General features: G+C 35.8%; 2 protein-coding genes across 5 annotated transcripts; both read right to left on the reverse strand.

Moving 5' to 3' along the window:
- Window positions 1–34,117: 34,117 nt before the first annotated feature.
- Window positions 34,118–101,266, reverse strand: si (sucrase-isomaltase). 3 transcript variants are annotated; one of them, XM_069197387.1, is made up of 50 exons: window positions 99,006–101,266; window positions 91,842–91,971; window positions 91,465–91,548; window positions 82,181–82,304; window positions 81,604–81,698; window positions 81,099–81,219; window positions 80,275–80,384; window positions 79,801–79,952; window positions 76,600–76,771; window positions 75,373–75,472; window positions 74,842–74,954; window positions 74,503–74,628; window positions 73,428–73,559; window positions 73,112–73,228; window positions 68,610–68,723; window positions 67,873–67,957; window positions 66,953–67,070; window positions 65,734–65,905; window positions 64,007–64,123; window positions 63,243–63,397; window positions 62,938–63,022; window positions 60,413–60,469; window positions 58,703–58,827; window positions 58,121–58,209; window positions 57,655–57,704; window positions 57,096–57,269; window positions 56,000–56,149; window positions 55,422–55,628; window positions 54,868–55,016; window positions 53,794–53,962; window positions 53,017–53,113; window positions 50,950–51,062; window positions 50,303–50,428; window positions 49,607–49,735; window positions 48,954–49,061; window positions 48,591–48,653; window positions 48,336–48,452; window positions 47,938–48,022; window positions 47,684–47,822; window positions 46,992–47,125; window positions 46,423–46,457; window positions 46,187–46,303; window positions 40,313–40,461; window positions 39,999–40,083; window positions 38,971–39,027; window positions 38,467–38,591; window positions 38,216–38,304; window positions 37,536–37,585; window positions 37,241–37,411; window positions 34,118–35,639 (listed from the first exon to the last, which is right to left on the reverse strand). In XM_069197387.1, the coding sequence occupies exons 4-50, from the start codon at window positions 82,299–82,301 to the stop codon at window positions 35,559–35,561; spliced, it is 5,445 nt and encodes a 1,814-aa protein (XP_069053488.1). In that variant the 5' UTR covers window positions 82,302–82,304; window positions 91,465–91,548; window positions 91,842–91,971; window positions 99,006–101,266; the 3' UTR covers window positions 34,118–35,558. The 3 variants fall into 3 exon arrangements, with proteins under 3 accessions (XP_069053488.1, XP_069053487.1, XP_015216325.2); XM_069197386.1 differs by having other exon boundaries at window positions 91,465–91,563; XM_015360839.2 differs by lacking the exons at window positions 91,465–91,548; window positions 91,842–91,971; window positions 99,006–101,266 and adding an exon at window positions 83,693–84,045.
- A 102-nt stretch (window positions 101,267–101,368) lies between these two features.
- Window positions 101,369–106,702, reverse strand: slitrk3a (SLIT and NTRK-like family, member 3a). Of its 2 annotated transcripts, none has more exons than XM_015360840.2 (3): window positions 106,217–106,702; window positions 105,809–105,890; window positions 101,369–104,812 (listed from the first exon to the last, which is right to left on the reverse strand). In XM_015360840.2, exon 3 carries the CDS (start codon window positions 104,761–104,763, stop codon window positions 102,151–102,153), a length of 2,613 nt encoding a protein of 870 aa, XP_015216326.1. In that variant the 5' UTR covers window positions 104,764–104,812; window positions 105,809–105,890; window positions 106,217–106,702; the 3' UTR covers window positions 101,369–102,150. The 2 variants fall into 2 exon arrangements, with proteins under 2 accessions (XP_015216326.1, XP_015216327.1); XM_015360841.2 differs by having other exon boundaries at window positions 105,809–105,912.
- Window positions 106,703–144,179: the final 37,477 nt, after the last annotated feature.

Below are 144,179 nucleotides of genomic sequence, written 5' to 3' on the forward strand. Positions count from 1 at the left end.
AGGACGTAGTTGACAATGACACAGCAGAATTTTTATTTTATTCTATTTTTAGTGATTTTCATTCGTTGAAATTTCCTGTATTAACTATCAAACAAGTACTGAATATTCTGGCGATGTCTTCAAACTTATTGAGGAAAAAATTGGACTATTAAATTGTAACTTGATTTTTCTGCAGCTGTTGTTTTTTTGGAAGTATGAACAGCACATGACACTGTGACATTAATATAATAAAAATTAAATTACATTTGTCATTTCTCAAAGAGAAACTAAAATTCTCAAGTATTTTCAAATGAAAAATAAATAATCTCTGAAATTAAGTAAATACTGAAACTGAAGTCAATTTTTGAAACTAATAACTTACCACGAGAGTGCACCAAATGCTCCTTCCAAACATGGAAAAAGAGCAGGTGTTTTATTTTTAGACCATACCAGGGGTACAGCCATCAGATTGTGTTAACTGATTATTTGACTGCAAAAGATAGGACAGTATGATAGAAGAACCAAAGCCATCAAACCCTTCTGCACTGAAAAATAATATAGACACTGTGTCTCAGGCTCTTGAAGGGAATAGGGGGAGATTCTTCAATATTGTATAATTATCACAATATATGATGTGAAATTCATTACCATAAATTGGAATTTGGCAACATAAATAGTTGTTTCTTTTTAGTATATAGCACGCAATTCATGTCAACTTTAAAACTCTCCTTGTCTTCTACTGCTGATTCTCATCCACCCTACTGAATACAGTATGCTGTTAATTGAATTAATGCACTTATTTTAGCTTCTTGTGATACATTAGACCAGACCGTAGTACAGATTTTTGTATAATCACTTTACCTCTTTCAGAGAACCAGCTGTGGAAGCAGATGGTTTGATCTTTTTAAATGATTCTGCCTCCACATTCAGAATTACTTTTCAAATAGTCCTTGTCTTTGCTGCCCTATTTTCTTACACAGCTTTCAGTTTTACAACAAATATGACAATAACTTTGATGTGCTTTATAATTATAATTGGCAGTCACACTACTACTACATTAAAGTAGTAGTACTACTACATATTATGGTACAAGTAGTACACTACAGAGAACTATTATATTGCCTTCAAGCTAGAGAATTCCAGCCTCTCCTTGTTTTCTGACTTGCAGAAACCAGGACACTTTTAATTTGGATACCAGCCGGAAATTTCTGAATCCCATTATGTGGAGTTGATATCTGGGCCAAAGAGACATGGTGGCCTGATTCACAGAGAGAAAATAAACATGTAAATGTGTCCTCAGGACAACCAAATGGTAGAGTAGTTGACTTAATGTGGATGTGCTTCGGTTTGTGGGGAGAGAGAAATTTAGAATGTTTACAGATGGCTGTTAACTATTGAAATTATCTTCAGCTTTAATGGAAAAAATCTATTCAGTGTTTATAGTTTAGAAAGAATGTAATGAAATGTGTCTTGCTTATTTATTTGTATACTTCACTGCCTTTTCGTGCCCAATAGTTAATTAAGAACTTAAAAATCTCAGTCGCTTTAGTCTGGATTACACAATAACGTCTTCATTCAATTTGAAAATTTTGAGATAATTGCAGATTTCATCCATGTTCTGTGCTTTCACTTTTTCTTCATTTTTTTATCTTCCCCACAGACAGAAAACAATATTCTTCTTCTCATCTCAAGTGTTATGACTCACTTCTTTTTCAAAGAGCCATCTGTTCTTTTTTTCATTTATCATACTTTTTTTTGTTTTTCATTTATATGTCTTATATACTGGCCAGATCTTGCTTACTCTGATATTATGGCTTGTGTGCATGACTTACTTTTAATCTAAACTTGTGTCGTCAGGTTAAATCTGTCTTCAAGTGGTGCCTAGGAACGTAGGGTTTCTGATTTGTTGTTCAAGGTAACCAGCGCAATACACTAATAATATTCCATTGCTGTGAAGATACTATAAATCAGCAGAGCCAGAGAACTGCCTTATAATTCAGGTTATAAAATAAAAACTGAGAAAGTACATGTAGTTAGACGCATTTCAAATATAATGGCAAAAAATAAATAAGATGGATAACTGACTGCAGGTTCTTCAAGTAATTTATTTTAGTATATATTTTTGCCTAAGTTTATCACCTTCATCCAACACCATTGTCATTCTGTGTACCCGGGACTTTTGGAATCTCTTGCTGTCTTGTCAGCCTTGCTGTGGGCATTGGCATAGAGAATGTTTGTATTGAACATATAATAATTAGAAAACCTATTTTCAATTCAATTTTGTTCGTAGAGAAACAGTAAGCATTCTGCAGCTCTTAAGTATATTAACAAAAATGATCATTATAACAATAACATAAGATCAGGACTTCTGTGTTAGAGAATTTTAGGGTGCAATAGAAATACAAATTGCATAGAGAAAATAATAATTTCATCCTCTTTGATTTAGGGTTAAAAAGTCATAAACCTACAATAGTGAATTTACAAATCAAGCAAGTACCAAACACACAGTGAAAAATACAGTGCAAAGCTGTATGCATGCTTTTGCACAAGGTCAGAAGAAAATCCAGTCATTATCTATGTTCTCCCCTTGGGCCAATCCCTGATGGCAAAAAAAAAAAACTTCCCCTTCTGTTAATGAAGATTGAATTGTGTGTAGGCTGCAAATTTGTTTCCAGTTATTACCCACACAGACCATACACTGGCTCCCTGCTTTTTAAGTGTCCATTCACAAGATAAAATAAGCATGGCGAATAGTTTAGTACCTCTGTGAGTAGAAAGGACAGATCTAATTTTTTTTTTTTACTTTGTGGAAACACTACAGTAAATTATTATTACATCATTCAGCTTCAGAAAATAGCCTCCATCTAAGGATGGAGTACAAAACTGCCTCTGACATCAGGCAAGTTGTGTTGGCTAAGGCCTAACAAATTGTTGTATTTGCTACTGTATGTCAACTGCAGCAGATAAAATGGGTAGAAAACATAATTGTTTTTAAGGACATCAGCATAAATAAAAATATTAACAATGTATTACAGTACATAATCATTGAGTAATTTATTGATCTGATCTTGTTTGCAAATACTGTGGTGCACTTAGCTGGCTGTAGACTCTTTATAAGCATGCAGTATTTTTAAATGCCAGGGAATGTTCAATAGAATTAAATAGGTGAGTAAATGTTGCAGAAGAATAATGTTTTATTCCATGGACCACATCTCTAAACATCTCCGTTAAATCAAAATATGCAAAAACATTCTCGTGAGAGATTAGATTAAGTCATTAACTGTCTTTGGTATCAAACATGTTTCAACTCCTTGTTTAACGTAGGTAAGTATATTTTATAATATTCCTGGATGGATATGTGCAGTGTGGTAAGTGACATTATAACATTAATATAGACAGGAAGCAAAATAGATATGACTTTGGCCAAGCAAATCCTGAGATCTTCACAAAACACAAAAATCATTAAAACACAGTCCTGTGTATTCCAATTGAGTTTGAGTGTTGTAGTTTCTCAGGTTTGGATGCATACAGGTAAGTTTTTGTTGTTTTTTTTCTTGTGGTTCTTTCAGGAGTGTGATTTGTTTCCCCAGAATAAAGAACAGCCAAAGAATTGGTAACTTAGTAACCCCCCAGTCAGACAATTAGACGCTCCTTGTGGCAAGCAATGTGTGGTTCAACTTGTGAAGCACAAGACAGACTTATATCACCTTCCTTAGCCAGATCCCCTGATCCCAATTCGATTGAAACTGATGGAACTGATTGATGCAACATGCAGTATAACCCCTCAGGACATTAAACTTATCTGAATGCAGTCCTGCTAGAAAGAATAGAACTGTTTGCTAACTATTTTAGAAATTGTGGATTTGTTCTGTAATTGCTTCTGTGTTTCCTCCCTTGAGGACTGGGGTTTAAAGAATTTTAAATACTGTAAGTAAAAACAAAAGAATTGCTCAAAGGCCCAACAATTTGTTCAAAGGTATTCTGTATCATTCCACTAGTAAAACCTGGACAAGAATGCACATGCTTGTTGTATGGGCATTATACATGGTGTATTTTATGCTTATATGGAATATTGTTCCTCTGCATGTGCACTAGATACAGTATTCTTGCCCACACCATTAACATGCTTGGAGGTCACAACAGTTAGCATAATGATCTTTACATCTATACGTCACATGCACTGTTGTCCTTCGGGACAGTGTCCACAAATCTTTGATTTATTACTAAAAAAAGGCTCCGGTCACGGGAGCCGGTTGTGACTCCCGTGGAGTGCATTATTAAAAGACCCTACACGGACGGTATAATCCGTAGAAGACGAGGGAGGAAGGTACAACGGGGTTATCATGGGTTGACAAGACGGGGGGCGGTGACTGTAATGCAGGTGCGCGGGGAAATGCAACCAAGTCCAAGGAAATCCAAAAGGGAAGTCGGGGCACAGTCCGTAATCCAAGAGCCAGGGAGATTCATCCAAGACAAACGGTTAAAACCGGGAACCAGGTCGGAACCGGCACAGGAACTAAAAACATAACGGCACCAGGTACTCTGAATCCCGGACCCAGGCGGTCAGGACAGCGAGGAAAAGGCCTGCCTTCGCACAACTCGAAAAACAGGCATACTGTACCTCGTGGCGTCCGTCTTCCAATACTGAGCCAGGAACTGCAGAGGCGCTAGGCGTTTAACCAAAAACCAAACGAGACCCACCAGGAAATAATAGAAACTAATCGTAACCAAAAAAGGTAGGAGCGCCCTCTAGAGGAGGGATGTGGAACGTAACAGCTCCACTGTGAATGAGTCCAACCGAAGTGTTTACCCAACACTGATGGCAAAAATGTATGTTGTTTTCTTGACATGCAGGACATATTGGTTTATTCAGTGAAACAATTCAATGTTGTCTTGATTTATACCAGACTTGACATGCATCAAGTTAAATCAACTCATCACCTATACCCTATCAAGTCTATAACTAATGAGATGATTTAATAATTATGCAACTGTCAGACTCAAATATTTCACAGTCAATCATAAATGACCAATCAAGCAAAATAACAGCACAATATTTAATCAATATCCAAAATCTGTATATATATTTCTTTCTAAAAACATGCATGCATAGATTCATATATTTCTTTTGATGATGAATAATATATGTTAAACTCCATTTGGGACTGTTTATAAACAATTTGTGATTTAGGAATGAGTAATAACTTTCTGGATGGCAAAGAATTTGAATGTTGTTATGTACTGTTATAATTGACTTTAAATATAGATCAATATTATTTTCCCAAGTCACACCTGACTTTTGTTTTAAAGCTTGGCATCATTGAAAGTGCTTAAACTCAGGGGAAATTCTTGTCAATTTAAAAGGCCAATGGAAATTCTGAGTAACTGAGAGAGACTGGCAGTAAGAGACATAGCACAGTAACAAATGAAATGAACTTAAAAAAAACATAAGTTTAGTACAAATTAGATTTTAAGGGATAAATTGAAAATACACAGGGATCCTCTTAAAGCAAAGACCAGCATTGGGAAGAAACTGAAGTGCAGGGAAATGACAGATATAATATTGTGTTCATTTGCATACACATACAAGTCTGAAAATAATTAGAAACTGAGAAGTGATGTTGAAACAGCCCAGGATTACTGTAGGAAATACATTGAGACTGCTGGCTCATGAAAGAAGGATCTGGCATATCAATTTATTTGTAAAAGACCTCAAGCTTGGACAATCAAGCCTAACGATTTTTCGTTTAAGAGTGGGGGGTCGGGGTCCTATTGTCTTTATCAAGAGTCTCTGTATTGTGTTTTTGTTCAGGATGGGCCATTGTCAGCAGCTTATTGAGCCATGGGATCCTGAAACAAGAAGTGTCAAATGAGGGATGATCAGAGCTTTAGCTGATAATGACCTGTCCTGAAGTTGTCAATCACTGACATGTTTCCACTTGAATCACAGAGTCGCAAACAGAACCCAAACACATTCATTAGAAACATCTTGTCCTGAAATAAAAAAGAGAGTTGCACTCTAAGAGCCTAACATGACTTTCCTGTCATGCCCCACCAAAATATTCATGCATTTTCATAATGATGTGCTTTATCCAATTTCTCTCTGACATCTTATTTTATATTATATACAGTATAACTAACAAAAAGCTCCTTAAGTGCATCACTCTTGGACTGCTGCTGCCACTTTCTCATGGTCTTTTCTGATGTATTTCTGTCCTTTCTGATATACCTCTTACCGTTACAACAAACAGAATGTTTGAAAGACATTACCGGTGTTTAATAATCAATTCCTACTAACGTGTTAGTAGAACTACTGAAAAATAAATAAGCAAATAAATTCTCTTGGGATAAGACTTGCTTTAAAAAGTATTTTCACTGCAGGAGAAGAGGGGTGGGGCTTGAGAGAACAGTTGGACGTAATGTGCCAAACCTGATGACATTCACTGATGAAGAGCCATGTTCTTCTCGGCGGGATTTTTATTCACTTTCACGGCAAGTCCTTCTCCTGCCCTGAACTTAGTCTCTGTAAGAACTTGGCAACTGCAGCTCAAATTAAATTTCAGAAGTGCCTGGGCAGCTGCCAGGCTCCCGCTGCTCTTGCTTCGAGAGTCAGGTCATAGGACCAGTGAAGCAGACTGACACTGCTATGCAAATGCCATAAGCCTGTGACAGGTAACAATGCGTACTCTGGGAGCCCATATACCAGACATTTCCCTCCTCCAAGACCTCACCTGACTGAAGGAAAAATGAAGCCAGAGGATCACAGGCATTGCATTTAAGAGTACTGTGGCTAATAATGAGCTTGAAGTCAAAGGAGGGTAATAACAAAATGTACAGCAATAAGGACCTAGTCTGTCATATTCACAGAGCATGTTTTTCGACTCAGATTTTTTTGTTTTGGCAGTTGCTTCTGATCCAGCTGCGCGCTGTCACTTTTGCTTTGCTGCTTTCTTCCCTCATCGATAGTTTCCAAGTTCAATAACAGCTCTAAATAACAGGATGAAGTGTTTGTAGCCTTTATGGCAGATGTCGGCTGGAAACTGGGCTATTTAACTTTCCAGTTGTTACGGAAGGGATATACAATAAGTGCGATATCCCTTCTGTTTAATAATGGACGTTTAGCAATCCTGAAGGAGGTATTTCTGTTCTATACTGCAAAAGTAAAAAGGGTGAAGCTGAGCAAGACAGAACACAGTTATTTTGGATGAGTGGGGGAGTAGTGTCAGATATGCTGAGCTTCAAAGAAACATGCCCCCTGTATTCAGTATTTGTGCTGTTTTAAAGTGAAAGGACAGTACATACTGAATATATCATGAATTGAAACCAATACACCTCCAGCCTGCGTCAATGTGCTTGTGCTTTTTGCTATATATATATATCTCATAAGCAAAGGAGCTCTAACATGAAGCAAAATACAAGCACTGTCATTTTCAACAGGTACTGATACAGTACTTTAAACACGGATATTATTCACTGCTGTACCTCCCTTCCCTGCACTTTAAATCGTCAAAAATGAAATAGTGAACAATATTTTGGTATGTAATAGAAATACACTGTGGTGTGAAAGAAATAGTGACCTACTATACTACTTTGATGTGTTTAATCGTTCCTCTACAGATCTCTATAGATAGATGACTTACAAGGAACATGTTTCACAGTTATGGTGTTTTTTTAGGACAAGCATAAGTCACTAGAATTCTGAGAATGTGAATATGAATAAGGTTTCATGTTTAAACAATAAGCAGAAGCGTCTAAATAGACTCTTAAAACACTCAGAAGTGCATTCAGAAAGTAGAATTAAAAATCTGTTTAGATGGATTTCTTAAATTGTGAAAATGGTCATAGCTGATTAATATTCATGTATTCCATAACAGACAGATGGCTAGATAACAGTGGATATGAGTGTCTGTTATACTAACACAATTTATATTGTTTTAAATGTAAAAATAACATTGTAGCAGTGACAAAGACTGATTTATCTTATCGGTTCTGATCTGGCACACCATGCCCTGAAGCCAGTCAATAAATTTAAGTTACAGAATGTATTTGTGCACCTGCAGTTATTGCATGCATCGTTACAGATTCTCTGCTTTCTGTTTCCATCAGTGCTTTATTTCCCATAAGTAAGCAAGACACCCCAGGCAACTCAGGCCTGAATAAACCTACCAACCCAGCACTTGCTCAATACACTGAAGTTAACCCCCTGGTAGCAATATAGCTGAATCTTTAATATCTAGTTCTGCTAGCTATAGCTATAACTTTACACAGTGCGACTGCAATAAATACTTTCTGCAGACATGGTCATTTTATGCAAAATAACAGGGTAGGACCTGGAATTTAGATAAATTATTGAGATCAAAATAACACATTAAGAGAAATTATTTCTGTTGAAAAAAATGATGATGGATCATGATGATGATGATGATGAAAGATTTTTGCACTAAAGAAGATGACAACCACAACATTATGTTTTTGTGTTATTGTGTATTTGCTATCAGGGCAGTAACTAGTCTCCCTTTTCCCGACAGCTTCCTGGATGGATTGGACTTTGCTGCTCTTTGATTTGAGCAGGATACATGCATTTAATGACAAGGGCTTTTTGCCACTTCATGGCAAAGTGCTTCTCATTAGGAACCCCATAGACTGGGACATAAGAGGAAGGCACATCTTTTTTATTACTGTCCTTTATCATTAGAGTCAGTTCATAGGTCTGGCTACATACTAAATGTTTACATTAAGGAGAAAACAAGGGCACCAATCAGCCCTGTTTGCTGATTGTCTGATTTGTTCGCTTCTGGCTCTTAAAATACTCACTGCGCCACTGATTCCTGTAAACTCATTAGAGCTTTATTTCTTTTCTTTCAGCACCAGGTTTATCATTCCCTTCCTGTAACCTCATTTAAAAAGTGTTTACATAAGCATCTATTTTATGTCAGAAACAAGGCTGCTAGCCCACCACAACCATTAGTTTACTCACATCTTAAATTTCCTTTTTCACATGTCAAAAAGTTTAATCTTTAAAAGGTAAAAAATGTAAAATGGCAACATATGTATCCCACGATTAAGTAGTTTAAAGTGTCTCATTTCAGACCTCCTAACAAAAGTTCAGGGGGGATGAAGGCAGCCAAACTAATTAAACTCAGCTGGCACAACTCGCACGTAATCCTGACATAATCTCCTCAGTTCACATACTGTATATACCATACACCGTCTTCTCCTCTTTCTCGCTCGGTTTCGCATTCCCTCCTTCAATCCATCTCCACCTTTGCAGCTACCCTTGGTCACCTTTACACAAAGCATGGGGGTTCTGGCCTTCCTGTCCTACAGCTGGGAGATTGGCCCAAGCCAAAGTGCTCACTAAATTCAATATGCGATTCTACCGTCACACGGCTGTGGTGATTCCTCGTGAACCAATATAATGGCAAATTGAGTATTATCGTTATATCACTAACTTACGAACAGAAGTTCTGAAGGAAGGTTAGATCCCAATCTTGCACGCTTCCTCTCGCCTTCCTTTCTTAGTCTCGCACCCTGGACTTTCCTTGTATCTATGAATCTCTCTCACACCCTTCCCACCACTCCATCTCTGCTGTAGCAGCTCCCTAGTTCTTTCCTCTCAGCCGTGGGTGAGGGTAAGACTTGCCATCTCGGCTTGACGACCATTCCCTCAGCCAGGCGAGTTACTCCAAATACACTCTACTGTATGTGTCTCACCTCTCCATGGCGTTCATTAGGATCTAACTGAACTACTCAACCAGAAACATATGTTGTTGTTTTTTCTGGCAACGATGATGAGACAAAGTGAAATATTTAGTGACCATCGAGTTTAGCATTGAAAAATCACATACAGTAATCATCCTTCTATCCATTTCCTCACTTTTCCTTATCCAACACAGGGTTGCAGTGGACCTGGAGCCTCTCCTATCAAACCACAGGTCCAAGGCAGGATACATCCTGGATAGGATACTAGTCCATCACAGGGCACATATGGACGAAAGCATGCTCACAAATACACCAGGGTCAATTTTTCCAGAAGCCAACTGACCTACCAGTGTGTCCACAGTGAGAACATACAAACTCCACACAGATTTTAAGTGAGATTCCCAGCTCTGCAAGGCAGCAACAGTAACCACTGCGCCTCCATGTCGACCTTACATAAGTGTTCCATCAATAATTGATTTTGCATAACTTCATACTTTTGTTAATAGTCTAAATATTTTATTAAACATATGAAAAAAAAACACAATGACAACTCATGAACTGCTCTAATTATTTTTGCAATAGTCATTGGGGATGAGTCCTAAAATTTGACAGTTACATAATACATTATTTTCATGGCACTAAATCACATCTTCACTGAAAAAGTTTCCTCTGCAATATGGAATTTATTTCATGTTATTTTTTTCCTTTAAAGGTGGATCACTGTTAACACTATTTTGAAATACTATTTAGTTAAAATGGGTTAACTTTTCCATATAAATTTCACTAATGTTAAATTAAATTATTTGTATAATTTTTATTGTTGAGAAACTGTCTCAATACTGTATATGACATGTTTTCAAGGTAATATACAGGAAATTGACTGGACAAAAAAAAATACTAGACAACAAAATCAATACAATGACAAACTCTAATACTGAAGTAATGTAAACGTTTTTTATTGGCTCAATACTGGAACTCCTAAATTATTTGTATTTGGAGAAGTCAATAAAGACAATGAATACTTAATAAGCTCTTAATATCTACTTAACTATTGATTTGCAATTTTATAGGAAGTGAATAGAAGGAAAAGAGTTTTAAAAAAGCAGGAACAATGAAGGGAGGCTCTTTTTCAGCACAGAGAACTTACTTTTATAGCACTCAAAGGTTTGCTTTAAAGCTGTGAAGAAAAAAGGTATCTTGAACATGAGCCAGTTGGACTTAGTCTCTTAGCTTTTCTTAGATCAGTTTGAGTAAATTACCTGTATTGTATCTTAATTGCTTGAATCTCTGTACATAGCATGAAACAGTTACTCAACTTTCCAGATAATATGTAACAGTTAGAACTGGTAAACTATTTTTTTCCACTTAAATATTAAAGTATAAAACATTCTAATAATATCATAATATCATGTCATTGCCACAAGTGAAAGTATTGGTCAGCTTCATGAACAAGATGGTACTTTACAAAAATGTACTACTTTATAAAAATAAGTTTTAAGCAATTGCAGTTTTTAAGTGTTTTGTTTTGCTTTGAAAGTTCCTTCTGAGTCTTTAAATTATTTGAATAAGTCTTTTTATAATGAATGAACCATTGTCAACAGTTCGTCCTTCACACAGAAATACATAATATTACACAAAATATAAAATCCTAGTTTCATGAGGGCATTGAACATCTATCACAACTCCTTGAATTACAGTCTATTTTGCCAACTAGTGTACATTAATCTTGAGACGTTTAAGAAAATTTGAAATATCTAATCAGAGTGTGAATGTAATGTGGGGAGGGTACTTAATGTAAATGGGTACTAAAAAACATTTGAACACATGTTTAATCCTTGTTTGTTTAGTACAGGATTTATTCCACTTCTCAAAACCTTACTATTCATCTTTATAATGCTGTATTTTCAAATGCACCAATAAAACAGAGATCACAGCACCTTTTCAGTGTTAAAGAAACCAACATCTGGTCACTGACATTCTACCAAGCAAGTATGTATTTCTTGGGGTCCCTGCTAGTGTATCAACCATTTAATGATAGTGTTTATGTTGGACACATCTAGACCTGAAATGACACCAATTCAGCTTTCTAAAATGATGGGCTTCAACTCTTCCACTCCACCACATGCATGCATTTCCTCTAATTAGGGTAATCAAGATTTAACCAATGCCACAGGGTTTTCCATTAAACCATTCAGTGAAGCCTAAACATTACACCCTCCTTTAGTCATCATGAGATTTTCTGTTTCTCTTTATAATCAAGCAAATTCTTTTCTATCTTAATCAAGTCAAATACTGTAGTTAACGCTTATGTTCTATCTTTGTATTGATTTTCTGAAGGCATGGTGACACTGAAGAGCACAACATTGTAAAGACACATTTGATCTGAACACAAGAAGATCGATCTTTCTTACAAAAAAACACTTTTTTCTGTAGATTGCAATATATTGAACATGTCTAAAAATTCTTCCAAGGCACTGCTTTATTTCAATTAAGTACAAAGTATAAAAAGAAACATATCACTCTTTTTATGCACATACACTTTTGGAAAAATGAAGCATGTAGATTGTGGACATTAATTAAATGTTTTTGTTCTTCTTTTCAATAATTGATCATCCATGACTGACAATGAGACACTCGAGTGACTTTGACCGTTGCAGAAGCACTAAATCAGCTCATACAAATGAGAGTCAGATACAGGTGATGAGATGATTTAACTCACTGATTGTCAAACTAGGTGAAAAACAATCACACAGAAAGGACCCAACATGACCTGGTTCTAAAGATAACAACTCTTTTGTGGTGTTATTATTCCGGAGGCTGGACTATGACACTGTCACGAAAGCGTTCTGTCCGGATCATATGCAGACGACACAATCCGGGGTAGAGTGAGGAAAACACGGGGAAAAAGGCATGCAGGGATCAGGAATGAAAACAAGGGGCGTGTCCATAGCGGGCTGGTGTTCGGGGAAGGTGTGGCCAAGGCAAACTGTCCAAAACTGAGTCAAAATCCAGAACCAGGCGGTCCATCTAAGACAAATAGAATTAAAACTAGAACTTGTCACGATTATAGTTCCCCCTCCTTAAGGGTGCTCCAGCCCTTTCACGTGAGACTTTATTCTATGCACCTGTTTCCCATTCCCAGCCCACCTTAAAAGCCAGACGGGCTCTGCATCTGATTTCCATATCGTGCGAGTCCAGGACCTGGAAGCGCCTGGTCCCGTTAAGGTTTTAACCTCTGTTCCTGTTCCTGTTCCCCGTTCGCCTGTTGCGACCCGGCCTTCGTGTTTTTAATTCCTTCTTCTGATGGATCTCCTGGTTTTGGACTTACTCGGGTGTTTTGGATATTCCCTAAGGACTACTCTCTCGGATTGTTCGCCTCGGCCACACCTCCCCCGTGCACCAGCGCACCTTGGACACGCCCCCCTGTCTTCAGCCCCGTTTTCCTGCATGACGTTTCACTAGTGTTTCCCCACTCTGTCGGATTGTGTCGTCCGCATAGGGTCCGGAAAGAACTGTTCATTACAGAACTGGGTCGGAACCTGCAGGATCAGGAACTTTAAAACCTTGCCAGGACCAGGCGTTTCCTGGCCCCGGATTCGCCTGGTACGGGAACCAATGCAGAGCCCGGAACAGAGTGAGTGCCCGGCTTTTGTAGGACGGGGGGTAGGAACCAGAGGCAGGTGCAGGGAATGAGTACTGAACAAGGAAGGGCTGGAGCTTCCTTAAGTGGAAGGGTTTACAATCGTGACAGACACCTCAGGTGGACTCACCAGCAGTGGAGCCCTGTCCTCTTTAATGACAAAACAAGCTTTTTATGCAGAAGATCTTAATGGACATTAGCATGTGTGGTGTAGAAGTACAGAAAATACAATTATCATCATTATTAATAGTCAAATTGTACAAATTGTGCAAAAAAGAGTAATTTACCACATATATTTAATTAAATATTCTTTATTGTGACCAAATACATGTCAAATTAGATGCAACTCTCACCTTTTCAGTAGTGGTTCACATCAAATTAGGTCATCATCAGAGAAGTGTTCTTCTATTCTTCACTGCTGTATCTCCTAGATCCCATTACCTCACATCAAAAACAATTTTCAATTGGTTTCCGTAATTGGGTTTCAGATTATTATAGCTATTTGAGTTCTAAAAATACACAGTAATTTATTTTTGGAAAGATGTTCTCATTTAAGTAGCAGTGTCTGCTCTCAGGAATTAGGGCAAACATTTAAAAAAGTCGTGACTTTTTCATCTTTGAATATTAATTCTAAAATTATATCCCCAATCATTGGTTTTAACCAACTAATTCTATAATATTTTAAGAAGGCTCCATCTTACACTTCTTACCATTTTTCAGCTACAGTCATTCTGGAAGTTCATCATAAATATTCTGTACATAGACATCTCATGATTAATAGCAGTTTCACAAAGTTTAAAATTCTTGCCCATCACGTTTCCTTATATTTTTTGCTAGATCCAAGTAAAATATTAACCTTAGGCTTTAATTATACTTTTTTTGTGTGACTGTGCCTGACCAGGAAACAAGGCCGACCTTTTCTTTACATCTTTATGTTCTCAGAGTTTTAAGAGGACAACATTGTTTGAAACTTGCTATTTCATTGTGACACCTTCCCCGTTTCAGTCGAGCACGACAATGATGAATAATGCAAAAATGATCTACTAATGATTTCTTAGTATGAATATGGTTTTCCTTATTTTTCTTTAGAAAAGCTGGATTTGAACTGGAAATTACCTCAGAAAACACAAGAGAGCAAGAAGGGTGTATTGTTAGGAAGTGTATCGATATCTCATGGGCCTACTCTAACGTTTTTCAATTAGTTGAATCAGTGGGGGTTTCTTTTGGGATGCTTTGTTCAAGACCACAATTCTACACTTCCACTTGGCCTAAGAAGAGTAAATGGCTATCTCATACTTATGGAGCATCAGCTAAGGGTCTTATTTTTTCTTGTTTTACCAGCAAAGATGAACAACTGTTGTAATAAACAGGCCTCTATATCTTATATTTTAAATAGTGTGGAGTTCAGGTGAGCCTCTGAGGATGAATTTCATTCATCATCCCACTTTATGACTTTTACTGAACTTGAATCTTTTAATTGTATGTGAATGAAATACTTTGAGTGAAGGCTAGCCCTATGCAAGAAAAATGCCATTAAAATAAAAAGCAAAACAGTGTTGAAGATTTGCTTGCACAATATAAAATGATACAAACATTTCTGAAAGGGTCAATTCGGTGATTTGTCTGTCATTTAGGGCGAGCCATTACTTTGCTGAAGAACCTCTACAACATGTTTTGGGTGATTCTGAAGAACAAAAAATGAAACGATTTGACACAATGGAAGATTTTTTGTTTTCTTTAAGAAACAGGAGGATGGTGAAGACAAAGTGTCTGAGCACAATTATTCAGTGGCTTGAGGGAGAAACATCTGCATGAAAACGACAGGGGGAACGTTACTTTAAAAGACAAATAAGTAAAATCTGATGTTATCTCTTTGCATACTTTTTAGAAGAGTCTTTCCAGCAATTAAAGAAAAAAGAGCACTGCAGTAGATAGGAAGGCAAAGGCAATTATCTTCCTGTATCTCTAATCTCATTTTAAAAGCCCAAAAGAATCTGTAACACTTTTGCAATTACATCAAATGAAAATGGCATGCATCACCAGCAAGAATGTGTTTTGCATTTCGTTCTCCAGACTCCCGCTTTGTAGAAGCTAAACACATGGTGCAACAGATGGACACAGAAAATATGGGATAAAGCAAAGCCAGTCCTTCCAATTTTAGTTTTAGAAGAATTTGTTTAAAATCATGCTAGACACTTTTCATTTATTTATGTCACATTTTCACGAATTCAACCATCTGGATGTAATTGTGGTAACGTAGGTTAATGGCCCAACCAATAAAGAATACCCATTACTGTACACAGAATTATCTCATGTCCAAAGACGTGCTTTTACTTCACATCACAATATTTCTGTTTTTTTTCTTCAATACAGGTGTTGTATTTGAACCCATTTTTTATTAATCTGTATTTTTCTTAACCTCAGTAAATACAACCATTTATGAATCAGGCCAATGATACAGAATTCAACTCACATTTAATACAATTTTATCTGTGCACTGCGCAGATGTAATGTTATGACAAAAGTAAGACAATTCCTATTTTTGGTCTTTAAATATATACCCTAAGAGCTACAAGGAGTTTTCTTGCCATAGCCATCTAGACATAGCTGTCCAGATAGATAAATGATAATAAATAAGGAGTGTAATATTACATGAACAGAACAAGAGTCAGAATCAAGTTAAAAGACTGATGTTAGTTTATACATAGTACAATATACAATCAAATGAAAGACACCTTCCAAAATCTACGCTGAACTGAATAACAGTTCACATTAGGTTTGTACTGTATATCTTCTCCACCAGTCAACTTGGTTTGAGGTATAAACCACTAAGAATGTTATTAGGGAGGTAGGATGAAGCAAATGCCACTCTCCTTTGCAAAAGGACTTCATTATTACGTTTCCCATTTTGGTGCCATATCATAAATTCGAGGACCATAGCTATGATGGAATTATTTTAATATTTACATATAGTTTCAAATTGCAAAAAAAAATACTTTAAAAAGATTTTCGTAGTTTCCAGAAATGTCACTCAGCTACATTTCTTATTTGTTCCTTCCGTAATGTGATTTGTCATACAAGTTTACTAAACTTTTTCCATAACATTTGCAAATGTCAATTTAAGGAGTTCCATGTACTATTTTCATCTCATCTAATTCACCCCACATGTATTTGGTGCAGCTGTGTCAGTTAACATAATGTAGCTGAATATAATAGATGGTATAACCTTCAATGTTAAACAATGCCTTGAGTCAGGAACTTCGTGATTCATGAGTGACCTTTTAGGCATTTCTTCAGTTGATAGTAAGAAGAAATGAAAGAGCTAATTAAAATGAACACACAAAGTGACGCCTACCTTTTTTCATTATATGTATGCTATTTTTTCTTATCTTACTTGGTTAGTTAATGAAAGTGATATAGATTAATTTTGGAAACAGTACTTTAATACACTGAATAATTAACTTTGGATAATTAAATGCAATTGATGCATGAAATGATATACTGTTAGCTTGGTTGGCAATTCTTAATTTTTAGTTTCTTGTATACTTAATAGCTCCATACTAATTAAAGCCCTTGGAGTGGTAATATACATGTGTTATTTGGTACTCTTGTAGAATAGAGAAGTCATTTATAAAGAAGTCATTGAAATTATGACACTATAATTTTTCAAGACATTGCCAAATGGGATTAACATGTCATTGCAAAAAATGCATCAGATGACTGTAATGAGCTCTGATCATTTAAGAATAGCACGATGACAAGAGAATCAAAGATTAATCTTTTTGGATGTATCCAAATAAAGAGTATTTCAAGTATCTTTCTCAAGTTTAGCTGTCAATACATTGAAATGTAATTTTAAATGCTTAGAGGTAGACAAGATTGACATATAATAAAGGGCAAGAATAAGGAGGAGCAATTATATCAAATCAAAATTATGTTTAAAAATTTGGAAAAAAACACATTAGAATTGAACAGTGTTTAGTAACTGTTAAAATAGGGTTTTCACACAGTGAAGATCCCTAGAAAATAATAAAAAAGGTCTGCATTTGGTCACCACAAGCTTATTTTGGAAGGCTTCCACACAAAGTTATGTAACCATGATCAGCAAAAATACTCTGGAAATCAGAAGCTGAGCCTTAATGTTTCAGAACCTTGGAGAGTTCCCAGAGTGACAAATGAGTTGCAACACAAGAACAGTGGTTTCTGGAGTGTTGTGCCATTAGAGCACAGGGTTGTATGAAAAACAATGGGAAATAGCTGTGGATATTTAAAGATAAGTTTTCTATTCAACTTAGTTTAAAGAAGGTTTTGTCAAATATTGACTGTATGATGAAGAATAATTACTGACCTTCCGTAAATACAGTGTGACCTGATGTTCTGAAATAAATTCAATCATATAATAAGATAATTAAAAAGGCTAAATGAAAGGCTAAATGAATCAAATAGTATTAAAATGTGTTTCACACAGGCTTATGTAAAAAGTACATAAAGTGAAAGATGTGGATATGTTTTCTGAAGAGTTGACAATACAAATGTTCTGCAGAACTACGCTATGAGGATTCTACATTATTGTTTGAATTGAGTACTCAGTATATTCTTAAAATAAAAAAAGCTTTTTAGATCAAACTGGACAGTTTTTACAATATATATTTTAAAATAATCTGTCAGCACAAAGGACAAAGACTAAAGTATATTGTGGTAAGAAAAATGTGTTTTAAAAATGTTGTACAATACCATGCTATTCAGGCAAATATTATAATACAGAATAGGTACTAGGTACTGTAGGTAAAGATACAGTAAAGAAATATCCTTCCTCCAAATTTAGTGATCAATGAGTAAAACTAATTATTACAGATTAATTAATTATTTGAGGCTGGTGAAGTTCTGTCAGCAATTCTATGCCTGTGATGTGTCGTAAAGGGCTTTAGTTTGCACCTTCATTCTCCTGTTTTGCTTGCAGCATATTGTATAATTAAATAAAAAATAAACCCTTGATTTAGCTTTATCCAAGACTTCTGATCATTCTTGCTTTGATTACATGTACAGACTTCTATCACAGTGTGTGGTGTTTAAAATGCACTTTATGCATAAAATTATCTAGTCACTCACCTGTCTTAACCTTTGTCACCGTTATAAATGGTCCATTTTCAATAAATTCAAGTATGCACTGATCTCTCGTATAAAAAGGTCTTCTAAAATGAAAGAAAGATATCAGAGAAATTTATAATCACAAGAATACTGCTAATAAGAAAAACTCATGGGCTCTTGCATTAAACAAAATAATAGTATAAATGTATATCTAAAGTAGAGCAGTAGAATAGATTTCACAAAATGTAGGATATAGCATACATTGAATGGAATATATAATCCCGGCTCTGTAATATCCAGTTGATTTTTACTTTAAAAGTAGCCTTTTAATTCTAAAACTTTTAGTTTCATGCATGTTCGGTTTCAAGATAAAATTGCATATTCTTGCAAGATGCATTAGTGTCTGCATTGTATGTCCTTTAGATGAGAAGTAAGATTCTGTGTTCTGGCAGTTTCTTTTAATTGGTTAACCTTTTCTTCTTGGAAAAAAAAATTCTTTGAGGGAAAGGGTCATAAGATTAAAAAGATGTTCCTTCAATCACTGTAGGATTCTTTTAATGTGGAACAAGAAACAAAAACTGAGAGGAGAAGAACTAAACTTGTATGGAAATATAAACATTGAGTTGCTTTCACTTTTTAATTAGCATGTAGTACCATTTATGTTAAGATGTTTTTTTTTTCTCGTTTTCAGATAAAGTTGTTACAAAGCGTGATGCCCCGCATTAAACGGGGGCAGTGGTGTCACGGACCCAAGAGCGAGGGTGTCAGACCAGGGGCAGAGGCGCTGGCTCACTGCATCTTGTGCAAAGAGCAGGCTGGCATGGAGCGAGGCCACACTGGGGCGAGACCGCCAAGAGCATCAGCGGCCAGGCTACCGGAGCAGAATCTCCAGAAGTGCTGTCTGGATCGCCAGCAGCTGGGGTCCAAAAGAAGGGCCCCCCTGGTGTGAAGGACAGTCCTCTGGAATCGCCTGGGTTGCAGGCAGCTGGGCTGGGAGGGAGCAAAGGAATGGCAGATGAAGAACAGGAAGAGCCTACAGGGTTCTCTTTGTCCAGAACTAAGAACTTCAAGTTCAAGTTTACTGTCATTATACTCATACACAGGTATATGGTACAGTATAATGAAATGCTATTTAGCTACTGTAGCTCTCAGATGGTAAGTAGTACATAAAAAGACAATACAATTGCATAAGAAAAAGACGGAGACAACAGGCAATGTCCAAAACAGCCACAGACAATGTGCAACACAACAACAGATAATGTGCAAAACAACAACAGGAAACAGGTAATGTGCAAAACAACATCAGTTGTGCAAAATCATATCTCAACAGAATGAAATAAAGGATCGAAAAGTATGGTGAGTGAACTTCTTGACATGCGAGGTAGAGGTAGATTTCAATGTGTGTTGGAGTTTTGATAAAGAGAGAAGGCACCGTGAGAGAGGCTGGGAGTTTAATAGTTTGATAGTGTGGGGGTAAAAACTGTGTCTGATTCTGGTAGCCGGGCCCGGATGCTCGGTGCAGAGTGGGGGAGGGGGTCCGACCTGCAAGGCGGGACATGATACTCGAAGTTGGGGCGGTTATACAAAGGTGTGCCAAATGCAGGGCTGAATGCCTGCTCTTTGGGGGGTTTCCTGCCGAGACGAGGCCAGCGTGAGCAGGCAGGGGAAGTGTGCCAGAGACCAAACCAAAGCGGAGTCCCGATTTCTGGCCCACTCTCAGCACCCTGCATCTTCTGGACAGCACAGCCGCGGACCAAAGCTCTCTGGTGGATTCGGGAACAGAAAGGGCGCCGCTGGGAAGCTGTAAGTTGTGGCGGAGCGGTGGCTCTGTGGCTAAGGATCTGTGCCTGTGGCTGGAAGGTTGCCGGCTCAAATCCCGTGGCCGGCAGAGGAATCCTAATTCATTGGGCCCCTGAGCAAGGCCCTTAACCCCAACTGCTCCAGGGGCGCCGTACAATGGCTGACCCTGCGCTCTGACCCCAGGCTTCTCTCCCTGTCTGTGCCTCATGGAGAAAAGCTGGGGTATGTGAAAAGACGAATTCCTAATGCAAGAAATTGTATAGGGCTAATAAAGAAACTTATCATTATCAGTTGGCTCAGGAGTGAACTGAAGTTTAAGTCAATGACAGATTGCCGGGGAAAGCCTAAACATGGTTTAAACTGCAGAGCACCTTGTAGTGTGTGACATTTCATGAAAGACAGGTGCTCCGCAATCCTGTCTCCTCAGCGATCAGTAAAGAGCAGAGGTGTGGCCATTACAAAACTATTCTGATTGTAATAATTCTGAGTATAACCATAATGAAAAGGAGGGGAGGCCAAGTTTGTCTCTTACAGTAATGTGTGAATTAAGCATTACATTTTTGGGGACTGATTTAATCTACTTCCCTTTTGAGTAATACCATGTGCTTTTGTCTGACCCATTTCACACTTGATTGCTTCTCTACATTAAAAAAAATATATGTTTTATCCCAATTCAGTATCATATTTATGCAGCTGCTAATTCCAAAGATAAAAAAGTTTTTTTTTTAAGTGCTCCAATTAATGAAGCAAAATGTATTGTCTGTATAAGGAACTGGATTTAAAAACTAACTTTAGGTAAGCACTCAAATTAATTTTGAAGATAATTAAAAAGAGAACCCTTTATTACTGAAATTATTTCAAATTATGTGCAGACTGAACAATGATTAAATTGTGGATTTAATAACAGTTTTTTTTATTCATTTTGACAAAATGACATACTATAATCCATTTTCTTGCTCAAAGACCAATAGAAAAAAATGGCAAGAGTGGATTAGCAATTTCATTCATGAACATGTGTAAAATATTTAACTAGTGTTTGATATGCTCTGTGAAGAAACAGATTGAAAGAGTGAACAAATATACTGTATACTAGGAATCAAAAGAGAAATACATTGATATATACTGTATATATAGATGCCCAAAATAAACAATATTCAGGTCTAATGGATATAATCAAATATTTTCAACTGATGAAATCCCTGAAAATGTTAGCAAAAATACAAATAGAAGAGACAGGATCTATTTTCAAAATTAAATTTGATACACTGTCAAAATAAAACCTTTATAGTGAACATAGTCATGACAGTGTTTAACACCCAGATGTGTTTGTGGAGAGTTTGGTGTTCCTCCCCCTGTGCAGCTGGAAAAGGATGACCACTGATTTTCTGTTGTTGGCATCAACGAATCAGTCTCACTGGTGTTCTGTAGGGCTTAGGTAGGGCTGTGGCAGGATCTCAGCATCTTCCAACAGCACTGGATGATCTTATCCTACTACAAAATTGATACATCTAGATTGGTTTTGGAGGACTAGCATAACTCTTGGCTCAAGAACCTTGCGAATATATTGTTAAGCACTTAGTTTGTCCTTCCATGTTGTCTTCTTTCAGGTCTGACAAAGGCAAAATGGCAATCATTAGTGAATAATAGGTTCCACCATTTTGTCTGCCACCATCCAGGACGGTCTCTGGTTCACAGAAGACGGCTTATCAGGCACTAGTCAACATGTCAATACGTCACCTGTGAATGGCCTCCTAGCATGCTGGTCATTTTCATGCAGTCAGCAAGTTACAAACATTCTGCTGATGCACAGATTATTTCTTCCTGGAATTTTCTCATGCTGTAGGCACTGCAGTCAGTAAACAATTATACAGATGGATGTGATGTGGTGGACGTGATAGTCCTTGCTGAGGGTGTCTGCCTTCCAGAATGTGGTGTCTCCCTTAGAGAGCTGGTTTTCCGCTTGCTTTGTCTGGACAAACCATTTGAGTCTTGATGGAAATCTTGGAAGTCTCTGGAGTCTATTCCTCATAGATGGGCTATCTTCAATTAAACTGAGAATAACTAGCATTCTCATCATTCAGCGGTTTATACAGTATATTGTTTTTCAGAAGACACAAATGAACCCTACTGATACAACTGCAATAAAGTGCATTTCATTGATGTTATGCTTTGAGCCCATTGGTTCGATGGGAGACTGCCTGCCTCCTCCACCTATATGGACAAGAAAGTCAAAACCAATAAAATGACCAATGATAAACCAAAAGGTTGCTGCTGTGGCAGTGGCACTGCGGATGGCGGATGGGTGTCTGTGTTATGAACACTGGAAAATACTACCCTAAAGGTCTACGTTCATACCCTCAAGATCAGGATGAGAACTAGGGTTTACCCATCTCCCAGACTTATGTTATGAACTCTGAATAAAAAAATAAAGCACAAATGAAAGTAGGCTAAAATGAGAGAGTATTTGAGAAAATTCAAAAGGATGGTACAGTAAATCTCAGTTATGAGATATAATTCTATTCAAGAGTAAGGATATTGTATTTTCTGTTATATTGTTATTATTATAATATATATATATACAGTATATATTATAATGTAATGCTACACTATATAAGAAAAGGAAGAGAGAGTATTTGGATATGATTTATATTGTATATACTGTACTGTACCCTGCTGTGAAGAAGCACAGCTACTCTGAATGTGTGATGGCTATATAGGACAACTGCACAAGCCTCTCTTCCAAGAGGGTACACGTTTTACAGCAAAATGATTTCTAAATGTTAGAAGTATCTGTCTGAAAGAGTGAAATCAAGAATTAATGTTCAGTATTAATGCCTTTATAGCAAAAGCCGATAAAAACAGGTAAAACTCTTTGTCAATCAAGGCCAAATCGAGGCAAAAATCAGTTTTCCACCATTATGCACAAGAATCACAATACAAGGTAACTAAGTGCGAATATCACTGTGTGCGATAGTAAATTCCAAACAGATGTACTGCAACAAAGCAATTCTCCATGATTGACATTAACTTTACACATGACAGTATCAATGGGTAACCTTGGTACATGTACAGTATGCAATAAGATACTGCAATAAAGAAAATGACAGGATGGCCTTGTACTTTCAAGATATGCTGCTAGGGGCAATGGTAAAAATATTGATATTGATTGTCTCTTAACCTTCTAAACTAGATTTTCATTTGTCTTAATTAATGTGTCAGTTTTCCAACCTATCTTATCTTTCTCTCCCTGATGAAAAGTCTGTGAAAGAAGTGAAAATGTACACCGAAGGGAGACAAAAAGAAAATCGGAACTAATCTTTGCACAATATAATGTATACTGTCTGTAATGACAACGACTAAATACACTAACCTGAGATTTTTGGTCTCATCTGAACGCTTTATCCTTCATGTGATGTTAGCACGCAGTGCGTGAAGCTGAAAGGCCTAATTCAAGCTTATTTGACTGTATTTAACTTCTGTGTTGTTTATGTTGGCAGCTGTGGCTCTAAAATTCAAGATTGATTTGCTTATAAAGAGAAGCAAATTTTGAAAAGCTCACAATTAAGGTAAAAAATGTTATTTTTTAGCATAGCGGTGATATAAGTAATTTTCGGTACAATCTCAAATAGTAGCATTTTGTTTCTAAAAAGGTACTGCTCTCTCAGAAACAGGTTATGTGCATTTTATTATTCAATTTTTGCAACAAAAACAATTTAAAAAGTAATTAAGAAACTGCTAAACACATGGATAAATGTCCTAATAGCTACACAGCATGTGTGTAAATTAAGAAATCTAGAAATCTAGAAGAGGTGTTAGTGGGGCCAGCAGGGGGCGCTCACCCTGGGGTCCATGTGGGTCCTAATGCCCCAGTAAAGTGACGGGGACACTATACTGTAACAGGCGCTGTCCTTCGGATGAGATGTAAAACCGAGGTCCCGACTCTCTGTGGTCATTAAAAATCCCAGGGCGTTTCTTGAAAAGAGTAGGGGTGTAACCCCGGTGTCCTGGCCAAATTTCCCATTGGCCCTTACCAATCATGGCCTCCTAATAATCCCCATCTATGAATTGGCTACATTACTCTGCTCTCCTCCCCACTGATAACTGGTGTGTGGTGAGCGTTCTGGCGCACTATGGCTGCCGTCGCATCATCCAGGTAGATGCTGCACATTGGTGGTGGTGGAGGGGAAGTCCCCATTACCTGTAAAGCGCTTTGAGTGGATTGTCTGGAAAAGCGCTATATAAGTGTAGGCAATTAATTAATTAAAATCAACTCAATTACTTACATTGCTGTTATAATATCATCCACTATAAAAATAATAGATTGTAACAAGCAATGAACTGCAATATTCTTTGGGAATTGTTAAGTTTTATGTTTTATATGAATTTTATTTCATACTGTACATTCAAGTTTTTTCAGACTCCTTATTTCTTTCCAAATAATTCTGCCATTATATACTGTCCCACTCAAGAACATTCGTTTTAATAAAACAATTTCAAATGCATTTTTCCACTAATCATGATATAATTATGTAGACCATTTTTAGACAAATTCCTGTCCTCAGTCATTTGCTAATTTACAAAACTGCCTTTCAGCTCTGCACATCAAGTAAAATATCATCTTTTTAATACTTCACAGCCTCAAACCTGATGTGACTAACACATTTAACTTGCCAGTTACTAAGATATATTTGTTTCTTCTGTCTCTTTTTAAAAATAAATTAATTTCATTTTATTTTATTTTTAAAAAGAAGTTCTGCAAGACCTGTGACTGTCTCCTCAATTATTTAAGGTCAATTCAATTAAATCTTCCATCTTCTGAGTTAAAAATAAATGGAAAAAGGAGCAAAATATTGTCTGTCATGCAATAGAAGTATCCTGCAGAAACAAGATTTATGTGTCATGGGTTTACTTTGATAAATTAATATTCATTAACACATCTCTTTCTCCCTCAAGCCATAAACATAGGGGTCGTCTGATCTTTGTGGGCTCAGTGTTGGCATCATTGGCATTTCTTGTTTGTAGTGTCATTAAAGAAAGACAAAAAAAGTCTCTCCAGCTCACTTTTTCCCCAAGATAATTTGTTCTCTCTGAAAACGTAATCAGTTACATTTGTACTATTGCTGTCTTCTACCTGCATGTGTGTCGGCAAACGTCTGCAATGCACAGATTAAAAATCAATAACAAACACCTCAGGTTTGTCAAGCAGGCAAGTCAGTGTCTTCAGTATTCAGTATGGAAAATGTGTACACTTCCTCAGTTTTAACAGATGTGTCATAACTTTGCAAAGCTCTCTTTAAAGGAAGGTCATTGTTAAAGATATTTTTTTCCAATTTCTCTTTTCAAAATTGAATTTTGTTTTCATTTTTAAAGCGTTCAGACTTCAAAACCAGTGATGATTACTTTGCTTCTGCTTTAAACGATAAATAAAAACCTAAACAGTAAAATGTAATTTTTGGTTAATTTGTGAGTGTAAATTTTAATGCACATGACAATGTAGTTTCATTTTCTCATTAGGTATTGTCTTTAATCAAAGCTACACTGGACTTTAGATTCCTTAAACTGCTTCGGTAAAAAACAGACTGCAAACCTACAGTAGGTATTCAAGCTTCACTGATAAAAATAATAAGCTAAAGTATGCCCCTGGATATAACTGTATTAGACCAACAATTTTCAAACTGTATCCTCTTAAAAGCATCAGTTCCCAGTTTCTTCTTTCTATTTAATCTGCCATTTACACTACCAACGTTCAAACATTATTGCATTATTTTTCAGCCCAAAACAAGACATTGTTTTTTATTTCAGCAAAGGTTTCGTCTTTTAATCATGGCTATTCATTTGATTTGCATTGTTATTTTTCTACACTATCACACTTCATGTCACATTCTGGAAAGTTCAAAGACATTCCTTTTTTTGTCTTAAATGGTCATATGTGTAACACATTCTTTTAAAATCATATTTAGACTTCACCTTATATGCAAAAATGTACCTCTTCTATAAAAATGGAGGTTGGTTTATTTGTTGTCGATAAACTGAAAAACATTTTTTACATGAATGTTCTCTAAAACTAGGGCAGCTTGGCTGTGAGAACAAGACAAAAAGAAGTGTTGTTCTCACAGCCAAAAAGAAAGAAAGAAAAAGAAGGAAGCCACACAGGTAGCCAGTGGTGTCTGCTAGGGTGGAGGTAGTAGATGGAGTAAATAAATGTAAATCAATGCACAGAGAGAAGGAGTAACGTTCTTAACAGTAACAGATGATGCAGTCGTCAGCATTGCTGTCTTGCAACACCAGGGCCCTGGATTCAATTCTTGTGGTGCTATCTGCATGTTCTCCCTTTGTTTGTGTGGGTTTCCTCCAGGCCCTTTGCTTTCCTCCCTCAGCCAAAGACATGGGAAAATTAGCTCTGATGTGAGTGTGTGCGTGTTTGTGTCTGTCTCTGCCCTGCGATGAACCACCATCTTGTCCAGGGTGTACGCTGCAAACAAGCTAAGTTTAAAGAATGACAGATACTGTAAATACACTAACTTGTAGAATAATATATACTGAGAAAGGATTATTCATCATGACACCTTAAAAAATAATAGGATCATAATAAACAAAACTTGTCTTTATCTAAGGAACAACAAACAATGTTCTGTGTGCTCCAAAAACAAAATGTTTCTTCAGGCAAAGGATCCTCATAAATCAAGAATAAAATGAAATAACCTCATGAATAGCCTCACCTTTGTCCCTTATACTTAATCAAATATTTCCCTTTTGTATTGCTCAAATGAGTCTTTTAAGATGAGCAAAAACCAAAGCTTAAAATGTATTCCAAAGCATAGCAAAGAAATGCAGAAACAGGTCATATTTTTCACTCTTCTTAGGACAGAAGAATAGAAGACTTTTAACTACCTAATCAATCACCTTGATAAAATTTCATTCAAAAATTGCATTCATCAAGATACTTTTAAAAATACTACTATAACTTATTTTACAGACTGTTTATCTCACAGACTTCTCCTGGGTACTATATTTCCCCAAATGTCGGTCAAAGCATTTTGTTAAATTTCACAAGGACAAAATAAATAACACAAGCCTCATTGTTAAACTAATTAAGGCCATCATTTATTATGCATTTAGGATTTTGAGCCAGAGAATGCTTAGTTTAAATAATTCCTTAAATTTATATCACACTTTTTCATCTCAAAGGATTCTAAAGTGCTCTTGTACGCACAGGGACCCACTTCATCTTGGTATGAACCACCTGGGTGACACATACTGTAACACAATTATGTGACAGCAGCCGAAAACACAAAGACTTGGGCAGAGAACTGAAAAATCGCTTTACCCATTGAATTAAGTGCGACTTTTAGGAAGGCCAAAATGCGTGGTCGCAGAGTGGTATTTTGCCAAGACATTAGGGTTATGATCTCCATTCTTCAATATATCTGCACCAGCTGAACTATTTACAACAGTTTAATTGAACTGCCATTTTGCCCTTGGCAACAACCCCTTTGTCATTCTAACCCCCTCAATTCCACTTCCTGTGACAATCTGCCAAACGTGCTGTAGTCTGACCCCAAATCTAATTCCTCAATGTAATGTCTGTTATGTAATCAAAACGTTTTATGTAATCAAAAAGGTTTGCTTTCACTCCATAATTCTTAGTGAATGTAGAGTTAGCAAAACTTCTTTACATCTTCACAAACAAAGGAGTTTTGGAAAAGGCTTGAATTACATCTGTGGTGAAATAATAGAAAATAAGAGAAATGTTTAGCACTTTCCTTTAGTTTGAATTTTAAAAAAATGGCTAAATCTTGCAACTACTGTGTATGAAACTGCACATGGCTTATACAATATACAATTATACCTCAATCACAATACTTCTTCAACGTAATTGTAAGCAGAAGGTAATTTGAAAATGTAGAAGAACATAAGCTTAGTTTATTAGTACATGAGTTCTCTGTCAGCAGGTGCTGATCATAATTACATGCTTTTGTTTCTTAGCCTTAATGTGTGTGAGTACACATTTTTGAGTTATTTTTTTCTGAACAAGCTATGTATATAACTGTAAAAATAGATATACAAACAGAATTCTCATGCAGACATCCTGTAAAGGAGGCTGGATCAGCCAGATCATCTGCAACAAGAATTCATGCCAAGCAATCAGTAAGAGATATAGTAAAAAGAACAACATAGAGCAGTGACAAAAAAGATCTGTAAAAAAAGACTTCTTAACCAAATCCAAGGAAAATAATTATCATAAAGGTTATTTCTCAGAAACAAAGAACAGATTGTATTTCATGAAAATTTCTAAAGCTAAAACCTCACCACTGCATTTGGTCTATTCTGATACTGCTTCACACATTGACCACCTATTTAATGGCATTATTTTTCTGGGGTGATCTTGTTCCAGTGTAAAGGTGCAGTCTGATCTTGCATATACTGTATTGGCTTTTTGCTGATGTGGACAATTCAATAAGGAAGATAAAGAAAGTGGAATCTCTTCATGTTGTCCTTTCTTATTACCTTGAATCATGACAGTAAAGTCCTCAATTGCAGATTCTTATTTTACTGTACAGACAAATTGGTGGCATCAGTGATTGTACACTGGATTTTTTAATCGTAGACTTAATACACAGCATCTTCAACTTCAATTTTTTTTAAGTCCTGTGGAGTTTGACTCTGGAATTCCTGTTTGACTTTAACAGTGGTTCTGTATACACACTCTTACTGTAAGGTACTGTATTATAGTATATGCAATCGTGAGTGAGAAATATTGACTTTCCTACATTTACTTTCCTATAATTTGCCTTTCTGTTTGTTTCTGAAATTATACTTTTTAATATAATGAAATTTTATTATGCATGTTTGTGAATTCCTGAATTTATTATACTGTATAAAGTATTTTGTGAATAAATATACTGAACAGTATTGTATGTTAATACTTCACACATTTTGTTTTATTATTTTGTTACATTACTAAGATGGTAGCCTTTAGTGTCAGATAGCATTGTGATGACTATTTTGCAGAGTGAGGAATAACAAATTTAATCAAACTCATTAATAACCTGAAAAGTTCACATTGTTTGTTCAGATAGGAAATTGTGAATGGAAATTACATAGAAACGAAATATTATTTAAGTTCCTTTTATGTCCAAGGAATAATGTAACCTCATTTTGGTTTTAACCTAAATTTAAGCAAGACCATGAACAAAACCCAGGTATGTTTTTTTTTGTTTTACTTGTCCAAATATAATTGCTATATATCTGAAGAGAAAATGTGTAGGTGTTGGGGGTGTCAACTTGTGAAATGGCCTGGAATAATAAGAAAAAGCTTATTATTTAAGCTGTCAGTGGCAAAGCACCATGACAACTATGTGCTGAGTGACAACAGATTAAGTGTTGTGTGGCTCATTAACCCAGTTGCTATTTTGAGTATAAGTTTATGCCCAGCTGGCTCATGCTCCAAGTGTATTTTTGAATGTAGCATGCTCATGCCTTTGACTGAAGTCACTTCAGGAAAGTCACATGTATTGTTCTCAGGAGATCATACAAATAAAAAAGTGCACAGAATAAAAATGCATTGATATCAAACTGTCAGCTTTTCCATCTTAGATTTCTTGGCCCTTTAATCTAAGGGCGGTGCAGGCACCCATGCAGAACATTATATTGGCAGTGGTATTTACAGTACTCTTTTAAGACTCGGCAGTCTTGTTCTAAAGGTCTTTGTGAATCTTTGTATCCCTTGAATGACTTTCAAACATGACAGCCTTCCTTTGTGTAAGAAAATACATTATTATTCATACATAATCCATCTGAAGTTCTTCTGCATAACATTGTAGAACTCCTCATAACAACTGATGTTGTGGGTTTATTTTAAAAAATCAATGTTATAAACTTCACTATAAACTCACCTTTGGCAATCAAACTTTGTTTCGCTACAGGTCTGTAAAATTTTAATACACAATTTTCTACCAATGTCCTTTAGATTATCTAAGTGTATGACCTAAATATATCTAATTCCATGTATGTAACTTACATGTTTCTTAATAACCTTTTCCCCTTTTTCACTTTTATTCTTAGCAAAATATATATTACTGAACATTGTTGATGTGACGTAGAAAACTCCATTCAGTGCCACCTGAGGTAGCAGTTTTTATGAAATTGTTGGGAATTTATCAGCAATTCAGTCCAAATCCTAACTCAGATGGAGAAGAGACACAATTTGTAAATATTTTCTTCGGTTTACCCTGTCTGGCTGAGGGAACGATAATTTGGCCATACTGGAATGTGGCAGTTGGAACACCCGAAGAACAAGTGGGAACCCATACTGTAATTGATGTAGACGCCTTCATTAGAAGAGCTTTCGGTGAGTGTGCTTTATTTGGATTGGATCTGATTTAACCTCAGTAGGCTTCCAAAGCCCAGCACCCGAAGGATCGAATGCAGGCGTTTGAGATTCCTTGAGGAGTAAGAGAGCAAGCTGGGCAAATCTGAAAGAAGTCATCAGAAGAGTGTTTAAAGCTGAATTCAACTTTTTTTTCCAAATGGAGTAGGAACCAGTGGTGGGTACTGTAGCTGTGAGTAGGTTGGGGTGGTCGATTGAGATAAGTGTAACCAGTAGTAAGAACAGATAGGCTCGTTAGGACTGTTTGCAGAAACTACTTTGAAGTCTGGGATTTTATTCTATACTAAACTCAGTATCACACAAACTCATACACTTACAGTATATGATTAATCTAATATGATATATAATATATTATAATGTTATATATTGTATATATATAATTTGAGATACAGACTAATCATATAATATGACTTGACTATTGCCCAGAATTCATCCCAATTCATCAGCTCATGCATTACAAAAGGTAATAAATGATTTTGAAAAACAAACACTGCTTGTGATTGACAATTCTTTTTGATATGTCCATTACTATTTAAAAACCTTTTATAAGTCAGAATTTGTGTTTAGGGAGATGAAACAGAGAGCGTTCAATTCCGTGAAAACTCCTCCGCAATAATTTTCAAGCTCATTACATCAATCCATCACTCACCAAATTTCTTCCACAGTCACTTCTCAAATTGATGAGCCAAAGTCATTATCATTTAGATAACTGGATATGAGGATGGCAGAACTAATACAACAGCAGCTGTAATTAGCCTAATCGAATGCAAAGTTCACCAAGGGGAAAAATTGTATATGAATCAGTCTTTAGTTATCCAGCTCACATCATGACCACTGACAAAAAGCGATGAACAGGGTCTATAAGTGTGCAGGTCAAACCATTGATAAAGCCTGTGATAGTAAGGGTTCTAATGAAAGAACCTCGATCAGATTATACAGTAATTGTCTTAAACTGGATATTTTATAATATTACACTAGTGAGCATTGTAATCTTAAAAAAGATTATTTGGGTATTTTTCTTACCATGTCAGTCCCTGTAGTCCTAAATATTGATTAACAGCTGATTATGTGACTGTACCAATATGCAAGCCACTGATCGTGGAGTACTTTTGAGATGCCAAAAGCATGAGTTTTGGTATGGGGTAAGAAAACATTCCCAATTGGGGTATAGCTTGTAATAACATGATATATTCCAAAACCCAATCATAAATCCTGGATTGTGCTTGAGCTAGCTTAGCCAGTGTTGAGGAAAATGCTTTTAGGCTATTTTGGAAGAAAATCATACTTTAGCAATACTAAATTGGCTTTAATGACATATAAACTGGGAAAAACCTATAGGAAAGTCTGCAGTAGAAACCATGATAAGCAACCAGATGTATTCCAGAATTTAAAGTAATGTCCTACACTGACAGGCTAAAAGTAACGACAAGTAGGCTAGAAAGCAAAAATGTGACGTTTTTCTTATATACTGTAGGTATTTGTAATTATGATCAGATTTAACAAAACTTTGATTATAGTAACTTAAAGATCCTAATGATAATTGCTTTGTTTGTTAAGCTCGGAAATGCCACTTACAAAAATTGCATTTTTCAATTGCTTTGGTGTGCACAATGAACAATATACAGATGTTATTTTCAAATATGCACAGCACTGTCAGATGTGTGTAATGTCCAATAAAACACCATTTAACACAAAAATACTATTGTAAATAGTACATGTTAACTGGAAGAAGCTGTGACTTTCTTGCTTTAATATCACAAAAGGCTTCAGGGTTTTTCTTTCACTGAAAGAATATTTGAATGCTGATTCTATGTTGGGCTTACTTCACAAGCTGTCAATTAGTTGAATGCAAAGTGTCATTTTCTTTGACAGCTTAATTTTCATAACAATCGCAGTTCTGTTATATTCATATATCAAAATATTATTTTTCAGAGAATTTGTTTAATGCCTTGGCATGGCAATTTTGAATCATTCTATATATGAATATTCCCTTGGTGTTGATATAAAAATATTGCTTATGTATTTATGCAAAAAAACAAGGAGCAATTTCATCTTTTTCAATTGTGTAGTAACTAATGTATTCTTTCAAAATACATTCAAAAGGTTTTTTTGCTTTTAGAATAAGTTCAATACATTATCAGTCTGCATTCTCTTTTTAGTTTCTTGTTTGTCCAAATTATGTTTGCTTATTTTCAATATTTATTCATTCCAGTTCAGAAAACATTTCACTTTCAGGAATATTTTTATTCTGTCTGTTTCAGACCATTCTTGATTTTCACTTTTATTTGTGTATTGGGTCTTTGCTAAGAACTGATTATCAAGGTTTTGGCTGTGATATTTAGCAAGTAAAATGAAAAACAAAGAAAGCAAAACCATCTTACTTGAATTAAGGAGACATGACATTGATTTTTCACTTTGCTCAATGATGACCAAAAAGTAAATCTGGCTTTTCTTTAGATCATTGGTTGAAGATTTTAATTTACTTGTATCTGGAAAGATCTAATATATTATCTTCATTTGATTCAGATTATTAATCTATCTGCCATCAGAAAGTCACTTATTTCTAGTAGTGTCTCAGCTACTTGCAATCTGTCCTGGAAGCATTAGGTGCAGACTACAGTAGTCCATTACACAGTATACAAACACACGAACCCTCATGTACAAGGGGAGAACATGCAAATGACACACAGAAGATGCCCCCTCTTCAAACAGAGCCCAGGACCCAAGAGCTGTGAGGCAGCACTGGTAACTGCCAAAGCACTGTTCTGCTTTGAATAAATTAGCATTGCTGTCTTGCAGTACTGAGGCTCCAAGTTCAATTCCCAACCTGGGGTGCTGTCTGCATTTAGTCTGTATGTTCTCTTCGTGTTTGCATGGGATTCCTCTGGGTGCTCCAGTCTCCTCTCACAACCCAAAGACATACTGGTAGGTTAATTGATTTTTGGAAAAATTGGCCCTGGTGTCTGTGTGTGTCTGTGTGTGTGAGTATGATCAATACTTTTGCAAAGGAGTACCTTTCAAACTTAAGGTTAGAAGGAGGACTTGCTTTTGCCAAGCAAGGATGGGAAAACCATCCTTATCTCAAAATATACAATAAATTGACAAATCATCTGTGACATTTTCCATAACCTGCCACAAGGTTATAAAAAATGCTGCACTGGGAAATATTAACAGTATGGCATCAATGACACAAGATAACCAGGCACAGAAAATTTGTGAAGGTTATGTCAGGATCAGTTCTGAAATGCAAGAATGAATGATATTAATAACATCATCCTTAACACTGGGAAATTTTGTCTTGAGGCAATCTCTTGAGCGATTCTTTCATGGAGAAGCTGTAAAGAGCTTCCCCCCAAAAAATAAGTCCCTCTGATTTCCTGACAGAGGACTACAGTATTTGAAATGCCAGTATATTGCACTGGAGCTTCATATTTTAAGTGCTGCACTTCAAATATTATTTATTGACTTTGTCAAATTAATACATTAGAAAAAAAGACATGACATCATAAGAACAGATGTGATTGGATCCTGCCTGGATGTTTTATTTTAGTGTTCTCGTAATGTCAAGTTTCTGTTCTTTTTCTTACTGTGAGACTATTTTCAGGAGGTTTAATTAACACTCTACAATGAAAGCATAATTTAAAGTATACTCTTGGCCTAAACTGCAGAGTTTAGTCAAAACAAATACAAATAATTAGTGAAATTGATATTAACAGTAACTAACAGTGATGTACAGTACAAACTGAGGTATGCACTACAAAACAATCTCTGATAGAGTGTTTTTATACATCTGCAGACAGACCTCTGCCAAGAATCATCATCATAAGGTCAGAATGACCTCTGCATGGCATTTTCTGCTGTCTGAGTTTACAGCAGAATGATTTTTAATCAGTGCGTTTAAATTTGTGTTACATATAAAAAATAATGTTTGCAAACTAATCCCCAAAAAATAGTATGGTAAAAATAGTATGGCAAAAATATGTATGACCTTTACCCATATCATGCTATTATATATAAATCTATTTTCCTGGCTAAAATGAGTTGTATACAACCAACACAGTAAGTAAACATGAAAAAGTAATAAGCCATGAACAAGTTTCATTAATATTGTAATTTATAGTGGTTGGTTATACTGCAAAGCATAACACAATAAAAGTATTTAATTAAGTGGCTTAAAAGTGTACATATTTTCAAACAATACAGTGAATGTATTAATAGTTGCTTTTGAAGTGGTTTTTCCTTCCCTAATATATGATGACTTTCACATAAACAAATGCTGCTATTATAAAAAAACAGGTACTCTAATTTTCTCACTAATAAAACCCCAAATAATTATCATTTCTCATATCTCCTGCTGGTGTAAGAAAAAACCTCATCTAGATTATCTATTATGCTTCTAATTTGCATCTAATTTTATTGCTTTCTATGTTTCATCCCCCTAGAGGAAGTGCCAGTTAGAGCAGAAATCAATTAGACGCATATTTCTAGACTGTTAGTGCTATACTGTATGTATTGTTGTGTAAATAATTGGCCAATGTATTAAGATGACTGCACTGAATTATGTGTTACTTACTGTATATGAATATACAAGTTAGAACATAGAAAGAACACTGCTGGACCTCCTCAATACTGGTCTTTTTTAGATGACACTGAAATATACAATAGAATGGGAATAGCCTTTAAACTACATAATGTCACTCAATGCATATACAGAAAATAACAATGCAAACTATGTATTTCATGATTAAGCAATAGATCCTAAATAACCTTTATTTGTATTACAGATTACCTAAAAAGAGAAACAAACAAGGTGTTCATATTTCAATCATTCTCCAACAGTAAAAACTTTCTGTCTCATTGCCACCCTGACCCTGGAATATTCAGCCATGCATTCTGTAATATTATAGATAATATTATTATATTATAGATCCTCCATTTCTTGTTATCCAGCAGCATCCATTATATAACACCAGTTTTCCAAGAAATCCTGATGGGTCTGCCCAAATACAAGCCCCTTTCTGCCAAATGTATGATAAGTTCCTGAAATAAATAAAAAAAAAAAACAATACATTTTAAGGAATCTCTTCCCAGAGCAATATTTTCTGGTTGCATACAAAGGTATCTTTGTGACTGTTAAAACAGGTTTGCTTTTAAAGCTCTAGGAAATAGGATTATATATAAATGATTTACTACTATTCAAGGTTATTTCCGTCTGGCAGTGAGTTAGAGCACAACTGAAAAGGATACTGATGGTGTTAGTTCAAGTATTTCAAAATGCCACACACTCTTCATTGCATTTGGTGAGGTAGTCATGCAAAAATATAGGAAGATAGATAACAGGAATATCTATATGCTATTAAGTTGGTGAAAAATATTGAACAAATAATGGACTAGGGTCTAAGGCCATAAACATATACCTCTGTTAAATATGATTTCAAAATTAATATTTATGATGGTCTCTGTCTAGACAAAGGCACAGTTTTTCTTTTACTTTTCCTCATATTAAAGTATTTATTTAGAGTAGAAACATATTTCCTTTCAGCAGACTAAAAACGGAGCTGGACCAAAATATTTTCTTTAGTCTTAAGCATTTTGTATTTCATGAAATAACCATTTTACTGAATGTTTCAATATGGAGGCCTCAATGTTTCTGTATTTTTTAAATCAACAGGTTACATACAGTATATCCCGAACAAAATGACTGTACACCATTGTCCTGTGTAATTTAGTTACCTGTGAAAATTGTACACAATATGAGTATGTAAGGGAAGACACCTTAAATAAAGGTACTGGTGATTAATATTTAAGACAATTAACATCATATAAAAATCTGCTTTGAATGATCCTTGTACGTGTACAGTACTTATAAAGAACGTGCAAGTCCTTTCGTTGTTCATGCTTTCAGTTAACTTATTTATCTAACGTGACACTGACACTCTTTAAAATAGTTAATGTCTGCCATCATGACCATATACAGTATACAGTATATTTGAATTCACCATTAACAACATCTTCCATGTCCTATCAAGATACAAGTTCCTTCAAAGTAGCAGCTAAATACTAATCTCAGCATCATGTTTCACTTTCTTGATTCACTTGAACTTCACAGCTCTTCAAAAAGTGATTGACTAAAACAGCTGATGGGGCTACTACATTATTTGTCTCATTTGTTATTCTTATAAGAAGTTGTGATGTTGTTATGATCTACTTGATACTGAAGTGGTCTGATGGTTTCTTTTTTCCCAGGACTGTATTTATTAAAAGAAAAATATTTTTCTACAGAACAACATGATATTTATTGAGTGCATGTTGATAATATTTCAAATTAGACTTTATTTAATTGCAATTAGGCTGGATTAATTGGAGCAGTTATGAGTGAGTCTCCTCACTCAAAATCAGGAAGAATAATTCCTTGTGTCTGGTATTTAAATTAAAAGGTCAAAGTGGGACATTTTCTATTGGCCTTGAAGTGTATTTTAAAGCTCTGTTTTTTGTATGACAATCGACCATCTACAGTAACACATCCCACAGCCACTTCGTCACCTAGAGCTGTTCACTTTACTCCATGTACTGTATCTTCAGTAACCATGTAGCTGGCTAATAATAATCTTAACAAGGTAAAACTACAAGAAAGCTCATACCTCTGTCATCACGTTGTGTGTGAAGTTCACTCTAGTGCTGGCTTGTCCATCATAGACTACATCCACAGTCTGGACTTTGATGCTTCCTGCTCCCCACACTTTAACTTCTCCAAATATGAGAGTGTCATTGTTGTTTAAATTGCTATGTACAACATGGCTCGTCAATGTGTTCTGATATCCGGAATGACACAGGGAAAAGCAACAAAAAACATGAGCAGTGACAAATTCTAATTTTCTTCAAAAATAATTTAATGCATCAGAGCCATCAGATGCAGTCGGAGCAGGAAGAACATACCTGGTTTGCCGCAAAGGAAGTCAGCATGTACAGCCCTTTCTCATAAGTGTCTAACAGATGAAAACAAAAATAGTTGACATTAATGCAAGTACTGGAAATTATGTGTCAGGGCTGGTACAGGAAGCATGACTGAGATGACATCCATTCATTCGTTGCTGCTTTTATTAATGTGCTATGGAAGTGCAGCTCTGAATTCACACCTGCTCGAATTACTATCCTATTGCTGTCCTGTGTTTTTTTACTGCATACAATATACTTTATACGCTTCTAAACATACCAACCCACAGGCTCCCCGGGGGGTGCAGCAAAGTAAGACCCCAGCCACGTAGCACCACTCACAGAACTGAGATCTGGAGACATCTCAGAGCTTGGAGATCTCAGTCACTATTCTGAACAAAGCTTCTTTGTAGGCTAATAACACGGGTCATATATTGGCCAATGCTATACATCTGATACATATAGTAAAGGAATTACTATTAGAAAACAGACTATTTCTTGAAAAAATATATTAATAATTGGAGCAATGATAATTGGAGTGATGGAATGGAACACCATGCTGCTTGAGTTTCATGGGGGGGAGTTTACTAAGAAAATGATTGCATAGTACAAGGACATTCTCTAAAATACCTTCTGACTGTAGATAATTTAACAAGAGCAAGAATAATATACTGACAACTTACCAATGCTTGATCCATCATCCCAGAAAAGGGAACCCTGAGCTTGCCCTTGGTCGCTCAAAGCAACAATCAGTCCCATAGGATTTTTTCGACTATAAAACCAAGAAAAATAGGTGGATAATAATCAAACAGAGTTGTGTTTTAACATATTCAACATATTGTTTTAGGTCACAGAGACAGTATTTCTCTTCATTGCCACTGATAGGCAGACTTGTAACTGCCAAACATTGTACACAACATCCACTCATAGAGACCTCTGCGCTGTTGTGAGGCCTGGTTCTTGCCATGGGAGAATGTATCCGCCTCGCACGTGAAGATTAATGTGATTGAGAGGTGTTTCCATGTTCACCCACTTTGGGGTATTTCCAATGTACTTTGCCTGGAAACAGACACAGTTAATCAAATCTGTAACATCTCTGAAACTGTAGTCAAGGTTTAAGAGGCATTTAACATATCAACATGAACAATAATTTACCCGTCAAACAGGGTTGAAACAGGAACATATTCAATCACTTAAAAGAACATTGCAAAATACATGTATCCACTTTCATAAACAAATAATGCTGCATCTACAGTACAAACTACTATGACATACAGTATTTAAACTTTCAGAGTTCCAAGTATTATTGGTACTATAGAATGTCAGAATATATCATACACACAATGACAGTCTCCCAGTTTATACATAATTATCTTTAATTTCACAATTTATTTGCAGGCCTTATACACTTATTAGCATGGAGCTTTCTAACACTTACTGTATGATAGTCATACCATCGGGCTTTTGGAAAATAGCCAGTAACTACTGTTTGACCCTATGGAAAAAAAGAAAAAGAAATTAAACTTAATATCTGCTGATCACACTCATTGACAATTGCTCCTTGGGATTTCTTTCATTCAGTCTGGGTTAATTTGCATGCCTGAAAAAACAAGACTGAATGCAGTTAATCATATGGTTTCAGATATCTTGATACCTAACTTGGCTATTTTTACTGCACATGCTCGGCATAATGTGAACATTTGATTGAGAAGTAGAAATCAAGGGGTCAACATGCCAAGCTAATTTGGAATTAATATAATTTGACATTTTAAGAGGCACTAGTGGAAAGAATAGGAATTAACAGTACAACACAAAGCAAAGCAAACAAGTGAAGACAAAAGGAAAGTGCATTTTAGACCAAGAAGAGGAGACACTTATATACACGATGTGTTGAGGCAGACTGGCGACCAGCCATGTACAGTAATTGGAGCTGATAAACGTAGCTTCATTCAGGAAATGGCTGGATAAGAAACTAGAAAATTAGCTATTAGCAAACACATGAGCTAGATGAACAGGATGACCTCCTCTCATTTGTAGCCTTTCTACTGATGTTTCAAAGCACAAATTCTTAAATTGAACATATGTAAAATACAGATTATATTAATGCTGTCATTCATTCTGAGGCACAACATATAATAATAACAACCATATGATAATATGTATTTGAGATATTTATGAAACACAATTCAAGTAAAAGGCATAATGCTCTTTTAATTACGTTAAAGAACCATTAAAAGTTCTACACACATCTAATGTTTAAAAATTAAAGCTATATGCCATTCAGAGTAGACATTACAAGTGCAGTATATAGCACAAAAATACATTGATTACCTTAGTATTTTTCTTTTACATTTTCTTTGTAATTTGGTAACTAGAATTAAGTTTAAAAAAAGAACAGCTTTCCTTTACTTAGAAACAACACCTTCAGTTAGGGTTATTTAAAAATAACACTTTTGTAGTACTTACATCATCTAAAGCTGGGCTTATCAGTAGAGCTGGCCCCCACAGGAACTGCCTATAGATATCCCATGTTATAGTGTCTTCAACAAATCTGCAGACAGGAAAAAATAAAATAGAAACTTCTGGATTAAAACATTCTAAATTAAAGAATACTTGCTATCATAGGTCATATCATAGGTTTATCTTATGGAAGAAATCCAAATAATTTAAAAATAGGCTCAGTTTAGTACTCATTTTTTCTCTTCCTTCATTTAAATGATTTGAAATTAATTAATAGCAAAAACAACAATAAGGCTTGATGACAATAATAACACACTTACTCATGTAAAAGGGGTCTCACAACAGTGCTGCCTTTGCTGTGGGCTTCAAACATGAGTGTGTAAAGGTAAGGCAGCAAGGTGTAGCGAATGTTCAGGACATTTCTTGAAGCATTTGTGAAATTTTCATCCCATGCGACTGGATCTTGACGCTGGTGAAATACAGGAAATCATGCATGGTTATATTAACCTGGCTATGTGTAGAGTTATATGTGCCTTTTATACTTGAATACATCCATAATTTATATTACAAGGCACACCATTTGATATACAGTACTGTATAAGTCCTATAGCAATAGTGATTGCTACAGTATATAATTGGATGATTAGATGAGAGCAACTATTCAAATCCATAACGAATAACATTTACAATATACTGCAGTTAAAAGCCTGTACAGTACATGCGCAGAGACACGATTAGGCAAAACCGTAATTTCCTTTATAAATGAAAAAAAATGCATTAAGTTAATGTGGCTAGAAAACACATTCAGCAATGTATCTACAGTGCTTCTAGCTGAAGTGGAGGATAAATGTGGCAGCACAATGCGGAATATAGACATTAGCCAACACGACTCGGATGGCATCTGTTGGGACAGAAGCATTTGAATGATTCCCACATGCCAAGCAAAAAAAAAAACTTTTAATTTAAATTAACCAAAAGATTGATGCTTCCTGAAACCAATAAAGTCATTTTGCACTGATACAGTACCCACTTACTGCAATGAACTGAATGTAGCACACAAGAAGTTTACTGTCATGACAAATTTAAGACTGATGCAATTTTAAAGGAACTACGCAGAAGCTTAATGAATCTGAAAGTGCAGGTGAACAATGAATGAGTTGCATAATTTGTAGGACCTGGGGATTTTGTTTTTCATCGAGGCAACACAGTAGTTCTAAAATATATAAGCACATTCAGTTTCAGACTTGCTGAGGTACAATAAACTTGAAACCAATAAAGGACTAATAATTTTAGAAAATCATTATCCATCAGTAATTAACTTTGAAATTACAGCCCCCGGCAATGTTATTGAAATCAAATCTGCCTCTAAACTGTGATTATCCTGTGCCTTGTGTATTTCATACAACCTCTGTATGTTAAGCATTTGCTTTTCTTATTGTTAGTTCATTATTTTCCATTTAGGATAAATGGCAATCATTTCCCTGTTGAAGGCAGAGACTGTGTTTGCACATGTCCATGGTTTCCCCCCAGAACTTCTAATGATCAAAATCAAAGCCATTCTGTTTCTCGGGAACACCACTGAATATTGTGGCTTTCAAAATTCAGAGTTTTAGCATTGTTCTGCGCATAGCTGCCAGGAGATTACACAGTCCAAAGCTGAAACCCTAAGGGCAACAGTGCCTGCTGGAAAAATGCCACACCAATCATTTTTATCTAAAGAGAAAAGACAACAAAAGACATCTATATGGGTTTTATTAAAGCATGTTTTACTTTTTCCTACAGCAAAATACTTTTTTCTTGTGAATTATACAACATTGGCTGAAAGCTGCAGTCACGTTGATTAGCATATTTCCACACAAGTTTTATTTCAAATAATTCTGTTATCAGTGTGTTTGTATTCAAATACTTTCATAGAAATATCTCTGACTGGGCATTGCCATATCTCCTTAACAGTTGTCAACAGCGAGCTATTACTGTATCAGTTAATCTGAAAACACATTCATCAGCTGGCAGATCTTGTGTTGCCTTAAAGGTAAGTTTAAGAAAGTGGAAATTCAGTCTTTTTTTTCCCTTTAATGTATTACATTTTAGACATTTAGACATGGCATTTATGAGGAAGTCAGAGAACAGAACAATGACAAAAGATAATTAGCTGGCTATTCAATCCTATGTAGTACTCTTATGCATGAGTGGATATTTTCACATAAGGGACAATGGACCATGCCTGAGTGACTTGTTCCATAGTCAGGATTTTAAAATGGAGCAGTCCAACAAAGCTTAAGTATAGCACACAAGTTAAATGAGTCTGAAGAGTGGCCCATCTTATTTCTATGTAATGCACAGTATGGCATCACTAAATAGGGATGAATCATAATAATTGCTTCGGATAACTTATTGTGGGTTTTAAAACTTTTAGTAGCTTTGAAAGAAAATGTTTAAATGACACTGAAAATCATTTCATGAGGGACATCAACAAGCAAGGGTTAGATGCTTTGTGAATTTGTTAATTATTTTGGTAGGATAGGTGTGGCTTAGCCTGCTTAGTTGAGGCCAGGGTTGCCTTCTGACCATAGGATGAGGGAGCTTGGACCCCAATTCAGAGAGGGGAGTTAACCAAGGCATAGCTGCAAAGGTGGAGATAAGGTGGAGGAGGGATGTTTCAGACAAAGAAAAAGAAGTGTTTGTATTCGATATATATAGCTGATTTCTGATTGTGATTAGGAACAGCAATGTGAGATTGACTTGCTGTTGTAATCGCTTGAGAACGTCAATTAATAACTTCCATATATGATATGAACACATTAGCCATAATAAACAGGAACCTCAGTCTACTACAAAAAATCTTTAGTTGCAGGAAATACAAAGATTTGAGGAACATGAGACAGACTTGATCTTCCCTGGCCAAATCTATCCTTACTTTTCAATCATAATGAAAACTGGTAAAACTGCTGGAAATATACAGTTCAGATAATACACACCATCACAGTACCATCATCATACTGTAGCTTTAAGCAAAAGAAGAACTAGATTAGGGGAGGATGAAAATATTTCAACCTGGGGGAACACATGTACTTGAACTTGAACTTGAACTTTATTGCCATATGTAACCGGTACTGGTACAATGGAATTCTTACTTACAGAAAGTCTCTCGATTATAAAACAAGTGTAAAAAACAAAACAAAGTGCAAACAGTGCATCAAGACAATGTACAAACAAACAATAGACAATGTGCAAGTAAACATGCAGACAGTTTGAATGTAAACAATACAGACGTGTAAACAATGACTGGAGACGTACAATTAATAAATTACAATGAGGTAGATGGTGACGGTGTAGGTGTGGTCCGAGGGGGATGGCTAAATGTGTTCGCCAGTCTCACTGCTTGTGGATAGAAGCTATTGAAGAATCTAGTGGTAAGTGTCCGTATGCTCTTATATCTCTTGCCTGAGGGCAGTGGGGTGAAGAGCTCATGCCCTGGGTGGTGACTGTCCTCTGTGATGGCCAGAATTCTACCACGGCAGCGGTCCTCATAGAGCTGTTTAATCTCGGTGAGACCGCAGCCGATGATCTTCTGGGCCATATTGACCATTCTCTGCAGTGCCTTTCTTTCTCGCGAAGAGGTGTTGCCATACCACACGGTGATCCCGTTGGTGAGGACGCTCTCGATAGTGCAGCGTTATATCCTATTCAAGTTGTTTATGTTCATAACAAGTGCTCAACCTGTTAAACAACTGGTGTTCCTAATATTCTGACCAGTAAGTATACAATTTACAGTAGATTTTAAAATCAGTGGGAACATCCCAAACTTGCTCTGAAAGTGAAAACACTTCCCAGAACATCAGTGTTCAGCATAATACTGTACATTTTTTATTTAAAAAAAGTTTTTAGAAGTGTAGTTTTAAAGATTTGCCAAGATTTAAGTTTCAAGGACTTCACAAGTTTCAGCAGTAGAGCCGGGAGGTCTTTGTACTTCACAGCCCTGCTTTCAATTGAAGTGATTGATGCCAAGCCCAAGAAAACAGCATCCAAGAATAGGGCAACACAGCATGACAAAAAAGTAAGAAAAAACTGATATAACAATCATGACAATAGAATGTCATGATAGCATTGATATTTTTGCTATAATGTTTGACAAAAGCTTCAGATTAAAGTAGAAAATAACCCCAAAGACCTGACAAAAGTTTAATTTTGATTTGTGATTAAGTTACTGGATTTATGATGTAGACTTTGGCAAAGTACTCAAATGTAAAATTTCATTTTCCACTAAAAATAAAGGGTATTTTTTTGTACATCAGTTATAATTTTTCATTTAAAGGATTTTTAAATAACAGCTTCGTTCTTCATTCTACTCCTAAGGTCACTTTAAATTGCTTCCTACAGTTTTTACAGTTTTGTTAACCTTTATCTTAATGTAATAAGGTATATGTCCCATTTTCTTCAGCAGCAAAAGGATGTATACAGTAAATGTAATTTAAAATCTTAACAAGTTATTTTGTGGTGTGTTTATGAATGAATGCTGGATTATTTTACATCAACTCTCAACAATAAAGTGCAGATATTCAGTATATACTGTGATAACTCTATATCAGTAAGTGGTTCACATTTGTATTGGCTGTTTTATTTCCACAAGACAAGTAGATGTTGTTAGTAGCTGAACATTAGTCTTCAAGACAGCTAATATTCTGGAGCAAAGCCATTTACACAAATAAATAGCCCCTTTAACTGTGACAGTCCTGCAATTGCTAGGGATCTATAACTGAGTGCTGCATCAGGACCCAGTGTTTTGATGTCCTTATGGCTTGTACTTAAAAAGTTAAAATATTTTACTTGTCAATCTATAGTTTGAGTGTTTGATACACAAAGGCTGATCGGAGAGGTAGAATTAAACAATTATAATTCTATGAACCTCTTCACTTAAGCATGTCTTCCCATTTTAGATGGAAGGCTTAAACTTTAAGAAGATGCACATGCATAAAAGCTCGGTACAGCCTCATACTCAAAACAGGGCTTTATTTATTATTGCTCAAATAATGATTTCTGCTGTAATCTGTCAATGTACTGTTTTTCAAATAGTTGCACAGTCAATAAGTAAAGACTAGAGCACATGTGAGACAGCTGAACCCCAGAAACTGGCTAACCCTAATATCTAGCTGAGTTTCTTTGCAGTCTGTATTCTAGTAACTTGTTACACATAGTTATTCCTGGAACAATTAGTTTAACTATAACAATGCAAAGAACAGGGGAAAGAAAATAAATGTCAGTAATATTTGCTCTGGGGATCCCTGCCTACTTTTATTTATATTATTCAACAGTCAGGTGACTTTCATTTCAATCCAGTATATTAATTTAGTCTAAGGACAACAACTTCTTGAAAAAAAACTATGTTTCATAAACCTCGGTGCATTTAAAATAAAACAGTCAAGATCATTTTAACAGACTGTTAAAATTATCCATGTATTATCCATGTATCCACGTAATGTATTTTTGAGGTAAACTGGCATTCTATTGGTAACTCGAAGAGCCATCTCTTACTTTGTATTATGTGCATGAAATTTAAATACATTACAAATCAGTATTTAAATGATGATACATGATAAATCAGTATTTAAAAACACGATACACCTTTCTTAGAAGTCAGATTGATTAGAAAAAGTGGCATGTTTCAAAGTGACCTTAAAAGTATTCTCAATCGCCAGGGCATTATGGTCATAGTGCTGACTTGGTGCTTTCGTCTCATGTCTCATGTTGTTAAAATGCTCATTTGCAAGGCATTATGAAATGATTGGACGTAAAGGGACAACCCTGACAATTGCCTTTAATGTGCACCCATCAGCAATGTAGTCATAGTGGATCTCAATGAGAGTTTAGAAGCACCATTATCAACATAGGCCTATTTACCTCACACCCGAAGAAGGCCTCACAGCTGAAACGTTGTGTTTTCTCTCTTCTCTTCTCAGCATGGAATAAACCTATTACTTGTTCCTTTGCAGACTACGTATGCTGACACAGCTACCCACCTGAACTACATAAGCCTATTTAGTTTGCTCTTACACTTGATTATGATGATGGATGATGGAATCTAAAGAGGTGATAGAATAACAAGATCCCTTTGATAGCCAATAGCCATAATAACATTCATAGACAGATATAAAGAAGCAAATTGGTTATGCAGTGTCTTTCACTTGTGAACTTACCTTGTTTCCTTTTCCATTGTGATTCCTGGAATATGGATAAAAAGCACCCAGCTGCATCCATCTTAGGCACATTTCATATGAGGCTTCATTGAAAAAACCACAAATATCAGCCCCAGTCTAAAGAAACACAAACGGTGGACATGTCCCATACTGTAATGAATGCCATATTTTTCAAAATAAACAGAAATTCAGAAATTAAACTAAAACACTTACAAGGAAATTAATTCAGTACTTACGTAGGGAATTCCAAACAAACTAAATTCCATCATACCTGCAAAAAGAGAAACCTTTTCTATTAATCCTCAATATGCTGGCTAAAACAGACAAAGCTACATTAACTTGTGATCATTTAACAATCCCTGTTTAAAACTACTTTAGCAGAAATGTCAAATCCAGTGCTTTGTCAGATAGTTGTCTCTAAAGATTAACTTTAAAACTCAAAAAATTATTGCCATATGTTTTATTTGATTGTTACAGTATGTGTTGTGTTTAGCTTGTTTTAGATACACACTAAAACAAGCTAAAATTATGTACTATAAATTATGCTTTTTTTTCATTTGAAGTATTTTGCCATGGGGTAAACTCCTAATTTTATTTATTTTCACTCTATTGATGCAATTTCCTTCGTATTACTTTTGTTGTGCATGCCATTTTTAAAATGAGGAGAATTTTGAAATCTTGAGGTTAATTTGGTATAATGTTTCTCCCACTAAAATCCAATATCTATATGATACATAAAAATTGGTCTTGGTTACATGAACATTAAATAAAACCTCAGTTATGAAGTGTACTTGTAAGTTCATACCTATGATAGACTTGAACAGCTGATCCCAACTGGCATTATTATCTCCAAGCCAATGCCCTGCCCATTTACCACTCGATGGGTAAGTGGATCTTGTGACAACAATTCCTCTCTCTCCAGTAACCTTCAATAAGGCGCTTTTTCATGAAAAAAAACAAAAGAAGAGAGAAATTAATTTAGTTATGTTAAAATATTCTATAATTCTCATATATGTTCATATACAAACACACAAAAACAGAAAAGATACGAAAAGAGACAATATTTTTTTCCTGAAACAGAACCAGCCCGAAAAAATGTTCTTTTGAGAATGAAAGATCCATGAAAACTTTTTCTCCTGTCTAGTTCAATTTGAATTACGTCTGAAGTAAGCTAATAGTTGACAGATACAGTATATTGGTTCATCTGGGTAATAGTCAGTCATCAACATTTATCCCAGAGATACAGTACTACCACAGTTGTGAACTTATTTTGCCAAAATCAATGAAGAGAGCCCCCTTCTGACAAATAAGTGAACACCTGTACGCTTATTTCTATAACTGGTGTGTCCCAGTTGGGGGATTACAAGCCATGTGACATGTTAAACTGAACACACTGCATTTTAAATAAGTGTGCTGAAGTGTGCGATGCTCAATATACAGTACTGTATATATTAAGAATCGTAATAATAAAAGTCATAGCTGCATTAGAATACTTACTCATATGTTGGTTTTGTGTGAGACCATCCATAAAGGTTGTGTACATCATAGTGCCTGACTGGAGTGCCATCAGCCAAGATTTGTTGGCTTTCCATGCACAAGGTTTTATGTTGGAGCCCTAAGCTTTTTGATTCCAGTGCTTGGAGAGAGAAAAAAAGAGACAAAATCAGGTAAAAAGGATAATGGAATATACTGTTGTTTACAGTATGTCTGTATGTAATGGAAAATCAGTTTATGCAATTCTATTGTCTTACGTGGCATGTAAGGAGGGAAATTAAGAGTTTGATCTCGACAGCCATCAGGACTGCCATGAACAAAGCTTGCAGGCTCATTCATATCCTAAAAAAGAAGATGAGAGGGGAAAAAAATCACTCCTACTTTAAATGTTATTACTAAAGCTTTGCCTATGACTGAAATCTTGTGGATACCGGAGCAATTAGTTTCACATAGTACCTAAAATAAAATGATCTTTCCAGTGCTGTTTTAGAACAAATTATCTTGTAAAGACCAAACTGCTACGAAGAGCACAGGACAAATATTTTAGTTCAACAAACAACAAGAATAAAGAAAAGAAACAAGAAAGCAAAATATACATCACTGCCTATATACTGTATACAGTAGTCAGCATGATGTCAATGTCAGTTATACTTACTATCCACAGACCATCAAATCTCATAGTATTGTTGTAAAATTCTTCGATTTCCCGAAGCCACCACACTGCTGTCTGATTGCGGAAGAAATCAGGAAAAGCTGCATATGCCCTGTAAATCTAAATATAAATAAATGAGAAACACATAATGGTTTACAGTCAGGAACTTAAGGTTTAAGACAGGACAAAGACTGGAGTGGCATTATAAAAGAACTGAAACAAGAGTTAACTATGCAGAAGGAAAAGAATGTTGTTTACCTGCACTTGTATTTCCCAGTCCAATGATTCATCAACTGTAACATTTGGCAAATCAGGCCAAACCTAGATGACCCAGAAAAAAACAAAAAATTATATCTGGTGCATTTTTGAATTATACTGACTAGTACAAACTCATGAAATCTAAAGGAAATATCAAGACAATATTACTGCATAAATTAAGAACATGCACTGTAGCTTTGAGTCCTAAATGTTTAGACCACATGCCAACAGATCAAGCCTTATTACTACAGGACTGTAGTAATGAAAATGAAAGTTAACATTATTATTATTATTATTATTATTATTATTATTATTATTATTATTATTATTATTATTATTATTATTAATTACTGTTTTCAATACCTTTCCCCACACGATTTCATTACTGTCAGGCCATTTTATGAAAACATCATCTTTAACTCCTCGATCAAAAGCAGGGTAATGAGTTTCATTTCCTGAGATTGCAGGATCCTAATAGAAAAGGAAATATGAGTTTGAAAACATACAAATTATAATACAATATATGTGAAGCAAATATACATAAAAACATTAAATGTATTGGATAGCATTGCAATATATTTTGGAAATCAACAATTTTCATTATAATAACAAATGCAACTAACATTTTAAATTTTTAAATGAAGCCTTTTCTCTCTTTTAAATCTTAGTAGAAGAATTTTTAAGAACTTTATGGACCATGCGAAGAACTATCCATAATGCATCCTGTATCATAAAAAGACACAATTGCTAAACATGGAATAAAGTTAAAACTGCAATTTGATACTGGAACTTCACAACAAATAATCAATGCCAAGTACTAAATTCCTACATTATTAAACAGGAATACTTTTCCTCTTAGCCTGGCAACTAATCTCACCTATTCATCAACTTTGTACAAAACTCCTAAACTTAAGGTGCACATAAAGGGAAAACCTCAAGCAATGTATATCACATACAATGTTTCCCTATTTTACACTAGGTTATATTGTTTTTTTCATCAAACATTAGAAACTTACCAGAATAAAAATAAAACGCATACCCTCACTTCTCATTCGGTCTACGAGAGCCGGCAACCCCTGGAAGTCTTTGTCAAGAACAAAATCAAGTTGTCTTTCTATATAATCGATGTCTGCATATTGAACATCCTGTGACAGAAAGCTTCAGGTAAGTACAATTATAAATATGATTCAGTAGCTGGAAACCACTGGGGATTTTTAGAATTCAAAATATCTTTGGTTTTGTCTACATGGATCTGAACATTGAATTACGACCTAAATCAAAATGGCTTGTACCAGGCAAGTTGAGAAAAGGATGCCCTATTTTAATAGCATTTTGGAATCTAGTCCATAGATCTAGAACTACATAGATGTGATGATTGATTTGGTGTATTGGATAGGGTATATTTTATGCTATGTATTTATGGCATATTTGCATTTAATTACTATAATGAAAAATAGAAAGGGGGCATTAGTATTAATAATGGGTAATAGTAATACAGTAAATGATTTGAAAGAAAAGGATAATGGTTCAGGTTAGGACTACTTAGGGACGGCACTGTTTTGTGTGGTCATGTGTAGAGACAGGAATAAAATATAACCCCCCTATTGGAAATATTCTCTTAGTATAATTATTTAGAAGGTGCATATTAGCTTTATATGTTAAACTCTTATGTAATACAATTTGCTGTACAGAATGGGCCAAAAAATATTTACGTATGGGATTTCAGCAGCCTTCATTTCATAGTAGAGTTGTTCTATTTCTGTGGTATTTTTATATCCATAGCGACAGAGCTGGAAACCCAATGACCAATAGGCTGGCATAACTGGACGACCAACAAGCTGTTGACAGATAGCAAAAAATGTGATGTTAGACATTCAGAAAAATGTTTATGGAGTTATTTTCCATCCCAGTTTTACCTGATGCTTACAGTATGCCATCTTGATGCTAACTTATGGATGCAACCCACACGCAAACCATATAACCTAAGCACTATAATCCCAGTGCATTGCAGCTGACACTTTCCACTTAATGGCCTGATCAATGAATGTTGCCAAGTTTCTGAAATAAGAAGGTCAGGGCTCAACTTAGATGGTCTTTCTGGATGATTACTTAGTAGGGGATGTTGAGGTGCACTGGCGCAAACAGACCCCAGCTGTTTTCCGTTACAGCAAGCCAAATTGTTGCTCCCTGAGGCTCCTCATCCTAGATCAGCAATTCATCAGGAGCACAGTTCAATCCCGTGACCTGCACAGAGCATGTTACTTTGGACTAGGTGTTACAATGAACAGGAGAAGGCGGAAGATTTCACTTTCCACATTCATATACTATTTGTTTTTGGCAGGCAAGTGTTAGTACTTACAGCTGTGTACTGTTGGACAACAAGTTCAGGTGTAGGGCCCATAACCATATAAAAATCCAAAATCCCTCCTAAGGTACGGTATGTTAGAGCTGGAAGAGGCTGAAAGGTCACATCTGAAAGTTGAAAATGGAAAAACACATAAATGCATTATACTACAAAATAAGATAAATATCAGTGATTATGTATGTATATACTATAAAAGAGTATCCCCTGGACATAAGGCTTTAAAACTGCTGTGATTTTCAAAGATGCTTTCAGGAGCTTTGAATTAATTCCCAATATATGTTTTTAATTTCTACTGTAGGTTTTATCAGGTTAATTATTAACTAAGTGAATTTATTTTTGTTAAATGCTCTGTGGTTTTGAGACAGAAATTCAGCAGATCCAGCTCCCAGACCATCAATGCAACACAACAATTTTTAATCCTATGTATCCTATGGTTCAAATTAGTGAGCACTGTGTGTTTTAAAAAATAAGCAAAAACAAAACTATACATAAGGAAGCACATGGATTTGGATAGATTTTGTCACCGGCTTACAAATCAAAGAAACTTGATGACTTGTTCTCCCAAAAGGAAAGAGCAAGACTGAATACCACTGAACACTTTAATTGCTCTGCAGAAAGAACGTGTAACCAGAGCTGCCCACATAACAGAGGAAGCTTAGACCCAGAGGTTCAGATGGTTTCTGGGTTCTTCCTGACAGATCATTTCCGACAAGATTAGGCTACAGCTGTGAACAACAGATGTGAGCATCTCTGTACCCGCACTGTATGTTCAGATGAGCTGGATAGACTTGCTTTGCCCCTAAACAGTCATGTCACTCACAATTCAGAGAAGGCAATAGACTCGCAACATGGCATACCATGATTAATCTACTAAGCTATGTGGTTGCTATTTATTAATCATTTTCCCTAAAGTGTATTTCACTCTGAGTTACTACAGTTTATAGTTTTGAAGTGCAGCACTGTTCAAAATAAAGTAAGCGAAATCATTCATAGTGTGGAAGTGGATAGCAGTAGAAAGGATGTTACATACGGCTTTTTGGGTATTTATTGTCAAGTCCCACATTTCCAGGAAATCACCCCCCACCCCCACCCCCACCCCCCACACACACACCACCACCACCACCAGATCCCTCAGTAACTGCAAGTCACAGTAGCTGCAAATGCCAGGAGACTAGTGCAAGTTGTTGCTTTGATTTTTAATGGCAAACATTCACTGACGTTCAGAGAGTTTCAATGTTCTTGCATCCAGATCTTTGAGAAATCACAGACTCTAGCCCTCAGTAAATCTAACAAAGTAAACAGTGCCCATACAGATGGTATGCAATCATTAAGTACTATAACTACTAATAATAATTTGTTCCGCAAGCTACAGCTTCATAAGCTGTGGCTTTTTCAATTGGTTCTCATGCTTATAGTTAGAATCCCCATATTCCCTGCTGATTGTAATGATAGCTGCCAGAATGTCTGGATTGGTTTCCTCCAATCACTTCATAAATCTGATTTAGCAATCAATATTGGTTTATCAGATTTATTTTAGTGCTGTTCTTTATTCCCTTAGGAAGAAAGGCGAGCCTTTTTTGATTGTCCTGTGTTCTCTACTTGAACAAAGAAAGTAGCTGCATTTTCATTATGAGATTAAGCTTCTGATTGGGAATTCAAAAGCAGAAGACAACAAAGGATTGATACACATCCTAGATATTCAATACAGAGAGTCACTTCTGTTTGAGGCTGAATCTGAAAGATCTGCTGCTCAGTAAGACTAAGAAATAAAATATATTCAACAGTGTTTCTAATTGGCATCGACTGTATGTTTTAAAAGAGGTAAAGACAACAGGCATTTGAAAGCTATTGTGTCTAAGTGGTTACTGCCATAAATATAACACTTGTGTACAAAGTTTTGACAGAGACAATAACCTAAGAAAGCAGTTATTTCATAAAGAGTAAGTTCAGAAAGGCTCTTATAAAAGAGCAAAAAACATGATTGTGCATAACTGCTTGTAAGAAATACTGTATATACAGTAAATGTAAAGTAATGTAAACACTAAAAAGCATGGTCCTTACCCATTGCATTGCTATTTAGTAAGAGAACTCCATGTGCATCTGTAGTTTTTTCCACACCCATGTAAAATGGGTGAACACCATAGCAATTCAATTTGTACTGTTAAAAAAATATGTATCATATATTAACATTTTAAAAACAAGGGATATACAATGAAGTAAACAAAGAAAGTCTACAACTTTTGTCAATGACAGAATGACAGGCCCATCTAATTTGTTTTGGTTTTGTTTTCTTAATTTTCAAGAACTTCTAGCACTTACAGTAATTTTTATTCTACTTACTCCCTGTGCTCTCCCTCCTTTTTAGCAGGCTCCTACAGGCAAGGAATAATTAACAGATAGTATTGTATATGAACTTTTTGGGAAATATTCTAAAATTGTCAAGTTGCAATAACCTTTCAGTCAGGCATTAACATGCCAATATATGTCCATCCAGTATGTTTTTAACATAGCTTGTTGTCAAAACAATTAACGTGATCCATTGCACACAACAATAAAAGAAAATAAAACACATTTTTATCTGCTGTCCTTACTCTGGAACACGATGGAAAACTAATCTTGTTATATACACTTAAAATTTGCAAAGTTCCTTTCAGGTATCGATGACAGTAAACCTTTCTTTATATGTGTTTATTCATGTTTATTCATACAACATCTATAGAGTAACTACATAAGAAAATGTTGCATTTATGTTCCATTTTAACTGTCTTCAATTTTACGTTATAATCTGCTCATTTAAAAAAAACTGAAATCACTGTGAAAGATGAACGGTATACCTACACCAGGGGGCTGGTCTTTACTAAACATTCCCCAAGTGTGCCAGTTCAAGTCATGACGGAATGTGGGATGCTCTGTTTCTCCAAAACCATAGACATAGCTTGAAGACAGTCGAGTGGAGATCTGAATGAACATGTCACTGAAGGTGAATCCAGGGAGCTGAGAATCCCAGCTGCATAAATGGACCAGAAAAGGTTTTCAGGAAACAGAACACAGCCTCTGAATGTGATGTACTTTGGGTGTCTGATATTGTATTTTCAGTACAGTAGGTGTGCTACAAAGATGGCATAAGGCTTCATTTCAAACTCATTTAGCTGAGAGTTGATCAAGGCACAGGTAATGATAAAGGGACAAAAGGTACAGTAATTTTATATTTACGTGTTGGGGAAATTGCTATTATGGCTATTACTGTTTTTATTATCATTTACCAAAAATAGAATTCAGGCAGTCTTTGCAGCAAAAATCAAACAAACCCCAAGTTCCCAAAATGATGACAATTAGATGCGAAATACAGTACTTGGACTTCAAGAAGATAAGGAAAAGATTTTGCATTTAATGACCTGGAACATTAAAATTGCAATAGTTTCTTTGTACATCATGTCACCAATAAAGTAAGAATATTCTAATATTGATTTCCTTGACAATTTAGAAATATTTTCCCAAATATTTCCATTACTTTAGGATAACTAGCAGTTATTGGTATGTCAAACTGACATTTTAAAACATCTACATTATTCTGCACTATGAAGGCTCTTGGGTAAAGCAAAAGTTAGGATATCATAAAAAACATAACTACATTAAAGCTTAGGTTATTTGTGATAACTAATTAAATATATTCTGGAAGAGTAGTTTTTACGAAATGCTGTCAAGTTCAACATGCTCTTTGTTAAAGATATATAAACTCTTCATAATCTGATACATATAAACAGTACTAACAGGCTATTACATGCAGTTAACGAAATATTTTTTGTGAAAGCAGGGCAAAAGTTTTATTAAACTAAATCTATCTTTGAATATAGCATCTCTTACAATGACAATTTCAAAAGGAGGGCAATTAGTTATCAGGTTTTAACATACATGACAGTTCCAGTGCTTTTCCTTTTCACCTTAATACCAAAAGGTTCTTTTTCCACAGTAACTTCATACAGCTGGTTGACTGGATCAGGTGTGGAGGGGATATTGAGAGGAACAGGCACTTCGTATCGTCTAGCACTAGGGTCATATATCTGAAAGAAGACCAATTTTGTCCGTGCAAAATGTTAAATATTTGGTGCCTGTCTTGCTTGACATATTTTCTTGAGAACACATTTCTTATAGAAAGGGCTTTCTTCTGAACTTTGGCTAAAGCATAAGCAATTCCACAGTAATTTGGGCATCACTTACACAATGTAACATTCTCTTCTTATGCCCTCACCAACATTTTATCATACAGAAAATAAAAAAACAGATGAAATCACAGTGTGCATTAATGAGTTTCTCTTTTTAACCTCAGTCCATTCAACAAAGATGATATATTTTTTTATAAAATTAAGTTTCTATCTCCAGTCAATAAGTCAAGCAAATGTCTACATTATCCTTCAAATGCCCTTTACAAATCAGAAAGTTATTTTCAAGACAGTCCTCAACCTTACCTTAAATTGCAGCAGGTGTTGGTTTAAGTACTTTATTTCAACTTGAAGTCTTTCAATGTCAGCAGATTGTCTTTTATGATTTAGAGGGTATTTATTATTCCTTCTGATTTGAAATAACATTCCGGATGAAGTGTTTGTAATTGTATCTGCAATGTACCCAAAGTCATGAGGATAAAAACACCAAGGCACCTTGGGAGTGTCTGAGGGCTGAAAAAAGACCATATAGTTGTAGTAGAAAAATCATGCGTTGTGTTAAGTGATGCTGCAAATAACCCAAAAGGTCCAGACCGTTCTTAGTTCTTAGTTCTTGAAGTATAAAATGCTTATGGGCTAATGGACATGTTGATGAAAACTCTAAGGGTTTTAGATGATATATTGCAAATGTTGAGAAAGAGAGCATGGCACTTATCGTCTTAGAGAAGTCTTTTAAGAAACCAGTTCTAATGGAACATACTGTAGATGGCTGGACATATCAGAGCATCCATTAAGTAGGAAATGACAGTGCAGATGGCATGCAATTCTCATTTAACACGATATATCTGAATTTTACGTTGGAATCTGCAAGAAATAATAATCACCTCCCAAAGACAGCCACGAGCTTCACATTTATCTTGATTGCTGTCTTCCTCAGGATAACAGTCAAATCTTTCATTTTCATTTAATACTTGATTCCATTCTACAGAATAACTCTGACCTAGTTCAAGCTGGAGACCTGTTAAGTGAAGAACCTGCAAAAAGAGTAAAAGAGTAAGACGATAAATTTAAAAAACCTTTTAGACGTATAAAGCTTTGCTATCTAAACATGTGTTTTGATAAGTTTGCAATTATTCAGGTTCAGAATCAGAAGAATGGGTGCAATTTTTCAAACCTGACTTTCAATACAATTCACATGTTAGCAGGACTGATATAATTGGGTGAATAACATCTTTATACTTCTGCAAACAAGTTAAGATTTGATTTTAAGAAATCACCCTTTGGTTTTAGAAGTACATTCAATATAGAGATTATTATACAGTTCTAATATACATTATACTAAAAATGTCTTCTGGAGGAATTTCAGTTAGGCTTTTGTAGTTTTTTAACATTTGATACAACATGTATGAAAATGAAAAAAGAAAATGATTGTTTAAAATGATTGTTACTTTTGTGGCGAGCTTTATTTTAATAGAACAATTTTAAACCCTTGCTTTACATTGCACCGAGATGGAGAAGACATAATACTTTATATCCATATGAGAGCACAAAAAGTGATGTGTCAGTTTTAATTAAACATTTTATTTGGAAACAAATAATGTTCAATAATGGTGGGAAAACACATTTAGTTACCTAAACTTGGTAGGAAACAGTAACCTATTAGTTCTATTTCCGAATATATTAATCTGTAATAGTAGTACAACTCTTATTTAAAAGTGAATCAAAATAATTTAATTTACAAAGCCCATGGATGGCTATTTGTAGAATTTTATATTTTTGAAAAGGAGTATGTTTGCAGCATTGTCAAAGAAAACAATAGTTTTTTTCTTTAATTGTCAAAATAAATGAAAATGTGACATATTCAATTTAATTTCCAAGAAGTTCAAAAGGGAATGGAATATCTACCTTGTGAAAGAATAATTAATAACACATAACAAAACTATTTTATAATGGACAGATTAGACATAGCATATAATTTACCTTGGTAACATTATTGTACTGAATGTTTTGAGCTGGCAGTGATATGACATTTAGTTCTTGTTTGATAACAACAGAGGTTGGGGGATTTGCCACTCCCAGTATTTTAATTTCTTCAAACTTCAGATTATTTGGGTCAGAGTAGCCATTTTTCAACACCTGCATGTTCAGACGTCCCTGGTGGAGCAATAAATAAAATGCATAAATTAATATTCATCATTGAGTGCTTTAATATAAAACATGGAACACTCTGATTCTATTTTTGTCTCTTTTTCTTGAATACAGTGAAGTTTGAAAATGAATGTCATTAATTGTGTATTGGCACTAGTTCAGAAGCAATTTAAGGTTTCCATGAGATCTTCATATACAGTACATGAAACATTTGCTCACTCAACTGATTCACAAACTTTAAAGTACAGACGTGCTTATAAAAATATTTATAAAACTGAAAAGCAAAACATTTAGAAATTGATAAACATGGTTGGGGGGGGGTATGTATTTCTAAAAACAAAGGATTTTCAGATTCTTATAGGAAAGTTGATTGATTTTAACAAGTACTCACTGAAATAACGGAGAACTGGTAATGAATATATGCTCCACGTGACACAGAGTCTGAAAATTATGAAGATATTAAAATTTAATTATATGTTCTCTTAGTGTCATATTACAGACAGGATGATGTGGATGTGCAGTCATCAGAAACACAACACATAAACACAGAAAGGCTTTTAACTAGAAAAAAAAATCAATTGAACTCTGACCTGATTACTGACCAGGGACCTATCTCCTAAGGCACGTGTTTTATTAATGAGCCAGAAAAACCATTTTGCCTTGACAATGCTATTATAACAGGGAGGGTTCAGGTGACCTACTTAATCTAAAATGATAAAACACTGATACTGTAAACCTGCCTGAAAAGTGAAAAATATTTTAGCGCCACTACAGGTAAATTCTCTCTCAAAAATATAGACTTAAAATGAGCAATCCACCTCTGAAAATCTTTTAATTAACACTGCTTCACTGAATACCTCGAGAGTCTCCATCGTCCCAGAACAGCTCTCCACCTGCATTGCCGCTGTCATCCAGTGCTATAATCAGTCCCATAGGATTACGGCGACTGGAAAAAAGACAAGCAGTCCTTGCATCTTTCATCATTTAACATTAAAGAAAAAGATTTGTGATGCAAAGATATTTGTTGACTACTACTTCAGGCTTCCCTTCATAGGATGCATTTATGAGTTCTATAAACTACAGTAAGCATGCAAAGGCAATTGTAACAGCTGTGGATTGCCACAGTTAGAAGAGAAAAAGCTAACATCTATAAAAATGCGATACATCTGATTATGTATGGCATGCATAAAAAATGTTAATATGTTGTATGTACATCTAAAAAAAGATCATGTCTGCAGTATTCAAAGTTGGGATAATATGTTTTATATGTTTGTATCTATAGATTTCAAATAATCGTCTACAAATCTTATGAAAAAGGAGTGTGAAAAGCTAGTTGAATTAGCAGTGGAAAAAGGCAGAGACCATTAAACCCACTGTAATAAGCCTGTTAAACGTAAAAGAAATGCAAGTCTGTTTGGACACGTGGAGAGCTTTAATACCTGTAAACCGTTGTGACAGCAGGCTCTTGAATTGGCAGGATAGCACCACCTCTGACATGAATACCTATTTTGTCAATAGGAAGGAACAATTCCGTTTCTTGTTTACGGGCAGCAAGTCTTTCCTCCTGATTATTAAAAACAAAATGGTCAATAACATGAAATGTCTTCTTACAGTATTTCAATATGTCCTGCAGGTAAAATGGACTTTTTTCCAGTTTTTTTATGTTGGAAAAACAAATATTAGAAGTTTCACAGGTATGCTTTTTTTTCAGGCTGACCTCCAAATAATCCAAGGAATTAGCCACAGACAAGTGAGTGGGCATCATTATCAATCTGAACATTCCCCAAGTTGCCTTCCTGTGTGTGCACTTCATACATAAATGCAAAAGGGCTTGGGGACATTATACAGCTGAAACATGAATTTCACTACAATTAATTTTAATTCCCAAAGGAAATATCTGACAGAATGGGGAAGAATTTAAAACACTTTTTTTGGAGTATCCTTTCACAGGCTTGATTTGTCAAATGCTTTAATCACCAAAGAATACTATAAGCAATTACAGATTGTATCACACTTCATTGTTGGCCCTGATAATGTTTCTCTCCCAATTTTAGAATTGTGTCAAGTCTGTAAGGAACTATTGTATTTCCTTAATCAACTGTGACTACAGACACTTCACCACTTTTTCTGATGGACACACAGCAGTTCACTGTCCATCATCCATTTAAAATTGTATTCTCTCTCCTTTAGAATGAAGTGCTAATGTCACTTTCTGTGAAAAAGACAATTTAAAAATCTACAGATCTACTTTCAGAAATGGAGATCTGGCCATACCTAAAAGGCATATTTGTTACTGACCTGAATGAAGAATGCAGATATGGAAGTTTCTACATACAGCAGTAAACATTTTATCATATACTGCTATATTATGCAAAGATTTGTTTGGTATCAGCTATCAGCTAGTTTGTTGAGAATGGTATTGTGAATTGTGGATTTAAAACATTTCTGATTGCAGAATTGTGATCAAACTCCTTTGCTAAAGAGGAGAGTAAACAAAATACAATCCTTTTCCAGATTCTAGGTGTTCATGGAGGTGATGAGGAAGTAAATTTAAATAAAGACAAAATAGTTTAAATAAGATAAATATTACTGACCTTTAAATAAAATATCTAGAATAAGGCAGGAATGTGTGGTGGTAAACAAAAAATCTTAGGTTTTACATATTACAAATGAACTAGGCTAATGAAACACTGTATTCATATCATCTCACATTCTGTAAAAGCTGAAAAAATCCAGACTGAATTCTCTTTGGATCTGCATAGTGGTGAGGCCACGTAATAAAAACGGTCACAATCTGAATTTAGAACATTTTGAAGGAAATCCAAATTTCAAATATACAATATCAAGAGAAGAGATCAAACAGGAACCTACATAGTGGGCGCAAAACTCTATTAACCTCCCTCAGATCAAAGACTAAGCTCAGTCCCATTACACGAGAGGTGCTCACAGTATGTTCCTTTTTACCCAAATAGGTCAAACTTTCCCAGGTGTGTAAAATATTGCATCTATCCCACCTTTACAGAGCACACTCCATTCAATAAGGAATTCTGCAGCACTGCGATTACAAGAATGAGATTTTTTAAAAGGTTTGACTCATTAAATTGAAGGATCAAAGTTATATTATTGAAGTTTATAGAAGTGAATCTTACCGTTTCATAGTCATACCAAACTGCATCTGGCATGTAAGCTCTCACTCTGTTAACACCCTAGGTAAAAAACACAAACAAAACACCTGTATATACTGTTTAAATTCTATAGAAAAATAGCAATTAATTTTTCCTTAAAATTTGCAATGACAGCTATGTATGTCTTAATGGTTCTAAAGACTCTAAATAAAATGCTTTAATTGCCGTGTAATTGGAAAGAAGTAATTATTCATTAGATGTGTAACTCTTTATCTGATAAGCAGCACTAATGACACACATCGTTCTGTATGTACTATGTCTGATAAGAAAATCCAATCATTGAATGTACAATGTTGCTACAGCAGGGATTCTAAATTAAATCTTTCTTACTCTTAAAAGATTAAATATCCCACAGGGAGAACTAAACATCACACTAAGTCTGTATACAAAGCCTAACTAAAGTTTGACCTTTCGTGGACATTTAATCCAGAATTCATCTGATATACAGTAAGTGCTACAATAATTAAGGAAGGATAAAATAATTGGGAGCTCTATATCATTAAGAGTTTGGAGTTTAAATTCCAGATTTTAAATTGCAGAATGAAAATGTGTATTTTCATTCCAATCAATTGAATCAAAGTAATAATTCAATTATTAACAGATACAGATGTTGCTCATAAAAGGAATAAACATAATCATGAATACACAGCATCTGTCTTAGACATTATTCTACCTCCATTAGAATAATTGTATTTGCTTATTGTGTTTTAATGGTAAGTCAAACAGAAACATTCTTTAGCCAATTCAAGAATGATAAGTTCTGGAAAAACATACAACATAAGTCTGAGAAAATATGACACCCAATGCTTCTCTATATTGATAAAACACTAAATATAAAATAAATTATGTTCCTTTAAATCAATATTTGAATTGATAACCTCCAACCTCCACTGATTACCCAAAACCAAACAAGACAAACGGCACTCACCCGTACTAAACTAGTGTGACTAACACAAGAATCAACTACATATGTAAAGTGTACCCAACAAACTAACCTAATACACAAGAGTTTACACAATTGAACAACAAACACAAACGAGAGTGGCACAAGTAACAGGGTACAAAAGAACACAGAGGTTGAACATAACAAGTTTGGGCAAGGTAATGGCAAACACAATGATAAACACAAACAAACGAAAATACAAAGAGATGAACACAAACCAACAAAACAACAAAGCTGAAGCTATACAAAGACATGGAGCGAAACCAAAGCCAAGCAGGACTTAAGTCAAACAAAAGGCCTCCTCCTTCTGAAAAACCTCCATGTTATATACTGAATAAGATGCACTCTGATTGGCTGAGAAGCTGATTGATGATGACATCATACAGAAACAATAGTGTAATGATGGACCAATGGGGGAGGAAGAACAACCAAGGTCAGGAAGTGTGGAACACAGAAACAAAACACACATAGACAACACACTGGGACATAACAAATTGCATTGTTCTAAAAAGAAATGCATGTTTATTTTGGCTGTTGTTTTTTGTTCTCTCATTAATGCCAGCATAGCCATGTTATTGTAATATTGAACATGTGTTGAACACATTAAAGAAAATTAATGATTTGCAGTGTTTTTGAATTCTGCATAAACAATACAAAAGACTGTGCCCAAGATGAGGCATTAGGTCATACACATCACTCATATTGACTTCAGAGTCTTCTTGCCAATTCCTCAGAGATACAATAATACATATCGTATCCCCTGAAGATAGTCTAACTTTGTGTCAGACTCAGGTGAAGTGGGGGCCTTTATTTTTCTTTAGGAAGCACAAACAAAAGCAGCACAAATGTGGTCTAATTGGAAAGCTCCAAAGAGATGTCAGGCAGCCTTAGATCCCTTATGTGAAAGCAGAGCTCTCTCTTCTTTGATGGTCACAGAGGTCTATATTATAAAATAATTAGGTGAATTTAACTGGGAGCTGCTGCTATCGAGATCTTATTAGAAGCTGAAAAGAGGTATACATTTCCCTAGTCAATCCTGTGAGAAAGATCAAGGTTTAGTTTTCTGATCTTTGGGTAGATCTTGGATTTCATTAGTCTAACTGTTGAGATTAGTTTAACAGAGAGTGTTTTTTTCTAGTCTGTGTATTTTCTTCTTTGGAAAAACAATTTTAATTACTGTGAAACACATCCAACCAATTGCCATTCATGCACAATATAAAAATCATTAAATTAATTCACGCCAGGAAGATATTGTTATGTACAATACAATCTATGACCTACAGTATAATTTAATATGAAATGCTAGCTGTTAACTAGCTATTTTCCTTTTATTTTTTATAAAGTATTAGCTTTATATATATTGTTATAGTTATTAATTTTTATTTTATTTGGTAATTAACATTCAGTGCTATCAGTCTTCATTTTACTGTTATAACTATGATTTTATTTCTCGTATGACTGTTTGCTAATAATTCTCTACACTAATCAATACTTTACTCTCCTTATAAAATAATGTTTTCATTCTCTAGTAGAAAAAGCAGCTTACAGGGTCCAGAACAGGTGTGATGAGAAGAGATGGTCCCCACAAGAACTGTCGGTCAACTCCCCATGTTGCTTTATCTGTGTAAAACCTGAAAGCAATTAAATACACTTACAGTATTATCAAATATAAAAATAGATCAATTAAGATTTAATGGGGAAAATGTCATACAAAGTAATGCCTGTAAAGAAAACCTGCAACTATTCAAGTTTTTATTAGCTCATACCATTCACCGCCCTTACACTCTGCGTAACGAAAGCACGGATCTTTTGATGACATGCAATGCTACTCCAGAAGAGTTTTGTACTCACTCGTGCATCATGGGCCGGACTACAGTGTCCCCATTGACGTGAGCCTTGAAAAAGAGAGTATAGAGGTATGGCAAAAGGGTATATCGGATGCTCAAATAGTGCTTCGAGGTCTGTGCCACGATGGAACTGGAACCAAAATATGCTGGATCTTGTGGCTGTAAAAAAGGAAGAGGGTTATTAGGATTCGTAACTCCTTTTTAACTCCAACAGTTCTTTCTTTGTAAGTTTGGTGGTAGAGATGTGCCACAGCTGAAAATGTACAGTATAAAGTACTTAAAGGTCAGATTTTCTTTTTTTTAAAACCAAAAGGAGCAGTATTTCTCACCTTTCCCAACTTTCAAAGATAGACAAAGATAATCTGTGGCTTAAGTTCATGACTTTACTCAATAACAATGAATTTGGTCAAATAATCCTAATATTATGTTGTACAGTAAATCTGTGCAAACTAGACGATGTGCTATGCAATAAAGATTAAAATGCGGAGCAATCAATATAATAAACAGCCTTTCAAGGCTAAACCTTACAATTCAATAATATGATTGTGAATATGTTATGTAAGCGGCAAGTAAATAATTAAGCACAATGATACAATGGTCAATGTTTGTTGATTTACAATGATAGTAGAAATATGTTAATGATCTAGATAAAGAAATGCGTAGTCATATTGTAAATGCAGGTAAATGCTTGGTACACAGACCTTCTCTACATTTGTAGTTTCATACAATTTTTTAAAAATATATTTCACCTTTCATTGAAATACCTACTTTATATCCTTGCGCATTATGATTCCGGCTAAAAGGGTAGAAAGCTCCAACTTGCATCCATCGTGCACACAGTTCCTCTGTAGTATCATCAAAGAAGCCACAGATATCTGCTCCAATCTGAAGCAAATAAACTGTATTTTTCAATTCTAATCACAACAAATGATACCGTGCACTGCGAAAGTATTCACTCCCTTCCATGATGTCCCATTTTGTTGAATATTTTAAATCTAAACTCGAATGTTCAAACAATTTGAACAGAGTTAAATATCACACTGCACAGAAAAATTAAAACACAAAATCCTGTATGTCAATAGCAATATTAATATGAATTATGGGAATAGCATAAGTATCCATCCCATTTAAACTAGCTCAGGTGCAGAAAACTACCTTGTCACACATTTGAATGGATTCTGACAGTGTGCAATAATAGTTCGCATGATTTCAGAATAAATACACCATTGGTTAGCTCCATCGATCAATACATTTCAAGCAGAGATTCAACCATGAAGACAAAGGAGCTTCATTGGAAGAGGGGAAATACCTTTGCAGATAATGTGTTGTAAAACATGATCATACAAGTCTGAAAAGTGCAGCTTAAATCATCTTTAAAATAATGTTGAATAGGCAAATATAAACTTTGGCAGTTAAAATATTGCACATGTGCGAGACAATGAAATCCTTTCCTTCTGCACAAGACCACAAAGTGAATCAATCAACAGGGAGTGAGTCAAACAGTCACGGAAGAGAATATGCCTAAATTTCCTTCAAATGTGACAGGTGTGATGACACAGCCACATTTCTCCCAGCTAATGTGTATTGTTTAAAAGGTTAGAAAGAACAGCTTTTCTCACTTTCACATTCAGTTCTTTAGTCTAAACGTCTTGAACTGAAAGAGCAGTACTACATAATATAGCCGGGCTTTTCCATCCATCCACTGGGAGAAAGTTGCTTGATCCGGGTATGATGGCAACCTTGAGTCTAGCCTTGAAATACAGGGCATGAGGAAGGACTAAACTTTGATTGCAGGATCAGTCCATCACAGGCCACATCCATACACAGCGCTAATTCAGAGAAAACCTTGTCTTTGAGAGGTGGAAGAAAGTCAAAGAATCTGGAGAAAACCCAAGTGGACACAAAGAGAACATGCAAATTCCATATACTGTAGATGGTTTCCCAGGAATTAACCTAATTTGAACCTACAGTTTGTATTGTGAGGTATTAATGATGGCTACCATCCTTCCAGACCACCCCAGTAGAACAACATTCTGGCTATTTCATTTCCTATCTTTTCATTTGTACAGTAACTATTTTTAGAAGCCCAATTCACGTCATCCGTGTCACAGCTTCTATGGTTGTCAAGTAACTGCTCATGTAAAACACAAAATACTGCACAAAGAGACAGGTCAGTCTGAAACCTTTTTTGGACGGTGACCCTAAATATTCAGATGCCTGCTGGAATTGAGGCTGCATTCAGAAGGAAATGATTTCAGGTTCCAATAATGTAATGTTATAAGCATAGGGTACAAACACAAAGTAATCTGTGTAAAACAAAAGTATTTTGTAACACCTTCTCCTGCCTAAGAAAGGTGTTTTGAACTTTTTCTCCCACCTTGGTTTTGTTTTTTAAATTGATTGTAAAGTGTTTATTTTTTGTGTGTGTGGTGATCCAAAATAAGGCCAACAATACAAAAAAATGTATTTAGGTCACTGGAGCAAAAAGTACTTACATAAGGAAATCCAAAAAGATTAAATTCGAGCATCCCTGGAATTGCCCATTTGATGTCATTCCAGTTGGCAGCATTGTCTCCGAGCCAGTGCCCTGAATATTTCCCTGCCCCGGCAAAGGCAGACCTTGTAAACAAGAAACTTCTGTTGCCAGGAAAGACGCGGTTAAGAGCCCTGATAAAATGAAAAAGATTGTTGGGATTTTTCCGTTACTTCCTGCCAGGCATCAGACCGGAGGAGCTGCAGAGGGATGATGGCTTCGCCGTGCCACAGTGTAGCTTTGCTGAGAAGACTGCGCTGAGACCAGATGGAATTGAAGGCCTACTGTTCAGCAGCTTTTTGTTGCTCAAATACTCACCCAAAGTATCACAGCAGGGCTTGTCTTGTGTGTGTTCCATTTGGGTGGTACTTAGAGTAATTTGTTGATTTAATTATGTACTTGGTTGCTCAAAAACCCATTCTCTCACATCACAATAATGTGCTACTTTTTGGATACATGTGAAACTACACTGTTGCACTTTAAGAGAACCTTACTCAAGCCTCAGCATGTATTTTCTATTCTTCTGATTTTCATGCAAGTTTGCCATAACAATAGATTTTGAGATGCTTTCACAGTGCTTTGCTGTGTCTCATTGTGCTTTATGCAGTGCACAGGAAAGAGGTGATCATCTGTTTACCTTCTACAAGACTGAGTGTTGCTTTGAAATAACTTATGTTTAAAATAATTAATGAATGAAAACCTCTCCACTACAAAAAAACAACTTTACAAGAAAGCATCTAAAACACAAAAAAGTCACATTCAACTTTTAGATAATTTTAAATAACATTGTGTTGATATTTGTTTGTTTTTTTGTGACACACAAAAGCAGTATTTCAGAACCATTTGAAGCAGCATTAATTAGACCAAAAGTAGCAGCTATCATCTTTTTTAGAATTAAATATTAATCAGGAATACGATGTAAAGAGAATGTAAACAACAACAAAAATACAAAAACTGAAAAAAACATGACAAGTAAAGCCTCCATAGCTAAGTTTAGCACACTGAGAGGGTGTGACTGTAATATTGATTCTGGCTTGTGCCCTGAACAGCTTAGGAAGTAAAATTTCATAAATTCATGATAAAACAACATAATACTTCAAAATGAGCAGCAGCTGTATTTCATTTTAAAATCTTACAATATCTTTTGTAAGTAAAGAATATAATTCTAAAACATGTCTTACTTTTCAGTTGCCAAAACCATTGAGTAGCCATATAGGCTGTGGACATCATAATGGTTTCCCCAAGTATGTTTGGAATCCATACAAAGTGTCTTGGAGTACATAAGATTGTCAAGAATTTCTACAAAACAACAACAACAAAAAATTAAACAACATTAAAGAGACCAGAAGACAAACATTTTTCTATATAAATCATTTTCAGTGCCAAATTTCTTGATATAAACTATATATATGTGTACATATACATAGCTAATGAAAAAAGTATCTTAGAGACACTTGAAGGACTTATTCTTTCCAGGAATAAAAATGTTGCTTGAAAATGTTTTACTTTATTAGCCTGATATCTAATATTCATGCTTCATACTCTATGTCTCTGTATAATGTTTCTGTGTATACGCTATTGAACAAATTGATTGGGAAGTTCAGTTCTTTATTCTCTCTCCTGGAAATATATTGCTTGCACTGCATTAGTCCATTCAGAATAGAAATCAGGTTACACTGTGTTTATTATACTCGTATGTGCCCAGCCTTTTTAACAAGTCATGGTTAATCAGAATCTTCAGACACGTGATAACAACAGCACAAGGGAAACTATATGAGCAGTGAACATGAGATTTTGTAGCTGCTAATCTGCTATGTTCATTTCATTATTAGGTACTTCTGATCATTCATGGCTGTCTACATATCCATGGAGCTAAACGGCTCCATTTTGTACTGTAAAATTACAGTTCTATCATGATTAATCAAACAAAACGGTTACAGTTGTAACAGAAGATCACTATAGAATTTTCTATGCATATTGAGTCAAAAGAGTAGAACAATGCAAAATTCCTAAGATGTTTATAATATTTAGGTAAATCACTTATTAATCATATAATTTATCAGCCATATAATATATAGAAGTGCTTATAAAGTAAACTTACTTGGAGTGAATGGGGGATAATTTAAATTATTGTTGGCACATCCTTTGTCTGAACCTTTCTTGAAGCTTGCCACCTCATTCATGTCCTTTAAAAAGAGAGCGAGGGTTGAAGAAATACCACAACAAGGCAGTTGGATTGAGCCACACAATGGGTGGATCTCAGCAGCAAGCGAGAAGTTTGCTAATCCCTGATTTCTGCACAGTACAAATCACAGAAAATGACATACATTTTGCTCTGTAATTCTTTGGCTTTCTTTCAAATCACAATCACACGTTGGTTTCATGACCTTGATCATTGACTTGCAGAGTGGTGGTGTGTGTAAAAAGAGTTCTAAACCTGATAATCAGTGACTCATCATAAAACCATCAGCATTTTTCTCTTGTATTTACAACACTCCATAATGATACGACTCGGTAGAAGAAACTGATAAGACTCTTGTTACTAAGCAGTTTGAACAGCATCAGTTTTTTACAACTTAAGAAATCTTTTTAAAGTACATACAGTAAATATGTTCCTCAAATAGAACACTGATAAACTGTATTAAAACCAAGTTTAGATTCACACAGCTGCCTTTTTGCATTTATTCAAATTAACACTCAAATGAGCATTTTCCTGATCATTTTTTGTCCTGAAAAACATTTATTTTTCACTGATAATAAACAATGAGATTACAGTAATGTGGATTCTTACAATACATGCCTTTAACAAGAAAGGGAAAAAAGGGGAAAAAAACCTACAATCCAGAGGGCATCAAATGGTACTTGTTTGTAGAAGCTTTCAACTTCATCAACCCACCACTGAATGCATGACGGATTAGTGTAATCAGGGAACACAGTTTCTCCAGGCCAGACCTAGAAAATATCAGACAAGAAAAAAATATTACAGTGGAAGATAAAAATGGATAACGTAAAGAATTATGAAAACACAAAGTGGTTACAATTCAGAACATTTCACTTATGGCCATGTATTACTATGTTATGCCTGTAAAATATATTGTTGAATGCTAGAAGTTGCCTAATACATACCTTGTAAAAGAACCCAACTAAGCTTAATACAGGGGTGTCCTTGTGAGCTAAGAACTAGTTAGTCAAACAAAACTAACACCTTTATACAGTAGGTAAGGCTCAAAATGCAGTGTGGTCAACAAAAGCTATATTACACGGTGTATTTGTTTAACCTCCTCAGCATCATCTCACATCTTACACCAACAGTTTGTTTTAAAGAAACAAGACAGAATTGTATGACTGTCGCTTCCTAGTTTAGGTGAATATCTTCAAACTCTAAAAAGAAAATGGAATTGATGTTAGCATACATTGAAAAATAATGGAGCCATGAATCAGAGGTGTGCATCGTTCCATGAAACGGCTTTGCCTTGGAAAAGCATTTCACTAGAGGAGGGAGGGAAGGCATGGAGTAGGTGGCTCCTGCCATGGATAAGTGTGTCAAGTTCAAGTTCAAGTTTATTTGTCAGTCCAGCCATATACAAGTATACAGGGGAGCAAGATATCATTCTCCAGGTCTACAGTGTGAATACAGACAGGCACCGACAAGACAATGCTATAGACATTGAGACATAGTCATTGAGAGGTTTCTCATTCTCCTGTAAGAATACAAGGGGTGTTGTCAGGTGAGGATACAGACATGGACAGCTGGCCATATTGCTCGATTAGCATTCTAAACGTTTGTTCGGTATGAAAGGCTGTGGTAAAGAGAAGGTAATGAAATAACATTCAGTTAATGTATATACAGATAAAATTGCAAGAGAATTTAGCTAAAGATTGACAACAATCACAGTTTGAATCTTGCTGATGTCTCTTATTACCCAGTTATGTTTACCTTGCAATTACGCACAAGATAAAGGTGTATTTTATACATTTTATTTTTTTCTTTATATGTTTATAAAACAGTCAATATACAATATATTTTCCTGTTCCTTATATCATTCTCTGTAGGTATTTTAGAATATGTTATAGAGTTTTGATTGGAATTACATTGGAAGCCATACAGTATATAGTTATTGTATTTTTGACCTATTGTCCACGATCAAAGCTTTCATGCATGACAGAATAGAAAGGTCTATTTGTTAGCTGATATAGGAAATTTCACTTTAGAAATCTATAGTTTTCCAGAATCCCAGTGCATAGTAAAAAGTCCTGTAACAGAATGGTGTTATCTGAGAGTTTGAAAGGCTAATAATATGGATTGAAATCTAAAAGACACCACCTTTGATGAACTGGATCCTTCTACCAGAATAGGATGGTAAAAGCTTTTTTAACTCCTTTTAAAGAGTAATAGTTTCCACTTAAAATTTCGAAATGAATAAACAGGGCATTTATTGCCTATTCTTCATACTCATGCCATTCCATGACATTTTTATAACTTTAAACTTTACAAATTGCTTACAGAGCAATTAGGAAAAGGTTTTTGTCTGAACCAAAATGAAGAAAATTACCCATATTGTAAATGTCAATTTTGCGTTGCTAAATAATGCTCTTCCTCAAAGTTCTGTAGTTATCCTCATATATCCATTTGCAGTGACTACTGTCTTCATAAAAGTGTTTTACACCTCTTATATTTTCATAACGTTTCTAGCGCTGCTTTTTTCAAACAAGTCTTGTTGAAATAAACTTGTTATTGAGATAGTAAATGAGATAGTAGCTCCTCTTTCAGTCGAAATTTGTGTTATATTATTCATTCACTCAAGAGTTAATTGATTGTATGCTTTTAATGTTTTTGCTTACACTAAATGCCCTATCCCAGCTGTAAAATACCTTGTAACAACTATGTCCTGTTTTGTGTCAAGGGCATTCATCAATAATAACAACACTAACAATAAAAAAGCAAAACCCTAATGTCTCAAAGCAAGATTGTTTTGCCATCTAATCTATATGATAATTTGAGGTGAAGCTAGATTCTGTTGTTGAAATACTGCAGCCTTCATACAACACTATTTTCTTTTATCTGTGCTTTTGCAATGAAAGACCTTGTTATCTTTTGCAGAGGAATAAAATATATAGGTCTTGTCCCAATGTTTATTCTTATTGACTGTGAGATCCAAACAACAGGAGGGCTCATTAAGTAACATGGCACACCAGCTTACCACAGATTCACACATGGCAGTTGATGATTTTTTTCATAACAACAGAAGTCTTCAATTTCAAAAATATGTATTGTTTTACCACATAGATACTTCTTGATCTTATTTTCTTAAATAATGAGAAGTGACTTTGAGTTATGTTGGAAAAGTGGACTTGTGGTGCTTTTAGAGGGCAGAGGGAGCTGGAGTGTAAAATAAGGGGTTAAATCACCAAAGGAAGGCTAGAGTCCCTCCAGATTTATGAAGAAATGCTTTAATAAACTGCATACAAGGGAGCTGGTGTCACATGCATGAAGCCTGTCTTGCTACTGTATATAAGATTTAGTGAGTAAACAGTCCTCGTCCACTCAGGGGAGTTGACCCCTCACTGGCAGTGTCAGTGAGTATTAGAGCTCGCGGGGAGTCTCTAAAGCTCAGCTCATGGGGAACTAGAACTATAGCCTCCCTGTCAGGAGGACAGCAAGGTGCTGAGATACCATCTAACACTGGAAGGGGTGGGATCCAGGAGCAATGCCGGAGGGGACTAAGCATTGCTACAGGCAGCCTGTTCTAGGGGAAGAGAACAGGGATGTCTGAGCAAAAGACCATCTTGGAATGAGACCTCGGATCGTGTCCGCTCAGATAAAAGCTTCAGGGCAAAATCAGTCTCTAGTGTCTTAGTGAGACATGGTTAGTCACGAAATCTCCCAAGGTTAAGAGTAAACTACCCCGGAGCAGGGAGACTCCTAAGCATATATGTTTATCAAGAGCAGGAAAGCTCACAGAGTAGAAGCCTTGGTCTGCCTGCTGGTAAGTAAGACGGTGGTTATAAAGTGGACCAGCCGAAACAGATTCAACCAGGGCAGGTTATTCCACTGCTACTCAGCTCTAAGGTACTACAGGTTTAATTAGGCCCACAGTTATGGACTGAAAACAAATTGTGTGGGCACTGCCTTAGTGTGGCTAAAACAGACATGAATGTGGCAGATTTCTCCCACACTTGGCTACCATCAAGCGAGCTTTGTTACAGGTGACTACCAACACAGCTCTTTTAAAATAAATGTCTTAATTTTCTCTATATGTATTTAATGTAAAACTAATCATCATTGCAAATGCTTTTTGTATTTACTTCCAATTCAGGGTCACAGGGGACCCTGAGCCTATCTTGACAAGCAAAGCAGAGTACATCCTGGACAGGATGCCACTCTGTCGCAGTTCTAATTTTCCCAGAAGCCAATTAACCCACCAGTACAGTATGTTTTTTTTATTGGCCTGTGGAAGGAAACTGTAGCACCTGGAAGAAAACCACACAAACGTGGGGAGAATATGAAAACTCCACACAGCTATCATCCCTGGGCCCCTGTGTTGCAAGACAGTACTGTTAAGCACTGTGCTAAAATGTTTCCAAACTTAAATAGTTAAATGTAATGATTATTCAAGATTACTTATTCAGAATAACAAGAGTTCTGTTTTACAGAACCTTAGGATTATTGTTTTGTATGGTCATTACATTTGCATATAGAATTTCTATATCGCTACCTTACTGACATTTTTGCCCCTTATCTCACAAATAAAAAAAAACAGCATCTGAACTTCCTATAAGACCTTGTGAATGATCACTGTAAAAAGATTTATGTGACGTGTTGCCTCTTCTTTGTGTTGTAAGAGTACTGCTGTAGTTGTAAGAAAAAGGGCAGAACTAGCATGGTGGTAGAAGCTTTATCTCAAGAAGTAAGAAAGAAGAAAACCTTGGTAAAGTACCAAGGAAAATCAGAAATGTGTTTTAAATATTTCACTCCTAGGCTATCTTTACTGAATAAAATTTCAATTCCCTAGGGCAGCTGAACTTATAAAAAAATATTATAATTGCAATATATTGTACTATACATACAGGAAAGCAATATTGTATTTTTTTTTGCAGCTTGTACTTACTGCAAGTGAAAGCTTTGTGTTCCCAGATACTGCAAATACAAAGTGTATTTCTATCGGTCTATCAGTGTATTTTGGAGCAGTGCCATGATGTAAACACGATTTTATCAAACTCTTAAAATGAAGCTAAGTCCTGAGCAGTAGGGGGATAATAAATGATAGTACCGCCTTTACTTTTTTAGGGGTAGCTGAAACCTTTGTCTCTCCACACTTGTAGATTGTGTTACGTGTTACCTCTCCAACAAGCGGGGTTCTTCCATCAGCCAGAGTAACCCATGCATTCATTTTATTCCCATTTTCATAACTGTGGTAAGGTCCACTGATTCTGGGACTGGTGGCTACAGCTGGATCCTGAAGAAAATAAGAAGCATTAGAATGTCCTGGTGTTTGACCTGCTTTGTTAGTTTTCTTCCATTAGAGCCATTTATTTCAGAGATTCAGCATTGAACACGGTGGAAGAAAATGTTGAAGGTGAACAAAATGAAAAAGAAGGTAAAAAAAATGGCATAAACAGTGGGTAATTTTTCTTATTCCATATAGAAAAACTTACTAATATAGGTACATATTTTTGTCCAGCCTGATGTAAATAAGCAGCAAACTGAGGTAGATCCCGGAATTTCTCTTGGTCATATGTAAAGATTTTCTTGTTTTCCATGTAGTCAATGTCAGTGAATTGGATCTCCTACAAAAATATGGATACAAAGCAGAACACTTATGAAATGTTAAATATTAATGCATTATTTTATTTAATAATTCCATGCACGTCTTTTATAAAAGTTGTCTAATTATGTAAACATTTGTGACATTGATTTTTTCTCCCTTTTTACCATGATACTAGTATTCTAAGGACATTCACATTCTCATCTGCATTAATTGACTTCCCAATACAGTGTTATTTACCAGATGGTAATGTCTCCTGCCAGTTCCCAGATAATGTTAATCAGTCATTTATTAGGGAGCTTAATTATGTTTTCCTTCATATTTAATCGGTATTCACATTTAAATATCGACATACTATGTTTAATGATACTTTTTTTTTCTTCTGGTGAGATCTTAATACAGAAGGTTACTTAAATGGTTTTGTTGTATATACAATCATTGTATTAGTTGTATATAAGGTCAGACTCACACCTGCTTGGCTTCAGTGGGTTGTCAGCTGTGAGTTGTGGGGTGATATACTGTAGCTGCTGGCTACATCACCCTAAATATAGGTATATACCTGTATTTAGTTTATATTTAGCTAAAACATACAGAAGCTATTTTAGATGGCTGTTTTAAGACATACAAAGATTGCATAGAGGTAATAATAAATTATAACAATAACTGAAATGCTCTGCTATAGACATTCTTAGGTTTGGCACCTGATTGGACATTTCATTTATAGGGTTCTGTGTTTAAGTAGCAAATATCAAATCACTCAGATGCTACCCTATTTATAACTGATTATTGTCACTGAAATTTTGTAGGAGAGCCATATTAGAATGAAAATGGTGTCATGGTTTTATGCATTACACAAACCCCAGACTACCTCTCATACCCCACATACAAATCTATTTAGTTTTCTACATCGTTTACATCCAGGCAAAGCAACACAAGAAATAATTAAGGGTTTGATTGAAACTTACATATGGAAGTCCAATCGCTCTGTTTCTGTCCACTGTAGCCTTAACTTCCTCTAGGCTTCCGTAATCCCAGCGTGACAGCTGGAAACCCAGGGACCAGTAGGGCAGCAACACTGGTCTTCCGATGAGCTGAACAAAACACAGAAAGGACAATAAAGTTTTGGCCAAAGTCCCCGATCTTAATCCTCTTCCCATCGACTCAAAGTTAGAAATCACCACTGTCGGGTACCGAGAAAAAGTTTCTGAATGAATGGTTTCTACCTTTGATACATTATGATGGAGATTCAATATATACTGTACTGTACGTCTTGTCGACTATTTTAAGGAAAGCAAATTTCTCACCTCCAAAAATTCCCGGACAACTTCCTCTGGAGAATCTCCAAGGAAAATATAAAAGTCTAGGACACCTCCAATTGTCCTGTAGGTTACAGCTGGTGCAGGTTGAAGAGTAACCTCTGTTAAAACAAATAAAATATTTTACTCTCTAAAGTTTGAAATTTTCTAAGAGTTTAATAAAGTGCACTGCAATATGAACTTCCAAACAATTACTTCTCATATTAATCCATGAACCATTTAGGTAAATAATGGGAACAATAGGAATGCTACTGTATAAAACAAAAAAAGACATACGTGAACCCTCAGAATTAATTCATCTTATTTACTGTATGGAAAGTGCTGGTCTTAAACTGATTTTTCATATGTAAATTACTCTCTATACATAGTTTAAACTATACCTTCAGTATCAATCCAAAATTAGAAGTGTCTCTATATTTTCTTAAATTTACATGTGGTATAAAATAGTTTAGTACATGATACGAACTAAAAAAAGAATTTGAACAAGAAAAATATTATACACAGACTGGAAATGTTTACCCATAGCATTGCTGTTCATGAGGAAAACACCAAAGGACTGCCCAGTTTCATCTTCCAGGCACAAGAAAAAGGTATAGTGCCCATATAGGTTGTGTGTTCCCTGAAATTATACAGTAGGTCACCTTAAAACACTGTCATTTTACTTTTGCGAAATTACATACAATCTAAAGCATTGTGTGCACTATGCAGTATTAAATAAAGATGAACTGAAAATGTTTAAAAGAAATCTGCACTGTTTTCAACTAATGTATTATTACTAGCATTATTTAGCTAAACACAAACACATTTTTCTGTGGATATTAGCACATATTATCTCATGGCAATGTTCTTAATATCATATCTGTCTCTTTATGTGGTGTCATTTGAGTGGTGTCGCTAATACTACAACAAGACATAATTTCAAAGAATTGAAAAATGAATGACACATAATCACTTGAATGATGTATAACAGACGGTAGAACTAGTAATGCATTTGCTTCAAATGTTTTAGAACTTTAGGACGTGTTTTTAAAAGAAATGTGGGTGGAGATCAAATTCCTAATCTTGGCAACTTCCACGCTCCCACACATAAATATCTCGCTGCCTTGCACCTCCTTTGAGCCTCTTTCTCATATCCCTGTTTTCACCCCAGATTCACCCTTGCAGCAGCTCCCTTGCTCATTCCTCGTGGAGGGGAGGCGGGGCTGGGTTCTTTCAGTCTCATCTTCACAAATTTTCAAACTTTCAATACATTCCACTTCGTTGTCACATTAGGTTTTGGCTGAACTACTGAAACCTCTGCTAGGTCAGATCTTTTATTTTTATTTTTAATTTGGATAGCAAAACATGATAGAGCTATGGTATGAATACACTTTTGATGCTTTCATGTTCAATAAGATTTTGGCTTTCTCTCATATCTGAATTAAGGGGCTAGATTTTTAACATTGACTGTCAACTTATTGTTAAGGGGAGGGACAATTTTTTTAACACTTTTTTTTCCATTCAACAAGCCAACACTGTAGATATACAGTAGTGCAAATTAATGTTAATGCATGAGTGTGTTGTTTAAACTGTTGGAGGAGACTTACAGTACATCTTTGCATATATGGTATCTAATGTTAGTGTAACATTGAATTGTATGTTTGAGTTGTTTGCAACACTGGGACAAGGTGTTCTGTCTGTCTCATTTGGGAAATTAAGTGAGACACAGAGCACAACTGTATCAATAAAGAAGAAACTGAATATTACCCCATTGGGAAAGGCATCCCTTGTAAAAATGGGCCATGTTCTCCAGTTAGTATCATGAAGAAAATGCTGGTGAATGTGCTCTCCCAGACCATAAATAGTATGAGAGGGCAGTCGTGCAGACAACTGTAAATACTGATCAGCAAACACAACAGGACCAATTGTTGTATCAAACCTGTGAAGAGAAGCCAGTTGAGGTATCTGAGATGAGTAGAACAGACCGGTAGCAGGAGACTTTATCTTTGTCCATACATATTCCTATACACTTCTGATGGAGAAAACACTTTTCTGTCCATGTGAAGTTTTAATATTAATTGAAAAGAAACAGTAAGAATATTAACATTGCAAAGAGTGTTTTTTCAAGCTTGTACCTCACGTCTGTGTAAACTGGCTTTATTGTTTATAAAACAGAGCCTGGCAAACACAATAATGGGGTTGCAGAAAAGTCCAAAGGTTTGCAAATATTTCCTATTAAAAATATTATGTTTATACTGTTCCAGCTTTATGTGACTAGGAAGGATCTCTTAGAGTTTTAATCCAAATAAAGGGATGTTTGCTGAGATGTGGGGGTTCCCCCATCAAATACAAGGTTTACCTTGGTACCTTGATTACCTTGTTAATTACCTAGGTAATTAAGTCATGGGTTAATGGTTGTCAATGAGCAGTACAGAAACACACCTTATAAGAGCACAATACCACCACATGACAAAACAACAAGAAAAAAAAGAACAAAACCTGACTGGAGCTAAGTATTTGAACCTTGCTAGCGAGACCTTGCTATTCTGTGTTTTTAGGAAACTTGGGTTTCCTGGGTAAAAGATACTTCAGTTAAAGATGTCTTTCCTGCTTAGAGTGCATTTTTATAATAGGGAGATAGGCTTGCATTTATTTTGTGGCATCCGGGGTGCAGACAGAGAGATTTAACTGCAGGTTGTATTGCATTTACTGTACTTAGAAAGGCAGCTTATCTCTTATTTGGCCTCTGTAGGCATAAAGAGTTTAATACTTAGTAGAAGTCCTGGTTTTCTGGGTGATTAAGATGTTAGGCCTCTGATTAATATAGTAATTTGTGTGTTGTATGTTTTGTTGTATGTAGTGTAGTTTGTATTGTCATTAATAAATATTTGTTTAATCAAGTGTGCCTGGTTTATTACTTTTTTCATCAAGGCTATGCCAGAGAACAAAGAATTCACATGCCTATAATTATACCAACTGCTTGGGTATATTATTGAGAATTCACTTACAAGTTGGGTTATGAATATTTATTTCACTTATTGATTAAACCGCTCTGTCAGTTACTGATTATTGCCATTTTCGTAACCCCCCATTTGTAACAATACATATATATTTTTTGTATTTGGCCAACACTTTTAGCAGACAAATAACATACATTACTGAAAAAGGGGACAATTTGGAACCTATCCAATAAATGTGGGCTATTTAATTTTTTACACTCAGTCCTAGAACATCTAAGTAAATTACTTGCTTAAAACATCTGATTGAAGTCTGAACACAGGCATGCATCATCTTTGCTTTGAAGCATGCAGCATCAAAGTACAAGATCATTTGATAATTACATTCCAAATACATGAAATGTCATAAAGATAACTATTTAATGTGCAGTAAATTATCTGTAAAACCTTGTGACCTATTACAAAATGTTAGTTTTCTATAAATGCATTAGCACTTATCAGGTAATAGGATGGTTGAATTGTTATCGTTAAGAGTGTAATATTTTTAAAATAAATCTCATATTTGTTTGATAACGTGGGCTTTGAACTCAGTTACACTATAGACTACAACTCTTAAATTATCTTTAATCCAAGCCGTTGAGCAGGGGGGACTGCAGTAATAAATGTTTTATTGTGTTTTAACTAGCGTGTGTGAGAGTGCATTCTCATGAGCATTTTTGCTTCCTCTGATAATATAACCCTATTGGTATTTACACCACTTGTTGAAATTGATAGACATGGATATGGAAAATATATATCATTATTGTATAGGAGTGTATTTTAGGATTCAGTATAAAATTATCAGTGTTAATTTGAAGGCATTCTTATTTCAACCAGCCTACTACCTACTTGACAACATTTTATTGTTGGAAACAACAGTCTATGAACCTACAAATTGACACAGTTATTTTGTAGCCCTTGAAATTCTCTAGTCCTTTAGATGCCTGTCTTCAATTGCACATCTCTACCAGTGTTGCTTTGTTTGTATTAATGGCACAAGTCCTTACCAAATCTCATTGTTTCAGTTTTAAATACAGTACCTGCCATTTTTGTGATTTTAATGTATTCACATATGTTATGACATGTTTGCAAAACAATCCATCAGGTCCTGGTTGATTTTTGGTATTAGTCCAGACAAAACTACAGAGAGCTCTTGTAGTGTCAAATTCTCTTTCAAATGACTCCAGAGTTTGATTTCTTGATCGCCTCTACTGAGTTATCCATATACTGTACATGCTGGTCAGAGTAGAAACCCACTGCCAACTTCTGGATCTCCCAGTGCTAATACAATGACTGACCTATTGCTGGTCACACAGTATATGCATTTTCCCTGCTCATTTTTCTTGTCAAAGCAAAATAAATCTTTCGATTCTGTATTAGTGTTACTTAATAAAGTGTATAAAATGTACTGTACATTCTTAAATGAAGTAACAAGTTTTATCTCTTTATTTTTGTAACCCAGCAGAATCATAATAATTTCTAATATTACCTGACCATGACAGGTCAGCTCATTAGTGAACAACTCATTTCTCAAGAATGTCAGGGTATTTGGCATTTACTGTAACTTTTCTCAAAGGCACAGCAAACAGGCACAATAGAAACTCTTGGTCATCGATTATTAATGTTTCGAAGTAACAATATAAAGTGTTATACAGTATAACACTTTGATCCTCTAACTCTTAACTACTCACAAGACTACCACTCTCATCCGAGAAGCCATTTGTTTTATTTTTCCTCTCTAGCTAGTTCAATTATATTTCTTTGCAGTGCTGATGGATGCCATTTCTTCAAGATCAATTCTCAAAGGAAGAATCAGGTCCTCTTGGGAGTCCCTTTGTACAGCAATAAGAGCAATATTTACAGACAAATGTCAGCCTTTTACTTAAGCCCAGCCAACCAATCAAACAAATCCACCAAGACACATAAGAAAGGAGAAAATACAAAGAGGAGAGAGACATTCGCTCTTACTTACAGAACTTTTCTGGAAGACGCTCTTAAAAGTTTAAATCCAAAGGGGTTATTCACGAGCTCCAGCTCATAATTGGGGTTGGAGGCTGGTGGACCATTAAATTGTTTTACATGCTCGTGTGGAACTTCAAATCTTTCCTTGTTGGAGTCAGTTATCTATAATAGCAATGTAAATACTAAATGTAAAACTCACAAGAAAAATTTTAAAAACATGAAATGTTTAAAAAAATCACACAGGAGCCAGGTAATAGTTGGGAAGTCTCGTTTTGTCTAACTGGAAAATATCCAGTTAAAAATGCAGTTTTATCTTTTATTTAATTCCTTGGAGACATATCCCATTACTTTAAAAACCTAAATCGCAATGAAGTTAATATCCTGCCCATTTCAAACACAATCAAAACTAATTGAAAATCAAACCAACAGCTACGGCCATATCCGAACCCGAGCAAAAGGACTCTTCAATGTAACATGCACAAACCTTAAATCGAAAGCGGTTCTGTGTCTGCATCTCTGCAAAGAAATTGGCATTCTCTATATCATTTCCAAAAAGTGATGGGGCAGGTTGTCTCTTGAGTTTCACTGTGAATCCTTAAAAAGACAAAAGTTGCAATTTACAACATGCACTTGGGTGTCCTTGGATGAGCAAGGAAACCCAATCCAAAAGGGAACCCTGCCATCCCACTCCAGTCAATCCTTCTGAGAGCTGGATGCTTTCCCCTTTATGGGATGTTAGTCATCTGGTCTCATGTAGGATCCTAAGTCCCCTGGGAGCTCAGAGTGCTCAATAGAACTAGAGCATATCAAGGGACAGCATGGTGAATTAGTAGAAACCATCCCTGCTTCAGTTCCAGGGTTGCACATTCTGCTTGCATTCCACAGAACTGTTTCTGTTGGAATCACTTCTTAATGTTTCGAACCCACAGTTAGTATATGCTGGCGTTGTTTGTTGTTTTTTCAAGATCTGGAATTGCTGTAATCCCGGTTTTGCATGTTTTCAAATTGACTTCCGTTTATTGGTCAACGGAAACTTGATAACCCTGCGCACAGCTCCGGAGGTTCCTGCCATGGGCTTCTATGTGTGAGTAATTTGTGTGGTATCTCATGCTGGCATTGGTTTATGATTGATAGGGTTCCCCCTGTCTATCAAAAGTGTAGTACTGTAAGTAGTCTGACTGGCTTTAAATTGTCCATTCCACAAGGAAGCTAGGTGCCATACACTATTACTCTACCTTTTTGACAGTGGTTTGACATGTATGAGTCTATGCAACATAATCAGATACTACGTAGCCTAAAAGGATTCACCTTTCTGATCAGGAGTCTGACCATCCACAACTTCATAGCCATGATTTGTGGGGAAGAAACACCAAGGCACATACGTTTCATTCAAGGGCTGCCAACAGCATCCACGTGCAGAACACTTATCCTGCCAACATCCAAGAACCAAAGAAGAGAATATGGTTACGAAATTCAATATCATGACAGCATTTTCAACACAGTATTTGATATCCTCAGACGATTCCCCATCAAATTCAAGCTTCATTAAGGGAAGAACCTTCTGCCCTACAAAATCAGCTAACCATTTTTAGAGAGCTGCTTAATCTGGATAAACATTGTGGCAACATAGAGTTTTCCCCAGAAACACAGGATGCAAACAGGACTATTAAATTCAAATTTAAACCAAACTACATGTCAAAGATCCAAAATGGGAAAACTGTCTTAAATGGATTTTCCAATTGTTTTTGCAGAATGCAAACATATCTGCATATCTCAGCAATTTATTTTCTCCAGCAGGAGATGTAGAACGAACCTTTGAAACTCCTCCATCCGAAAAACAGTCAATCCGTTCTGATAGCGCAATACTGGGACACTCTGGGGTGAAGTTCAGTTGTGTGTTGTTAGTTTCTGCAAAAACAAATGATCCAAATAAATAAATATTTAAATAAATAAATCGCTATATATTTAATGAAAGATGTTTAAGTTTAGTTTCAGGTCAAGGGAAATCTGGAAGGCTCTTTAATGGTGCACCTCATTTAGGATTAATAACATACCAGTTTGCAAAAACATGAATCTAATTTTGGCACCTAAATATCTAAATTAGGTTTATTCCATGCTGAAAAAAGAAGAAGGTGACACCTGAAGAAGGCTCCACGGCCGAAATGTTGTGTTCTCTTTCTTCTTTTTTTTCAGCATGGAATAAACCTAATAAATGCTATTTAATGCTTAATTATAATTCCGCCACACATAAGCCAAAAAAAGGCTGTCATTACCTAAAGAAAAATCAAAGTCTTTATTCCTAAAATCATTCTTATACAGAAGTTCTTCCATTTCAAACAATTTATCGAAAAGCTGTAAAACTGGGCAAGGAAAACCTTATTGTTTCTTACCGTTCTTAATAAGTGCTGGTTCACCAGTGGCCAGAAGAATAACAAGAGCAAGAGCCACAACTGTGACCAGCAGAAACAGCACAATCAGTGTAACTTCCAAGCCTGAAAATTTTTTCTTCATTTTCTGGAAAATAAATGTACAAACCTTACTTGTTTACATATGTTTCCCAATTACTACATTTAAATATATAGTCTTCATCTCTGTGTAGAGATAAAATTAAATTATTTATATACTGTACTGTATATGCATGAAGACAATCTATGAAAACCGCAGCCTTGATCAAGTATTTTAAACACATATCAAATTGATGGAAAATGTATAGTAAAATGTAGGGAAGAGAAGTTCTATTTTTTAGTTGAAATATGACACTCTATCTAAAAAATAGAAAACACTCTATGAAAAAAGTAAAATGTTAATCAGATCTTCCTGGGTATTTACAGAAAATCATGAACACATAGTTTAATAGTTTATTTTTTTCAGAATCTTCTCCAAACTCTGAAAGGTATAGCATTGTTTTTGACTACTTCTTGCACGCTTCACTTCTGGTTTCAAGAATCTGCAAGGAAACATTTCTTCAGCTTCAAACCCCCTTCATCAGTTCTTTCTCTTTGCAGTCTATTCAGGTCCGCAATATAGTGAACGATTCACAGTTTCTTCCAAGAGAATGGGATAAGGTGCAGTAGCGGTGCCCCTTGTTGTTGCAAGTTCACTGTATGACAGAGCCAGTCTCCAGGGTACTCATCTAATAGTAAGCTGTTCCTTAAATCACAGGTCCAAATTCTCAAATTATCAACCATATGCAGTTGTCTTAATTTTTTTGCTTTTCTAGGGAAATTGCATTTATTTCTTAAAAACTATATTTTCTCCATACCCATTTTTCTTTCCTTATCAAGAAATGTACTTCACTTGATACACTAAATCTTCTTTTTCATTTAATTTGAAAAGCTCTTAAGCCTTAAATTATTCAAAGACCTTGCATTTCTAATATCGGTTGCTCTTCAAAGTATCTTTGAAGTTCCTTTCTGATACAAAAAGCAGCGTAACTCAAGTCAGGTATGCCTCATTAATAAACGTAAATACAGTATATATGTGAAGCAACATCATATAGTACAATGGTCTTTCAGTGCTACTGAATCATTGTTTTGGGGAAGGATTAGGAAAATATTTCAGATTTAAAGACATGTTGACTCAAACTATGCTAAAGTCTGTCTGAAAGAACATGCAAGTGTGTAAACTGCTGTTGCTGTTATTGTATTTATCCTATCATAAACACACTTCCCACCAGTATATTTAATAAGAGGAAAGTTACATAAGAGAAGTGTTACTATTGAAATAATTAAAATGCTCAGTAACAATAAGTTAAAGACAGATATGCATATTTCATTTTGTTTATTAAACAAAGGTAAAATTGTCTTTTTTCTGTAGTATATTATTAAAATAACAATAGGTATTTTTTCATTGTTCTTTATCAATAGATTCCAGTACACTCAATAGATGACCAAAAAGCTTACCATGTTGCTGTTCTGCTTGCTGTCAGCTTATGGTAGAGTGAAAGTCCTTTGAGTTTTGCATATACACTATGTATTTTGGAATGATCCTTAGCTCATTGGTTGATGTTTCTTGCCATAATGTTATGTTGTGTAACATGGTTACACCTTTGCCATATTAGCGCTGCAAGATAACTTTATCTCTTTTTCCCATTAACCTATGATATAATTACAGTGCCAGATAACTGTTAATAACTAGATAAGTTTATTACCAAAGAAGGAGCTCCTTTGGGTTTTCAGAGGGAAGCACAAAGTTTATTTTAATTCAATTTAAAAAGAAAGAACAAAGAGGGAACCTGTATACTGTATTCCCTGTTTGTCCTGTCTCCATCGTGAGCTATGTTAAGACTTAAAGGAACAAGTAATAGGTTTATTCCATGCTGAAAAAAAGATTTTTTTTTTAATCATTCACCCATCTTTTAACCATTTTAGCTAATTTACACCTTGGACTGGACACCAGTCCATTGCAGGGTACACACTCTCAAACCAGTACCAATGTTTCCAGGGCCAATTTCACCTAGAAGTTTCCCTCCCAGCATGCTTTTTGGACTGCAGGAGGAAACCAGGGCACCAACTTTAACTCAGCTAGCACCCCAAGAACTGAACCCAGGCCCCAGCACTGCAAGGCAACAATACTAACCACTGCACCATCAAATATATTCAACCCACTTTCAAAAACAACAAAAAATATCATAACATTTCAATGCTGTATTAAAATGTACAGATGGTGCTGTCTGAAATATTTTGCCAAGGTACTGTACTGTATTTTTACGTTATGCAATTTTTGGCCCTCCCCAGCTGACTGTCACTGTCACTTTAAGGCAGGAATGTTTTCCAGAGCTGCTTCATTCCTGTGTTGCATGCTACATGCAATAGGCTGTTAGCTTCCACATCTTGCTTTCAAGGAAAGGTGGAAATGGATTTCATACAGTATTTCATATTTCAAGACATACTGTAGCGCAGCAGCATGAAGACTGGGTTTGACCATACAGATGAACAATTTAGTTGAAACCATGTTTCTTCTTAAGGTCTCAATGTTAATTTGTAGGAGTCTACCTACATGGGCCTTGAGAAAGTATTCAGTCCCTTATACAGTTCTCAAATGTTATTTCAAAGCTTGCAGTCATGGCACTTTGTTATGCAGTATACACAACCTACTCCACACATTACATAAAGCAGAAAACAGAAAGAAAGAAGTAAATCATGATTATAGAATTATTCAGACCCCTTTCTGTGGCAAACCTCCATTAATTTAGATGCACAAAATGACCTTAATGAGCCACACAAATAGTTGAGAATTAGCTCAGAATAAACCCTTAACACTTTTCTCCGTGAGGTTCCCTGCAAGTCAGGGATAAAGTAATTGAAAAGTACAGATCAGGAGAGTATAAAAATCTCACAAAATATCCCTATTAGCACACTCTACTGTGCTGCAAACTGAGCACCAGGGAAGGAGTAAACTGTTGTGGGAGGCCTCTGTGAGGCTAACGACAACTATAAAAAGAGCTACAGAGTTTAATGGCTAAGGTGGGAGGAAATGTGCATCAGTCAAACCTGGCCTGTATTGTAGAGCGGACAAGTCATTTCAGATCTCACACGGAGTTTGCAACAAAGCACCAGGGCAATCCTACAATAATGTTGCAAAAAGCAGTTAGATAAGACCAAATTTGTACATTGTGGTCTAGATGGGAAATGTCATGTTTGGCATAGACTCAACACAGTACATCTCACTATGTCCAATTTCCACTGTCTCCCAATGTCCCATACCATACAGTCAAGCATGGTGGTGGCAACACCACAGTGGGGTGATGGGGTTGTTTCTCCTCAGCAGGGACTGGAAAGTTTCTTAAGACTGAAGGAAAAATGGATTGAGCAAAGTACTTGTCAAATGTGTAGTCTCCCTCAGTTTTGGGGAAACTGCAAATTCGGCTTGAGGATTATTCGACAAATATCCATTGACTTCTGTGGGCAGAAGAGTATCCTGATCTCTCATGTATTGACCACACAAAAAAAAACGTTTTTACATACAATTTTTAAAATTCAAAACATAATTTAAAGTTCTTGAATTAAAAAAACATTGTAGCGATGACGCTTAAGAAGAAGGGAAAAATCAAACTCTTCGATTTCTTTTACTATTTATACAATCTATAAATACCACCTGGTTTGCTTAAAATGGTACCTTAATCGAACTGTATAACAGTGAACATATCCCATTTTCATTTGTAATTAGTTTGAATAGAATTGCTTTGGATTCAAGCATTCTGCAATAACCTTTAGATGTATCTAATAGAGTAGTTCTTTTATAATCAGTTATAAAATGACTGGTTCATCAAGAGATCACACTTTTATAATTGACTCTGTCACTTGTAAATGATCTACCTGCCACGGGTTCTTCCATTACATTGTAGTACATAATTAACACTTCCTTTTTTTATGAGAGTTTCAGATTCATGCGTTTCTTCAGGTTGAGCAAGATTTTTACCCTACAACAGACACCAGATAATCTGAACTGTAAAATTCCAAACTTCTCAACAGATAAGAAACACTTCATGTTTTTAACGAGGTAAGAATTTTGAGAGAATGTTAAACATTTATTTAATATATAAAATGCAATGTTGTGACAAGCACAGCATGCAGTAATACTTTTTAAGGTGTATACTTTGTCTAAGTATTTTTCAAAACTATAGTAGAATTTCCTTTTTGCTTTGTTGCATGAAGTATTGCCAAAGAGATGAAACTTGGAATTTTCAATTTAAAGTCTGAACATTAATTTCACACCTGAATTGATTTCAGATCAATCTTGGGTGAAAACATAACACGGATATACAAGCATTTTGTTTGATTTTTTATATAACATTATATAAAATGTGTTAGACTTAAGTTATAAGCATTAAATTATTACCTTATCTATTCCTTTAACTTTCCATTTTCATTAAAAGTAAAAGCAGCATAATCATTTCTTGGAAACATACAATGACATTTACCCAGAGTTCAAGATTTATTTATTAATCAATTTGTTGTTTTTTATCATTTTTTTATCACGAGTAAGCTGACCAAAGTTACAATAGATAGAAAGTTACATTTTTTGTGCAAGTGTAATTTTTTACTGTCAAACTTAGCAGCAGTTATTTTATCTAATTGTAAAATGTCATCAAGCATATACAGTAATGTATGTCGTTTATCTTTACTGCATTGATTCCAAAGCAAAGATATATATTTTTGTAATTGTGTGACCAAAATTGCACACCATGTTCTGAAAGAAGCCTTACTAGAACATTTTAGCATTTTTGCATAACATTTCTTTTTTAGATGTAGCCTATATGGTCTGTTTTCTTTTTTATTGCTTTTCCACGTTGTCAAGAAGTTGTAATAAATGTGTCAACACAGATTCTTTTTATATCGTCTTTTTATCTTTTTTCATATCGGGAACTTGTCCAAGTTCAATGTTTTCCAAAATCTTTTTATAAATTACCTTTCTATTGCCTGCACAGAAAACTCAGCACTTGCCTACATTTAATGCATTTGCATTGTTCCCAATCTTGAATTTTGTCTTTTTGAACTTCTTCTGCAGTTTCTACAGTGTTTATTAATCATTCTATTTTGGTGTTCTTTGTGAACAAACTTTACTCTGCTAACTGTTTCAGAATCAAAATCACAGATATAAATTAAGAGCAGTGGCCCTAATACAGATACCAGGGTTGCTCTGTTTTTTACACCACCCAAATTGCACATTCACCCTGATCTGCACTCTTATTTCTAATGATTAACAAGATTGTGATCTAAGGACATGCATTTAATACCTGCAATTATTTTTATGAGGAACTTTATCAACTGCTTGCCAGTAGCTATATCACCCTGCAGCTCTCAACTGGCTACCCACTGAAGCTCAACAGGTGTAAGCCTGGTCAGTACCTGGATGGGATAGACCTCCTGGGAAGCTATGGTTGCTGCTGGAAGTGGTGTTAGTGGGACCAGCAGGGGGCGCCCATCCTGCGGTCTGTGTGGGTCCTAATGCCCCGGTATAGTGGAAGGGACACTATACTGTAGTGGGTGCCATCTTTCGGATGAGATGTTAAATTGAGGTCCTGACTCTCAGTGGTCATTAAAGACCCCTGGGTATTTCTCAATACGAGTAGGGAGTTATCCTGGTGTCTGGCCCAAATTTCCCCCCTTGTCCTTTACCGTGGCCTCCAAATTGTCCACATGTATAATTGGCTTGCACTGGCCCTGCGATGGGCTGGCGCCCCATCTAGGGTGCACCCTGCTTTGTTGCTTGCCGGGTAGACTCTGACTTTTCCCATGACACCATATGGTATAAAATGGTTTGGCAAATGACATGACATGACTTTATCGGCTCCTTCAAGAAATACGCTCTGTATCTATCACTGCTGCTGCATGTTCATAGAACTCTAATAGGTTAGTTAAACAAGACCCATTTTTTCAAATTCATGTTGAACATATTTTATTTTTTATATCTTTTTTCTTTTGTTCTGATCATTGTTTAAAAATGTACGTTTATAGTAATAAAAGTCATTGGTCTATTACTTTAAAAAATCTCCCATCTACAAAAAAAAGAAGGGTGGAGTGGTGGCTCTGTGGCTCAGGATCTGTGTCTGTGACTGGAAGGTTGCCGGTTCAAATCCTGTGGCTGGCAGAGGAATCCTACTCTGTTGGGCCCCTGAGCAAGGCCCTTAACCCCAACTGCTCCAGGGGTGCCATACAATGGCTGACCCTGTGCTCTGACCCCAAGCTTGTCTCTGTGTCTGTGTCTCCATGGAGAAAAGCTGGGGTATGCAAAAAGACAAATTCCTAATGCAAGAAATTGTATAGGGCTAATAAAGAAACATTATTATATTACATTACTTGATACAGTCCTATTTATGGCTCCTATTTGTATAAAAGTGAGATCTTGTTTCCTTTAGTACAATTGGTAGAATAATATCAGAAACTAGAGATTTGTCTGTCTTAAATGTTTCTAATTCCTGTGACACTTCTGCCTCTTTTATGTTAAAACTATTTAATACACAGCTTTGCTCTTGCCCAGCCTGTGGTGTGTTGTTAACGTATTCCTTGGTATATACCTGAATGAAAAATTAATGTGACATTAATTTTTCTCCTTCCTTTACTGTTCTTTCACAGTCACAGAAAAAAACCTTTTTGCATTTTGGCCTCCATTACAATTATGCAATAAGTCATGTTTATTGTTCCTCATTCCCTTCCTAGAACATCTTCATACTGTACCACATCTCACCACCATCTCCTTTACTATATCCAGCTTAGACTACATTGCTTTCCCCTCCTTCTTTTCCAGCAATCTCTCTCTCTTCATTCCCATTGTGTCTTTAACAATCTCTCATTGCTCCTCCTCTACTTTTGCAGAGGACACCAGAAGAAGAACGTCTCTCAATCCTTCTCTCTTCCCTGGCATGCTCTTGCCTTTTCTTTCTAATGAATATCTACAGACCCTGCTCTTTCCTGACCTGTTCTCCTCAGCTACTCTGATAGGAGCAATTTGTTTCCCAGCCCAGACTGCTGCGGCTCCCTGCATCTGCACACAGTCCTCTTCAATGCATCCAAAACCCTACTTCTCACATCATATTTCTTTGCTTCACGTGCGCCGTGTGTAGACTCTTCACTGGCTGCTTTTTCCTGTTTGCATTCACGTCAGAAATTCATGGCATTGCTTAATATTTTCTATATCACTCCACTCCCTCCTGTCTCCAGTCTCTAATCTCTCACACACCCACCCCTCTTTTCATCCTCTTCATTCAATTTCTGTTGACTGGCTGGTTGCACCTTAACCCATGCTTATTCCCCTCCAACAACCTCTGTTTCTCCACTCTTGCCCCCCTGTGGCTCAACTAGTTTACAGAGAACATCAGGATCACATCATCTCTGACTGCCTACCAGCACCTCCAGGAAACTCAATTATTTAAGCTGGACCTGAAGATCTTACAATTTGGCAGCCTTGCAATCTACAGACTGTTTTCACCAGTACTGTGTTGATACAGTACCTTTCAGCAATCACTATAGAAGACCAAATCACAAACAAGCACCTGCTTCTGAGCTGTCCCAGCTCCGTGAATAATAATGTAACTTGCAAAGTCATCACATCCATAATCTTGTGACAAAAAAAACGGGCTTCTAAGTTTTTAAATGAATATTTTAAAAATCAAAGCCGCCTTTGCTAGTTAATTAAAATTATCTTGATTACTTCACATTCTGAAATGCAAAAATGAAAAAAAAAAGAATATATTTATAACCTTCAAATGTGTTTGGGATCTGATTTAAAAAGCACAGGATTATTTTTCTCATAACAAGTTACAGTATTTTAACTGTACTTAAAATCACAATAGAGACGTCAGGTAAGAACTACTCACTTACAGGTATTTCGCACAGAAGTGTGTGCAGTGGAGGTGGATCTCATGGTGTCACTCTACTAACTTGATTTGCAGATGGCAGTACTCAGAAAAGGATGGAAACCAGTCTTTATTTAAACAATGAAAGATGTTCAGTACGTTTGTCTTTGCCTTCCATCTCCCCTGCCCTAGTTCACATTCTGGTGGACAGAGTGCTAGTTTCCATAGCAACACTGTGTTCAGCTAGTGGAACTATATGCTGGTGCTAACTCTGAATTGAAAATGAAAGCTGGAGACTATTAAACTAAGATGTTATTTAAAATACTTATTCTAAGCCCTGAAATATTGATTATTTTTTTCTCTGATTTCTGAAGTGCTGTGAATTATGTTAAAAAGGAAAATAATACAGTTTTTTTTCCCCTGAACCGAAAATTGTTCATTCTGTTAAAGCTCTAAACTTTTCAGTTTACCAACATATGTCCAGTGCTGACTTCTTCCATAAGTAAAATACCATTCCAACTTTTCTACACCTTCCAGAGAACATTAAATGATATTTTCATAGGATCTGGGGACATATGCTTGGTGCAACTGAGATATAACAGCCACAGCTATCTACCATATGCTTGGCAGTATTTGTCAACCCTGTTATTATGCTGTTTATCATCATTTACATTTCTGGCGACAGCAGCTTGGCTACTAGTTGTTTTCAAATGTTAAGGAATAAAAAAACATCTCACACCCACATACACAAATTTGAATAGTCCAGCTAAAAAATAAAATTGCTTATTTTAATTATTTCAGTTGTAGTTGCATTTCCGTGTAGCATAATTATGTTGGATACCATCACAAGTGGGGAAACTAATCTTTGGCCTCTGGTGCCCAACTCTTGGCATTTGGTAATACTGGTTACATTCCTAGTTCAATTGACATTTAGATTTCCCAGAGTTTTATAGAAAATGGGTTCCCTCTTTCACACAAGACAGGTCTACTTGCCTTCCTCCAAAGAGCACTGCCTGCTGTTACTGCTGCTGTAATCTTTGGATGATCAGGGAAGGCCACCCATGAAATCATCAGCTATCCCCTAGTATTTACGGAGGTTAAATCGGTAATCTCCGGCCTTTGCTTCCGATTATCAAGCACTGCTCATATTCACAGGGTTAAGAACAAACAAATGCCCTGTAAAAATGTAACAAGGAAGACTAAGGTAGGGGGTTATTTAATGACAAATAAAAAAATAATACAGAACCATTTGGACTTTGGATATTTTCCCTGTTATTTCTGGTGTTAATAATTAAACTAGCCTTCCCTGATATGTTTTTCTGCACAGTTCTCAGAACAAGTAATTTTGCTTTTACACTCAGAAACCATCTCACTTACCCTTCACTCCCGACTTATTTTTGCTGTATCTTTAGCCGTAATGCTTGACTTATTGCACCCTTCTTGAAAACTTGTGTGGCCTTTCTGAATGAGAAGAATCTGTAAGTTAAGCACAGCTATATACAGTACAGTACCTTAGAAAAGGACCTTTTTTAGAAACAAAGATACAGTACATAAACCCCCACAATAGCAAAGCTGCTAGACTTAACTACAATTAAAGCTTCTACACAGGTTAAATCGAATCTGCAAACCTAAATACCATAGTGGTTTGCGTGTCGTATTGCAATGAGACATTTGCTAAAATTAGATTTGAGTTTGATTTTCTACAGCTGTTAGATTCTACCATATATTAGATGAAACAGGAGACACATGCTTACTGTATGTCAGGGACAGTCCATCTTCAGCCTTTACAAGTCTTTCACATTAACATCTCTGGAAAGTAAGAAATGAATGCGTGCAACTTTTCAGCAGTCTGAACAGCACTTATTACTCTCCGAGAGGTGAGACCTATTGAGGTTAGAAAATTTGATACACACTGATAAGTCATCTTGCTCAGCAGCACTTATGCACTGTTACAGCTTTTCCTTTGTGCCCTTAAAATATAAAACAGGATATACAGTGCATTGCAATATTTCTTAGAATCTTTTCATTCTGAGCAACAGTCAAGCTGTCAATAGCATATGCCAAGCAAAAACCTCTCTCAACTCATTGCATACAGAAACAAATAATATGATTGCAGAATGTTCAAGAGCAACATGGAAATAAACGTATACAAATATTTCTCTACTTTTTCAGGTCTACCTAATGTTGTGTGTTATAACTTTGCTGTGAAAGATTTGTATGAAATAAGTGATCACATGTACATAACAATGTAAGTACAGTAGCTAACAGGGTTTCAGCTGTAAAGAAAGTCATATTGCACTACTAATATCATTATGATCACAAAAGACCCCAAGAAATTGAAAAACTGCATTTACAGGTAAGAATTCCTTATCTTCTTTATTCCTAACTTCATTTCTATTATTTCTGAAATGTTGTAACATATGATGGAATTAGTTGTTTCCCTAGAGCACAATACAAATGCTGATATAGCATATGTTTATACAGGATATTCTGTATTATACATGAACATAGATGTGCTCCTTTCATTCTTTCTAAATCTGTAGCCTTTTTCCACAGTTTTCACATGATTATTTCACTTGCTCACTCATAGGGTTCACCTTCACTGTCTTATCAAATGTTTTCAAGAGACCAGGAGATGATATCCACATCTCAAACACCCGGACATCATCTTTATCCGGAAGAATATCAGTAAAGATTAGTTCCTTCTTCACCCAGATAATGAGAAAAGTTGAGCTGCTGACACTAATCCTTGCAACATAGCCTGTTTCTTTGGTATGAAGGATTTAAAGAACACAGTATTCTAATCCCTTAGAATACTATATAACCTATGTAACTAATAGGCTTATGTATGCTGCAGCAATTCTTTCATTTCTTAAAAAAGAAATTTAAGATAGAAATACTGAATCAAGGCTGCCATCACATTCAATTCTGTAACTGTCCAAGTAGCCATTGCAGAGAATCCTTCTACAATATAGAAGTACATCCCTGTGAAATACTTGAGTGAGTGCATGAGGTGAAGAGATCCCTCAAATGCAGTAAAAAGGGATTGCTTATTCTTAAAAGGAGAGCAGTAATGTAAAAAGTCACAAGCATATGGAAAGGTTAACTAGAACCACAGGATTGTGATGTAACAAATGCCAGTTCTCTCAAACACATTTATGGTAGGTATCACATTCATTTTCTTCCTATATTCATAATTCCCATAACGAACAGAACACATGAATAATTATAAAAACAGAAGGAAAGAACTTCTCAGCCATGATGACAAAAATGACGCAGATGTAAGGAGTGCTTTGATTATCAACAGTGTTTGCATGACAGCTTTCATCTTTGAAAGTATTGTTCCATTACTGTCACTCTCCTGTTGGCTCTTTGAAACAAATCACAGCCTGTATATCAAATCATGGGCTTTGAGTTTCTTTTAAACTGCTTGGAAATAGAAAAGTGTTATTATTGTTGTTGTCCCTGCTCATCTGCTTTCTGTGCTCTTAAACACTGGACATCGCAGATCCCGTTCTGTCTTCAGAGATCAGAGATTGATGTCATGTAGCTAAGGTAACAAATTATCATAAACACAGCTTTGAAAACAGTACTTAAAATTTGCAAAGCAAACAATCAATTCAATCCTGTAGTGTGGTTTGACATACATCATAACAAGTGGCTGTAAATGGGACACCTTCAAGTATTAGTGATCACAAAATGTTAGTGTGGTGTCTGCTGAATTTTCTTAGGAGAGCACAAGATATGTTAGTACAGAAGGCACATTAAAATGAAAAGATCCAGAAAGAATATATTGATATATTAAGATTACACTTAAAAAAGGAAATATCAACTGTAAGTGATACTACTTCATTTTATTTGTAAAATAGTGAACCGTAGACTATTTCTCAATGAAGACCACACACTATTATATATACTCTATAAACAACCACAGCTTCTTTTCACTTTGGATTAGTTGTCAAACATTATCTTGAATCTAGACGGAGACATGTCTGGCACTTTCTTAAGAATCAAAAAACCCGGCATCAAGAAGAAAATGCAGAATATCGCAGTATCCATTCATGTGGACAGGGGAAACAGTAATCTCTCTCGGGTTTTGGAGTGACCTGTCACAAGGCTTGGTCATATTGTGAAAGGCTGTCTAGATCCAAACACATAGCAAATAGACTCCAAATATAGGAAGGCCATGATTATATCAGAGTAATTTATCATTCTGGGTATAAGAATGCTATTGGTGGGAACTGGCATGACCCCATTACTGCAAACTGCATAGAAAATTGTATTGCATTGTGTCAAAATCCTTCAGAAATGGCAACAGTAAAAAAAGCATCTCCTAGTAAGAGTGGCTGTCAGAGGAGGCTGTTAGAGCTATGAATCACTTATATCCTGACAGCATGGATACTGCCAAGGTTGCCAGGCTCAATTTATTATAATTCCAGGGTTTGCAGGTTCAGGGTATAGCAATAATTTTGTAATCTTTTTTTCTATATCACCTCTGTTTGTACTGAATACCAATCCATTAAAAGTCAATGGAATAAGTCTGTTTATTGTCCTCCTTACAATTACAAGTATACATGCCACATTGTGTGGGTTTATTAATGATCTCCAGTATCTCACCAGGCCTTTTCGATTTTCACAATTGTAGTCAGAGATTCATATTTTAAAGCAACCATTTTCCAACCAGTAGAATACAGCCCTGCATGTTGGAACTACAGCATGCAATATACAGTACAGTATATACACGCTCCAGAGCTGCTTTTATTTACAACTGGCAATGACTTTTTCTTGTGACTTGCTTGGGTAACAAAAGCCTTAAACACTATTTTGACAAAAAACAGCAGTTAGTCCTAAAGTCAGACTTTGGAACGTATTTCCAGAAAAGAAAATATCAAATTACAAACATGAGGTAGAAAAGGTAGTAGTACTTCCATAGTACTACTTAAACATTAGACAAGGTTGACTATTTAGGGGAAAATGCACAGAAGAATCCATTTTACAAAAGTGTTATTCTTTAAAAAAACCATCCCACGACTGTAAATAAACATTTATCAAATTCAAAGTCTTTTAGACAAATAGTTTATCCTGCTTTATTATTCTCATTTTACATGAATGTGTGATTCTTCAGTATTTGATTTTAAGAACTGTGGTACGCTGGCTTTAAACTTACTTGTTTTCTCATAAAAGAAGGAGTGTACAATAGAGTCACATTGTCACATCTAAACAGTAATCGAAAGAGGTTGAGGGTGTTCTCGATGATATCAGAGTCACTCAGACAGTACACCCTCAAACCCACTGAATTCTGCAGACCTTATTTCAATTTATTTTCTGTTTCAAAGGAATATTTTCTTTTGAGAAGCTGACATTGTCTCTTAGCGATGTTTGTGTACCTTGCAAATATATGGAAAAACAGTAATAAAGATTATTTTCGGTGCAGCATTAAAGCACAGTTCTCACGCTCTCAACAGAACTAGAGTTACAGTACCTGCAATACAGAAACCGATTATGGTGTGCAGTATTGGAATAGAAATCATATTACCAATGTTAATTAATATTAACCTCACAAATCTTATGTTTAATTACATGCAGCCATTCAGTATGTTTTCACTGAGTCTTTTAACTGAGGTGAAAATGCTGAATTAAAGTGAAAGCAACTGGCACTATGCAAGTTCTATTGGGTAAACTATGTTATGTTGCACTGGAGCAAGATTCAACTTCAGTAATCTATTAGCAAAGACACAGACTATGAATCAGTGATTCACATTTTTTGTCAAATTCTTGGTGATTTTGAAATATGCTATACCATAGTTGTTTTCTTAACATTTCTCACTGGAGCCCCTGCTAAGATTGAGGTGGGGTTTTTTTGTTTCTCCCTTTTAAAAATGGTGACACACACACACACACATTTCAACCTGACAACCAGACTCCAAAGGAGCCAGTGCTTTTAAGTGTCATCATTTCCACTGTTTCTGCCTATTACAACACTGAACCAGAATATTAATATCCGTCCTCTATGTACTGTAAGAGTTGGAGAAGGGGAATGGGCAATGGTGAAAACTCAACTAGACACATTTACAGTGTGCAAAAGCATGCTGCTTCATTGTGAATTTTTAAATACCCTCTTTTTGATTGTTTTCTTTAGCACAGAACTCATTTATCACGCCCCCAATCTGTTCTAACATAAGTTTTTTTTGATGAGTCACTTTAGCATAGCACAATATATTTAAAACATCACGGGGCATACTTATGTGTCTTATTCAGTTAACTTGAAGGTATTTACAAAAGACTGACCACACCTTGAAATGTAAATGTCTCAGAATACAATACATAAAAAAGACTTTTCTAAATTTTAAAGCAAATATGCACTTTTAGAGAGATTGACTATACCTACAGATACATTTGCTGTTAATTTCTCTTTTACCTAGAAGTGAAAAACTGACAATTGTTATGGATAAACACTAAGCACATAACCATGGAAGATAAACAGAAAGATGGAAGGAAACTAATTTATGCACATAATGGTGAAACTTCATGCACAACATTCAGTCATGTACTTTTCTTTAGCAATCAACACAATACATGTGCAAATTACATCTATTTACATCAAGTGAGAAGACCCTGTTAACTGTCTATGAACAAGCAGGTGTTTTAAGCAGATGGTTATAATTTGGTTTTTGAAACATTGGTAATATACAAAAACCAAGTGGAAAATTAAAAGCTTCTTTATTAATCAATGGATGCTAATACCTTTCCCTCGCAAAAAAGCTATAAAATAAACAGCTGGTGAGAATTTTAAATGAGTAAATCACCATTAACTGATTGATAGATTCAGTGTAGAAATTAATTATTTTTGCAAATCAAGTAGAGTATGAAATTATTTTAAACCTCTATGGTACTGTGTATGCTTCAACATACATTAATTAAGTGCAAACACACATAAAGAAAGAACAGTACAAAAAGGGGGGCATTGTTCATTCTTTCTCTCCACAATATCTTAATTCATCATTATTTTTGCATCACGTGAGATAACTGTCTCCTCTGTCAACATATGCTGCAGACATCGATGAGAAAGTTGTCTTGATGAGAAAGGTGTGATTGGAGCCCAATATGTCCTCCATTTGCTTGAAGTGCTGTATAAGCATATGTATGTTCCCATCTTAAGGACTCAGCACATGAATGATATGGGTTTGTCTGAACAGTTACTTTCTCTATCTATTATTGTAACATGTACAGAAATATTAAGGGACACTATTATGAGTTATATTTTCACTGCAGAGCAATCCTTTGTCCAGTCTTGAAACATGTATGGCTGACATTGACAAAGTCTTTATCTCACAAAGAGTGATCACAGCCAAATTTGTCCTCCTTATAATAGAAAATGCTGTGCATTTAGGGATCATGTGTATTGCGTGATAAATCAGGATAAATAGATACTGTGTGTGAACCCCTGAAAGCTTCTCAATACTTCAGATGAAGTATACTGTACTGTATGTCTAGAGCATATTTGGTACCCCAGGTGCTTACTTAAGATCTCTCCAGCAGTAAAGCTTCCTCTACTCAAGGAGGATGTATTAGGCTGCCATCACACTTGCACATCAGAACCTGCAGTATACAGCACAGTGTACCGGAATCAACTGTGTTTTTGTTCAGAGGTTTAAAAACATATTAGTGAATCTTGGATTTAAAGAATTAATGTTATTGCTCTCCTCAGTCTTTCTCTGCACATTCTAATACTTGTATCTTTATATATATATACAAACAGTGTGAGTATATTTAGAGAGAGGAAGATGTACTGTCAGATAGAGGAGAGGAGGCAAAGATAAACTAATGATTTGAACACAAGACTTTGTGAATCAAACTTCACAACTGAAAGTAATGCTATTCAATCGCCTGTTAAACAGTCTTTATCATTAAAGAAGAAAGATCAACATTTATTATACAGATGAAGAGCTTAATGCCTAGCCAGATCAGACTGAGTTCTACTTCCTATGCCACAAACTACAATATAAAAAAATCTCCTCTTCTCAGGCTGCAGCAGTGAAAGCTATCACAGAAGCTATGCATTTAAAATAGCTATGATTTCGTGTTCTGAAAACCCAGATTTTATGTTTAAGAATTGAGAATGTACCAATTCTAAAATACACTGTTTCTAACATTATCAGACTTCCAAGGCATATTTCACGTATAAATACTGCGTAGAGCCAATATGACATGGTCTAAAACAAGGATGGGGAATTTTAAAATTTAAGATCACAATCTTTAAATGCTGAGGGACAAGCGTGTAGTTCTCTTTTGAAAAAAAGAGATTGCTAACCAAGACAGCACAGAGATTTGCAATCATCGAGCTAGTAAGTTATCATTTATGCATTCACAAAACACGATTCATTATTTGTATTGACCACTGACACTGTTTGATAATCAATACGTGTACTACTTTTGACTTGGTGCATTTTAATTAGTCTGATATACATGAAAATTAGATGAATCCATAGGAAACAGTTGCTTGAAATTGCATTTATGTGCCATTGCACAGTATTAATTCCAGAAATGTTTAATGTTCACAAACCACAAGGAATTGTATTTCATAACTGAAAAAAAGATAATGATGAGATTGTGTAATGAGCACCATTTTATCAAATGGAAAACATTTTGCATCATTCACAAATATAGCACACTAATAATAAAGTGAAGAGAACACAGAGGTTACAAAGTGAATGTTTCCAGAATCACAGGCTTGAACAAAAGACAACATATTTAAGACATGAAGAAGAATACAAGTATATGCTATGAGGTTGTTGTATTTATCATCTAACATTACCATTGAAAATACTTACTCTTAAATATCTTGAGATTTAGAAATAGGTATTTATTCAGTGCTGAAGAACAATCTCTCTAAGAAATGCAGAGTATCATATACTTACCACTGATGTAGAGCGATAGCTTTAAGTTGTTTTTCTCAAAAAATTCTGCCCAAATAATTCTATTAATAGCTTTCTCACCCCCTGGAAATACCTTTTTGTGCAGGGATTTCAGTTGTCTAGTTACAGTATTTAGGATCAAGTCTTGGCAAGGGAGGTTTTGAATAAACCAGGACTTCTTGTTGGTTCTAATCTGAATGTAAATGACAACAACTGCACTCCAAGAGTCTGCGATGATTATATAGTAGTATTGCACATGTGATAACCAAACTTTTATTAGAAATCTTATCTTCCACTGACGTTTTCACAGCTGGATCAAATCAAGATGCAGATTCTACATAGCAATGTTGGCTCTGTTTTAAACCATAAGCATTAGAGACATAATACATACTACTGACCTAAAGTGTTCTCTTTCATGAAATTACAGTACAAAAATGTACAAAACATGAAGATTTGAGTTTGCTTTTTTCAGTTTTCCAACTCTGAGTTTATATGAAATGGTAAAAGTGTCTTTCACACATTAATGAAACACAACAGTCCTGCTTGCCTTCACTTTTGAATTAAAAATTAAAATCCACAGCTATAATGCACAACTATTCATTAAATTCCATTTGAGCAAAGATCACAATGCACACCTTAGTTCTTGCTTTAGAATAAAAAGTGTACAGGTAGATCAGTAATACATTTATTAACTTGGAAAACTCATACACACTATATTGTATTGATAAGCAACATTAAAAAGTATTTTCTCAGCTACATATATAATATTAAAGAAAAATATTTTTGTTGAATTAAGATTTACAAAAATTTGACCAGATTAATTTAAAGATCTTTACTCCTAAAGTTAAAAGTTGTCTAAATTTCAGACATTACTCAGAATGATATATTAAAGTCCATCTTATACATCACCAGCAATATAAAGATGGATTTTTGGCAAATCATTTTACATAATATTAAACAGCAGAATTAATATTTTAAAGCTGAACACTACTTTACAGAGTTCATGCAAACCAGAAAGCTACTGATGAACAGGAACTGTTGTCTATGATTATGAAATACTGTAGAGGAAGCTTGATTCAAAATTATATATTTGCACCTACTGTAGAATCTCATTGGCATAGAAAGATTCTTTGAAATTATAAGTGAAAGCATAATTGTAGTTCTCCGTGGGTATCTCTGCAACATGATTGTCAAACTAAATTTAAAAAAAGCAATGAACATTCATGTTAAATGCAAAAATATAATATTCAGAATTATTCTACAATTATTCACAATAATGCTACATGAGGTACATGTCTAACAGACAGGAAGATGTTCTGATTACTCAGTAGCGTATTGTACAAGCCTATATATTTATGTTTCTGATATTATTATGAAAGATTAAATTAATTTTAGGGAAAATATTTAATTTCCCAAATACTTTGGAAATATGAGCGCAAATCTATAAATTGTTCTGTTTTGTACCATAAAAAGCATAAAAGTAGTGCAACTGTAGTGCTCCCAAGAGCCCCACTTGGCTTTAGAAAGAATCTCCTAAAATTACAGTGCTGCTTATTTCTAAAGTAAAAACTAAAATGCTACCATTTACCCTCTAAAGTCTTAAACTCTATGCAAGTTTGCAACCCCAGACTGAATGTCCCTTTCAGACCTATATTAATGCAATAAAATTAAACTTTTCAATGTTTGACAATACTGTATATTGAAGCAAACATTAATCGATGTCTACAAAAATACCCCCAAAAAACAGTAAAATCATTGCTTATCTTCTATAGAAGCACAACGAAGAATTTTATCAATTAAAATCTCTCCCCTTAAAAAAAAGAAAACCGCATATTCTAATTATCTGATACTTTCTGCACTGCTCAATTTACACGATTGTGGTGCATGGATAAACAAACCCACACATAAAATCAATGTTAAATGTTGCCCTCTTGTGGAGAAAGAAATAACTAACAGTTTGCAGTGCGTGGAGTACACGTAAATTTGATACTGTCTCAAAATGAAACCACTTGCCGTAAGTATCGATACATGCAGTTAAATCTAGGTTGTGATATTTCAAAATTAAACAAGGTTAAAAAACAATTTCACGAATTGAAATACGAAGCAGTTTTGACTGCAAAAGTTTTCCTTTCTTTTTTACACCATGAAATCAGCAGTATTCAAAATCTACTAGATCAGGAGGTATTCCAAACCTACCGCTATTGCTTTTTGTACCCGAATCTGAAGACTTTTAATATCCTCCAACAAGCTCATACTGTATGTACTGTATATTCATAAATATGTGGAATTGAATTTTTACAAAATATTATATACCCAATAATAACGATCCAGTGTCATTTACCTTACCTTTGATATTTAGTCACAAATTTTATATTTTTAGCACCCTTTATTTGATTTCAGAGGTTTTATTAAGAAGGCTATACCAGACGCATAATCACTATACATTGATTTAACATTACCTTTACAATTAAATTTTCACTGAAATTACAGAATAAATATATGCACATTTTTTTTCAAATCTTTGTGAGAGAGAAAACATTAAAAGTGCTTCCTACAAAGCTGTTAGTGATAATATCCAGAAGCTTTTAAGAAAGTGCGTTGGCCTCCATAAAATCTTGAGCGTCATATTATATTCACAAATGATGATCCTTAGGTGCGTCCTTGATACATAGCTCATGTGTCCTTGAATATATAAAATTAAATAGAACACTGAACAGTAATGCGTTGCAGTATCTCCATTATTAAGTGAATGATCTTTTGAGCGATACCCACACCAGCAGTTGAACACATGCGGCAAACTGCATTAATCTACAAACTGTGCCTTGGGCAATTCTACATATAACACAGCCACACAGACATCATATTTCTCGCACGTTCAGGTACGAGTGATGTCTTCCCACTGAAAGAAGGCTTCATCTAGTATTTAGAAGTAAGAGCTCCCCGTGCCCGCGTCGACACAAACAAATCTGTTCAGTATAAAAATAATGATTGACAACATTGCTGGCTACTCTGTAAAAAGGCACTTCATTGAATATCTGAGTATGGCCTTTCCTCCAAAACAACTTGGGGAAAATATTTCTTATCTTTTAATATTTAGTTATCATCATGCTGCTTTTTGGGCTATGAAAAAAAAAGGTTTTCTCTGTAGTTAGAATCGATATGTTGATTTCTCCAGGACTTCGAGGTAATCCGGCTTGGTTTGGAGTTTGGCCCTTAACTCGAGGTATTCGCTTTGGGTTTGGTCAGGCAATCCTTTTCCCGTCGTGAAAAGCAGAGTTTCTTTCAGTCTGGCGTCTTGCTGTAAATCGGGATATTGCATGCCTGGGGGGTGTGCGTGCAAGTCCTTTAACTTGGGCACTGTGCCGTACAGACAGTCCACAAACCCCACTGTGGGCGCGGGTCTCTCCCTGTCTGTAACAGTGGGACACAGAACGCCATTTTCATGAAAACCGCCCATTTCCCCTGACTGGTTGATGGCAACTATAGTGTTGAGCTTGGAAGTGGACAATGCCATAGTCCATTCCTTCTCCTTCTCTATTAAAGTCCTATAGTTTGTGTTGTTTTCTTTAGTCTCGGCAAACTGCTCTTCAATTTCTCCCTCGCGCGGTTTGTAAATGGGATTGTTGCACATCTGTGTCACGGGATGGGGAATATAATCATACACATGGCCGGGAGCTTTTTCCGGCGAGACGTTTTGCCGGTCCTCAAACATCCTACATTGCATCTGAATGCCCGTCAGGTCTACTTCTTGCCTTTTCCTGAAGGGCAGTTTCTTGCGCCTCCTTAACACGAAAGCAAAAAGTCCTGCAGCAACGAAAACGGCCGAGATAAATAAGATTAAGAGACTGAGAATGAGCACAGACAGAGGAATAGCGCCCCTTGTCGGAGAGAACCCTAAACCAGAATTACTCGTTGAAATCATGTCCTCTGGCAGAGCCGGTGATGGTGCTGAGTACTTTAGCTCTGGGCACAGGAGTTCTGCGTCTAGGGACCTCAGATCCTTCCCAAACACGAACTCGGGGGTTTTACAGATTACCTCCCCTACCACTATAACAGAACTGAGCTTTTCCATCCATAGCTTGAGAGGTATTATGTCACACGTGCAGTCCCAGGGATTCTGGTGCAGGTCAATCTGCACGATGGAGTTAAGGTGCTCAAGAACCCCGCTCACGGGCAAATAGAGAAAGTAGTTATTTCTGAGATTCAGCCTCGCAAGCGAAGTGCCCGCAAAAGCGTCAGCAGGCAGCGTTCTGAGCAGGTTGTCATTGAGAAACACCAGCTGCAAACTGGGCATTAAACTAAACGCAGCGGGCTGGATTTCTCTGATCACGTTATATTCAAAGTACAAATACCGTAAAGACTGCAGCCCTCTAAACATACCAGGGCTGAGTTTCTCAATATCGTTCCCATTTAAGTACAGGCTTTTCAAATTGGGAAGATTAATGAAAGCCCCTTCTTGGACATAAGAAATCCTGTTGTTACCCAGATGCAGTAAATCCAAACTCGAGAAGTTCCAGAAGTCGGACCTATATATTTTCTGTATCAGATTTCCACTTAAGTAAAGCTTCTTTGCGTTAAGCGGTCTGGGAAGGAGTTCTGATATGTTATGAAACCCCTTTTCTTTGCAATTGACCGTCAATCCTAAATCATTGATGTGTAAATTGCACATACATCCAGTAGGACAAATGATCGGTATAGGCGGTCTTGTCTGGTACGGTTCTATGGGAGGCAGATTTTTACCAGGGTAAATGGTGCGTGGAGTGGGTGGCATCTTCGGAAGTCTTGGCCTTTTAGTTGGCCTGGACTGCTTATCCGGTGTCTTATATTCGACTGAGGAGGCAGTGTTATGGTAGGAGGAGAGCATCGACGACGGCTTTGTGGGCCACGTATTCTCATTATTAAACGGCAAACGGGGAATTCCCAAACTAGCTTCCACCTCTGCGTCAGACAGCAAGGGGCACAGCTCACTCCTTTTAATTTCCCTCAGATCTTTGCCATGGAAATGGAACGGGGATTCGCACGTTATTTCGCCAACTAGAGCAGTGTAAGGAATTCTCTCCAGCCAGGTTTTTAACTGCACAATGTCACAGATACAGTTCCAAGGATTTTCCTCCAGCTGAATCTCCATTAGACTCCTGCCGATATATTCCAACGTGCCCCTGTAAGGCAGATGTTTTAATCTGTTTCCCCTCAGGTCAAGGTGTGTTAAAGACACGGACCTGAACAGAAAGTTCGGCAGCAAAGGGATCAAATTGTCATTCAGAATAAGTACCCTCAGTTTATTCAGGTTTCTAAATGCTCCACTTTCAATCCGTTTGATGACGTTGTAATCAGCCTGCAGGTATTCCAGACTCTCAAGTCCCATAAAAGTGTCATTTCTAAACACTTCCAGCTTGTTTTCGTGTAAATACAGTCGTTTTAAAGCGCTTAAGCCGTTAAACGCACCTGCGTGGATGTCCTGCAGCGCGTTGTTTCCCAAGTTAATTGACACGGCATTGTTCAGATGCAGAAAACTGTTAAAATACAGCTTTCGCATGGAGTTTCTTTGCAGGTAAAGTTTGAATGGCCTCGTCCATGACTGTGAAATCTGGCTAATATTTGTAAATCCTTTGCTGTCGCAATGTATGTGGAAAAGACTTTCCTTAACTTCACAGTAGCAGGGGTCAAAACAAGGCTCATCTATTTCCTCTGAGTCCTCCAGCAAGGGGATTGGTGTAGTCCATCCTAAAGCTATTGTGCTTAATAGAGTTATCCACAGCATCCTTCTTTGTAGACCGGATGAAGTTATAAATGAAAGCCAGTTCACAGCACTGTAAAACACAGAAGAGTTAAACAGCATTCAGTTCAGTTATCGGGGCTTCTTATTCGTTGCAGTTTAACTTGTACTTGATAATAGCGACGATGACAATAATAACAAGGTTTATATAATATACCCAAGTTGAACTTAAACGTTCGATATAAGCCGTCATCTTGCTATAATAATAAGCATATGTGGGTTTTATTTATCCGTTGGTATTTTTCAGACAATGTTCGGTTATGCAGCTGGACGGTGTCAGTGGTTTCCTTGAGCCATTATGCTACCCCTCTTTGTAAAAAAAAACAGGAGAGAGATACATCTGACTGTAGCTTACAAATACAACATTTCAGATTAAAAAAAAAACATTGTATAAGACGCTTGATAACAATGTTTATCTGCTGTAATTTAATAATTTACAGCCAGCATTTCTGTGCATATTAAAACGTTTCCGTTACTGTATTACATTATGTACAATTCGCCCTCCGGGAACCTGACTTGGTGAGTGCTAGTGTTTTAAAACGCAAATGCCAAATGCATTCCGGGGGTTATTGCGTCTAGGCAATTTGATATCTACATGAAATGGTTGCATTTCGTATCTTAAATAAACTTAATTAGCGCAGATTGCAAATTCTATGCTATCAGCAAATCTGAGGAGAAACTAAAAGCCAAATGATGCTGAGTCTGATAGGGACAGTGATTTAAAGGACTGGTAATGCCCCGCATTGATGTTTGAATATAGGTCTACTTGATTATCAATAGGTTTGACATAGGATTGTCAGCCTCACCGAGGAGTCAGCAGGTATTAAACGAATGAAACGCATTTTCGAGTTGGACTCAACCCGTCAGTGGTTAAAAGTGACAGAAAATTTAAATGCAAAGCATACTTTGCGTAACTGTCCTGGTCTATTCTATTACTGCTGCAGGCTGAAACACGGAACGAAAATAAATAAATTCCCACACTTTGCCATCCGTTATTTTCAAGAAGTCGATCAATAGAACAAATACCTACTCGTTTTTGCTGGGGTCTAACTTTACATCGCCTCTGAGAAATAAGAAGAATCGGGTGGTCCCAACTAGCTTCAGATTGATTCCTGCAAAGGAATGAAAAACGACCTACATGATAATATGAGGGGGAAAAAGGCATTTACATTGGAAGAGTACAGAAGAATGATCAAGTACCCCCAAACAAGTCAAAACAGCCCTAAGGAGACATTTTATGGGTCAAGTTAAATACGTTAAAGACATTTTATTACAGGCTATTATTTGAATAATTATCAATATTGCAGTTTTTCATTATCACATAAGGCTGAATAAATATATACATAAGCTACATTCTTGAGAAAACCAGTTTCATTTTCTGGGTTTTTCTCTCACAATTTAAACTATGCAGCAAATGAAGCAAATCCGCTCTACTCACCTTTTGCGGTGGAATTTTTGACCGTCTGAAAAAGACTAGAGTTTAAAGATTGTTGGATCTCTCTCTCCCTCTCCTTTCCCTCTCCCTCTCTCTCTACTCCTGCTGTGGCTGAGGCAAAGGGGGAAAAAAAACCGAAGACGTGATGTGAATGTAATGAAGCCTTTTTTCTATATGGTTGCTTAGAATGCAGGTCTGCTACGAAGCACGCTCAATGGAGTAACAGGAGAATCTGCTGCTTAGAGCCCTGATGCTGCCTTTTCAGTGCACCAACACATCACTTGGATGCTGGATCACAACGAAGAATCGTTTTCCCCAGATCAGGTCTTTTTAGACGTCATGGAAATGAGCTTGAAGAAAAGGGAGCAGAACTGGTGGGGGCGGGGACGCGCTTGGCACTGCATCGGGGACGCGCATCAGGGCGCTTTCTCATCTGGTCTGTTTTTATTATTATTTTTTAGATCTGTCTTGGATGATCAGAACTGTATATCAGAAGCGACACGCAATCCTCATTCTCTTTACGCGACAGAACCTGTTTAAACACACACATATATATATGTGTGTGTGAGAGAGAGGTTCAAATTGCAAGGAACGGCGAGTCACTAGTCACAGCCCCGTTTGATGTTTTTTAAAATGTTCATTTTTTACCTCGATTTACATAAAGCGGTCTCAGTAAAGGTTCGTGTGACGTTTTTTTTTTTTAGCGAGCACAGCCGATGAAAACCTTAAGGTATGTTTTTTTTTCTAACACTTGGTTTTGGAGAGAAGCCATGACAACATCCCCTTTAACAACTTTTGCCGGAGGAAAGCTACTGTATCTTGCTTCGACCTCCCCGCAGTAAGGTTTGAAGAAAAGCTTCTCTGTTTTCTCTGTATGTAACACTCATCTGTATTTAGCCTCATCTCTTCTCCCTGCCATAATAAGACACCAGAAATCATGGGAAGGGGAATCGGAAACACTTGAGTAGTTGTGCATTCTTTTCATTCTGCTGTTACATAGATAAATCACATTTTAACGTCTTTTGTGGTTTTACAGATAACATACTGTACAGTATATCAACCAGAGGACGAGTACGATAATTGCATAATTAACAACTTTTAAAGATACGATTTTATTCAATGAGCTTATTTTAAAGCTGTTAATAAAACAAAAACTCAGGAGAATGAAAAATGGATGTATGCAGTGATACGGGAAAGATGAGGGTTATTATAAAATTAGCTGGTTATTTTCAGCTTAATGTCAAACTTTTTTCCCCCATTGAAATAGTCACGACGGTGGGCTTTGGTTTAATAAAATCTGGGGGAAAAATCACAGTGAAATGGATTACAGATTGTTTTTACAAATTATCCGAACATGTTTAATAAAATACTGTATATTATTAATAAGATGAAGATGTTATAAGAAGTCACCTAGCTAAAGAATAATTCTAGAAGATAAAGAAGTCAGTTTGTTTAAAGTAATGGATAATAATAATAATAATAATAATAATAATAATAAATTCCACTGTCCTCTCATACTAAAGGTGTTTTTACTTATAACTTTAGCATGCTGTAAATCGTTTCTCGGCGTGTAAAAGACAGTCTGACAAATACAAGTTATGTTCACACAACACACGTTTTCCGGGATTCTAACCTTTCAGAAGGTTGTACAGCTAATTTTTGTATGATGCACGATGCTCTCACGTCTGTCACGTGTAGAGAGGGTTGACTGTACTCTCCCGTTAACTCCAGCCGCTCTCGATCGAGATTACAGCTATTGGCTTTCAAAAAGACATTCTCGTTTTGATTACCATGTACTGTACAACACTGCAGGTATTAACGCGTCTTTGGAACCTTGTCTAACATTATAATAATAATAATAATAATAATAATAATAATAATAATAATAATAATAATAATAATAATAACAACAACAACAACAACAACAACAACAACAAAATGTTATAATTTTTATTAATGATTTTATCCCAAAGAGCTAAGCGTCTGGCAGTCAATCAGTAGAATTAACGCTATGGTATTGTATGTAATTTATTTCTTTCATACACGACTGAGAAGGATTATTTTTGTGTGTTTTTTTTTTACTGGCTTTGCAAAGGTTGGTAAAACACTGTTGATAAAGTTATGTATGACGGAGGATACTGTGAGTGCGAAATGGTAATAACGAAGTCTGCCCACTGTCAAGGTACCTGACATTGCAGGTACCTGGTAGATGGCCTTCGAAACCACTCAAGGTGGTTATATTTTCAATTTACCAGAAGATGAGGTCTCCTCTGCTCAAACAGATATAAAGTACACATGCTGAGATGGAACAGACCAGGAGTATATCTATTTTGAGCGCTCTGCTCTAACATCTGGGTTGTTATATTCTGTTTGTGTCGAAAGAAACCATACTATTCTAAAAAGCATAGAAATGTTCTAAAATGGTGAGAATGTACAGTGTGCATGCATATTCTGTCATCAGCTTTGGGAAATGCATTTTGATTACAATGCTCCAGAAACTTTTTTCCACCATTTTTAATACACCGGCATGAAAAAAATGCAAGAATCACACTTGCTGAATTTATAACTTATTTTAGACACATACAATAATATTGGATATATATTTTTTCTATACTGTAATGTACGTCATGACACTGGAACAGTAAAACAAAGAAATATATTACATTCAACTTGCATCAACCTTTACCAATAGAGTTGGGTCTATTATTTCCATGATACAAGTGTGCACTCGTCTAATTTGAGTGAGTCATGGAATCTCAGATTTTTCATTCCAGCCACAACATCAGTGAGACAATTCAGGCCACTTCACCTTTTATTTAATCAGTATTAGACCTTTACCATTCAAACCGTAGAGAGCTGTGAGCATACTTTACTGTATTTCTAAAACTGCAGTAATCTTGCACTTCTGAACTTTCTCTGAAGGCGAAACAAACTGTTTACAGTTGGTCTTTTTAGACCCCTGAAAAAAATAAAGCAACGTGGCTTGTACAGTATGTAGTTACTTTATTTTCCATATTTTAAAAACTACTTAATCACTACTTCTGCTAGTGCTATCATTACTGCTAATAATATAAATAACTTTACTGAAGATGCAGCTGAAGAGGTTTTACTCATAGGTTAGACATATTGTGAATATATTTAAAGTACCTTGAAGATATGACACAGCATTTCTAAAGGAATTCCATAGCAGTCAGATTGGTGTCTGAGAGGAAATAGATTAACCTATTTTGCTTCTGAGAATGGTATCTTAAATATAATGTGATACCTTACCAGGGCTTTTAGTAATCTGGAAAGCAAAGAAGCACGCTAGGCTGATCGGAATATCATTTTTTCTCTCCATCTGAATGGTTCAGTTGATAGCAGGTGGGAAATTTACTCCATACCTTCACAGAACACTCTGCATAGTTGCAAATTGACAGGCACAATGTTTCACATTCACAATACAGCTCAGCGTCAGATACTGTAAGTGAAAGCTTACCTATCTGAACATAGTGATTTTTTTCTTAATGTACACTGTCACGTAAAAAGAAAAGATCATTGTGCTCTACATACCTCCAAGCATCACTAAACCAATAAAAAATAAATAATTACTTATGACAACTGTTGTTGTTACACTAATTCTTGCACTAAGGCTCTTCATTTAGAGCATTACATAATAAGCACTTGTATAAAAATGGGCTTGAATCGGCTCTTCTGTGTTACATGTGACACCTCTTTCCAAAGATACATTCACCTGCACCAGGCAGTGCACAAGCCTTTTCTTTGCATGTTGTTAAGGATACTGCACTGGAAAAGCAATAGGTGTGAAAAAGCAGGTAGATTTTCTGCTTGTGAATGTGAAAAACAAGTGTGAAGACTTTGAGTCTGGTAGGCATCGTTTTTAGCATTGGCAACTGAATGTATTTCAGGGAGTTTCCTATTAAATTGTAATGAAAAACTCAATCAGTAGATTAACTGTGAATGTGTGAAATTTATGGTCTAGTGGATCTTATTAAACAGGGAACATATTCCTGTCATCACAAAAGATTACAAATTAAACAGCACCTCACAGTTTATTTTTTTAGATGCTGTTAATTACGTTAACATTTACTGTATACAAATAGGAAACAATACAATTAATGTTGAGATTAGAATTTTGCTCTTCTATTGCAAAATTACACAAAAAATAACACAGAAGTTACATTATAGAGCCATTATTCAGAATATAGATTAACTAAATGGAGGAGATTAATCATTTATGATATAGGACATTCAGATCTTCATTTTTTAATTTTTAAACAACTACTCAGAGATTCTGAATGGTCACTAAGAAAAAACACAAATGAAAGCATAATGCTACACAAGGATTATTCCCTAAGAAACTAATTCCCTGGTACACTGCATTAAACTACAGTAGGTTAGGCAACACACTAAAAGAACGCACAGATACAGGCTGCCAGGCAAAATGTGTATTTATGGTCATATTCTCAAAAAATATCTAAGAAACTACAATACATTACCTACATAAGTTGATCAATTAAAAGTTGATCCATTTACATGACAAAACCTGCATCATGAAGCAATGACATGTGGTGCGTGCCCAATTTGGACCAAAATGGAATATCTACCCATAGACAACAACAGTAAACACCAGAGGGCACTAACATCACATGGAGGACAGTTTGCTCTTGGGGTATAAAATTGCCAATAGGTGCACAAATGCAGTGCCCTATTGGTATACATTTTTTTTTGTGTAGGGGAATACATTCATCATTGTATCATTTGTCTATGTACCAAATATCACTGTTCCAGGGTGCACAGTATTCACAATATAGGTAAATAAAACAAAATAGGTAACTTTCTAAGGAACTGTTCATGTGTTTCTGGTAACTTATCAATAATAAAAATATAATATAATAAAAGTAGTTCAGGTGAGTAGCTGCGTCAGCATGCGTAGGCTGCAAAGGAACAAGTAATACTGTAGGTTTGTTCAATGCTGAAAAGAGAAGAAAGAAAACAACGTTTCAGCCGTGGAGCCTTCTTTAGGCTTCAGGTCTAAAATAAAAAAACATCTTGCAGAGTTAACCCCAGCAAGCTGCAGGCCTTTCGCTGTCACCATCCATTATCACAAAATCACTTATCCTGGTAAGGGTCACAGCAAGCCAGGGCAATGGACAGGTCACTGCAGCAGTGTAGGACAGTGGTGAGGAATCTAAACATGTACAGTAGCTGGAAGGTTGTGGGCTCAAATTCCAGGTGAGATACTGGTATTGTAACCTAGAGTAAGGAACTTCACCCAGTTTGCTCCAGCTGTATAAATGGGTACAAATGTACAAATTAAGTTGCCTTAAATAAAAACATCTTTCAAATAAATTAATAATTAATTACAGGATGCTAGGCAGGACTGAGAGTGGGGAACTGGGAGGCAGCTGTGCTCTTCGGCATGACAACTGGTAGCCCAGTTTAAAGTGGTTTGTAAAATAACAAAGTGTTGTTTTGCAGTTATCATCAACAAAAGTCACTGGGTATTTCTGTACCCTCACCTCCATATACTGTACATCTCCTCTTTTTAATAAATCCACCAGTTTTGGAAACATTTTTTTAAACATTTTTTTGCATTTTTGTCCCTTTTAAATCATAACCAAAATGTAATTCAAATCTCAAATGCTGCAGGAAAAACAAACTTTTGCAATTCTGTTCCATTTCTCAGCCATGCAGGGAAAACACGTGGGTTCAATCTGTCCTACTGTATGTACTGTAAAAGATTCATTTTGTAAGGCAGTGATTCATCACAGGATTTGATTGCAAATATACAATATTTTCAGAAGTCCATGATGCATCTGTTTTTTTTTATTTCAATGATAGATCCTTTAAGTTATGTAACATGGGTTAATGGGTAATGGGTTTAAAAACAACATTTAACTTACCTGAAAAAAGGCTGCTGCTTAATTGCTTCTGTTTAAAGGTATGTTTTTTCCAAAAGAACATATGATTGAACAAACATGAGTTACATAAGTACTTATAAGAACTACAGAACCCAAAGAAACAGAACAGTGGATTTCTGGGAGGTGTAGTTTTTGCAGGCTGTGATTACTTCAGTTTTATCTATCAGCCTTCTTCTATTTGATTTTCTCCAGGGCAACGTGTTCGTATGGAATTATTTTTCCCTTCTCTAACTGATTAACTTCTTAAATACATATCCCCTCAAATATGAGAATTTGATTTTCCTCAAAGGTTTGTTGCATGTTTTAAAATTAAATTATATTAATTAATTTTAAATAATTACAATTATTTTTTCTATTGTCAACTACAGTTTGTTGCTCTCATGTATTTGTCTAACATAAAAGGTATTTTATTAACATCTATTTTGTTCAGTTTATACTGTATTAGACAGAACATAATATTATCTAATTAGCTCAAATTTATGTAAATTTTCATTTTAAATGTGAACTTAGTGTCAAAAATTTAGTACCACAGAGGATTTTTTAGTATTTCATATTTATTAGATGTTTAATCAAAATTCCCATTTAGATAAAAACAAACTTTCCAAACAGACCAATTTACATTCATGATAGTAGCAAATAACATAGCTTGGTTTTTCCATTAAGCTGCTCCAAGTGCTTTTCCTACATATTTTAAACCATGGCATCATAAAACATAAAGGGTTTTTGAAAACAAATATTGTCTATGATTTTTAACTTTTCACATATTACAAATTTCCCTGCAGTTGTAGAATCACCCAGCAGTTCAAGGAGAGAGCATTTGCATTCATTTCCCTGCCCCTACTCTAAAATGTTGCCAGCAGTTGGCAGAAAGCAGTTAAATTGCAAGAGATGTGGCTTTATCATGTAAATCAACCCATTATTGTTTTTTGTCAATGTACAACAGGGACAAATGTTGTGACACCATGTATAATAAAGGTCAACAGACTAGTTTTCTTCAGGAACTTTAAGATATCTTTAAGATAAACAAATCTATTTTAACCCCTTTCAAAAGTGTTATGAAATACTTCCTAAATTCTTTGTTTGGCAACATCAGTAACATTAATTGTAATATGTTGGTAAAGTTAATGAAGATAAGAAGCAAAATTATTGAAGCAAATCAAATAAGTCTAAATGCCCTAAATACCCAACAGAACCCAACAACAGAGGGTTCTAAAGAAGGCCAAGAGCATAATGGAGTGTCCTCCACTACTCCACTGAATTTACACTACTCCCATGAGAGAAATACCTCAGTGTCTCTAGGTGTAAACTTTTCATACCTTAATTGAACTGCTCTGTGACTTCTTGCATGCCTACACATTGTAATTCTGATTAAGGCAAGCAATTTGTGAACTGTTAACTCTGCTAACCATTTTGAAATGCAAAAGTAAATGAAAGCTAGTAAACTCATTATCTTTGAAGTTTATACTAATTTAGAAGGATTAGCCAGCACTGTAGAAACAAAATGAAATTTAAAAACATTTTGATATAATGCACATCTGTTGGTACAGTAGGTGATGTACTGTAGGTAAATGCCAGGTTTTGCGTGCAGGTAGCAAAAATGTGAACTATAAATACAAAATTACTGGTACAACACACGTGTATGACTCACAATATTAGGTGATAAACAGTAGAATCACAATTATATTTGCCATTGTATTAACAGATATGGTTTATTTTGCCACCGAAAATTAGAAAATATACTGTAATTACGACATAAAACAATATGACTGGTTTCCTAATTACTATATGTACAGAAACATTATTAATTTCTGTATACATTAAATAGTGTTTATTAAACTGGTGATTTTATTATCATTGTTACATTGTGATAACTCACGTTTGGAATTGTCACTGTGGTATTGATGCTAAAAAGGAGTGTATGTACAGTACAATGTTGTTTGACCAATTGTATGCTGCTAATGTATGATTAGTGCATGGAAGTACTAATACTAACAGGAACAAGTAAAGGTTTATTCCATGCTGAAAAGAGAAGAAGCACCTGAAGAAGTCTCCACAGCCAAAACAGTGATGGTGACAGTGAAGGGCCTGCAGCTTGCTGGTGTTAACTCGGCAAGATGTTTTTTTTTTATTTTAAACCTGAAGCCTAAAGAAAGCTCCAAGGCCGAAACGTTGTGTTTCTTTTCTTCTCTTTTCAGCATGGAATAAACCTTTCCTTGTTCCTTTGCAGCCTATGCATGTTGATACAGTACCTACTCAAACCAATACTAACAGGTTAATAACCATTCAATTTTGATTCACCATAGTACCTACAGTGTGTGCTGTGCACCAAATTGGGACATTCTGCTGGTCTTTTATTACGTAGTGTTTCGCACAGACATGCTATTCTGTCTTTCAATCACGGTTGTCCTTCAGATCCTCCCTCAGGCTTTATTATATATTGTGACCACTAGCTCTGACATGAGGAGAAAAAAAACAAACATTTACAAAACCTTTGGATTCTGTGAGTGGCATTTATTAATTTGACATTCCTAAAATTTAAAGAATTCTTTATTTTTAAATGTTTTTTTAATGGAATAGTATCTCCTTCACAGTACATAGTTTTAATTGCACATGTGTTGAATACATGGACAAAAGAACTACATTTCCTGACATGCCACACAAGGTAAATAATTCTGAGACGTAATATCCATAGGTATCCATACTGTACCTAAAAATACAGTATTAACATCATTCTTTCATACTGCCTTTATCTAGATGACGTTATTTATGCCACTGTTTTCCAAGCGATCATTAAAATTATATTAAAATGTTTCGAGCAATGCATACTGTACCGCAACAGCAATATTAACAATTTTGATATATTAATCTAAATATAGTGCAGACTTTTATCAGCTACAATGCATTTTACAGTATGTGACAAAGTCATTCAAATCACTACTCAAAAGATTTATTTTAATCTGGCCTCTCTTTTGTTTTTATGTGCTTAATTCCTTTTAAATGTAACATGTTTTATAAACTACTATTTAAAATTCTAAAATTATATGTTTTCTAATTACTATTTATACACAATTACTAATAATTTGTATAATGTATGTAATTAAAAATAATTCTATTAGTGTTGTATGGTATTGTGACAAATCTCATTTGGAGTTATGATAGCTACATGGTAACAGCATCCTATATCAACAATGTAATTATTTTTAATTAAACTTTCCCTAGTATGCATACAGTATGATTAGTACAAGAAATCACTAATGAGTTAATATACTTTTAAAACTGTAATGATTTGTCTGACAACCACATGCAGCTGCCATACTTAAAGGATTCAGTGCGTAACCAGGCAGTTTTACAGAGTAGTGCAACCAGATTATTTGAAAAAAATAAAAAATCCATGATGTGTTTCTGTCCGTAATAGTGAGAAGCCTAAAGAGGTATAACAGTTGACACCACACACATTCTAGATGGCTGCATCTACATATACTGTATTTATTGAAAATTCCCATAACACATTTCCCAAGAAGAAAATAAGAAGAGAAAAACATCAGGTTTCAGTAAGAGACATCTTACAGTTCCAAAAAGTACATATGTTTTGTTTTGTTTAGCGAGACAGATAACACTTACATGGGTCATGAAATTACTTATATTGTCTGTAAGGTCCATCGGTCTTGTTTTATACCAAAACATGTAAAATTATTCAGTAGTTTGCATGAAATACACAGGCAGCAATGCACTTACCCAGGTACAATGCCATTCTTGATCTGTAAAATTCTTCTCAGTTTGTCTCAGTTGCAGCTAGCCATGTTAACTTTCCTCAATGTCATTAAATGTCTGTTATCTCTTAAATATGAATATTTAATAAATATGACAAGTGTTCAGTATATTAATGTTCTTCAAGTACAGAGTACACAATAGCACAGAAAACTAAGCTTTGGTGTTTTGAGGGTGGCAGAGGATTGGGTGAGGGGTTGCAGTTATTTAGAGTTGTTAAACATCTGTACTGACTTTCTCAGAAACTTGGTTTTAGATGCTTTCCTAACACATCTAAGTACTGTAATCCAAAAATAAAACCCAGAGCTGCCATGAAAACATATGCAGTATTGTGTCTTCATCAGGTATGACAGTTCTGCTGTGGCTGATGGCACTTTGAGGTTATACAATATGATTATAAATGCATTGCTGATGTCTATAAAAATAGTAGAATGCAGAGCTTATCTTTTCATTTTTCACTGTGTTAAAATAATTACATGTTAAAACAATATTTGTTTGTTTAATTTAGTGTTATTTCTAAAAATTATGAGTGATAATTTAAAGACAATATACAACTTTTTGCTATATGGGAGATAAAGATCTGTAGATAGAGTTCATTTAGCATGATAACCTTGTTGTGCTGCAGATGTGACAGTGTCATGTTATCATGTAACCCCATCTACTGCAGTGTATCAGCTCTTTCTTATGATGAAATCGGTTTAATACAGTATGTAGCTGATTTCCATTTTCCATTTGGTTTAGTAATGAGATACAAACAGTCATGAAACCTTAAAAAAGATCCAGTACTCAGTAACTCACATTTAGTTTTGTAATGCTTGCTCATACATTATGAAACAGTGTAAACACAGGCCCACACAAACAGTGTTGTGCTTGAATATTCTCCATTACCGTGGAAATCTCAAGTCAAGAGCAGTGTAGTACAGTACATGTTTGCTCACATGAGCGTTCCTCTGTTCTCCACATTTTAGGAAACAAGTCCCCTGCATAATAGCCATGGACTTCACCTTTGCCTGTCGGGGTTTTTTGAGCGAATACAGTACATCCCTGGACTATGCCTTTTAGTTGTTTTACAGTACAAAAGTGTGCAATCTCTAGTATTTCAACAACTATATCATGTCTGAATATGTAAATGGATAGATTAATCAAGTAAACGATTATGCAACTGAGAGCTGAGGCAGATCAAAAACATGCATACATAAGGGTACACTAGGATCAGGGTTGAAAACTTCTGTTCTGTGTGAAATATATGCTAATATACAGATTAAGATAAGCTTTCACAAGGTCATATCTGATAGCTTACCTTACATAGAGAAATAGAGATTAGTTGTTTAATGTTTCTACACCCATCAGGATGTTTTCTTCTTTACTCTTTTCTGAATTGTAAGAGGAACATGTTCTTGCAAAGCAGATGATGCCTTGGTGTGGTCATATGAAACAGGGTTTCCCTGTCCTGGTTCTGGGAACCCACGTTCGTACTGGTTTGCATAGCAGCTGTGTTCTTTACTTAAGTTAATCCTTAACTAAATCAACAAGTTGCTTGGTTAGAACCTTTAAAGTTTTTTTCCTATTCAAAAGTAGGAGATTTTAAGTTACTGTACTTAAACAGAACATTTAAAAGGCAACCTCCTACATTACATGTTTAAGTTAGCCTATTATACATTACATTACGGGTTCAATTATTTAATTGAGGTTCTTAATGAGTGTTTGGGCAGAGCCAAAAGCAGCCGGGGAGTGGATCCCCAAAACAAGGATTGGGAACAACTGTTGTAAAGTATCACGACAGCCTGCGAGGGCCAATTCTAAAGCAGACATACTGTACAGTAGGTGTGATGAAACTTACCTGATTTTAAACCAATCAGAGTAGGTTCCCAAGATCGTGGCAGTTAGAATAGGCAACCATAGCTGTTTATGCAGAAATCCATTTCAGCATCTGATGAGTTTGTTGTCTCTAGAACAATAATTACCATGGAGGTTGATTGCATTACAATTTGCATTAGAGGCTATCTTCGGCCAAGCAGTTGCTGACCTGCTGTAGGTGGGAAAATAATTGTATCAATACATGAGGTGCAAAACAGGAGTAGCTTTGGCTGTTCTGAAATCCACCAATTATATGAAAGTTTGTGTTCTGGTTTGCAAAACAACAAAAGTAAACTGCATTATGATTTGCTCATAATCCACACTTTCACATTTTACATCCTGTTCATAGTAGAATTATACCCATACTGTAAAGTCTGGTGCTAATTGGTTAAACAGGTTGTGAATAAAGGTAGCTTGTGTGATGTACTGTACCGCATTTCTTGAAATGGTTTATGACACAATGTGGGCATAATGACTATTGCAGCACCTTTTATGGTGTAAATTTGCCAATTTGGCTGTTGATTTCAAACGTAAGGCTTTTAAGTTTCAATTAATTTGTTACAATAGCAAATAAGTGGAAGATTTCAAAAAGATGTTTGAATAAAAAGAAATGCACGACCTCCATCATTGACGCAAGACCGCAATCTTGTCTTAAACATAATATGTTAGATGCGCCAGAGTACTGTGCCATCTTTTTATGAGGTTGGAGGCCTTAAAACACATGTCGTTTCAAAAGTGTGGAAAAAAATCCTTAGAGTCATTATTGGCTTTCATTACTTGGAAGACTAAATACAGTATCAGTCATGAAAAGTGGGACACTATATGAGACTCAAAATAAATCTAAGAATTAGGTCATAAATGTAAGTCATGTCATGTTAATTTGAGAAAACCTAATACCATGTACACTTCCTTAAACTGCTATATCATTTGTACTTTGGCATTAAAAACAGACATTTTGAAATTGCATTGATATCCTATATCCATTGTTCAGATGCCATTGCTGACACTCAATGAATCTTTAATTATTTCAAAAACAGATTTTTCTTCAGGTTCTTTCCCAATGAAAATGTATACTATCAAAAGATATGTCACCATTTTCTTTTTAAAATTATTTGAAGGGTAGCTGGATCACTTTAAAGTTGATTGTCTTTGAAAGCTCTTGTTCCTAAAATCTGAGCAGGTATTATTTTTTGACGATAATAAAGAAAACAATTAGTCTTACAAATAACAATGTGTTAACGCTTCACCAAACAGTCTCAGAAAATGTACTGTACAAACAGAAACTGCAGTTCATCTGTGCAGTGCCCACAGTGTTTATGCCTTTGTACATCTTGATGATTGTCACGATTGTAGTCCCTACCCTTAAGGGCGCTCCGGCTCTTTCTCTTCGGACTTGATTTTGTGCACCTGCCCCCTGTTCCAGCCTCCTTCCAGCCCCCCTTAAAAACCAGACACCCAGTCAGTTGGGGCTCTGCACTGATTCCTGGACCAGGTGAGTCTGGGATCTGAGTGTCTGGTCTCGTTCCCCCTTTTTCCTCCCGACCCTCCACCGGATCCCGTTCCGGTTTTTAATCCTGTTTATCCTCGTCTCGGATGGACCGCCCGGCTTTGGACCTTTTGCCTCCCTCTTGGATTTCCCTTTGGACACTGTTTTAGATGGTTTGCCCGGACTCACCCCCCGAACTCCTGCGCACTATGGACACGCCCCCTGTTTACATTCCCGACTCCTGCATGCTTTTTTCCTCGTGTTTTCCTCACTCATTCCCGGATTGTGTCGTCTGCATAGGGTCCGGAAAGAAAGCTTCGTGACAATTATTGAGCACCATTTTCTTATTATTTACGGTATATACTGCAAAATATATGTTCATGCAACCTCAAATATATGGACCTTGTGCGAAAAATACTTTTTGAAAATAGAAAACGATTACTCCAAAAACAAGAAATATTCCTAAGCTATATCAGAACACAATTCCACCAAGAAAAACTAAACAATTTAAAATGTGTTAAAGTGATCTCAAATGTTGACTTATCCATCTGCAGCTCTGTCTTGCTCTCTCTCACTTTCACACGGATGAAGAATGCTCAAAGCCCATACAGTATGTATTATACAGCATATGGATGGAAAAGAGTGAGTAAGCAAAAGGAGAGGTGAAGGTGTAAGTAGTATTCAGAGGTGCTCGGAATTCATTGTCCTGTGGTCATTTCTACATAAAATGCTTAACTACTCAATCAACACATTGAGCCTAAACTCTTAAAGCATAAGAGTGCTCTGAAAACATGGAAATCGAAGTGGACATATTTGCCTTTTGAGACCTTTTCCAGTCCTATTTGGGGTTAGTCACTTCAATTCCCAATTTTAATTTTGAAGATCACAGCTTCTTTTTACTTAGTAATTATTTTCTATATCATTGTGAACTTTTTTTTCAGTAGCTGGCAGGATTTCATTTCGGCCTTTCGTCCTTGTTGTGTTTTACGGCACTAAGGACAATAGCAGTTGTTGGTCCAGTTTACGTGGATTGATTTGTATCACTGGGTTGAAATATTTCCATGTAGAGTTTGCATGTTTCAGTTCTTGGCAGCAATCCTTACTGTGCTCACAGCAGCCAAAGAAAAACCTTTGATAAGGATATCCTACTCCTAGATCTCTCTAGAGTAAACTTTATAGCACAAGGTTATATGTTTTCTTTTCTAGCTCTTCCCTTCAGAAAGAACAGAGTTACAGGTTCCCTAGCTTTTTGCATCAGTTGAAATATTCTTCACCTTTTCCTGAAAGATAAAATTTCAGCTCATGGTGAAGCCTTATACAGAATATTAAATCAACTGCTCCTGCTTACCAAGGTTATCATTTGTAGAATTTAGAATTCTCACTTTATTATTTTTGTAGCAGAAGACACATTTGGAAATGGTTGTAAAACCAGCTGAAGCATACTTATGCCATTACGTAAAATGATAAATGTAAAGTATTTCTCAATAATAATGTTTAAACTTTCATGAAAAAAAACAGTTTGTGAAAAGAGCAGTCTGTTACTGTATGATCTGGATTTGTACAGATGCTGCCACACCAAAATATCTTAAGCACTGACTAAATTTACTTTTTGTGCATGGCGAGATGGAAAAGAATAGTCAGTGTTAAATTGGCAGAATGAGGGTAAACAGTTACTGTATGTTGACATCCAGAGGGTTGAATGTGGTAAGCCGACACTGATGCTTATATCGATGGTGCTATTTCTGTTCATTTTGATGATTCAGTGCAGTGTGATCACCCACTACAAACAAGCTGTGCTTCAGAAGCATAGGCTTGCTTCAGTCAAACTCACATATTAATGGCAAAGGATATCAGCTTTAAACCTTTAATATCATCATAGCTTCAATTTATATAAGAGAGAGTGAGCAAGGTCTCCATAGTTTTTGGTGAACTAAAGACGGGAATTGATTGATGAATTCAGCATAAATTGTAGTTTTAAGTCTGACTTCTCAAAAGGTTATTTTTTAGTTTTACAATATTTGGATTTAGAACCTTAAACACAAAATAATAAACAGGTGCTACAACAGATATTAAATGTCTTATCCCATATAAAGCAAGTGAGGCAAAGCTTTTTTGGGCAGAATAAATGTTCATATAAATGTATGTTTCATAAGAATAACATTTACAGATAGGAGCAGAAATATGGATTTCATATATACTGTACATAACATTGGTATATCCAGACGGCCTCCTTAACTTTAATCATCATTATTTTTAGTGGTTTAAAACAATTGCTCATTTATGTACTTAGCCATGACTTTTTCTCCATGATGCAAAATGTGTGTTTTTTATCTCAATAAATTAGGCTGAGATTAATGTCTTCCCTAAACCACAAATGTTGTGATAAGATTTCAGGTTTCTCAGTCTGCTGCAGAAAAGAGGACTTATTGGTTATATCTATTTTTTTCAAGGGGGAGCATTTCTATTACCAGTGTTATGACTTTGAAGGGTACAACAACTTAGGCATTGCATTTTATCTAACACTTGCTTCTTAAATTTCTAGCTTCACTGTATAATGGTAACTATGGAGACGGTGAGGTAAGTGACATTAAGCACTGACTGGAACTCTACTCAGCAAGTTGTTTAATAAATGATAACTCTACAAGATTCCATTAAACAATGATACACTTTTGAGTCTAGCAATACTAAAGTACAGTAGATCTTTGTTTGGTCATATCATATTTTACATTAACAGGACAAGTATTCCTCAACTCCTCGAAACAATACACTTTATAAATTAATAAGTCCAAGAAGTAAACTCAACAAATGCTCTTTTCTTACAAACGTTACCTATGTATAGTTTAATGTTGGGAGTGCGGGGGCATCACTAGCAACCACTTTCTTTGCACTAGCACCAGCAACTAGTTGTTGCATGGCATTGAGTAACCCCTAAAAATGATTACTTTATCTTCAATGTGTAGTACACCATCGTAAATACTAACAAAATAGAGGATAACAGAACGTAAGAGCTTTACAATTTAAACTTAAGTTATTACTTATAAATGGTCCAGCGTTACCTTCAAAAGCAAAAAAAAAAACACTTTTTTCTGGTCCAGGAAGCTACAGCTTCCCCGTGACCCTGTATTGGACGCAAATGCACTTTATACCAAGTGGCAGAAAGGATCAGTTATGATCTTATTTGGCAAAATAGTGCAGAAAACTACCAGCACTGCTTTTTACACTATTCAATACAGTTGCCAAATGGGTCCTAGCATTGCTGGGGTTAACTGTGCATTTTTTTTAAATATAAATGGAGGGGGTTCACATACTCTTAATCTGCTTAATGCTGCAGAAACTGGGACGTGGTCTGGCCTGATGATCCTTTAGGCTTCAACATGATTTTGTCAACATAGGAGTGAATATTTGTTTCCATGGGAAACCAAAGAGAAAAGACCAGCTTTTTCAAAATGAATTTCTTTAAAAACCAATCAACTAAGAAATATAAGCCTTACAGCTCATAATAACATGCTCTTTCTTCTTTGAGAAACAAAATTACTGTTGAATCAAATTCAATGGAACATGTTATCTTGAGAATGCATGCTTTCTTCAACTCTGTCCCTTGAAGAATCCTATGAGGGTTTTTTTTTTACAAAGAACACCAAGATTGTACTGGGTATTTTTTTAGTATATTATTTAAATTGTTATTTACATATTAAGATGTACATTATTTCAGAGAAAGCCTTAACAAAGCGACAGTATGAGAAATATTTTCTAATCTTGCCTTAGTAATCTACTCACATTAATTCAGAACAATTTTTCTTCCTCCTTAACAGCGGTAAAAGTGGCAAAAGAGACAACCCTTAGCTGTAAAAAGTCATAATGGTGATCTTGTTACCATTACTGGAACACATAAATTGTGTTTTGATTAAAATTAGAAAAAAAGGGCTCTGACAAGAACAATCTGAGGCAAATGAGATGACACGCTGCCTGTCTGAAATGAATTCATGTACTACAGGGGAATAAATCAAGAACTGAAGAATACAGGAAAGAACGGGCCATTCAGCTCATTGTTATCAATCCATTTGGTACTAATGAAGAAGCTGTGTGCATGCATTACCCTTCTTAAAGCACCCTTCAGAAAAAAAAACTGTTAATCTTAATGCTCTCTGTTATAGATTTTCATTTAATCACTCTTTTTAGTTTCCCAACTCAATCTTTTTATAATAGAGTGGTGTTTAGACATCGTTTCAGAAAAGAATACATTATATAGCCCAGGAGTGATTCAGCATATATCTAATTCATATCTTTTGGCACATGAGCCTATTACTGGACACAATAAAAAGTTATCTTGTGGGATCAAAATAAACCTCCTTCTGTCCCAGAGTACTGACAAATGTCTATGTCATCTACAGTATTTACAAATAAGTAACATTTGTCGACTAAGTCTTGGGGTCTTTAAAATGTACTGATCCTCTTTAAGAGAATATTAAATGCACATGCATATTAATTAAATGATAACAAAAATGTCTAAAATGTCTTTTTCTAACCAAAGCTGAAAGATGAATTAGTTAGTGCTCATGACATGTAGCCTCTGCATTATTCTTCCAACATGGCTGCCACTGGTCCACAGGACAGATTATTTGCTGAAAACAGAAGATCACAAACTCAGGGTTTTAATTAACTTTTCATTAGTATGGTCAATATTTTTTTTATTTCTATCACAAAAACCTTGTTTCCCAAAACAATTTCATTAAATTGTTTGAATTAGTGTTATTTTTAATACTTTGTGTCTATGGAAAATTTGACAATTTTCATAATTATAGGTGGGTATAATTCACCCCTGTAGTTCAGTTTTAACCATTTTTTTTATTTTCACATTTATCCTAAGTTCACCTAAATTACAGTATTGTGAACAGACAAACATTGATAGAGAATTAAGAATAAACTGGGTCTTTCATATATATACTGTATAGTTATACTAGCATATTTGCATTGAAAAAATATAATTTTAATAAATAGTAATACCAATTTGTAGTACCAAGAAGCTAAATGTACCAAATAAAACAAGAAGGAATGAAAATGGGGCCTTGTGCTCTTTAAATAAATGGAGACCAACAGTGAAACAATAAAACAGACCATTGTGCTAAGATCCTGTCATATCGTGTTATTAGTGAACAGAGATATAAGAACTCATTCATGTAGTTCAATGCCAAATGACAAGTCTATTCAGTCTATAGAAATATTAATATCACACTTAAAAAACAAAGCTTTTCTAAAATAACTAAATCATAATAAAAAGTGCTTCTGGACTTGGACTACAATGGATATCATAGACAGAAACATCTTAAATTAATGTCAATTATGGAAACATTAAGCCCTTTTAATGGCATTACAAGTAACAATTCTAAAAATCAGAGCACATACCTCACAGATTTTTTGTGATAGGATAACACTCTTTTTAAAGAGTTGGGTTTGCAATTGCTAAAAGCACATATCTATCTCGGCTTCTAATCTTTATTTTTTTTGAGTGAATTGTCTTCAAAATTAAAGGAGAAACATACAGTACAAATTTTCAGCTAGCTCACCCCCTACTATAAGGCACCCAACCACAAAATGAATCATTACCCTGTGCTTACTCTTATACTGTGTTAAATCAATCTCAGCTGACAATTAATTACTTATTATTTTTTTTAAAGGATGAAGCTGTTTTTCACTAATAACCACTCTGGGCTCTGGAGATGAATAGTTAACATTTGTCTTCATAAATTAACAAAACATGAAGTGAAATGTAAATGATCTAAGGTCTTCTCAAAGCTTTATGTACTTTATCCTTAAATGTACAGTAAAGCTGAAAAAAAGGCTGAAAAGCACAGCAAACGTAAAAAAAATTCAGCCCATTGATTTCTTAGCTGGACGGGCATTAGGACACAAAACCTTGCATAACAAAAATCTACCTTATTAAATAAATTACTTCCTGATTTCTCCTTCTCCAGCATTGTTGAACGGTACAGTACATATCATATGCATTGAATGGCTAAAATCTTGTCTTATACTGTAGCTTTAAATTATCAGCTTTAGTTATGCAGAATTGTTCCAGCTATAGAAAAGATCAATACAATTTAAAAAGGGCTTTGAGCAAAAAAAATCTGCATCCCTCAAGGATGGATGATTTACAAGTGGGATTTTGTTTTTCCTTTTCTGGCAGAAACTACAGTTCAATATAGCCCTGTTTTTTTTTTTAAACAAAATACATGTGTGACTTTAAAAGACTGAATGAATGGATACACATCAATTTTTATTCTTTTTGCTTTTGTATTTTTTTTCTCAAAATCATATAATTAAGTTTTAGACAAAGAAAAAAAACAACGTTTATGCAAAAGGTCACCATTCCAAAAAGAATAACTTAATTGCAAGATTCCATTATGGTAAAAAAGGTAAAAACAGAATATGGAAGAAAAGAATGACAGCTGCCAGCAGGAGGCAACAGACTGCAATGCATGTCATGGGGCTCTTATTATGCTGCATTGGAGTCTGAAATAAATTACACCAGCAACAAAATAGAAACCTATGTCTAAGCTAATGAGGCTGATCACGAGCTGCTGCTGCATTATCTCAGACCTGCAGTTATATCTGCTCCCAATGGAGAATGAAACTGCAGCTATTACATCTAAGGTTTCAACATTAAAACAAAAAAGAAATCAATTTCTTCTGGAGATGGCTTTCTCTGGTGCCACTTCTTCTTTTTTGTGCAATGGGGGGCATGACGGGGAAAAAAGTGGTTTTGTTTTGGAAATTTACCTTTTTCAGGGGAGTCCTCGTTCACCAAAAGCTACGCGCAAAGCCTGTTGCTTGTAATATGTGGCTGCATACGTTGAATACATTCTATTTTGGGGGGACAGGTATTGTAAATATAGAAAGGAAGCAAATATGAAGTCGATATACTCAAGAGGGTACGACCGTTAAGGCTCTGCTCATGATTTTGTCTGCACTTCAGTACATTCTAAATTTAAGAAAATTCACTTCACATTATTCACGGTGCAAACAAGACTATGCACGCACTGCTAGGGACCGGTTCATATCATCTACAAAGATGCGTCTCCTTCACAGACCCACCTCACATCTAGGCCAAAAGCCAGCAGCAGTTCTGACATAGGGGTTTGGGGGGAGTTTGAGCCTTCCCAGTTAAAAGAATACGCTCCCCCCAGAAGAGAAAGCCATTCAGTTTTAAACAAGATTTACAATAGCCTTAACTTGGTAGCAAAACCTTTAGAACAGTGATAGAGAACAAGAAGCTTGTGAGTGACACTCTCCCCATTCTTTCACTAGGAAACAAAATACCTGTATCCCAGCTGAGCCACCCTACCCATAACCCAGGGCTCTGACCCCGACAGTAACAGTCCACCACTTCTTCTACCTCGTCTTCTTTCACCAGCAATTGATTAAGTGGCGACGTGAGGCACCAAATCTCTCAACAACAATAAAAATGTTTGAAGTGACCTGCATGGGGGAAAAAAATCATCTGTTTGTGGTTTAAACTGACACCTTTCAAGCATGGAGGCCACTGTCAAGTAAAACCAGAGCAGAGCTGGAGCTTTTGATTTAATTAAAGACTGTGTCAGTGCGAGTCTCTTGTGTAGAACATGTAAGGAACCCGGGCGATGTTGTTGACCAGGTTCACAGGGCTCAGTGGATTCAGCTGCTGTATTCCTTCTGCTGGAGCTATACCCAGGGGAAATTAGAAGAGCTGAGACATGTACTGATTCTAATGCTGTTTAAACATTTTACATGCCAGTGCTCTCTCAGCCGCCACTTACCACTGCTCCCATCTTCTGTCAATATACATTTTGTTATATTTATGTTAATGATGTTGCATTACTCCAAATGCTATAAAGCACTGAAGGTAACTCAAAGATTCCCTTATATGCTTCTTAGAATATATTAAATTTGTTCGCAGGTTTACTCTTGGTTTAAACAAATAACAGTCACCTAAATGTACAGAAAAAAGGGCTATTCCTAATGAATGGAATTTAATTTGACTAATTTAGACTTCTATTCTGTATTTTTTGTCATGATGTAGTTGCCCATATACGTTCTGTTGCAATACCAAGCTTTCTTGATAAAAATATTCCAATCCCCACCCTTAAGGGCTTGTGTTAAATGGAGTACATATTCCTGTCACAACTCCTTTTTGACAATTCTTTTGCTTCAGGAGGACATTTTCCACCCCTGTGCTGAGCCCCAATATGAACTACACATTTTTGTTACATATTCTCTGCATCTGTGCAAATGTTCCTGCCCTGTAGCAGGTGAACAGCTGAACATCTGCCATTTAAAGCTTCAGCTGAATCTACAGTAGCTGTACTGACCACTGCTCAACACGTACTGTATACAGATGGGGACCCCTGTTAGAATTTTGTAAGAATGTTTGTTCTTACTACAGTATATACACTTCTTTTTCTTACAGATTCCTGTGTTTAACTCTATATTTCCCTCTTCTGTGCCACGCTGCCAAAAATCAGCCAGTAAAAGCATCTTCACAATATTTAATTGATGTTACCTCATCCAGCCCTTCACTATTATGCAATACAGTGCTAAAAAATGTCTGTGAATGTCTGGTTCGTAATTTGTTGGGCGTTAGCAATCCTTTTCTCAGCAATGTACAAAAAACGAGAGTGACAGATTAAGCTATAAATGTGGGACTGTGTTTACCAATTCAGTGGAGCTCCAAAATGGTTATTTAAAGTGGAGGAACTTTAGGAGATTTTGTTTAGTTATTCCTTTTTTTGCATTAGGCCAGGACTTTACAAACAGCAGCTGTTGTGCCGCTGTAACCTCCTGTGCTGCTTAAGAGGAACCTAATCTGTAAAAGCAGGAGGCTTCATCTGTAACAATACTTCAAGGATCATTGTTTTCTAATTCTCCTGAATGTTATGAATTCATATTCCTATGATGGTGTTGAAAGCAAAGAGGAGTTTTCTCTGCATGAAAATACGTGAAAAGGAGCTTCATTTTGCACTTTATATATATGAAACCGTATTTATATATGAATGAGGTGTTTTGTCAATCATTGTGAGGTACGTGGTCTTTAATTGTCCATTAAGCATATGGGAAACTGTTACAATTTTTTCAGATATGTAGAGCATTTATTCAAACATACTGCATTGCCTAAAGCGCTGAAGGTGACAAGGAAGGACACTGGTACAGACACATTCCTGGTATTCTTAGAGTTTCACATGTTGTTATGTTATTAGAATAAGTAACCAATGTTATCTGGATATTTACTGTCTGACATTACAAGCAGGCCTTATGTCCTTACTCTGTGTAACATTTAACTATAATTTGAGAATGGATGAGTTCTTCTTACCTCTGCTACCACCATTCCTTCACATCCCAGGTGAGTTTGTAGTCCCATGGAACTGCTGGTTTCAGTCATAAACAACATTTGCTGTCTGAAATTCAATGAAAGCCTTCTGTTCTTACTCTATGTAACAGCTCCTTCCAAATATATAAAGGTCAACAAAAAACATTACGCTTGAAAAAGCTATGCAACTCAGTTTGAAACTATTTTGAGTTTTCCAATAAATATCTCATCTAGCAGCAAATGGCATGAGGTGATATGTCAAGCCAAAGTTTGAAGCTCTGCTTTTTTCTCTGTCATCTTCAATATATCTCATTCAACAGGTGGGCTATTGATGCATTGCATGTTTTTTGAAAAGCATTTATAAATAAAACATATAAATAAAATGAAACCCAGTACAAGTGAGGAACAGAACAATTTCTGTAAAAAAAATGCATAAATAAAATCCTTGAGCCTATTAAGTAGCGTGATGGTTTCTATGCCACCCTTCAGCATAGTGGTGTATACTGTAGTAGCACACTACTACGCTGAGAGCAGTATAGTACACTTCAGCATAGTGAAAAACTGTACCTCTGGTGTAGATGAATGCAGAGAAAATCAGTACAGATGAAAGCAACAGTGACTTCATTTAGGTGTTTGCCGGAGGTTGGATGGTCAGTTAAAGTGTGAAATGTCAGCATGCATTTTAAATCATGATCTATGAAAGCTGATTGCCACTTTGCTCTCTTCAGGCAAAGCACAGGTGACTCATGCCTTAGGATTAAAAATGAGTTCTGTCATCAGTGGACAGATAGGTAGTTAAATGCCCTTACATGTGTATATAGACATTTTTTTCTTTATACTTGCAGTAAGGAACCTGCAAGATTAAATTTTAGATGTATCCTGAAGGACAGGATACAATCACATCACAAAGCCACTAGCTATGAACTGCTGTCATAATAAAGCCATGTTCATTCTTCTAATCGGAGGTGATCAGGCATTTTTTTTGACAGTTCACTTTGGACTTCATTTTAATCTGGATAAAGACTCTGCTGATCTATTGGATGAAATTGTCTGACATTGGAGTTTCTTGTGCTAAATTAAATCATATGATTGTAAGCTGTCTGTGTCTATGAATGGTCACTTTAAATGTTCATTTTGAAAAAACATTATTTGGTGTCATCATAATATTTGTAATATACAGTACATGGCACACCTCTATGGTAGAGGTAGTCTGTTGATGAATCTTTTAAACCTGCTAAATTGAAATTCTGGGAGGCATGTCATTGCTGCCTTACAGCGATGGGGACCTGGGTTCAATTCTATGTTCTCCCTGTTGTGAGTGTGTATCTGTGTGTGCCTTGTGATGGAGTGATTTCCCTTCCAGGATGTACCCTACTATGCGCCCATTGCTTGCTGAGATTGACCGCTTTCTGAGCAGGAGCGACCTGAGAGATTGAATCCTGATTTGGATAAACTGTGCAAAATATTTCTCACGAAGCTAACTCTTCTGTAATTGTAAAATAACATTAAAAAATATAAAGTAAAAAACTTTACAATCATTTAAACATAATAAAGAATAATTACTAATCTGTTGAACATAATAAAGTGCTTAATATGTGATGGGAATCAGATGTTTGTTTGTCTACATTTCCATGAATTTGGGACTGAAATAATAGGACTGTCTACTGCACAATATTCCTGTTTTAGATTCCAGTATTTTTCTGTATGAAAAACAAGTTACAGTTAGAATTTCAAAGTTGTTTTCTTTCTTCAGATCCAAGTCTGTATATCATTAGTGCCATCTACAACTTAGAAAGCAGTTTAGAACTCTACTCAAATAAAGCACTGCTCTCTAAGGTCAACTGTCATCGCAGGAAAAATCTGACTTAATTGATTGAATGTTTAAAGAATGTTACTGTCATTTTACAGTAAAATAATTTAAATTTATAATGTATTTGTTCTTTTTCATCTCACTAAAATTCTGAAAAGTACACAACTTAAAATATCCACTATACTTTTCATAAGTAACAAAATTAAGGCTTTTACAAAACCATAGCACTAGTGAAATTCTATTTAAAATAACGCCAAATGTAGCAGTATTGTCTATTCAGTTTCTTGTTACAAAAAACTTAAGGTAATATATTTAACATTAGCCATTGTGTTCAGGTAATGGTGTATGGGTAAACCAGTTTGACTGAAAATTGAAATATAATAGCTTGTGTAATGCTCATTTAAGTCATACTAGTTAAATGTTCTTGGATGACCTGCTCTGTTTTGAAACTTTTCTAAGACTGTGTTTTAATGCTCACCAGAGTAAGGGTGTTATCCCCAGTGTTCTGGCTAAACTACACTCTGGGCCTGTGCAATTGAGCCTACAAAAAGATCCCCCTTAGTTTAACTGCTGAAGCAATTTCTCATGTCTCCACCTAACCTGTGTTCAGTGAGGCTGCTGGTGCATAATGCCTGTCACTCGATTGTGTACTGCATTTCAGTGGTGGTTGAAGGGAATCTCCTCCTTTATATAAAGTATAGAAGTGCTTTGTTATGCTTTTAGATGGAAAGTTCTATACAGTACTTTAAATGAAAGGAATGAAAGGAATTAGTTATTAATTTATGTGAGATATGTATAATATCACTTACCTCTAATTTTTATGACGGTAAAATACAATTCTCATTTGAAACATGGTCAAAGGAATGCACTAAATGTTTGGCGTAAGCAATGAGGTGGATATATGCTGACACTGCAATTTCTAGATCTTGAAAATGTCATCCTAAATAACATTAAACTACAGTTTGTCCTCAATGGCCACTGTCCAACAGGTTTTGTATGTGTCTTTGAATCTCCAGCTTCTTAAGAACAAGGATAGGCTTCAGCTGTATCAACTAAGCAAATAATGAGCTTAATTAAGTAAACAATTTAGGGGCTCAGGCATAAAGAAAACCACTCCAGCACTGGAGTTGTGAATCCGTGGTGTACATGACAAAATGCTGGAAAAATCAAGACTGTCTGAATGTTATAATAAATGATCAGGCAGTACACATAAGGTTATCACATCATCTGTCTTTTCAAGGATCCCTCTTTTTAAAATATTTTCACCATCATGTTCAAATGTTATGATCACTACCAATCAGCCACCATATTTTTACAATGTCTTACACAGCAGAATCAGGACCCATCACTGGTCCTTGACAATACTGGAGTCCTATTTACTCTTGCAAGGTCCTCAAACATTTCCAGATATCTTGTCATCAAATTTAATTCAATGTGAAGCTATGGATCAGTGAGAATAACTGTTGCATGACTCGGTATCTACAGTGCTGAAAAAAAGCTTATGAAGTTTGGCCGGTCATCCTCCACTGCCAGTGACCTGCTCTATTTGTCTGCACCCTGTGACATTCGCAAAATGCTGGACCGGTGGCAAGGCTTAGCAGCCAGACTGCCTGGATCAGCCTTGGTAGCCAAACCTGGATTCTTTCATGGATCAGTCCCATTAGCCACTGCTTTTCATTTTAATGCAAATATATTTCTTGCAAATTAAGCACATAACCGTCTGTGCATTTTCAGTCTCAAATTAAGCAAGAAAACGTTTAGCTGAATACACCACCAGATATATTTAAAATGTAAAAAATGGTGTCATTTTTAAGCTGACCTTGCTTACTTGGTTATATTCAAGACCAGAGACTATGTAAGTCCCCTGAGCCAAATCTCTAATTTTAACATAGACAAAAATGCATCCAGTACAGCAAGCTTTTAAATTATTGTTGCTTATTGTTGTTTATTTTCATATTCTTTGATATTCATATTCACTTGTGTTATATATGTACTGTATATACCATTTGTACAAATATGTGTATAGAAATGATGATACTGTAGCGGAGCTAGTTTGGCCACGGTGATGTCATCGCCCTCCCTACACGTATCAGGGACCTCAGCCGCCCCGGTTGGGGGAGGTCTCCTTTAGCTCACTCGGCTGGTTCCCTGTTGCGTTACGCCAGAGACCTGGGTTCGCACTCAAGTGTTGCGGGATGAACCAGTGGGGTGGATCGGCAAGGGCATGACTCTGCACGGAACCGCGACAGTCACAATACTTAATATAGTTCGGATGCAATGTTTTAGAAGCAATCAGTACAAATGTGAATTAGTATCTAATCTCAACACTACAGCAGATGGGACCATCTCTCAACTTCCCACAGCACCTTTTCCATATATAAATCAAAGTGAGCTCTTTCTAACTTATCCATCTATTTCTTCCTGCTTAATGCAACAGATCACTGGCTCGATAAGTCTCCAAGTCCACTCCTTTTTATTCTGTCTACCCTGGCTAGGGCAATGCCTTTATGTTACACATAAGGAACAAGCAAGGAAACACATTCATCCATTTTCTAACGGCTTTATCCAATACAGGGTAAAGTCCAGGGTAGGACACACCCTGGATGGGATGCCAGTCCACTTCAGGGTACACACAGACACAAATACTGTCTGTGTGTACACACACTCACAACAGAGCCAATTTTCCCATCATGTCTACGGACTGTGGGAGGAAACCGAAGCACTCTGTATGAAAACCCATGCAAACATGGGGAGAGCATACAAACTCCACGTAGATAGCCCCTTGAAATTGAACATAGGGCCACTGAAAGGCAGCAATATTTACCACCAACCAAAAAGGAACCCTGTTTCTGCCTTACCTTGTAATTCCTTTGAAGTGTAGAGTAGTGGAGAAGGCATTTGGCTCTTAACTACAAGCAAGGTATCCCAATTGCTCCAGTTCCGACAGCTGTATAAAAGGATAACACAACCGTAGTGTCCCATCTAGAGGGTGTCACATGCTCTTACTTGACTCAATGTTACAGAAACTTGGAGAAGCTCTGGTCCCATTAGCCTCTTCACTCAATTATTACCTTTACCTTATCTAATTTTTACCCCCCCTCCCCCCCATTTAAATGATACAATAATAATTAACACATATTTTTAAATTATATTCTTTGTTTAAATTTCTTGTTTCCTAAAGCATTGATCTAAACTATCCGCAATCCTAAAACACATTGGAAAGCTTCCGTTACCCGTCCTTTAATCAAGTCATCCAGACGAAACTTTGGGATGGTAAGTTACTGTAAGATCCAGTTAGTGTGGAAGTGGGAGGTGTGATTTCACCCATGCTGGCTGTGGATGTTCTTTTCACCTTTGCCTGTGTGTGTGGAGCAGTGCAGTGCCCTGTGACAAGTGCATAAATCTAGCTTTTCCCTGTGAAAAGTTCATTTGAAAAGAGTGTGATAATGCTTCAAGATCATTAAAACTATGGCATCATAAATTCAACCTCACCATGTTAATTCACAAATGAATCCCCCCCCTCCCCAACACACACACTTTATCCCTCCTTCTCAACTTCCTGACATTCCACTACAGAGTCACTAGCCTTGCACAGGAAAATAAGTCATTTTTTTGGAAAAAGCTGATATGAGAAACATATGTCTCTTATTCCAATACCTAATTTAATCTGATTGCAAGCAAATAACCCATTCATTCACTTTGGATTTTGTTGGCATGGTACTTCATTTTTTCTTCTATCCTTGTAACATTCCAGCAAATACTTCTGAGTTGAACACCCACAAATATTAAAGAAAAATCACGCTTGCACTCAGAGATTCCCCTGTGAGGTTGTGATCACAACTGGGAGACTATGGTCACTAGGAAACACAATGCAAAAGAGAGCTCTGGGATGACATCGGCCCCTAAATGTTGAATTAAAGTGATTTGCTGCCATTAGCATCAGGCCTTAGGAAACAGGAGCAGTGGAGTAGATTTCCATCCCACTGTCATCTGGAGAACAGTATATGACCACGTTCCCAGAAGCTCTGGAAATTCTCAGAGAGCTCTCGAGTATGGTTTGGAGTTGAGACTTGGGATTAAGAGAAAAAAAGCAAAGAAACACCAACTATATATTTTCACTTCAATGAATTAGAGTGGCAAGCTGACACAATAGTTACCAGTGCTGCCCCACAGCACTGGGGTCCTGGGTTCAATTCTGGACCTGTGGTGCTATCTGTATGAAGGTTGTGTGGTCTTCACTGGTTTGGGTGGGTTTTCTCTGGGTGCTCCTGTTTCCTCCCAAAGTCCAAAGACATACTGGTAGGTTAATTGGCCCCAGAATTGGAGTATGTGTGTCTTTATTTGAGGCCTGAGATAGACTGGCATCCTGTCCAAAGTGTATCTTGCCTTGTGCCTGTGGCTCGCTGGGATAGGCTCCAGCTGCCCCTTGACCCTGAATTGGATAAAATGATTAGAAAATAGATGGAAGAACGATAAAAAATAAAAAAACACCTGCATTGTTTCTTTGTTACTGGCCCTTTTCAGATATCTTCCACCTCTGTTAAAAGGTTCAGATGTAAAAATCTGTATCATTTCTTGAAAATTATTCAGCATATTCTCTGAGTAATGGATTTTCCATTGCAGATGTGCCATGACATTTTGAATAATATGCCTGTGCTAGAACCATAGCCAAAGTTATGAAATAAAAAACTCACTATCCTCCCAGATGCTCACTTTCTTAGAAAATGTAAAATGAAAAAATGGTATCAGTTACAGCACTCTAGCTTGCTCAATTTACACATATATGTGTAATAAATCTATATCATTTACACAGCTATGATATTACAGATGACTGTATATCAATTCAAAGTATATTTAAAAGTAAGAAATATGTTAACACCTCTTTAGAAAATAAATTAACATCGGTTTGATGTGTTTTTACTTATATTTCTTTCTCAAGCTTTTCAAAAAAAATCCTCTCATGGATTGTTGTGTGTTCATTAATTTTGAACCCGAGAGAGATTCTTTTTGTTGTTGTCGTTGTTTCAGTGCATATTTATAACAATCCCTGGTAGGTTTTCAAAGAATTTAATTCAGTGGCACCATTAGAAAAAAGGGTTTCTAGGTTGAAATGTACCCACAGCACTGATTGAAATGATTTGCCTTTTTTTAGTCTTGTATTGAAATGTTTGCTTCTCTTTCAGAAGATGCAATGACGTTGTACTATATGAACCAGATAAATATTGAAAATGAAAAACATACACCAATATGTACAAGTAAATTTCTCCTGTGGGAGCAAGATTAGGTAATTGCTTATTTCATATTACATGCAATTTATATTGCCAAGAAGCAAAGTATGTTTTCTTACATATACATAATATTATAGACAGACTTTTTACTTTTGTTAAGCAGATAGTACATAAACAATAGTCCATTAACCTTAAACTAGCAAGTAGATCATTTCTCACAATGTAATGCTGAACACAGTAAAATTTAAAGCACTTACTGTGCGGTTTATACTTTTCATAATTCAAGTTATATCCATTTTTTTTTATTAAATTGTTTTCTTTTGAGGCTAGACTGGGGTTGGTGTCAGCATATGGGCTGCAAAACTGACAAGTGAGGTTAATTCCAGGCTGAAAAGTAAAAGAAAAGGGAAGAGTGAGATGTGGCTCATGAGATGTGGATATGAGTGAGAAGGAGATACAGTCAGAGTGTTGTTTTATCCTCCTCTCTTTCTTCTTTCTTTTTAGCACAGAATTAACCTCTCGTACTTCCTTTTTTTTTACCTCGTTGGCAGCTTATCAGTGAATCCAAAAACATATTTTGAAGAACATTAAAATTCATTATATTGTTAAGGTTGCATGCCTACTGGCAGTAAAACTAGTTATATTTCATAAAATTCTCCCTGGGATCCAAACACTAGGAACTTGCCATAATAACAAGGTATACCATCAGTTCAAAGAAGTACATACTGTATAACAAAAAGTGAGGAGTTATGTTTCATTTCCCAATAAGGACATAAATGTCTAAACCACTTCTTCCAAACTAAGAAAAACAAATGGCGACAGCAGACTCATTTACTTTGTCAGTATAAGCTATCGTGATGGCTTGCAAAATAATAATAATTATTATTATTATTATTATTATTATTATTAGCAATAAGAAAAATAATACAAGAACAAGAAGGAGAACATAAAGGTTACAAATGAGAAGAGGCCATTCGACAAATCTAACCCATTTAGCTAATTAATCCAAGGCTTTCATCCAGCCACTTCTTGAAATAAATTTAAATATACTGTAAGGAAGCAAAGAAAAGCATTTGGATTGAATAGCTTTTATGTACAGATAGCAATACAGCAATGTTCATTTTGTATCAACTGCATTTTTCAACTCATGCATCCTAAAAATGTAATTCATCAAGCATCAAGCATCACCACTTGATTGAAGACCATGATGATGGGTGAAAGCTACAACATGTGCTTTAAAGAGTGGAAGAGACAGTTTTCGGGGAATTCAAACCTCTACCTGTATCACCAGCACAGTGTGGATATACTAGCTCCTGAACCCCTACAAAGACTGAAAACCTCAAAGAGTCCATCTTTTCTTAACAGCTGTATGATTGCCCCTTCTGAATCCCATCAAAATAACAAAGTAGCAATAACACACTCCCCATAAATTTTATGGACACTGGAACCTTTGTTTCCGTGTAATCTCAACAAGCAACATGCTTTATTACACTATAACAGCATAAATACAGTTCATATTTGTTCAACCATTCTTTTTTTTCCCATGGCATGTCTCCAGGTTGTTTAAGTTACAGTTTGGAAACATGTGAGTCACTGTGCAAACTGGAAGACTTCCATTCTTTGTCACTGACACCTGCTACTGTAACTAGGGATGTGTAGGAGGTAAGAGTACTCCACGCGCAAGCACAGACAGTAATTTATTACAAAGATTTGCTGCTCCGCCAATCTAAAATGACAAATGATAAGTGTCCTAGTTTCAAAATAACTGGGAACTATAACTTGTCCCATTTGCTCACAGTTTTTAAAGTTACTCTGTTTTTTTTTCCAAGTAAAGCTGAGAGACCCACCCTAAAAGGTATGTACATTACCGACATTTGTTACCTTTCAAAAAATAAATAATAAAAACAACAACAATATGTATGATTAACATGTTATAACATCTACTTGACAGCATGGAGTATGTTTGTCATAGTTTTTCTTTTATTTTTATTTCAGAATACCTAGATTACTTATGGAAACAACTACATCTCACTTCATATCTCTGAAAAATGGCAAGTTCATGAGGAATGACAGCAGCTGAAGATTGGGAGAAAGTAGAATTGTTTATTGAGAAGTGAAGAAATGATTTAGGCCGCTTATCTGAGGGCCAACCTCCTGGCCAATGGACAGGGAGGATAGGGCCCCCATGTGGCCAACAGGGGAACTGCAAGGTGGCGAAAGGTGGAGGAGGGACGTGAAAAACGAGGGAGGGAAAGCAGAGGGAATTAGTGCAAGTTGCGGCAGCCGAGTTCAATTAGTTCGGCTGCCTTTGACCCTCCCGAACTTTCATTAAAAACTCCAGAACCAGTTTGATAACTTTAATGCATACATATAGTAACACATATTACATTTATCATCATAGCTCTCACGTAGTTCTCCACAGTCCCTGTTTTCACTGCTAAAGCTATGACACTGCTAAAGCTATGAAATAAACATACTACATATACATGTTGGGTAACTAAGAATATTTACGTTTTTAGAAATAACCGACTAATCAGTTCCGACTAAAGTAAGTAAAGAAAATGAATACAATACTATTTTATAAATTACAGCTTTACAGGACAATATTAAGAAGCAAACTTTTCTCCACATGCTCGGAAAAAGTATTTTTTTATGTAACAAGACTTGGATAAAATATAACAGCCAGGTCCAGGTGTAGTTTATACAGTAAATACTGTAAGTAAGCATATTTTATTTTTTATTCAGATCAATACTTTCTTTCTCCCTCTCCTGTTTGGAGATACCAGGGTACCGCCTGATGCAGGATGAAGTGGAATTGCTCTGGTTGTAATCATGTGCCAGCCTTAAACTACCCCACGAGCTGGTTATTTTCTTTACTCCTTGTACAATGATCCTAATTGGGTGTTTGGGGAGCTGGAAAAAGGCTAGCCCATCTTGGGTTCAGTGCCGGTACAGATTTAGTTTACTTTAGAGATTCTCCCCATTCTTATAAGGGATGTTGTTAACTAGTTTCGCTGATCATTTTCATTTAATGTTTTTTAAAATTATTTTTCAGGCACCATCACATTCAGTGCAGTGCAGAAATAACAACCACAGTTACCCTGTGGGAGGCAATTATTTTAAAGGTCATGTTAACAGCTAGACATTGAATCATTTGTAAGAATACAGCAATGCGATACTTTACGTTGCGCTAATGAAAATCTGCAATAATTAAATAGCAACAAGCAAAAAAAAACAAAACAAAAGCATTTTAGAAAAAGTCTAACCAAGATAACAATAGTCATGATGTCACAGCAGCCTCTGTAAATCATCTTATCTTTCCAAGTTTGAGAAAGAGAGAAAATGTCTGCTTATACTGTATTATGCTATGGATAACCTCATAACAGAAAGACAGAAGCAAGAGTCTTAACATTATATACTGTACCTTTACTTGTCAGGATCCCCAAATGATAATTATCTGTTATATGATATATTTCTTTGTTGATATTATCAATATAAAATATTAATATATACTATATCTTATACTGTACTAAATTATAATATAATAATATATTTCAGGTGGGTAGCTGCGTCAGCATGCGTAGGCTGCAAAGGCACAAGTAATAGGTTTATTCCATGCTGAAAAAAAAGAAGAAAGAAAACACAACGTTTCGGCTGTGGAGCCTTCTTCAGGTGTGTAATAATATATTTCACATTACTTTACAAAATTGACAATAATATATAAAGTTAATATGTAGAAAGCAGAAGTAGAAAAAAATAAGTAAATGCAAAAACTGTGAGGTTAAATTTCACATGGTTTGACCATATTCCAAATGTTTGTATTCTGAAGGTTTATTCTCAGTGACTCATAAAAGAAACATGCAATTGTCTTTTCACATGCTACAATCTCCTGCTCTGCCTCAAAGGATCAAATCTTGTAGTGTGAATGTGAAGTGATTATCCAGTCAACAAATATTACAGGCCATCTATATATGTGCTCTTTTCACTTATTTTCTTTGGTGAGAATGTGTATTTTTCTAAACAGCTGAATAATTCAATTAGTTGCACTTCCACTACAGGTTAAATAACATGAAGGGATTTGGTTCATACAGGAAGAGTCTGTAGTCTTCAGGACTGTGTTTGTTTTTATTAATCATTTAAAACAGATTTTATTAATCATCCCAAAAAGTAAGGTAATTAATATAATACTGATAGCTGCATTGTTAACCCCTTTAACGCCTCTGCCAAAACTATACAGGAGAAAGTAAAAGAAAATGATTGCATCAGGGTGCAGCCAAGCCAAGTGAAACCTACTTTATGTTATGATCATTTTTTAATGCTGATGTTGTGAAAACATTAGCTTTCTCTTTAAAAGTGAATTAATAAAACCACCCTTCTAACATAAAAAATCATTTGGGGCTTACAAACTGTGACTGCATTTCAAAACAAGCAAATAAAGATATGATTTGATAATAGTAAATATGAAATATACAGTGCCTTCCACAAACATTGGGACAGTGAAGTCTGTTGGTTTAGACCTACTAACTCCAGAGACAAACACCAAAGGAAAGAGTAAAGGCTAAATCACTACACATTCACAGCTCTTTTATTTGTGCAGCTGACCAATAAGAAACACCAGTTGACCAATAAGAAACACCTGGCAGCCAATTGTCCCAATACTTATGCTCACCTGAAATGGGGGTATTGAGCACAAAAAGTGGTATTATTCTAAAACAGGTGGGATGCTTCAGCATGCGTAGGCTGCAAAGGAACAAGTAATCGGTTTATTCCATGCTGAAAAGAGAAGAAAGAAAACACAACGTTTCGGCTGTGGACCCTTCTTCTTATTCTAAAACAACCTAACATATAAGCACAGAATACCCAGAAATAAAAGGTGACATTTTTTACTTTTGCCTCATATTAATCTTTTTATCCAAAATCCTAATTGCTTGAGTATAAATTTCAGTAAATTTGAGCACAAGTTCAGGTGACAGATAGATTCCTAATACCAAGCGGTATTACCAGGTGAACTGAGGGTTTAAATAGTGAAGGAAGGGGTGTGTGAGGGAAATTAGGTAATGAGGGGTTAATTAGGGCCAGCAGCAGCCGTAACAATCACACACTTTCACACACACACACACACACACACACACACACACACACACACACACACACTCTTTGTTCGCACTAAGATCTTGTTTTATTCTTGCCTTAGGTTCCCTGCTCTACAAGACTGGACCCTGTTAAATAGGGTACAGTAAGTCCAGTCTGGTCGCTGCTCTGCTGCAGTACACTTTCTTTTTGTTTGTTTTTCACTCTTTTTGTATCATTTTTGGTCCCTGCTAACCTCACACTGGTGCTTCACACCCGAAGAACACTCCACAGCCGAAACGTTCCTTCTTCTCTTTTCAGCATGGAATAAACCTTTATTGTTCCTTTGCAGCCTATGCATGCTGATGCAGCTACTGTACCTACTGTACTTGAACTACTAAAGAAAGGCATGCTCATATATTTCTTATATTATTCCAATAATGAAACCAAAATTGGAAGCACTGTTTTATCACTGTATGCTCCTAAGCGCACCTAGTTTGGAGCCTTGGTTTATGTTCTTATTACTATTATTTGTCCTATAGATTTTCTGACAGTTAAAATGTGGCAATGCTGTGTAAAAGCTCAATGTACATTTTACTAGCAACTTCACACTTGAAATATGTGACGTCCCACAATAATGGCCAATAAAGAGAATTTGTATGAAAAAGAAAATGTCCCAGGGTATTTTTCCTTTAAGCTTCAATCCACTGTTCTTACATAACATCAGCAATCTAAACGCAGAACAGGGGTGAGGACAATGCTATTTTCTGGCTATCTGCCACATGCCTATAACTAAACACCTAGACTCCTTTGTGGACAATTAAAATCTCCCTACATAGTGTTATTTCACAATTACCCTATCATATTGCAGAAGACTATTATTTTAAAAATTCTACAGAAATGCTGATTCTTGTTTTTTGCCATACTGAACTATTTTAAATTGATCAACCCTTCTCAGAGATTGTACCCTGCAAAAAGCTTTATGAGTTTGGATAAAGAAAATAATTAGATGATGTCAGTAAAGTATTTTTTAATGAAAATAAAGGAGGTGTTTTTGCACCTTGCTCCCTGAGGTAAAATTATTTTTTACATTGCTAATACAAAGATTGCTCATACTAACACACTGTATCTGTGTACTGTATCACGGGGTAGTTACCTGGATTACTCAAGTCTTGGTTTAAGTAAAACACCATACATCCATTTATTTCAAAGAAATATTGTAATAGAGGAAGGTAAATGTTCTGTGGAAAACCAACCAGAATACTGCTAAATGCAATGTTTTAACTCAGCAATCAACTGTTCTACAAAAATATAAATTTAGACCAAGAGACAACAAGAGACAACTGACAATGAAATCTGGAAAGTCTGTGTACCCAGTAACAGCTACAAAAACTGTCACTTCCAAAATGTGATTTCATCTTTATTCAAACATTTTAAATCTGTCCAAAGTTTTTGCTCGATAGAAACATTTCACATCCTCTGTCACTTTATCATTGCTGACATTTGCCTACTTGGCATCTATCATCATTTTTAAAAGGGCTCTTGCAGTATAACTGGCAACCTAAAAGACATCAGGACAGTACTTTCAAAAATCTTATGAAAGCGTCCATAAGCTTTCATTTAGTTTTTGTGACATGAGGTTTCAAAATGAGGTAGCAGTGTGTCTTTTGAGACACAACAAAATTATTTCTCTGAATGTAACCATTTTGATATCTGGTGAATTCACTGGAAGAAACTGGTGTAAGGATACTATTCATGCTTTTTAACAAAAATGAAAAATCTTTTAAAATGCAATGTTCTGTTTTCATCTTATTCAAAAGTCAATTCAATACGTTTTTTTTCGCATCATTTACTGTATATTACATATAACTGGGTTAATGTCACCAAACCATAAGGAAGATGAAGAGGTGAGTTTTATTTAATGTTTTCATTTGAATTCATTGAACAGCAAAGATTTGCTCTTGCAGCCAGTATTTAAAGATGGCTCTGGCGGAAAGAGTAACAAAGAGGAGGAAAGAGACATCCAAAGGTCCCCCTGTTCATAGGCAAACTGGTAAGGTAAGTAGATTTCAGATTGCTGGGAATAGCAAGGGATGATTGTAGAAACTGGTGAAGAGAATTGCAAATGCAATGACAATGACATTTGTCCAAGACACGCTGAAGCACGTTAATGCAGGAAGTCCACAAGAAGAGCGGATGGGGTGATACCACATCATTGTGCAACTAGTACGCAGGTATATCCACAAACATAAAGCACTACACAGCCTGATGCCCTATGTCCCCTCTTGCATTGCACAGCATAGCACCATTTGATGTGATGCTGATGGGTACTGTGACTCCGATAGGGCTGTGATTTTGCTTAGCATTTCCTTTAAAGAAGCACAGTACATGTATTATAAACCTTTGTGGTAACTGATTCGTACTGATTAGTGACGAGTTCTGAGGATAAGCCAGGGTGGGCCTAGGACGTACTGAGTGTAGTGACCTCCAGTTTTTCTGCTGTCAGTGCAGTTGGTGGAACATTAGGTTGCACTCTTTGTCACTTGACTACATTTTCCAAACTCGAGTGTTGCCCCATTAAGGCAAGAGTGGGCAGTGCTGTCATTCGGATTAGACAATATCCTGACTACCTGGTTAACAAAGATCCTATGACACTGTTTATAACTGTTTATTTCAAGTAGGGATGTTTATCCACAGTGCCCTGGCTAAATTCTGCTCAGGACTCGGATGTTTTGCCTAAAATCTTCCCTTGATTTGATTGGTGAAACAAGTTCTCACTTCTGTACTTGATATGCTGTGTAGCAGGTCTACTGGCATGACTTCCACACGTCACCCAGGTGGGTCTGTGAAGTCGTGGGTACTCCCTAGGTGTTAAACACTTAGGAATTGTTTGGAATGAATTATCAGAATGATTAATTAGAAATGAATCCTGTTTGCACTATCCTACACATTTATCCACTTTATTTAGACTAGATTTAATTTTAGGTAGGGTACCATTCGTCTTTTTACACTGCTGCTGCAACATATTTCTGTGCTTTTCTCGTTTGATTGTTCCTCCTGTTTGGAAGTCGTTTTGAGCAACAGGACTGCCTCCCACAAGTCACTCCCGAGATACTGACTGATTCACACATCTGAAAGGAAACTAAGGCAAGTTAAGGACGGGGGTTGTGAGTGATGCATAACCAGCAGGGGCTCCCCTCCACCCACATCTACAATCTGTACTTAATACCCTTATTGTACCTTCAGTACTTCAGCAGAATGTGACTTTATTACTATCCATTAAGCCACTATAATAAAACCACTTATTTCTGCATAAGGGTCGCGGCATCTTAGAGGCTGTCCCAGAAGAATGGGGTGCAAGGAAGAACTACACCATGGATAAGGATGCCAGTCTAAATCAGGATAGACACACAATCAAGCACACAGGGATGATTCCAAAACACTAGTTAATCTAGACAGAATGTCTCTGGGAGGTGGGGGGAA

This window comes from Lepisosteus oculatus, chromosome 13 (assembly GCF_040954835.1).
Source record: "Lepisosteus oculatus isolate fLepOcu1 chromosome 13, fLepOcu1.hap2, whole genome shotgun sequence".
Taxonomy (NCBI): domain Eukaryota; kingdom Metazoa; phylum Chordata; class Actinopteri; order Semionotiformes; family Lepisosteidae; genus Lepisosteus; species Lepisosteus oculatus.

Excerpts from the sequence above, each read along its gene's own strand:
- si (XM_015360839.2), bottom strand. Across the intron at positions 63,023-63,242 it reads GTCCGGCCCATGATGCACGA|GTTTTACACAGATAAAGCAA; the intron begins GTGAGTACAAAA and ends AATTGCTTTCAG. Across the intron at positions 55,629-55,999 it reads CTCGTGGCTGTCTTTGGGAG|CCCTCAGACACTCCCAAGGT; the intron begins GTGATTATTATT and ends GTCTTTTTTCAG.
- slitrk3a (XM_015360840.2), bottom strand. The coding sequence starts at position 104,763 with ATGCTGTGGATAACTCTATTAAGCACAATAGCTTTAGGATGGACTACA.